Source organism: Coffea arabica, chromosome 11e (genome assembly GCF_036785885.1).
Source record: "Coffea arabica cultivar ET-39 chromosome 11e, Coffea Arabica ET-39 HiFi, whole genome shotgun sequence".
NCBI classification, from domain to species: Eukaryota; Viridiplantae; Streptophyta; class Magnoliopsida; order Gentianales; family Rubiaceae; genus Coffea; species Coffea arabica.
The window spans coordinates 11,895,350-12,039,528 of NC_092331.1; the positions used below are offsets into that span (position 1 = coordinate 11,895,350).

General features: G+C 35.6%; 8 protein-coding genes and 2 long non-coding RNA genes across 36 annotated transcripts; 8 read left to right on the forward strand and 2 right to left on the reverse strand.

Moving 5' to 3' along the window:
* The first annotated feature begins 4,293 nt into the window (after positions 1 to 4,293).
* On the forward strand, positions 4,294 to 12,617 carry LOC113719617 (uncharacterized). Of its 8 annotated transcripts, none has more exons than XM_027244860.2 (13): positions 4,294 to 4,457; positions 4,809 to 4,975; positions 5,120 to 5,333; positions 7,135 to 7,299; positions 7,390 to 7,508; positions 8,847 to 8,921; positions 9,387 to 9,480; positions 9,573 to 9,632; positions 9,817 to 9,882; positions 9,963 to 10,061; positions 10,748 to 10,792; positions 12,031 to 12,133; positions 12,244 to 12,617. In XM_027244860.2, exons 3-13 carry the CDS (start codon positions 5,211 to 5,213, stop codon positions 12,330 to 12,332), a joined length of 1,038 nt encoding a protein of 345 aa, XP_027100661.1. In that variant the 5' UTR covers positions 4,294 to 4,457; positions 4,809 to 4,975; positions 5,120 to 5,210; the 3' UTR covers positions 12,333 to 12,617. The 8 variants fall into 8 exon arrangements, 6 of the variants coding, with proteins under 6 accessions (XP_027100661.1, XP_027100660.1, XP_027100662.1 ...); XM_027244859.2 differs by having other exon boundaries at positions 4,809 to 4,952; XM_027244861.2 differs by lacking the exon at positions 4,809 to 4,975 and having other exon boundaries at positions 12,244 to 12,332; positions 12,408 to 12,617.
* Positions 12,618 to 42,332: 29,715 nt separating this feature from the next.
* On the forward strand, positions 42,333 to 44,587 carry LOC113717743 (NADPH-dependent oxidoreductase 2-alkenal reductase-like). The gene is made up of 5 exons (XM_027242541.2): positions 42,333 to 42,699; positions 42,812 to 43,007; positions 43,142 to 43,308; positions 43,731 to 43,813; positions 43,998 to 44,587. The coding sequence occupies exons 1-5, from the start codon at positions 42,466 to 42,468 to the stop codon at positions 44,293 to 44,295; spliced, it is 978 nt and encodes a 325-aa protein (XP_027098342.1). The 5' UTR covers positions 42,333 to 42,465; the 3' UTR covers positions 44,296 to 44,587.
* Positions 44,588 to 46,386: 1,799 nt separating this feature from the next.
* On the forward strand, positions 46,387 to 47,541 carry LOC113717637 (F-box protein CPR1-like). The gene has a single exon (XM_072072937.1). It carries the CDS (start codon positions 46,387 to 46,389, stop codon positions 47,539 to 47,541), a length of 1,155 nt encoding a protein of 384 aa, XP_071929038.1.
* A 2,381-nt stretch (positions 47,542 to 49,922) lies between these two features.
* Positions 49,923 to 51,087, forward strand: LOC113718124 (F-box protein CPR1-like). The gene is made up of 2 exons (XM_027243043.1): positions 49,923 to 50,252; positions 50,392 to 51,087. Exons 1-2 carry the CDS (start codon positions 49,923 to 49,925, stop codon positions 51,085 to 51,087), a joined length of 1,026 nt encoding a protein of 341 aa, XP_027098844.1.
* Positions 51,088 to 64,826: 13,739 nt separating this feature from the next.
* On the forward strand, positions 64,827 to 67,508 carry LOC140021647 (uncharacterized). Its single transcript, XM_072072938.1, has 4 exons — positions 64,827 to 65,379; positions 65,810 to 65,886; positions 66,607 to 67,346; positions 67,415 to 67,508. The coding sequence occupies exons 1-4, from the start codon at positions 64,827 to 64,829 to the stop codon at positions 67,506 to 67,508; spliced, it is 1,464 nt and encodes a 487-aa protein (XP_071929039.1).
* A 5,152-nt stretch (positions 67,509 to 72,660) lies between these two features.
* Positions 72,661 to 78,562, reverse strand: LOC140020986 (bidirectional sugar transporter SWEET7-like). The gene is made up of 7 exons (XM_072071668.1): positions 78,528 to 78,562; positions 78,018 to 78,087; positions 77,458 to 77,494; positions 75,059 to 75,278; positions 73,495 to 73,656; positions 73,281 to 73,400; positions 72,661 to 73,091 (listed from the first exon to the last, which is right to left on the reverse strand). Exons 2-7 carry the CDS (start codon positions 78,052 to 78,054, stop codon positions 72,939 to 72,941), a joined length of 729 nt encoding a protein of 242 aa, XP_071927769.1. The 5' UTR covers positions 78,055 to 78,087; positions 78,528 to 78,562; the 3' UTR covers positions 72,661 to 72,938.
* Positions 78,563 to 89,328: 10,766 nt separating this feature from the next.
* Positions 89,329 to 109,292, forward strand: LOC113718002 (long chain base biosynthesis protein 1-like). Of its 6 annotated transcripts, none has more exons than XM_027242890.2 (13): positions 89,329 to 89,457; positions 91,796 to 91,945; positions 92,024 to 92,277; positions 93,165 to 93,256; positions 93,641 to 93,734; positions 93,822 to 93,894; positions 94,000 to 94,132; positions 94,682 to 94,856; positions 107,785 to 107,925; positions 108,005 to 108,100; positions 108,262 to 108,403; positions 108,490 to 108,617; positions 108,768 to 109,292. In XM_027242890.2, the coding sequence occupies exons 2-13, from the start codon at positions 91,840 to 91,842 to the stop codon at positions 108,942 to 108,944; spliced, it is 1,611 nt and encodes a 536-aa protein (XP_027098691.1). In that variant the 5' UTR covers positions 89,329 to 89,457; positions 91,796 to 91,839; the 3' UTR covers positions 108,945 to 109,292. The 6 variants fall into 6 exon arrangements, with proteins under 6 accessions (XP_027098691.1, XP_027098692.1, XP_027098695.1 ...); XM_027242891.2 differs by having other exon boundaries at positions 92,024 to 92,118; XM_027242894.2 differs by lacking the exon at positions 89,329 to 89,457 and having other exon boundaries at positions 91,804 to 91,995; positions 92,080 to 92,277.
* Positions 109,293 to 113,441: 4,149 nt separating this feature from the next.
* On the forward strand, positions 113,442 to 129,389 carry LOC113718670 (uncharacterized). 15 transcript variants are annotated; one of them, XR_011825392.1, is made up of 14 exons: positions 113,442 to 113,464; positions 115,137 to 116,347; positions 116,465 to 117,884; positions 120,127 to 120,205; positions 121,896 to 122,187; positions 123,472 to 123,526; positions 123,732 to 123,783; positions 125,674 to 125,793; positions 125,976 to 126,036; positions 126,321 to 126,466; positions 127,420 to 127,596; positions 128,012 to 128,107; positions 128,205 to 128,321; positions 128,976 to 129,389. It is a non-coding gene; the product is annotated as an uncharacterized lncRNA (long non-coding RNA). The 15 variants fall into 15 exon arrangements; XR_011825401.1 differs by lacking the exon at positions 113,442 to 113,464 and adding an exon at positions 122,288 to 122,364 and having other exon boundaries at positions 115,934 to 116,347; positions 123,748 to 123,783; XR_011825396.1 differs by lacking the exon at positions 113,442 to 113,464 and adding an exon at positions 122,288 to 122,364 and having other exon boundaries at positions 115,936 to 116,347.
* A 5,944-nt stretch (positions 129,390 to 135,333) lies between these two features.
* On the forward strand, positions 135,334 to 136,075 carry LOC113718123 (uncharacterized). The gene has a single exon (XM_027243042.2). The coding sequence runs from the start codon at positions 135,381 to 135,383 to the stop codon at positions 135,951 to 135,953; it is 573 nt and encodes a 190-aa protein (XP_027098843.1). The 5' UTR covers positions 135,334 to 135,380; the 3' UTR covers positions 135,954 to 136,075.
* Positions 136,076 to 142,039: 5,964 nt separating this feature from the next.
* LOC113719562 (uncharacterized) lies at positions 142,040 to 143,161 on the reverse strand. Its single transcript, XR_003454919.2, has 2 exons — positions 142,630 to 143,161; positions 142,040 to 142,552 (listed from the first exon to the last, which is right to left on the reverse strand). It is a non-coding gene; the product is annotated as an uncharacterized lncRNA (long non-coding RNA).
* Between the last annotated feature and the right edge of the window lie 1,018 nt (positions 143,162 to 144,179).

The following is a 144,179-nucleotide window of genomic DNA, read 5'->3' on the forward strand; positions in this document are numbered from 1 at the left end:
TAGATTGTTAATTGTTAATAATTTTATTGTTAATTTCCCTCTTTATCCTTGCCAAATATTGTTTTAATTGTTATCATATACTTATATTTGATATTTGAATCTATCTACAGGAAGTGGAACTGAAAAGTGTTAAAAAGGGGGACCTTCTTGAGATAATTGCTCCAAGCGTGGGAGACTTCAAATAATCCACAAGCCTGGCCCGCATGGTGCCTAAACCGGATTGCATTTCCTTTTGCTGATTAGGAGTGTTTTGAGCATTGGAGTCTTTGACTAGAGATAGGAAACGAGAAAAGGGGAAACATTCAGAAGGCCTTGCCTTTTTGTACTTTTGCTTCTCAATTTCGGCAGGGACCACGGACTAGAGGGCATGAGTCATTTTTGCTTTTAAGAGACAAACGTACAGAGGCTAGGAGGATAGCTTTCAGCAATAGTTTAGTTTTCTTTCTTTTTCCTTTCATGCGCGCCGACTGTTTGACAAAATTCTCAACGGGAAAAACATCTTTTATTTCTTGATTAATTAGTGAAAAATGGTTTGACGCTCATGAGTTTAATTAATTTGCGTGGAGATTTATTTATACGACGTGGCTAATCTCTTCACCTAGTCAAGGATCAACTCAACGGCGCAGTCTCGAATATCTGTGAGATCTAATTAGTTTTCATGCATTCATTAATTTGTTAATATTTGCACATTGTCTACTTGAATTTCCTTGGAATTATTTTATTAATTGGATGTCAAGGGTCCGATGTTCAATGCGACTTATTAATCTCCTGCCAAATTAGTCAATTAAATCCGTAATTATTTGATTGATTAATATTAGTGGCAACTGGCGTGTTTACACATTAGGGGAACATGCAATCTAATTTAAATAACCCTCGTAGCGTGTTATTGATTGGGGTTAGGTTTTTGTAGTTCTTAATGCAATTGGGAAATTAATTTCTACAGTCGTACCTAGGGGTATTTTCTGGTTAGAAGTAATCAATGATCGTACCTTGATTATCAATAAATTAAGGAAAAATTGGTCGTTAGAGTTCGTCGGCGACTATAGCTAGCCTATTAATAAATTAAATGAATCTCCCTTGCATCAATGATCGGGTAAGTGGACTGTGTCTGAGTAATTGTATCCTTGGCTAGAATTTATCTATTCTTGATTTAATTCCTGTCTATATTCGTGCTAGTTAATTATTTATTTTGAGTTGAATTGCTTAATTGTTTTTAGTTTTATTCCGATAAAATCCCCCTTTACCAATTGGAATCTCAAAGAGACAAATATCCCCAATCCCTGAGGAGACGACCCTACTTGCCACTGTCTACTTGTTAGTAAAGTTTGTCAATTAATTAATTCTGGTATATCGGATTAAGCAAACTCTTCGGGAACAGGATGAATCAAGTAACCCATTGCACACCTAGAATCCCTGCTCCAGTACCTAGAATTGATTATTGACTGCTTTTAGTGGTAGTTAGGTATTTTTATTATTATTGCACAGGTTTGGCACCTATCACAGTACTTAAAAATGTGCATACTTGCTTGATTTCCTTTGTTTAAACACATGATACACTTGATTTAACTTATTGAAATCAATATAGAAAACAAAATCTATTTTAATTTATTGAAACTTTCTATAAAAGGTGTCAAATGTAAACTTGTTTAGATAATTTTGTAATTTATTAGAAAATAAGAAGTTCAGAATAAAAAAAGAAGTTAAAGATAAGATGAATACATGGAATACTAAGTTAAATTATTTTATTATAACAATCTACCTAACTATGGCCTTGTTTGGCAGACAAGTTTTTTGCCAAGTTTGTCTGCTACAAGTTTTTAAAAGACTTTAACTATAGTAATCTCAAAAAACTTTTCAAAAATTTTAAACTATACACTTCAAAATATTCAAAAAAACACACTTCAAAAATTTTTTAAAAAACTTCTACAGTAAACTACAGTAAAGTTTTAGACAAACACTCAAAAAACTCACTTGTCATATGAATGTTAAACAGTTTCATAACACGAAATGTGCATGCTCGCTCCATAATTTGATAGTATGATCCTATGCAAATCATGTGTAACTTCAATATCATTTGCATAACTTTTTCTTACTTCATAGCTTGAATCCTTGGGAAAATATCATTCTTCATCTTTTTCGACCAAAGCTGAAGCTATCCATCATGATAGCACAAAAAAAATTACAAATTAGCCAAAAGAATAAAGAAACTACAAATTCTAAATTTTTAGTATATGATACTCTTGATTGACTTTCACTCAAATAATTACCCCTCAAAATTCATACTTGAAACACCTATGATTTTTTCTTTATTTCAAGATGTTACGGTTTCTTTGGAATACGTATGGACTGCAAAAAAAAAAAAAAAAGGCTAGAAAAGTTTTATTAAAACTTAAAGTACGAAAGAAAGCAATGTATACATAGGCCTGCCTAAATATAGTGATAAAATCACTCTATCTTATTTTTAGAAGGCTTATGAACCAAATACCCAATTTCCCATAAAAGATGAACATAAAAATATGAAAAAAGAAAATTGATTCATCCTCGGATTAATAATCCAAATCATCTAGTGTTTTGTTGATTCTAGGTTGGATAGAATATATTGGAAAATAATTCTATTTTGTGTTTGGTTGGAGATTGGATGAGATAGATTACTATTTTAATGACCAAAGTACCCCTTAATTTGTCAGATCGTTTTAATAAAATAATTTATAAATTTTATTAAAATAAAATAATTTGAAACTTTAGAATTATAAAGTAAATCAAGGCTTTGGTATATAAAAATTTGCATTCACTTAAATTCGGCTCATTCGGGCACTTAAAAATAGGTTCTAACCTAGTTTCTAAATCTAAATTTGAAATTTAATTAAACAATGGGCTGAATTTTGGCTAAGTTAGGGTTAAGTTGAATAAAATCTAATCCATTTAAGAGTTTTAAATGAGCTAAACTCAAGCCAATAGTATACTTTTCTTTAGACCGAATTTGACCTTATTAGAGCCCTCATTCGTAAATCCCAACTGATAAGATTATGTATTTATATAGAATTTGATTGAGAAAATAAGGTTAGTAAAGGCAATATAGTCCTTTTATTATGATGTAAGTAGGAAAAAATTAGTCAAAAAATTTCAATTAATTAATAGGGGTAAATTTGTCAAAAATTTTAAAATAATGAATAGGCACAAATTAGTCAAATTTTTTTAATATAATTAGTAGGGGCAAATTAGTTCATTTATTATTATATTATTGTGTGAGAGTATGGTTATATAATATTCAGCATGAATATGTATCATTCACAAGGGCAAATTGGTTCAAATATTGTTATGTTAGTAGTAGGGAAAAATTAGTCAAAAAACTTTAAATTAATTAGTAGGAGTTATTCAATAGACTTCAAAAAACTATCCCTAACCTCCCAATCAAATTTTTGCATGTGTAAAAGAAAATAATCAAATCAAGCTCATGAGCTCTTTCTTTTGTTTATCTGATGCTGAAATTTTTTTAGTAATTTTTTGTGATTATTAGGTAAAATGATACTCATCATTTAAGCCACAGTCAATATATACACTCACTCAATTACTTTTAGAAGCAACTGTACTCATTTTCTCATTAAAAGAACTATAGTAATCACTTCATAACTATTCTTCTATACGAGTATACGAGTAGTTTATCTTTAACATTCAATGATTTGTTAGATTATTTTTCAATTTTCTTCATTAAAGAATTAGTCTTTCCTTGCTAAGTATCTAAGTTCTGTTTGGATTGATCATTTTTTCAAAAACAAGTTTTTCAAATACAATGCTATAGTAATACACAATAATTCAAAAAACATTTCATTCATACAATATATCAAATATTTCAAAAAAATTTTATGGTAAAAATTTTTCATATACACTGCTACAATAAAATTTTTTAAAAATACCCCAAAAAGTAACTAATCCAAATGATAGTCTTTCCTTTATTTGTCCCTCTACTTTTCATTTATTACACCAAGTCCATAAAATCCTCTCAAAACCAGGTCAAATAATTAATCTAAGTAATGAAATTTTAAACACTCTAAAGCTTCTCTCGTTTTTTGCGTTAAAAAAGTACATTTATCTCTTCCCCGAAAGGACCAATTTCTCAATCGTAATGCAGGCCTCCGAGGCTAAAGGCAGTTTTCAAAATATGAGGGGTTTAACAGCTATTTGAACGAATTACAGGGGTCCTTTGAACATTACTATTACCGCTTACAAGTCCTGGAATTGCAAATTTGTCTCCCAGTCCCCCCAACTCTTAAAAACCCGACCCACCCGACTTTCCTATTTTGGATATGATTGATTGGAACATCACCGTTCCCAACGGCAGCAAGGGTCCCGAGTGTAGCAAGAAACGCCAATCACGAAAAAACCCAGAAGAGGAAGAAGAAGGGATTCTTTGATCGTCCTCGCTCATTGCCAGCGGCCACTATTTTTCACTTACTCATGTGGGTTTCTGTTTGTTCTTAATCTTTTGTAGTCATATTTGATGGGTTCATGTTTATTTATTTTTGTTTCTTTTGATCCTCTTGGAAGTTTTGTTTGAGAATTTTTGGTTTTTGATTTAGCCACTGAATGTGTTTCATGTCTGAATTTTCTGCTCAACTGCCTTCTGGATAGTGGGAATTCAATTCAATTCAATTATGGGCAATTAACTTAGGCTAGTTAGATTCATTTCTGTGATAATTTTTTCTTGATCAGAATGCTAGTTTCTTTGGTTTTGATGAACTGAATTTAGCTTGCTTTGTATGGAGTCTCAGCATCTATTGCTGAATGTTGTTGTACCCTTTTTCTTGCAGTTATTATCAAGTAACGAAATGCTTTAAACAGTGAGATTCCCTGGCTAGACATGGTGTTCGGATAGTGCAAAGAGTTGAGATTTTAACTTGAGTGAGTGATAAATAATGTACTTTTTTCAAGGGCCATCAGCTGCAGCTCGAAAGGTGACAATGTGTAGAATGTAATGGTAAATTTTTCTGTAGCGAGCTGCCCTTAAGACCTCCTTGGACTTTTTTGAGGCTGGTACTTAATTAGTTTTATAGGTGCAGACATTGATGCCTGTCAAACAAAATAGAGATCTTTATGAGAGTGATAATTGTTTCCTTTGCAGGTTAACTAGCTTAAGTGTACCGCTGGTGATATCGTAAAGGAGCATTTGAAGATAGGACTGAAGTTGAGTGATCAATTGGTACACAGAAAACATGTCGTTCTCATTCTTCAAGCCCTCGCGGCCTAAAACTCCACAAGAACTTGCCAAGGCCATAAGGGACAGTCTTATGGCTCTCGATACCAAAACTGTTGCTGAAGTTAAAGCACTTGAGAAGGTCCTATTTTTTTGCACCTTCTTTTCTCATTGTTGCTTTAAGTTAATTTTTTTTTGAACCGTGGGTTGTTAGTTAAAGTTCAACATGGTCATTCTAGTGATGCACTCTTCTTTAGAAAATTAACTCAGTCATGCTATTTTTGGAGTTTGTGGATAATGCTAAAGAAATGATAATCTCATGCAGCTGTTGTTTGGACTGAGTTTTCAACTGTGAGTTGTCATGATGGAGAATTAAGTGCCATAAATAAAATAGACAAGGCTTCGGTTGTTTTCAACGTCTGGATTTGGTCAGTAGATAAAAGCTTAAACTTTTAAGGGGGCTATAATTTCTGCATTTGGAACACTTACTGTCTTTTTGAGAGTAGAATTCACTTGTTTTGTTGGTTCAAGTTGTTATTTTAAGTGTTTTTGTCTTTTACTTCAGCGTGGCTATAAATTGTGGGTAATTGCATAATATGACATGGTGAGAGATAAGGAATGTAATAAATGTAGTGGTACGAAGCGATGAAGGTTAGATTTAGTATAGATGAATTATTAGAGGCTTCTTTTTTACTGCTTACTCATACTTTTCTTTACATTTCTGTATGAGAAATTTTCTATGTCATCGTTTGGTTTTCGTAACTAAAAAAATGTTATTTGGTTGCTTGAGAAGGATTCCAGACCGAATATTTATTGCATATATGCAGTTAGAATTCACTCAGTCTGGACAATACATGTTGTGCAAAAATACTAGTGTTATTAATTATTTGAGAATTCTAGTAAAAATTCTTAAACTGAAGGGCTCAATCTCTCAAACGTGCTATGCATTCTGCATAGATGGCCAAAATTCCCAATTCTCTTGAGTTTCCTTCCCCTTGTATATCTTATAGGTTGCATCAATTTCTGATCTACTGGTTTAAGGAGTATGCCTCGCTTTTACCTTCACTCAAATTGATATCTGCACTATTAATTGCTTTATCCAGAAGAAAAAGAGAAAAGTTATTCCATGAACTATTTATTCAGCAAGGTTCTGGAAGCAATTTTTAACTCCTTGAGGCAACATTTCTGTGTGTCAAAGGAGAAGGAGCTTTTTTTTTTTCCCCCTATTCATCTGGTAATCCTCCTTGGTGTTTTTTACTAGTTCAGGAGCACATCTTGGTTTACAAGGTTTTCCTGATTCTTAAACGAATTGCTGATGTAGTTGTACTTAATTACTGGGTTATAATTTTTCAACTAATGGACAGATTTTCATGTACTTCAGACACAATGTAGACGGATTGGTTGAATTTTTTTTATAATTAAAGTAAGGATATGAAAAGCTAGTTTCATGGAATATTGTCATTCATGTGTTAATTGTTCCTGTGTCGCACAATAGAGAAAACGTTGAGCCCTTGAGAAGCTGAAAACTTGAGTATGGTCCTTGCTTACTAGTGCTAATATGATTGCAATGAGATGTCACATGATGATAATTTGGAAAAGAAGATGATAACCTATTAAGTGCTTCTAGTGCAAATAAGGGAAATGGAGACACTGAATTTTGTAGCATTTAGTGAATTGTGGTACCCTTGATCTGCCAAATGGTCCTTGCCTTGTCTGATTTCATTTTGTATGATCCAATGTGGCTCTTTGTAACAACTTCTTTTAACTTGCTTTACGGAACTCCCCTAAAAATGTAAGTGAATCAAATAATTCTGGCAAAGTGATCTATCAAAATTCTTGTCTGCCTGCCTCGTGTATGAAGCACGTATAATGACTGCTTTAAAATGCTATATAGGCATTAAACTATACAATGTTGATGTATCTTATAGTGTTGTTTCTAACAGGCTATGGAAGAAGTTGAGAAGAATATTATGACAATGAGAGCTCTGGTTTCAGGAGATGGGGAAGTTGAGCCAAATGCTGATCAAATTTCACAAATGGCAATTGAAATTTGTAACGAGGATGTTATTTCTCTTTTCATCCATAAGTTACCCATACTGGGATGGGAAGTAAGTTGTTCATACTCTATTCTTCAAAGAAACCCGCTTTAATATCTGTTTTAACTTATTTGCTTTACAAACTTTTCTCAACTTTGCTAGGCTAGAAAAAACTTGGTCCACTGTTGGTCGATATTGCTGAAACAAAAGGTTGATGACATATGTTGCTGTGTGCAATATATGGAGAACCACTTGGAGTTGTTAGACTTCCTTGTCGTGTGGTAAGTATTTACCCTTTCATGTTGTGTTCTATCTTCCTCACCCTTTTCCATGCTTTTTGAACAGTGAATTGTTTTATTGCACGATTTCCCTGATAGAAAGCTTATCTTTCCTGCCAACTTAAGGAAGGGACAAAATGGTAGATCTAGGTTATTAATGCCCCAGTTATTTCTTCAAAGAGCAAGAACCAGTTATTTCATGTTATTGAGGACAATGTGGATTTGAGTGTAATATCTGCAATGGTATTAAAACACAGATCAATCTTGTAATGATTAGCTGGTTGAAACTCAGCAGAACAATTGAATGTCCACTCTCAAGTCTGAAAATGCATTTGGTATTTAGTTATTATCATTTAATTGGTTATCTAACAAAATTAGCCAAAAAAAGAAAAAGGAAAAGAAAGGAGTCATTCAGATAATTCTTTATTTACATCCTGCTACCAAGGTTCATAGCAACTAATGTCTCAAATGTGGTTCAGTTCTGTAAGAGTTTCCAAGTGCAATGAGTACATGGATTTTGAACTAATTAATGAATTTTTCTTTTATAAGTCGATAAACTTTAATAACAAGGTGTAGCGGATAAAGCCTTATCATCGACAATAGTCAATGAACACTAGGTCTTAAAGCCAATAAAAGTGATATACTATTGCATTTGTTAGAGTAGGATGGATGATCTAAACTACCAAAAACAAAATAAATATCAGTGCTTGCTATAACTTCAAAGAAAGATTTTCTATCACATCTCTAAATTGTATGTCTTTTTTAGCAGAAGCAGATCGTAGCCAGTCGGTCATAATTTTATAGAGTTCTATTGCTGTTTCCCTACTTTGTCTACGTCAACCAACTAATATGATCTGGACTTTATCCAGATAAACTGACAGGCACTTAAGAAGTTTAAGTACCATGAGCCAATCCTTGTTACCCCTGAATAATGAATCAACAAGCTTTTTATACATGAAATTATATATCTTTCTTTTGTTTTTCTCAACCTTTTAGCAGTGATAAATGTGTCCTTAACTAGCACAGAGAGCTAGCAAGGCTAACTTGGAGTGATTCATTGGAATCTTTCATTCTTTCTCTTCGTTATTATGACGCAGTGATAGGAAAATATCACTGCTAAGATATTGCATTCAACATTTATCTTCACTTTCCTAAGATGAAATGCTGTTTATTAGTTCGCTAAAAGCCTCCAATACCTAGTGTTGTAAGGGTCTTTTAAAGTCAAAAAGCTACATCCATCCTTTTAGCCAGATGTTTCAGCGCTTCATGCATTTAGTCTATTAGTAGTTTAGGTTGAATGTTATTTTCTGACATGTTGCCTCTTGTTATCTTTGTGAGCAGCTACGACAACAAGGAAATTGCCTTGCATTGTGGGAGTATGTTGAGGGAATGCATCAAAAGACCATCTCTTGCAAAGTAAGAAATTAAAGTTCTTGGACTGCCCTGATTTTCCAACAATAAATGACTGTGGTAGAATGTTAATAGATAAACAATTAGGAGACATGGCATAAAAGATAGCTTTCTGTCCCACACACATCTCTCTCTCCCCCTCTCCCGCTGCGTCTCTCTCTCTCTCACTCTCTCTCTCTATCTCTATATATGTGTGTGTGTGTGTTCTGTGTGTAAATAATAGAATTCCTGGAATCTAGAAAGTGGAAATCTAAAGCCTTTTGTCCTTTGTTTTTTATTCCCAACCTATAATGGTCGTATTGTCAGCATCTGCATTCATGGGAGAAAAAAGTCAATGGCTGTCACTGAATGTTGCAACACATATTTCATTGTTCAATTTCCTTCTTTTCTTGGGAAATTTTTTCCCATTGTATTCTGTTTCATGGCATATGTGATGTTCATACTAACAATTCTTCAGTAGAATCCTTTCAGGTACATATTGGGGTCTCCAAGCTTTGAGTTATTCTTCAAATTTGTAGAGTTGCCGAACTTTGATGTCTCTTCTGATGCATTTTCTACTTTTAAGGTTGGATATATGCATATATGATTTCTGGTTTATGCAGTGTTTATTGTTAGTTTTTTGCATTTTTTGCTTATATTTGTAAAAGCTTTGTTCAGGATCTACTAACTAAACATGAATCATCTGTTGCTGAGTTCTTGTCTGCTCACTACAATGAGGTTAGTTCCTCCTTTCCAGTTTACTGATTGACAGAATAGTTCCTTTAATTGGAATAGATCAAATGTGAAACAAAAATCACTCTTCATTCATGCGTAATGGAAGTATTTATCTCAAAAGTAGAACTGCTTCTGTTATGCTTTTCTTCTTCGCCTTTTGATTTACTAAACAATTTTGTTTTTCCAGTTCTTTGAGCACTATGAAACACTTTTGACCTCTAAGAATTATGTGACAAGAAGGCAGTCTTTGAAGGTTGGTGCTCCGTTTATTTGATAATTTAATACTTGTAATACTCCTGGTTGTCACTTAGTCTAATGCAAATTGAATTTCAGCTTCTCTCAGAATTTTTGTTGGAGCCTCCAAATACCCATATTATGAAGCACTACATTACAGAAGTCCGCCACTTGAAAGTCATGATGACATTACTGAAGGTTTTTGTTACTATTTCTCATTACCTCTAGGACGAACAGCTGCTCCATTTGCAAGATCAATATGTCATCTTAATAAGAAACAAGAATTGGATTTGTGGATATTTGAGAATGATATTAGTGTAAGGGAAGAATAATGATTTCCGCACAATGTGCTGCCTTCTAAAAATAGCTAGATGTTCATTGACTCTATTATTACAATAAGTTGCATAGTCTAAATTTCTTATTAAACTGTGTTTCAATGTATAGATATAGATGTATATATTCTCAGGTTTTATCTTAAAGAAAAGGTCTAAAATGCGGTCTAGGAATCTCCCAAAGTTGTCTTGGATGGTCCTTACCAAGCAGTTTCCATGTGACCCAAACTGCAGGCATCTAAAAATGGTTCTTGGTACCATAAAATAACTGTTTATTTTTATGCCATCTCAAGTGATGTGCTAAAAATCCCAAATATGTTACAAGGTTTGATGGAGGCGTGTTTCCTTTCCAGGTAGTTATAACTGCATGAATTTCAGGGCAGTTGCAAGGGACAAAAATTACTTCTCAGCAATAAAGTTGGGAAAAGCAGAATATTTTTTAATTGTTGTTGCATCAGTTACTTACCACTTAATATCCACTTTCCCCAGGCTGGAAAACTGGTTTTGATTTGCATTTATGATCGATAACAATTTTTTTAATATTGTATGCAGGATTCAAGCAAAAACATCCAAATTTTGGCTTTTCACATTTTCAAGGTGCTCAAATTTTCCTTTCTTACTGACTGCTGGTTTTGATCCCCCTTGGAAATGGTAAATTAACAATAATAGCTCCTCCATTGAGAGGTGGAAGATTTGGTAAGAGAGTTTCTCTCTCAAATTTTATGAGGCCTCATTTCCCCAAAAACTTTTTGATAGAAGAGCCATAAGGATCTCAGTCCGAGCAAGACACTAAGGGAAATACTCGAGTGAAAACAAACCACGCTAGTATCCATGTCTTAGGATAAGCAAAGCTTCTGTGCCTAAAGGGGTTCTTTGTGTATAAAATATTGATGTGCCATTGTACGTGTGTTTGATGTAGAACAAATTGTATAATACATGCATAATGAAGATGCTTATATGTACATATAATATTATTCGACTTGCATATTTTTGCTGTTATAACCCAGAAGAAAAAACTAGAAGGATGGTTGATAACAAGCTAGTTGCAACTCTGCAGAACAAAAACCTCTTGTGCTTTGAGTAGCTAAGTTTGTCTTGGCATTAAATCCCAATGCCACCTACTTTGATAATTTTATAAGCTGTGCCTCTTGCAGAAGAAGCTGAATTACATGATACGACATGATTATGGTTCATGCGCTTCATTTGTTTTTGTGTGTGTGTGTGTGTGTGTGTGTATGTGTATGTGTTTTTTTTCTTTTTCCACGGGAGTTGCAAAGTTTTATCCTTTTCAAATCATATGTCCCAAGAAAGGAGCAACGTGCCAGGTGCATCAGGCTTGTCCTTGTATGAGTCTTATTTTACGAGAAGCATTTAGATTTTTGTCGTGTGCTTAGAGTAGCAGCAGAGAGATCATACTGCTACAGGGCAAACTGTAAAATATTTCCTGCTAATATGTGCACAGAAAGGATATGCTTTGCTCAGGGTGCATCCCATGGAAAAAATATGTAGGCTTAGTGCAGGAATCTGAAGTTTTTGGGTTGGGTGGTAAGGTGGGAGGGACTGTAGTAGTGTTAAGATGAGGGAAACACAATTGCCAGATCTTTTGGTATTAAGATTTTGGCTAACCTTGAAAATTTTTAATTCTATTTGCTTATCATTTTATGGAATTCATGGATGCATGCATGATGTGAGATATTTAAGTTGTTGAGGATAACGTTTAGCTACAGTTGTTCTGTTGGTAATTGAATATAAATTCTAGTATACTAAGATTTGATACATATTCATTTGCTCAGACTTCAATTTACATGGCACCTCAATTCTGTCTTTGACTGCAGGTGTTCGTTGCTAACCCTAACAAGCCTAGAGAAATAAAAGTCATCTTGTCCAAAAATCATGAAAAATTGTTGGCATTGCTGCATGATCTCTCCCCTGGAAAAGGCAAATGCATGACTAATTTTTTGCCCCACAACCCCACCCCCCTCCCAAAAAAGAAAAAACTGCCCATTTATCTTTCTGTCTTCTCTTTGTGAACATATATGTTGTTGCAGGTGGTGAAGATGAACAATTTGAAGAAGAAAAAGAGATGATTATCAAGGAAATAGAAAGATTATCTCGACTTCCAGACCTTGTATCTTAGGTATATAACACGTTTATGTGTTTTTCCCATTTCTTTTTTTTTTTCTTTTTTTTTTTTCCTATGGTCTGCCTAAAGCAATGGCCTTTGATTTCTTCGAATGATGATTTGAGCTGCTGCTGGAGCCATGGACGTGTGCAGGAAAGACGATCTCTTCGGCAAAGAACTTAGAGATCTGCTTTTGAGATAAATTAATTGTGTTTAATTGATTGAAAGAACATGTATAAATGTTTATCCCTTTTCTTGTTTCCCCACCAATTAATTATAAATAACATTTTGTTTGTGTTAGTTTTAAAATTGAAGCGATTAGTATATTTGAATACACAATTGGTCAACAAGTATAAGATTAAACTTAACCATTACGGTTGGCCAGTGATTAGGGGAGAGTTTTTAGGGTTTTTTCTGCTGTTGGATTCAGAGTTTGAATTCTACACTTAACAGTTGGGCAGTTGGAGGTAGGAATGGGGTGGGAAAGGGTGGGAAGTTAAAAGAAAAAATGTGAAGATTTGACCTCGTGCTAAATTATTTTGCACAAGTATTTTGCAATTTTGCAAAATTGCAAAATTTACCTCGTGGGAAGTTAAATTATCGTGGACAATTGAAAGAACATCCAAAGGTTCAAACTACTGGGTCATCAAAGTTAGTCTAGTATTCGCGATTTTGCGAGCTGAATCCTAGGTCAATTGGCATTGTTGGGATTTACTCCATATCCGGTCAGTTTAGGTACTCAAGCCAGTCTCGCGGTAGGTAGGTACACAAGTCGAATGGTTCAACTGCTGGGCCTGGTTAGGGTTTAATAATTGTGTCATCATGATTAATTTATATATAACTTATGTGTATATATGACTTATACACTTACGAGATCTATTAGAGCCAGAGAGGGAAGTGGGGTGACGGTTATCTTTCTTTGCTTATTATGATGTTGCTAGTGTAGATCGATAAGTTTAGATCTATCTAATGAGATTGCTTAACTTCGTGATTACTATCTAATGTATTTAAACTTATTATAATATTGATAGTGTCGACCTATGAACTTAGATCTGTCATATGGACATGAAGCTGGTAATTGCCAACCTCCGGTCTAGGCAGTAAGGTCATGGGATTTGGCAGTAAGTCCTGTAGGAATGTTGAGGTTCCTGTGGTCCGAGATTCAGGACGGTGAAGTGTTCAAATGATCAGATCTAGTTTCATAGACCTACATTGTTGATATTTGTTTAATTATTTATTTACTTGTCTTTGCTTATGGCTTTTTTTTACAAAACAAATTTTAGCCTTCTCAAATTCTCCCTAAACACCAAACCAGTAGATGACCTTCAAACCCGAATTGCTCAGATCGAGCAATCAATTCTCATTCAAAAGAAACTAGAAAACAAACCTTTTGAATTCCAGATCGACAAACAAAAACTTAGATCCGAATTATTTGCAAACCACAATCAATTTAAAAGAAAACATTTTTTTGAAAAATATTAGGGAGAAGTCCGGAAAAACATACAAAAAGACTTCTATGATTTTTTGAGAAAAACAAAGCAGCACATCCAATTCTTTGACTGGTATGAATCCCAAAAAATTCAGGTTTCCACACCAAATCTCATAGATCCAGTCCAAACTAAGCCAAAACCCATAGATTTATCCATTGATCTATTTCAATCAAATCATATACTAGAATCCCCTTATAAATCCTCAACTGAATCTTTAGATCCACCAAAATCAACTCATGTATCCATTAACCCATCAGATTCACCAAAACCTTTTAATTACAAAAACATATCAGAACCTTAGATCTACCAAAATCAATTCATATATCCACATCAAGATCTATAAACCTATCAAATCCATAAGAATCCTTGAAAAACAAATTTATAGATACACTAGATTCTCCTGTAGATTTATCAAACCTAGTAGAATTACCAAACCAAGAGTCTATCGAAACTTCAAAATTTCCAATGTCCGGTCAACCAATAAACAACTCTGACAATACCACTAGTCTTGATGCAGGAAAAGACATAGGATATCCCACAGTAAATGTTTTGACCAAGACGCAACCCATTACTAAACTTGTGGCTATTAGATATCCACAAACAAAGATTATCTCTTCTAAAAAGAAACCAAATCAATTAAGACTATAATCCAAAATACTACTAATTCTTCACAATCATTTATCTCAACCTTGTCCCATGAATCTAATCTCCCTTCCAGAAGTGCAAGTAGCAAACTTATTTCTCTGAAAATTTCAAAAGAAATCTCTACAAACAATAATCAAGAAGAAATTCCCAAATTATCTATATATTCTTTCATAACATACAAACAGTTGCAGTTTGACAAATTGAAGGTACTTAGTATCGAGTACCCAAGCCTCAAGGTAGAATCTTATACAGAAGAAACATGGTTCTCCAGCAAATACAAGGGACAAATAGAAGAGACATGGATCTTCAACCAACCAGAGAGACAGTCTCAAATACAAGAAGTATTTTCTCAAACATATCTGACTAGATCTCATATCAATATTCCATGATCTATTATATGGAACCAGGATACATTCTGGATGATCGGGGAAAAACAACACATTCAGTCTTTACACTCCCCGAAGAACAGGATTAATCATCCTTCCTCTCAACCAAAAAATGTGGGATGGCAAACGGCAGGGATATGCAATCTATCCACAAACATCTAGAAAAGATCTCTTTAAAATCTTTACTTAGTTTATCCCTAAAATTTCTCTTACAAATATTTATTTTTCAAACTTACTTTTCAAGTCTTTAGACCAATCAGAAAACCAAAGAGCTAGGATTAAACAATCCTTTCTTATTCCATTACCCAAACAAGAATTTAAAATTACTTAGTTTATCCCTAAAATTTCTCTTACAAATATTTATTTTTCAAACTTACTTTTCAAGTCTTTAGACCAATCAGAAAACCAAAGAGCTAGGATTAAACAATCCTTTCTTATTCCATTACCCAAACAAGAATTTAAAATTCAAAGAACCACCTTGATTAATACCATACAAAACTTCCAAGGGTCATCTACCCTAAATAAACCATATTCAAACCCTTTCTTACAAGATTATACTCCCAACCGAGAAAACACCAAAAATCTATACCATTCTCAAACAATCTATTCTGATATTTTCATGACAAAACCCAATATCCTTCAATATTTATGCAATACAGACAACATCCATGGATGGACCATAAATGAAGTATTCAAATACAATATTCTTACAATATCTCAACAGATGATGACCACAACTATGTCTAATCAAATATTACATGGCTGCAATCAGTTAGCTGCTCATATCCTATTCACGGGACTTATTAGGCAATTCAAAAAATGGTGGGAAGAACATCTCATCATAGAAGACAAAGACAAAGACATTCTTCACAACATCCTCGATGAATTTGAGATCTTAGAGACAGTGGTAACATTGATACTTAATATTACAAAAACATCTATTAGAAACATCCTGGACATGCTGACAATATTCATATCTGATGATGATTCAGGAATAACCAAAGAAGATTTACTAGAGCTATTCCCAAACTCCAGAAGATATCAACACATATTCTTAACCAAAATATATACAAGGCCAGATAGAAACAAGGTTCACAGGAGAGACTTCCTCAAAGACCTCCTCAGATCTCTACAAAAAGAATCCAGATACAAGAAGATTAAGCCTGAGGAAGAGACAACTTGTGAACAGATTACTAGACAAGTCCAAAAGGCAGGTTGGCTTCCCAGACAACATGTAGGAGAACAGGCCCAAGAAAGAAACCTTGGACCCCGTTACAAACAATTTGGGCTATCTAGCTACTATACAAAGTCCAATAAACAGCCCAAACCTACAAAATATCTTGAAAACCCTTTCTCTCCTACAAAACAACCATCTTTATCCATTTTCAAAACCCATAAACCTAAACATATAAACCAACATTACAAATCCAACTAAAAAAAACAATACCTTAGGACTAGTAGACCAGATCAGAGCCCAAATATCAAATCTTCTGATCAAAACAGATACTGATGAATCTGAACAAGAAGAAGATTATGATGATGATATTCCAACATCTTCTTCCCAAAACATCAGTGATGAAGATGAAAAAGAAGGTCCTACAATCAATGTGTTAACCAAGGACCAAAACCTTCTCCTCAACATCATTGAAGATATTCCTGAAACAGAAAAAAGACAACCCTACCAGAACAAACTCAAAGAGTCTCTAAACCAAGTTTCGAATCCTTTAACCAAAAAAAGATAGCTTCAAAATCCCCAAATCAAATCCTTGTAAACCAATACTCCATGATTTCTTAGAAATCTCTGACAAATTCCCTACTCAACCAATGGCCTTCCAAAATTTTCAAAAAGGAATCAACCTTGCAAACCTGAATGACAAATCCCAATCACTTCAGGAGTATTCTGTCCCAATACGATTACTAATTACTAACAATTATGTAATCGAAACTAAAGCCTTATTTGATACAGGGATAGATCAAAATTATATTTCTAAAAACCTCATTCCCATCCAATTTCTAGAAAACCTTAGAGAAACCAACAATCCCAAACTTGATATCAGATTCAAATTTTCAAATATCCAAAATCAATTCTCAGATACCTTCTGCAGACAATGAAATTTTAATTAATTCTTAAAATTATCATTGGTCTATACATTATTTTTGTGACTTATTTTTTGTCCAACCGAATATTGCCATATGTCATGTACACTTGGAAAGATTGGTTATTAAATAGCCAATTATATTTTGCCACGTGTCAAGTTGAGACGTTCCAATCAATTGAAATTGCTGGGATATCTCCACCAACCAAATCATATCATATCACATGTCTATTGGATAGATATTTAAATACTTATTTCTTATTAAAGAGATAATATTTAGAGTCGTTTGATCCATATATATCTCTTATATACTGCAATGGTTTGTCCAATCAAACAGCGCCACGTCACTTGTCCCCACAAGCTTGGCCAATCGAGAAATTACTTATCTCTTTATTAATAAATATAAAATGAAGAGATAATATTTAACTGGCACAGTCCTAATACGACTGTACGTCTTGCAAGGCAAGTAGAGTGGTGTACATGTTTTCAACTTCTACCTCCTGCTACAACTATAAATATGGGTCTCTCTACCAAATCGACATACACAAAAACATCCAGAGGCATCTCATACGCTCAAGCATTGAAGCTCCAAGCTACGAAAGGTTCGGGTCTTCAAGCTCTTCAAGTCTTCCATATATCAAGACTTGAGTCTTCAAAATATCTTTCAAGTTCTTCAAATCTTCCATATCAAGATTTGAAGGAACCGGTGGTGGATCCAAGAACAAGCTACGCAGCCCTTGGATTGGCGTTCGAGGAGGAGAATCGAGGGAAACTCTCTACAAATTCGAGAAAACCCCAGAGATTGTACTCATATATTTTTCTAAATTTATATATTACATATTTGTCGTGTATCTTTCTTGTCGTTTTGTAGATTTGAAATTTTTATCGCTTACAAATTTTTGGCACGCCCAATGGGACCATCTCTGCCTTCCATCTCTTTTCTTCGAATATTCAACTACATACATCATCAATGGCACCAAAGAGCAACAAAATCATGATTGCACGTTCCAAGGCTACTGATGCTAAGCCTGTTTAGGAAGCTGTATATGTTGCCACCAATACCCGCGCTATTGGTCCTGTGACAAGGAGTATGACGAGAATCTCCACCCAAAGTAGCATGGAAGCTCCATCGGCGCCAACTCTTGTCTTCGGTTCAACATCACCAATGAACTATTCTTCCACGATGGGGATCCAAAACGTTCCTACCTCGATTGAGAAGGCTCTTGCCATGCTCCAATTTGGATCCGAATCCAAGTTTTCTAAGCATGACGATGATTCATCAAGCACTGGATCAGCCTCTTCACATGAAACTCTTCATTCAAGATTTTCTATTAAAAATTTTGCTGGTTCCTCTGCTGCAATGCCTGCTATGATGAAAAATACTTTAAGTCTCGAAGAACAAGTTTCGAACATGTCCAAGATGATGGAGACCATAATGAAACACATCAAGGACCAAGATGCTCTTATCGCTCAACTACTCATCCAAAAAGATCGCGCTCCTGAAGGAAGCAATGCAAACCCTAAGGAGTACCAAGAGCATGAAATTCCCTCATCTAAAGCCAAAAACAAGGTGAAGGAAGTATATGTGACCGCCGATGGAACTATTCCCATGGAACAACTGAAGGAACTTGTTGAAGGCGTGATCAAAGATAACAAAGAGGGTGGTTCAAAGTCAAGCTTTACCTACTGCAAGCCTTACACTAGTAGAATTGACAACCTAGCAATGCCTGCTGGATATCAACCGCCTAAATTTCAACAGTTCGATGGGAAAGGTAGTCCAAAACAACATGTGGCCCATTTTGACAAACCTGCAATAACGCTGGAACCTATGGTGACCTGCTAGTCAAACAGTTCGTCCGATCCTTGAAGGGCAACGCGTTTGATTGGTGCACTGATCTTACTCCGGGGTCCATCGACAATTGGGAACAGCTGGAACAAGAGTTCTTGAATCGCTTCTATAGCACTAGAAGAACCGTTAGTATGCTGGAGTTGACTAACACTCGTCAATGGAAGGATGAACCTGTGATCAACTACATTGATAGGTGGAGAAGTCTGAGTCTCAACTGTAAGGACAGACTGTCTGAACCCTCTGCCATAGAAATGTGCATCCGAGAAATGCATTGGAGCCTCAGCTACATTTTACAGGATATACGTCCAAACACATTTGAAGAATTAGCTACTCGTGCTCATGATATGGAGTAAAGCATTACGGCCAATGCAACTGATGGGCTTCCTATTCAAGCCCCGCGAGTGCAGCCGCCTCATCAAAGCAATGAAAAGCAAGAAAATAAAAAGGGGGGCAAGCCTCCTTCAAGATTCAGTAATAAGGAGTTCATGGCAATAAACACAGCTCCCATGAAAATTACTACTAAGGTAAGCCGAAAGGTCACCGAAAAGATAGATTCCCCTCAAAATAGGTCGGTAAGAAGACCCACCCTAAAAGAAATGCAAGAAAAGGAATACTCCTTCTTTGAATCCGATTTACATGGGATGTTCGATGATCTTTTCAAGAAGAAACTCCTTGAACTTCCCGACATGAAGCGCCCAGAGGAAGCCGGTCAAATTAATGATCCAAATTATTGCTGTTATCACCGCTTGATTGGCCACCTTCTCACTAAATGCTTTGTCTTTAAGGACAAAATTATGGAATTAGTCCGTCAAGGAAAAATCCTTCTTGAGGAGGATAAAGTATCGATAAACCAAACAACAATAATGTTTGGGTCGGTGTGTTGTCCGATAGAAGTTTTATCCACATCAAACAGTGCTTTGTCTAAGGAGTTTGAAAAATCCTCAATTGAAGACGTTATTGAAAATGATAACGAAGGATGGACTTTAGTCACTCGAAAGAGAACTTGCAAGCCAAAAATAAAGAAGGACATCTTTTCGAAAAGCATTCGTTCGACAAAGTCTAAAATGACAATGAAACAACGAAATGCAACAAAGGAACAAAAAGGAGTTGCCACAACGCCAATTCCTTCAGATTTTCAGCTCCTTCAAGAGATTCGACAGCCCGTGACACTGAGAGAATTTATACCCAAGGGGTATTTAAGTGCCGATGCTGATAATTTCATTTCTTGTAATGTCGTCAAAGTTGAAAATCCTCAAACCACACAAATTGGCACTAAATTTGAGGAAAAACTCAAAATCGATGATAAACCACTAGTGGATTGTGCAACGACTATCATTTTTTATGATGACGATTTAACTGTTGAGTTCAAAACCCACAATCGACCTTTGTTTGTTAGTGTGTATGTCCGAGAACAGAAGATGAATCGGCTACTCATTGATGGGGGATCTACTGTCAATATTATGTCCGTACGTGTTATGAAAGAACTATGAATCTCAAGTGATGAACTCTCCCAGAGCCGCCTCATGATCCAAGGATTTAACCAAGAAGGGCAAAGAGCAATTGGTCTCATAAGGCTTGAATTGCTCATTGATGAGTTGTCTTCAAATGCATTATTTCATATCATTGAAGCCAAAATCTCTTATAATATGCTCTTGGGACGACCCTGGATTCACGAGAATGAAATTATACGGTCTACTCTGCATCAATGTTTCAAATATTGTCGAGACGGTATAATTAACAAAGTTGTTGCCGATGATAAACCTTTCACTGAGGCCGAGGCTCACTTTGCCGATGCCAAACTTTACCTTCAGAAAGAAGCAAAAAGAAAAGAATCAGTAAAGGAAGAAAGTCAAGATTTTAAAGTACCTATTTTACGGTATATTCCAAGATCAAAGAGAGGAGAATGTCAGTCTTCTTTTATCAGGAATGATACATTAAATGTTTCGCTCACCAAAATAGAGCCTGTTAAAAGTGAGAAAGCGAGCTTGCAAGGATTTGTTCGTTCCAAAGAAGAACCGGCAGTAGAACATTACTCACTACCAACTAATCAGACTCAAGAAGGTTTTGATCCAAACGCATATAGACTTCTTGCTAAGGCCGGTTATAACACAAATGAGAAGCATACATTAGGCAAACTCCTTCCTGAGGTAATTGGCGAGAAGACTCATAAATTAACACCTACGCAGAAAATATTGAAAAAAAAAGATTATAATGTTGAAAGTTCATCGATGGGTCTTGGTTATCAACCGCCTTCTCCAGTGCGTATAATGATCACAAGGGCAAGTTATAACTACGTGAACGAAGAAATGGAGGTCACAAGTCGAAAGAGATCTGTGTTCGATAGGTTGGGAAATAAGTCAAAGCATACTTCTGTGTTCGACAGACTTGGCCCGCAGCCGAAAAATTTGAAACCGCCCGTCTATGAAAGATTAGGCAGTAAAAAGCAAGAGTATCAAGTTGCCAAGGAAGAAAGTCTTACTCCAATAAAGAAAAACGGACCAAGAAAGCGAGTCTCTAATTTCTTCATGCACTATGGAGATTTATTCAATGTAAGAATTGAAACCATTTTTGAAGAGTAGGGTCAAGAAAGTATGGCTTCCTGTCATCATATTACGATCAGTGATCCCGAAGAAGAAGAAGAAGATGCGGATGACGCTCCCACTGAACTTGAACAAGGGGTAAAAAATACAGTCGATGTGTTAAAGGTGATTAACCTTGGCACAAGCGACGATCCTCGCCCAATTTACATAAACTCTTGTATGACTCCTGAAGAAGAGAAAGAGTATGTTGATTTGCTGCTCGAATTCAGGGACGTCTTTGCCTGGAATTACTTAGAAATGCCTGATTTGGATCCAAGGATCGCCGTTCATAATTTGTCTGTCAAGCGAGGAACAAAACCTGTCAAGCAAACTCAAAGGCGCTTTCGGCCCGAATTGATTCCTCTGATAGAAAATGAGATAAATAGATTGATTGAAACTGGGTTCATACGGGAAGTGAAATATCCAACATGAATTTCAAGCATTGTCCCTGTGAGGAAGAAGAATGGGCAAATCCGAATTTGTGTTGATTTTTGAGACTTAAATAAGGCTTGCCCCAAAGATGATTTTTCACTTCCAATCACAGAATTGACGGTAGATGCTACAACCGGGCATGAAGCATTATCTTTTCTCGATGGATCGTCTGGCTACAATCAAATATGCATGGTGCCCGAGGATGAGGAGCTCACTGCCTTCCGCACCCCCAAAAGAATTTATTACTATAAAGTAATGTCGTTTGGCTTGAAAAACGCTGGAGCGACATATCAAAGGGCAATGCAAAGAATTTTTGATGATACGCTCCACAGAAATGTAGAGTGCTACGTTGATGACCTTATGGTGAAATCAAAGAAGCGAAAAGATCATATTCAAGACTTTCAAAGAGTTTTCCAACGCATTCGGAGATACCAACTGAAGATGAATCCTTTGAAGTGCACATTCGGAGTCACTTCTGGCAAGTTTCTCGGTTTCATCGTTCATCAACGGGGGATAGAGGTCGATCGATCTAAAATTGATGCCATTGTGAATATGCCTGAACCGTAAAATATTCATGAATTGAAGAGCTTTCAAGGGAAGTCGGCTTATATCCGGAGGTTTATCTCTAATTTGGCCGGACGATGCCAACCCTTTAGTCGACTGATGAAGAAAGGGGTGCCCTTTGAGTGGGATGAATCGTGTAGGAATACTTTTACAAGCATCAAAATGTATCTCATGAATCCCCCAGTGTTGGCTGCGCCTATTCCAAGAAATCCATTGATTCTCTATATTTTCGCTCAAAAACGGTCAGTTGGGGCCTTACTTGTTCAAGAAAATGATGAAGGTAAGGAGAATGCGCTGTATTACTTGAGTCGGATGATGACATCTAATGAGTTGAATTACTCACCCATCGAGAAGTTGTGTTTGACACTTATATTTGTCATTCAGAAGTTGAAATATTATTTTCAAGCACACACTGTTCGACTCATATCTAAGTCTAATCCCATTAAATATATCATGGCAAAACCTATACTATCTGATCGGCTCGCGAGATGGTACCTCCAGTTTCAACAATTCGAAATTATTTATGTACCTGCAAAAGCTGTCAAAGGACAAATATTGGCAGACTTTTTAGCTGATCATCCTATACCTGTCGAGTAGGAGTTGACTGATGAACTTTCCGATGAAAAAGTGTTTATGTTCGAATCCCCGTGGTTGATGTATTTAGATGGAGATATTCACCGTGATGGAACTGGTGCGGGAGTTGTCTTTTATACCCCTGAATCAGATATATTACCGTACTCTTTCACTTTAACACGCCGGTGTTCAAACAATGTGGCCGAATATTAGGCATTGATTCTCGGTCTGGAAACGGCCGTAGACATGAAGCAGTTGCATCTTAGGGTCTATGGTGATTCCAAATTAGTGGTAAATTAATTTCTTGGTATTTATGATGTCAAAAAGCCTGAATTGATCCCATATTATAAGTATGCAAGACAACTCATGGGATATTTAGATAATGTCACTATAGAACATATCTCTAGAAATTTCAACCAACAGGCCGACTCTTTGGCAAAGGTGGCGTCCAAGATCACTCTACATTCTCATCGAAAATAAATTTCAATATGTCAAAATTGGGTCATACCTCCGATGTTCGATGAAGAAGATGCTGGTGAGGAAGAAAATGCGTATCATATTTTTGTCCATGAGATCGAAAAGGAGGATTGGCATCACCTCATCATTGATTACCTTAATCATGGGAAGTTACCAGAAGATCCCAAGAAAAGGGTTGATATACGTCGTCGAGCGCCACGTTTCATTTACTACAAAGGGACGCTCTACTGAAGATTATTCGATGGGGTGTTTCTACGATGTTTTGGAGAAGATGAGGCCATGCAAGCAATGGAAGAGGCTCACTCTGGGATATGTGGTGCTCACCAATCTGGCCCAAAATTACACTTCCGCATTAAGAGAATGGGATACTACTGGCCGACGATGGTAAAAGACTATCGATTTTGCTAGAAGATATCAAGCTTGTCAATTCCATGGCAATTTCATCCGTCAACCTCCTGAGCCATTGCATCCAACTGTGGTTTCTTGGCCGTTCGATACTTGGGGTTTGGATATAGTTGGACCGCTCCCAAAATCTTCTGGAGGACACATTTTCATTTTGGCGGCAACGGATTATTTCTCAAAGTGGGCTGAAGCGGTTCCTCTAAGAGAGGTAAAAAAGGAGAATGTAGTAGATTTCATTCGCTCGCACATCATTTATCGATATGGAGTCCCGCGTTATATCATTACGATAATGGTAAACTTTTTTGCAATGTAGCTATGAACAAACTTTGTGAAAAGTTTCATTTCAAACAATACAATTCGTCCATGTACTACGCTGCCGCAAATGGACTCGCTGAAGCATTCAACAAGACCTTATGTAATCTGTTGAAGAAAATCGTGGATAAATCGAAAAGGGATTGGCATCTTCGAATTGGAGAAGCACTTTGGGCATACCAAACTACTTTTCGAACTCCCATGGAAGCGACCCCATACGCGCTTGTTTACGGTGTTGAAACTGTTCTTCCACTTGAGTGTCAAATACCTTCGCTAAGAATTGCGATTCAAGAAGAGCTCAGTGAAGAAGATAATGTTCGTCTTCTCCTTGAGGAGTTAGAAGCACTCGACTAAAAGAGATTGGAAACTCAACAACGAATTGAGTGCTATCAAGCCCGCCTTTCAAAAGCATTCAATAAGCATGTCCGGTCACGCTCTTTCCAGATTGGAGAGTTAACACTCGTTGTTCGGAGATCGATCATTCTCACTCATGGCGGACAAAGAAAGTTTACTCCTAAGTGGGATGATTCATATGTTGTTCGAGAAGTGTATACAAATGGCTCCTACAAGTTGGTTGCTGAGGATGGATTAAGGATTGGCCCCATTAATGGCAAGTACCTAAAAAGGTACTATGCGTAATCGGAACCGCGCGATGCTCCTGGCCCGCATGAGCCAAAACTGTGGATGGCGATCACCAATAGTGTAGTATGTGGTTAAACTGCTAAAACACTCCACCAAGTCTAATGTGGTAAACAAATAGATACTCTTGGCCCGCATGAGCTAAAACTGTGGATGGCAATCGGCAATCACCAATAGTGTAGTATGTGGTTAAACTGTTGAAACACTCTACCAAGTCTAAGGTGGTATACAAATAGATACTCCTGACCCGCATGAGATTAAAATGTGAATGACAGGAACTACGTGTGACTTGATTCCCTTGTTGGGATACGTAGGCAGCTTGGAAGGCAACTTCTAAGTTCAGTACACCTGCTAAATCAAACCTTTTTTCCTTGCAAAAAAAAAAAGGTCTCTTCTTTTTCTTTGAAGATAAAATGCTAAATTTAGAAGTTCTTTTGTCTTAAAAAAAATAAAAAAAAAACAAGAGATAAGAAATGAAAAGCATTTTATTATTCAAAAAAAAATCATTACAAGAAAAAAAAAAGGGAAAAAGACATGGTGAAAGATCTCAATGTCAAATTTGTAGTCCACTACAGCTATTTTACATGATTCCAGTGCAGACTTCATATCTTCAAGTTCTTTCACTGCGTCATCAGTCAAGATGCCGATACTTTCAATAGAAGAGAGCTCATCATGTGCTCGGGTTATTTCAGTCTAGATCTCTTCGAAAGTTTCATGCTTTTGATCGATAGTTGAGCTGATTTCCAGACCTTATTTCTCCAAATTGATAAGTTCCTGTTGCAAAACTTTCTTTCTGTCTTCAATAGACTGCAACTTTTCTTCAAGACTTTGCAGATGACGAGTTAGTTCTTCTTTATTCGCCTTAGCTCTCCCGAGTTGGCCGGTCACTTTGGAAATGAGTTCTATATGTGTTTCTTTACTCATCTTTTTCCATGACGAAGATGCCAAAACGTCATATGCCTCCGCCTTGGCAAACAATTCTATCAAGAAGTCCTTTAAAGGGAGACCATTGGTGGGATCCGTTCTTGTGATTTCCGCAATGATTTCCTCTGCGCACTCTTTTAAAGAAGAGATCTGCTCAATAAGAGTGTCAAGAATCTGTCCGCGAAAATCCATCCACAAACACTGCAAGTATTTTCTTCAATGCGTCTGGATCAACTTTTGGCCATGAAACTCTGAAACCAATGCTACCTTAGGTCTTTTTCGGATTTCGTGCGAACTAGTCAACTCCTTCTTATGCGTTGACGAGGTACCTTTATTGGGGACAAGTTATTTTGGAATGCTGATAATGACTTCGTCACTTTTCTTGTTTGAAATTATATCATCAGCTTCGAGTTTGGGTGGTGAATTGTTACCAACACCTTCTTGACGGAATTCAAGAAACGGGGGCTGGAAAAAAAAGTTACAAAAAAAAAAAAAATTGAGAGATGATTACCTTAAGTGGCGACACTCCAACTGACGGTGGTGTAAAGGAAATCTCTTCCAAATCAGAAGATGTCCTCTTCTTTGATCGGTTCCAATGACGGTCTTGACTACTGCTACCGCTTGCCAACAAATGAGTTTCTCCTTTGGTAGATCCGATGCCCTGAACTTGAGTCCCTTCATTTTCTATAACCTCGATAGAATCACGATCGACCACCATTTCAATTTCGATATCTTCTTCTGTGCGAGTCACGGATAAGGATTTTGAAACTTTAGGTGGCGTCTTCTTGGTTGGGATCATTGGTTGCGCCTCTTTGATGGCCTGCCGAGAGTTCTTGGAAGACTTATTTTTTGTGACGATGTTTTTCGAGGGACTGCTAGTAATTTTGTTCTTCCGCAAGGTGGATGAGGTAATACCCGTTACAATCTCTATAACTCAATTATGATCAGAAGTAACCTTACTTTTCTTCGATGATTGTTGAGGGATCTTAACGGTAAATTTAAAGGAAGTAGAAGAGACACTATTTGACCGAGTCAACCACCAGGCGTCATAGTTTTTTGTGAACAATGGATGCTTCCTGTGCGTGGGTATAGTCATCCGAGATCATGTCTGCGTGCGAACTGAGGAATCCCATAGTTGAATAACCTCACCTAAAGTATAAGTATGAGTGATCTCTTTCAAGTTGTTGGGAATGTCTTGACAGAAGCCGAATTGTCTACTAAACCTGCAAGAATTATATTTTTCAATAATGAAAGTATTATCCTTACGTAGAGTTAAATGGCAAGAGCGTTGACTAATAAAGTAGCTCGTAAGTCTTGATGATAAGGATCCATCGTCGATCAACACCTTTTCTTCATTCTCAGTCCAACACAATTTGGGAAGCATCAAAGGATTCACTTCTTTGAAGATTTCCTCAACTTCTGATTGGCCATAAAATATTGTCATTTTCTCACCACTAAATCTTGTCATGTGCGCGTGGTGGCTACTCACTTGATTGTTTTCATAATATACATCGAAGTATTGGCCAATCCAAGTATAGACGTAATGGATTGGAAAAGTTACCCCACATTCTCCAAGGTTAGGGGCGTGGACGATTTCCCTCAACCCATGATATATGCTCGCAAGAACGGGAATTGCAATGCAAAATCTTTTCCCTGTGGTCATTAAGCATGCAACCTTGAAGACACTTAGGCGAATACGATCGACCTTTTTGCTTGGCAAAAGGAACTTACAAATCCAACACGCTATGAATGTCGCACTATAGGTTTCCTTTCTTAAGAACCCTAGGATATCCAGTGTGTCGAAAGGGATATTGAAGTCCTTCGTATCAGCAAGGTCGTATGGCTCTACGCATCCAGAAGGGTTGTAAGTCATTTTCGATTTAGATGTGGTCTTTCTTCTATTTGCCCTATTCGGAGGAGCCCTATATCTAGCCTCTCATTTGAACCAGAAGCGAATCCAGTCTTTCATCCATACCCCTTGGTCATTCGTCCAAAGGTGGTAGTAAGCGAAAAAGAGGTGGCTGCAACTCTCAGGAAGAAGTGACTTCTCTTCTTTGTCACGAGTGAGAAGCTCTTGCGCCGAAAGAACAACTTCATCAAAGAACGAGCCATCGATCGAAAGGCCACCAAGTCGATAAAGGTCCCAAAGTGTGATGGACAACTCCCCGACCGGCGTATGAAGTGTATTTGTCGAGGGACACCAATATTTGAAGAAGGCTCGCAAGATATTTTCACAGTGGTCGTAGGAGTATCGCGACGCGTAGACAGATTTAAATATGCCAGCACGGGTAAGCACTTCTTTATACCTTCCGAGGATGTCCTCGACCCATTTCCAATAATGAGAAATGAAGCACGCCTCGCCAAAGAAGGACGAAGGGATCTTCCATGTAGTTTTGTCAATATTGAATCCCACGAACGGAAGCGTGAATTTGGCTATTTCTGAGTCTCCATTGCGAAGTAACGAGTTTAATACGACCACTTCTTCTTTCCTCGACGTAGTAGAGAAAGTTGATGATGCCACCACTTCCTTGGTCCACTTGCTAGTCCAATCCTCAAGATGAAAGCATCCTTCAAGTGGTATAAAAGATTCAGCGAACGTGCCGATTGCTGGTTTATGAACATGTAGTGACAAGCTCGTTGATTGAGGTCCTCCCCGTTGATCCGTTAATGAAATATGTGGCAATGGAGTGGCGTAATCCTTAATTTGCATGCTTGCTGAAATTTTACAAAATGTTAGGGGATGAAGGGAAATTCTTACAAATTTTGGTAATTAGAATTACCTTGCCTTTTCCCAAGTCCCCAAAATTGCTTAAACCGGTTCTTCAAGCACGGTTTTGGTTCTCTACGAAGAAGCAAGTTAATAAAGTTAAGATCGAAATTATGTATGATAGAAATATTTGGGATGGAAAAAATAATTGGTGTGGAAGTTGAGATAAAATTTCCAACCCTAAGGAATAGCTCAAATAATATTTTGAGCCAATCTTCATTCTCAAATAATATTTAAAGGGCATACATGATTTCGAATAATATTCAAAAGGCACCTCAAGTAATATTTTGAGCCAATCGTCATTTGGTTAATTTCAATCTTCCAGTCGAGACCCAAGCTTCATTTTCAAATAATATTTTGAGAATTTATTTGGTAAGGCCGTGAGGCTCTAAGTTTCTCAATTGACCGAAGCTTCTTGTAACAATTAAATATTGCGAGTAAAAAAAAAGGGGCTTCGAGTACCTGGTAAGCGAAAAGAAAGTGTTGAAGTGCAACCAATGGATGGCGATTGACGCTTGCGGCTCGGCAACGGTGATAACCAGCTTCAAATTGTCTCTATTGGTCAAAGGACAGCAAAGCTAACAATAAAAGGCAAGTAAAAGTGAGATGGGATGTTCACGAATGAGTAATAAAGAGGTTACAATTTCGACAGGTCAATCGAGTATCGAGTTTGGACGTCAAAAAGGATTGGTGGGGTCTTACTTGTAAGGGGCTAATACATTAATCCGTTTCATTGTGCAACTTTAAAAAGCCATTTTGCTTTGTTAGATGATCATGAAGTGTCTAGAGTCCGATACAACTTGGTGGAGATACTTGTAATCAAAACATGCAAGGATTCATATATTAATTCACCTCAAGCTATGAGACCCGACAATCATGTCATTTTATAATAGATTGATGATTCAAATTTCCAGGTCCAAGCCGTGGCAGATTGGTATGTAACACCGCAAGTAGTAGTCATATGCAAAGTGCCGAAACAAATTAAAGTATGCAGGCAAATCAACGGTACAAAAAGCTTCTATATCTTGCATGCACAGTCACTACCATGCCAAAAGTATGAATATTTATAGTGGACAAAGAGTCGAGATGATCACCTCTAAACCGGCGCGATGTTAGTAGTAGGATCCCACACTAGTAGCGACAAAAGGCTGGCACCAGCAGCTATAGCAATTCTTGACAGCAATTTTCGAGTTACGAGCTGCAAGAGAGCATTGGTAGCAGCGACAGAGCTACTCGGCAATAGCAAAAAATTATTGTTGTTTCTAACTTCTCACAAGTGAACCTACGGCTCTAGTCGTGATTATTTATACTAGTAGCATTGTGTTGGGTCCGAGGAGAATCCGGATGAAAGGTGGTTTCAATTTGGATAAGGGTAAACTCCTAATCCTGTATGGATTGTTGTCAGGATGCAATTTCATGTACAATTGAAAAGGGAGCCATGCAAGCTTTATGGTTTGGAGTCAATATGTGGAGAAGTCTGGAGCTTGCTGTGTTTTTTTTCTTTCCATGTGATTATAAAGGACAAAGCTTCAATTCATGTTGGACTTGGAGGGAATTATTTTCACAACCAACTTCTATAGGCTGATTGATTCCTTGAAGAACTTGTGTTGGGTTGCTCTTCAAGCTTCGGCCTTATCACAAAAAGGACCTCAATTGTTTAAGTTCATCAAGGATACAAATCCTAGAAGTTCGACAAGAAGCTAATTGATTTGGACCTTGAATCTTGCGCAGCAGTGGAGTTCATAATTGATCAAAAAACAGGATGCCTGTCTCATAATTGAAGTTGGAAGCCCTCTAGGCCAATTGAAAAGCGATTTACATGCAAGGTGCACACGAGACAAAAGCTTAAGTGATCACCTACGGGATGGAATTCTAATTGAATCACTATATGATTCCTATTCGGATATTAAAACCCTCTTGGGGTCGGCTCCTTACTTAAGTGATTTACTTTACAAGAGTTATCTCCGCAAAGCTTCGGAACTTAGGAAGAATTAAGTTCTTCAATTCAAGGAACCCGTGAGATGAGTTTCAAGTTGATTATAAGTCCAACGTGAATCTGGCTTCGGGCTCTCCAGATTGGTTAATCAGGATTGGACTATGCATATCCCATAGACTCCTAATGAATTTCAAACTCTACTTGGTTACTGGTTCAGCTTGAGCGTGTGGTTGGGGCGGTAGATATGAGGCTAAAGAAAGAGAATTGATTTTTTTTTTTAGAAATTGAAGGTCTTGCTCCTATGACGTTCAAGCCAAGTGAAAAAAAAACTGAAACCAGTTCGGGAATGCTAAAAAAAATTTGAGCAGATCTCAACAAATGTTTAACACAATTTGTATTGGACTTCTTTTCAAGTTTACTGATTTAATTTGGCAACAAGGTTGTGTAGCTCACCAAGGATGCAAATGGTAACTTCGGGAGGTTGTCCGAACCTTGCAAGGGAAGGAATTCTTGTGTGCGTAAATCTCAAATTCCTACAAGTAAAAGGAGATTTATACGAGCCACCAACTTGAGGATATTGCATGGGATGGCTAACCTTGGGAATTGAAGCCACCGAAATTTGCCTAATAGTGCATACGGAGCGGTGGACTTGAAGGTTTGGCATGATATGTCTTGACCATGAGAATTCATAGCACTATGATTTGCATGGATTGGTGGCACACCACATGGCCATCTTATGACCAATTCAAAAGCCACAGCATTGCAAAGCTTTGGACAAAGTTCATGAATTGATATTTGAATTACAAAACTTTGAGTAAAGCCACGGTATTGCAATGGTGGACTTAAAGCTTCCAAATGAAGTGATCTGGCCTCGGGAAATTGGAAGCGCTAGTGCATGCAATTATCATTCCACGTTATCAATTAAGGGACATGACTAGTTTCAAGAAGCTTCATACATTAACGACCTTGAATGGGAGATCAATGTTGTCTTGATCCTAGGACAACCGAATTAAACTAGGAGACAAGGAAAAAAATATATATCGAAACTCGTTCACTCAAATTCTGCTTCAATTTCTTTTAGCGTTCATGAACAAGTTTCGAGGGGGCATTTGTAGACAATGAAATTTTAATTAATTCTTAAAATTATCATTGGTCTATAAATTATTTTTGTGGCTTATTTCTATCCAACCGAATATTGCCATATGTCATGTACACTTGAAAAGATTGGTTATTAAATAGCCAATTATATTTTGTCACGTGTCAAGTTGAGACGTTCCAATCAATTGAAATTGCTGGGATATCTCCACCAACCAAATCATATCATATCACATGTCTATTGGATAGATATTTAAATACTTATTTCTTATTAAAGAGATAATATTTAGAGTCGTTTGATCTATATATATCTCTTATATACTGCAATGGTTTGTCCAATCAAACGGCGCCACGTCACTTGTCCCCACAAGCTTGGCCAATCGAAAAATTACTTATCTCTTTATTAATAAATATAAAATGAAGAGATAATATTTAACTGGCACAGTCCTAATGCGACTGTACGTCTTGCAAGGCAAGTAGAGTGGTGTACATGTTTTCAACCTCTACCTCTTGCTACAACTATAAATAGGGGTCTTTCTACCAAATCGACATACACAGAGACATCCAGAGGCATCTCATACGCTCAAGCATTGAAGCTCCAAGCTACGAAAGGTTCGGGTCTTCAAGCTCTTCAAGTCTTCCATATATCAAGACTTGAGTCTTCAAAATATCTTTCAAGTTCTTCAAATCTTCCATATCAAGATTTGAAGGAACCGGTGGTAGATCCAAGAACAAGCTGCGCAGCTCTTGGATTGGCGTTCGAGGAGGATAATCGAGAGAAACTCTCTACAATTCGAGAAAACCCCAGAGATTGTACTCACATATTTTTCTAAATTTATATATTACATATTTGTCGTGTATCTTTCTTGTCGTTCTGTAAACTTGAAATTTTTATTGCGTACACCTTCTTCTTCACCAAGTATCGAACCAACAATAGCATACTAGAAACATCATTTCCCAATGAATTGGTCCCTTTCCAAATTATTTATAAAAGGATAATATCTCAACTTCTTAATCCTAAATCCTTTAAACTAACTAATTCATTTTGCAGAAACATGGCAGACGAAGGAAGCTCATCGCCATACAATCTAGGAAAGAAACAAACAAGCAACTGTCTCTTTGATCGATACTCTAGTTGGGTACAAACCTCCCTCGGAGAAATATCCAGCAATCAAACTAATGGAGGCCAAACATCATTAAATTGGATTCCTGATGAATCAACTTCAAATTGGATTCCTGACGAATCAACTTGGATACCTGAAGCAACTTCAAACCAATTCTAAACAATTGATGAAAACTCGACAATAAATTAGATTCAGGAAACCGAAGATGATGAAAATCCATTCTTAATTCCTGAAAATCCTAATACTCAATCCTTCCAGATCAAACTCACAGACAATGCTTTTTCACACCTCTGGATGGAATATCACTATATTGAAAACGAACGCAAAGAATCCAGAATCAGAAACTTTGATAACATATACTTTAACCGAGATACTGGATAAAGAATTCCATGCTACAACACATACAGATACAACCATATCGAGGTAACAGACTCAAACTATTCTGTACAAACCCTAAAAGAACAATACTTCATGCAAAGAAGAAATATTCAAAGAATGGCCATCAACAAGTATCTGCTTGAGAAACATGGAATCAAAACACAGCACTACAAGAAATGGATCAAAGAAGCATTAAAAGAGTTATCAACAAATATTTGCTAATACACAAACAGATGCTTCTAAGGACATTCAAGTTGGCTCAACTGGAACAAGAATAAAACAAATCCAGAGAAAATCAGAAAAAAATTATTTTCACTGTAGTAGTTCGGCAAGTTACTATATAAACACGGTAACAAAAAGACAAACTGTGCACTGTAGCGTGCGTTGTACATTGTAGCAAACAGTAAAAATCACTGTAGCGGGTACTGTAGCAACATGAAAAAATTGCTATAAATACTCCTCAATCCTAACACAAACACACACACACACACCATTTCTTCAAAATTACTTCTCTCTTTAACTTGTAAAATTCTCTCCTCCTTCTCTCTAGAATACAAACTAGTTTTTAGTTCAAACAAGGAAGCAAGCCTTGATCAAGAATCAAACAAGTTTCTCAAACTTTGTAAGTGTTCTTACAAACCTATATTCAATCTTATTCTGTTGAATGGTCGGCTAAGCCGCCTCATATTCATTTACTTATTCTTATTTTATTCTGTTTATACTAACAATTCATGGTTGGCTCTACCGCCTAATCTAATCAGTGGCAGTCCAACTGCGACCCATTTTCTAACTCTTATGCTATTTACTTTCTTTATTTTACTTATTTTTTTGGTTTAAGGGCCTAACCCTTCATCCCGTCTGGTATCAAAGTTATATATATATATATATCTATACACATATATAAGAAGCAGTTGGAGTTTACTCTTTGGAGCACTTTTTGGCTCGCATTTTCATCTGCTTTGTTGGTGAGAAAAAATTTAAAATGTAGAGATATGTATGTTATTATGCAGAGGGAAGCACCATTTGTTCCTTTGTTCTAGAAAATTCATCATCTCATATAGATAGACGGTAGTTTCATGTCATAATCCATTAATATCCTAGGGAGATGTATCTTATTATGCAGAGGGAACCATCATTTTTTCCTTTGCTCCAGAAAATTCATACAGATAGGCGGTAGTTTCCTGTCATAAGCCATTAATATTCTTGTTTTACCGGACTACTGCAATACAGCAATAAAAAATATAATGACCTTATTGCTCTTCCACATGCTTGCTTTTTGTGCAACCAAAGGATCATAGTCATGGGTACAATTGTACATTTGATACCTTTAAAATTCTATTTGTGCCGCCACATTGTTTTTCTGCATTCCAGGTGGAGCTTTAGTTTTGTGACGTCTGGTTTTTGTTTGTGCGAAAGAAGATAACCCATTGAAATCCTTATTTGAGCGGCCTACAGCAATACAGCAATCACAGTATATAATGACTGTATTGTCCTTCGAGATGCTTGTTTTCTTTGCAACAAATGCATCACAGTCACGGGTATAATTGTATATCTGATATCTTTAATTCCATTTCTGCCGCCACTTTGTGTTTGTGCGTTGCCGCTCAAGCTATAGTTCTTTGAGATTCTGCTGAAACAATATAAACGTTGTTTGTGGTTTCTTTGTTCTCCATCTTGCATTTTTTTCATCATCTTCCATTTTCTTCTTTGCAGCTCTTAAACAGTATGAATTTTCTTTCTTTTGTCGGCTTCTAGCTTCATTTGCTACTTTTTATCCCTGCAAAGTTTATCGTTCCTGTTTCTAATCTCTGCAACTTCATTAACTGCTTCTTATCCGTGCGAGTCTCCTCACCAATTTCAGGTTCGATTCTGTGCTTTCTTATTAATATCGTCGCTCTTTTATCGTTTGTTAGGAGTGTCGTTATATAGTTTTTGTGCGCATGTTTCTTTTCGTTGTTCTACTGTTTATTGAATGTCTTATTGGTTTTGAATTGCTAAATGTTGCACTTTTGTTTATTGGCTATCTGATTGTTGTTGTCTAATAAAATGAGCTTGTCCAAGTTTGTTGTTGATTCTTCTGATTCAATAACTGAAAGAAAGAACCAACGTAATAAAAAACTAAGAGAACAATACGCTGCACTCTCTCCTCAAGAAAAGGAGATTCGCTTGGCCAAACAAAGACTCAATTGCTTCCTTTTATAGTACAAGAAATTCAACAACAAGAGCAACAGGTGAGCATATACAAACTAAATACATTCTAACTTGCTATTATTACACAAACACCTACATATACCTTACACTAATAAAAACATGTGATTCTCTTTACGTTGTAGAACGCACTCAATTATCAAGCAATAGAAGACAGTGTCAGCAACAACATAATAGTCTGCTTTATCAAGAAGACTGCTTCGAACTATGCTCCAATAACCAACACAAAATACTCAGCCATCATAGTACACAAACTTCCCAACATCACCAACACTTCAGAAAGTAGCTCCAGCGCAATTACTGGAGAAAAAAATACAACAAAAATGCTCATCGACTCTCCACCACAACCAGAGACAACCGAAGTTGCACATACACCTGAATCTTCAGCAAATGTAGACAGCAACCTCCTCACTACACTCAAACTCACAGAGAGCCCCATCAAAAAATAACGCACCGACACCTATACAAAATAAGCTTAAAAACCTTTAATACTTTTGAAACTCTAAAAAGCTCTTAGAAGCTTTTGCTGTAAATATGTATAATATGTGTGAATGATCCTATAAACTAAATATAGACAATAATCCAGATAAACCTGTCCTTTTAAAAACATCTGGAAAATTGTCTATCTAACAAATGCAATCCAGCGGCCTTTTGCAAAATATACTTCTCACTCAGCTCCTCAACACAGTAATATAGAAAAAAAAATTCCCTCGACGCCTGCGTATCACGCGGGGACCACACCTAGTATATATATATATAACCTTTTGAATAGCACAGAACAATGAAAAATAAGTCCAATGACAGCTCACTTTGATGTTTAGATAACTTTTGCAATCAGCACAACTATACAAGAGAGTTAGGCATATAATTTAAATGCATTTAAGAAGGATAAAGGAACTGGTGCGGACTTTAGAGGTGTGGTTCATCTTTTCTTTATAGTGTTTAACTTTAAAAGTAGCTCTATTTAATTCAATTTCGAAAAGTTTAATGTGTTTGAATTAGCCAAAACTATTGATGGATCAGCATATCTAACTTGTATGTAGTAAGGTCTAATTTTTCCTTAATGCGATAAAGTGCACAACTGAGTTTAGAAGTACATGTAAGTAACTTTGAATAAGATCAGTTAGTCAACATCAATATTATAATATGGTACAAAACTCAAAATCTGTAACAATTCAAGTAACTTTCACCTAGTGTAATAAAGTACATGCTGACAATAGTGAAATTCACTAGCATTTATAGATAGAGCAAAAGTATCTATCGGTAAAAGAGCAATTTAAATTACCATAGCACGTAGTGTGGTAAGATTGAAACAAACCCAAAAAAAATGGAGGAAAAAAGAAAGGCAATTTAGTATTGGTATTTCATATTTAACGTATGTAGTCAATAATAATAGAAGGAAAATTTTAATTGGATTTGTCTAACGAGTGTTCATTGGGCACTCATTAAAATGCACATCAAGCATTAAATTCTTGAAAAAAATAAAGTTAAAGAAAAGTGTATAAATACAATAAGAAAAATAATTATTAGTATGTGCATTCACATGGTAGCTTAGTTACAATTTAGGTGCGCACCTGGTCAGAAAACCCTTTAATCATTAGTTCTAGAAAGAATTGGGAAACAAAGTGCAACATACCTTTGATTCCGAGAAGTTTAATATAACTAAATCTAAGTCGTATCAAAAAGTATACACTTAGTAGGTACCACTATAATGAATCATAAGATCGTTATATCGATATACATGTGTATCTTTCACCGTAGATTTGATTCAAACCTTACTAAAATAGAAAATGTCATAAGTACTTGGACCTGCGTATTTTGAGAAAAGAAAGATGTACCATTTAATTTGATGTGGCAAATCCTATTGATTAAATGCAGCTACATAATTGTGAGAGTTGGATTTCAGCTATAACCATAGTTATTAAACCTGACTCGGAAAGGAACCCAACGAAGGAGGTGGATCAACGGGTCATTAGTTTAACCAGTGGGTGAATGGTTGAACCGGTGGATCACTAAATATATTTAAATATTATTTTTATAATTTTTGATATAAGATATATGATATAAACTGTAATAAACAATGCCATAACAAATGTTCATTTAATTTAATTCGCTATAAAATAATTAATTCATATAAGAATCAGCAAAACATAAATTTTAATAGTATTCCACCAAACTTCAAGTGTAATATTTTATCTATTTTTAGTGTAATTATCTAGCATATTTATGAATTTTAAGTGCAAAAAATTATTAAAATCAATATTTATCTTTAAAATGAATTATGTAATATGTTAAAATAAGTTTGGGGCGTCATAAGTTTTTATAGTATTCCACCAAACTTCAAGTGTCATATTTTATCTGTTTTTAGTGTAATTATCTAGCATATTTATGAATTTTAAGTGCAAAAAATTATTAAAATCAATATTTATCTTTAAAATGAATTATGTAATATGTTAAAATGAGTTTGGGGCGTCATAAGTTTTTATTAAAAGATTTCAAATAAATTTGTTTTGGAGAAATAGAAAAAGAATAAAGATAGAATTGACAAAATTTTCATATATTATAAGAAAGCTACTCAACTAACATATGGCAAGTGGTCTGATGGTGAATATATAATAGATACATGTGTGACGCCCCGTATGACGGAGGTTTTATTTTCTATATATCTTTGTTGGACGAGCGGAGGAGCGCAACGTTTGAACTTGGAAAAGAAAAGAAAAGTTTTGAAAAAAGGCAAGGGCCAAATCCGGCCGCAAATCCGGCCAGTTCTTGGCCGGATTGCTGGCCGGATTGTTTGAACATTTTGAAAAAAAATTCGACTTAGCCACTGCCTTGAATCCGGCCAAGAATCCGGCCGGAAATCCGGCCAGATTCCGGCCGGATTCTGACGTGGCAGAGTCGGTCATGAGCTTTGACCGACTGTTTCCTTTCTTTTTAAACTGTTTTGGCCTCCAAAATATCTCATTTCTTCCCTGGTTCTTCCGTGAGCTTTGAGAGAAAGAAACCTCTTCATTTTCCAACTTCAATTTTGTCCCAAAATCTTGTGATTTCACCGATGGTTTTGGAAAATATTTCACACAAGGGTGCACTATGGTGGTTTTTGAAGGGAAGCTCTAAGTTGGTAGCTCTCTTGAATTTGAGGTGAGTTGAATATACAAGTGACTTTTGTTCTAGTATTGGTTAATTAATGGTTGGTGGTGGCCATGTGTGTTATTTTGTGGAGTATTTCATGGGTTGAAGGAATTTATTGGTGAAGTTTTTATTTTATTGAGGAATTTTCTGGTTTAATGTGATCATGATGTTGTGGTTATTTATGATGGTTGGTAATGAGGGGTTATGACTCTAGTGGATGTAAATGATTGGTAATTGCAACCAATTTTGGATTTGGAAGGAAATGTGAAAAGTTAGGGTTTCATAACCCCAATTCTGTCCGGTTTTGTATCATATGGTTAGAGGCCGAATTGGCCTTTGCTTCAAACATGAAAGTTGTAGGTATTGATGTGTTTGAGGTGCCTGTAGTGTAGAGTGAGATATGTCGATTTTACTGTTGCTGTTCTGGGTTGATCAGAATGTGCGAACTGCGCTTGTAATCGTCTGTTTTGACTGGAATTGCTTTGGATTTGGATGTTGGTGTCTTCTGATGAAATGTAGCTTGATGTCCTAGCTATCATATGCCTTTGGAATTTCTGCATTTGGACCTGTATAGACTGAGTTGTACTGATTACAGCATAGTGTGATTTGCAAACCTGCAATTACGGTTCTAGTTTGGTAATTGGCTATATTGGACGAGGATTATGAGCCGTGGAGGTGAGTGACCTTAAACTATTTGCAACGTTACTTTGAAATGTTTCTTGCATCGTTTCTTTGATTGCATATCCTGTGTGCCGGCATATAAGTTCTTGACATGTTTTGGCTCAAATGAGTACTTGGAATTCGTGTGCTGGACTCCGACGTCTCCTCTACCGTTTAATGTTCCTGTAGAGCACCAATGGGCTCTTTCTCAATGTTTAATGTTCAATGTTAATGTTCAATGTTAAATGATCGTTTGGAGCGTTGGACGTCTAAGTACCATGATTTCACTAGTTCACGAGAGCAATGAAAGTGCATTGATTACTGAATCATGACATTATTGAAATGAACGATTGTGAAACTGATTTGATAACTGATTTTATTGGTTACTCGCTGAGCTTCTAGCTCACCCCAAAATGTTTTATTCTCCTCCACAGGGCTCAAGGCGAAGGAAGGGCTTGTAGTGTTTAATCCTGGATTATCTCATGTATGGATTGAATTTGAATTTCCTTTTGTGTAATCGTTCATATTGGGATTGTATTGAACGTTTAGAATTGACTGGATGTGTAATAGTCTAGATTTGGACTTCCTCCTGTATAATAGTTGTGATCAAGGATCAGAGTGGCGCTGCGGAAGCGTGGACGCTTCGCTTTTGATATGTAAAAGTTTGTGGACCATGTGATGTATATTTGAGGTTTATTCTTGTATTTAATTGAGGACTGTAGTGAACGACTGAGTCCCGGCGAGAGCCGGGCAGGCGGCCAGCCGAACCCTCTGGTTCGCCTCAGGGGGGAGGCGGGGCCGTCACAACATGCCTAAAATCCCAAGTTCAAATCTTAGCAAGAGCTTATTAAAAAATTTTTCACAAAACCAATTGGATTTTCGGTTTAATTCGATTGAACTATTGGGATCATTGACCGGTCAACAGAAATCCAACTTGGCCTAATGGCCATTCATTGGGTTGATTGGTTCGACCGCCAAATCGGACCGAGTTTAATAATTATGGCTATGACAAACATACATATACTTCGTGAATTTTCTTTTTCTCTTGAGCGTAACAGAACTTTAGGCTATGTTTGGATAGTAAATTTTTTTTTAAAAATTTTTCGCTTGCATCATAAACACATTTTTTCAATTCACTTTTTTATATGCTCAATCACTTTTTTATCTCATGTATCACATCATAAAAAGTATTACAGTAATTATTTCAAATAATTATTTGAAATAATATTCTATCCAAACAAAGCCTAATTACTTTTGTGGAATGGACACATAACTGCAGAACATTCCCAACCAAAAAAACCAAAAAACAAATGCCTAACACTAACCATCCAAAATCACAAGTCTTCTTAAAACTGGATTGGACCCATTGAAAAATCATCATTAAAGAACAAAGAGTGAGCACCAGCACTGCGTGTTACCGCTTCATATATATGACATGGGCCGGCCCTGCTGTCGCGGTCAAAGACTTGCACTTTGTTCTTTTGCTCAAACCGGCTTTTGTCTCGTATTTAGTGCTTTTCTGTTGTCCTAATACTGCATCCTTGCTTGCAGCCTTGCACAGACATGGTAGATAATATGCAATTATTAGGAGACAAATGGTTACAATTGTTTATGCTAAACCAGCTGAGCTAGTTCAATTGGCCATTAGACGAGGGATTAGAGGGATTAAATCCTTCTGACTATGTTTCTCTCTAGAATTTACCGAAGTATGATAGAAGGTTATTTAACTCCCTTTGTGCCTCTCAATAGATTCAATAGGTCCATCCCTCTCTACTTTCCCCTAGTATAGGACCAACTATAACAGTGCTGTATTAAAAAAAAATTGTTTACACTACAAGTACTATTTGGATGGAGTGTTTTCATATCACATTTTTTCAATCAAATTTTTTTGTGCTTATTTATTCACAAAATTGGTACTGTAATATTTGTCCATGTAAAACACCCCAAAAAGCACTAAATGGCCAATTCATTGGGTTGATTGGTTCGACCGTCACGCCGAACCGAATTTAATAATTATGGCTATAACAAATATACATGTACTTTGTGTATTTTTTTTTCTCTCGGGTGTAACAGAACTTTAATTACTTTTGTGGAATGGATACATAAATGCAGGACATTCCCAACCAAAAAAATCAAAAAACAAATGCCTAACACTAACCATCCAAAAGCACAAGTCTTCTCAAAAGTGGATTGGACCTATTGAAAAATCATCATTAAACAACAAAGAGTGAGCACCAGCACTGCATATTCCCGCTTCATATATATGACATGGGCCGGCCCTGCCGTCCCGGTCAAAGACTTGCACTTTGTTCTTTTGCTCAAGCCGGCTTTTGTCTCGTATTTAGTGCTTTTCTGTATCTGTTGTCCTAATACTGCTTCCTTGCTTGCACAGACATGGTAGATAATAGGCAATTATTAGAAGGCAATGGTAGATAATTGGCAACTATTAGGAGACAAATGATTACAATTGTTCATGCTAAACCAGCTGAGCTAGTTCAATTGGCCATTAGACGAGGGATTAGAGGGATTAAATCCCTCTGACTGTGTTTCCTCTCTAAAATTTATCGAAGTATGATTGAAGATTATTTAATTTTCTTTGTGCTTCTCAATAGATTCAATAGGTCCATCCCTCTCTATTTTCTCCTAGTATATGACTAACTATAACAATGCTGCTAAAAAAATGTTTACACTACAAGTACTATTTGAATGGAGTGTTTTGTATCACATTTTTCAATCAATTTTTATTTTTTGTGCTTATTTATTCACAAAAATTGGTACTGTAATATTTGTCTGTATAAAACATCCCAAAAAAACAACCATTGAGACAGAGCAGCACCTCGATTCCCAAATTAAGAATTGAACAATTGGTTTGATGCTATCGCACTTGTGAGTGTAGTGTATCAAATTATTGCAAAAAAAATAAAATTGAGGAATATACTAGGATAAGATGTTGACAAATCTCTTAAATCCACAAGCATACCAGTTATTATTACTCAAAATTCAAAATTCAAAATTCAAAGTTGTACTAATTACAGATGGCAGAATGATACATTTGTTGAATCATAGAATAAGTATCGTCCAATTTTGCATCATGGCCTCTCTAGTTGAGTTTCGTCCAATTCAATTTGATTGATGTAACTTTTAAAATATATAATACAATCATAAAATTTGTCTAACTCATACAACTAAATAATGTAAAATTCATAATTATGCTAGAGTTATACAAGTTTACATCAAATGTCTTTAGGATTATAACAATCAATGGACAAAATTCATCTGGAGAGGCCCGCTTTACTTCTTTTTATCCTGTCGAATACATGTATATATATTCAGTGCATCATTAACTATTCTTCGATTGAGTAGTTTTCAAACAAACATTTTTTTTTTCCTTCTCCTCATTCTTTCTCTTGGAGTGGGAGGAACAATTTTCTTTTTCATGCACACAGAATTTTGAAGTTTTGAGGATTGCAAGAAACCTCAATGGAAGTAACAAACAGATACGTAGTGATTAAACATATTATTGATGGAGCACCACAGGAGTCAGACTTTGAGCTTAGAACTGAACCTCTTACTTTATCAATTGAGCCCGGAAAAGATGAAGTCATCGTCAAAAATCTCTTCTTATCGATTGATCCATACCAATTGAACCGCATGACGAGCCAAAGTTGCTTTCAGCAAGCAACCAACATTGCAGGTGCCCTCAACCCTGGCGAGGTATGTTGCAAATTACAAACTACTTTTGTTGATTGATGACAATGCAATGAAGATTTATTCAGAGATGTATGCAGAGTAATGCTCACAAGAATCAATTAATTGTTGTTAACAGGAAATTGATGGTTATGGTGTGGGGAGAGTTGTCGCTTCTGGCAATCCTGAATTTAAAGAGGGGGACTTGGTTTCCGGGTTCCTGAGCTGGGCAGAGTACAGCATCATAAAAGAGGGTACCAGCAAATTTAAAGGAGCTAAGTTAAATAAGGTGGAGACCATGGGATTTCCACTTTCTTACCATGCAGGATTTCTAGGTAAGTTCATATCATACTTCCATTGTTATCAACATGTTATAATGCTGCATTTTGGGCCTGATTAAGATTGTCTTTCCAGGGTAGGATCAGGATATTTGAATAGATTAACTACTCTTTCAATTTTTTTTGTGCAGGATTCAGTGGGATAACAGCTTTTGCTGGACTTTTTGAAGTGTGTAAACCCCAGAAAGGGGAAACAGTGTTTGTTTCTGCTGCCTCAGGATCTGTGGGAAGTTTAGTTGGGCAGTATGCCAAGCTCTTTGGGTGCTATGTGGTAGGCTGTGCTGGTAGCCAAAAAAAGGTCAGCCTTCCATTTCCAAATGGACACATTATTTACTTCCAGTGCTGATTTTTGTGTTTCCCTTTTTTGTTGGTGAGGTTTGTTTCAATTTATTATGTCAAGAGGGTTTGGTTTAGTGATAATAGGAAATACTTGGTAAGCATTAGAGCAAAATATTTGAGATCAAACCTGTACTTAGGAATGACCTATGACCTAGATAAAGGGCTGGATGACTTCATGATATCTTTTTTTTTTATTTCCTTTCCTTTTGTCATTAATTTCTCTATTCTGTTAATTCTGCTAACAATAATGTTTTCAACTAGACTTAAGAAGGATACATTTGAGAGTTTAGGTGCAAAGTGAGAATCATATACAAGTTTGGGGCCACAAAGTGAAATTATTTCATAAGAATAATGTTGTATTTTACCTTGAAATATTTATAGGTAGACTTGCTCAAGGAGAAGCTTGGTTTTGATGAAGCATTCAACTACAAAGAGGAAATTGATCTTAAGTCAGCCCTTAAAAGGTAACTCAAATCCACTGCATCTATTGAATTTCAGGAACTCGAGTGATTTATTTAACTCTTTTACTTTGAAATTTCACTTGAACTTCAACTTGATAATCTATCAAATAGGGACTAACATTTTGGCAAGTGAAGATGTCATGTACTTGGGATAGCATTTGCTAATTTTTGAACAATGATACTATAGGTACTTCCCTAGTGGGATTGACATATATTTTGACAATGTGGGAGCAGAAATGTTAGAAGCAGCAATTGAAAACATGAATCCATTTGGTAGAGTGGCTGTTTGTGGCGTTATATCAGAGTATACGAATGAAGGAAAACGTGCAGCTTTAAACATGGTGGATGTTATATACAAGAGGATCACAATTCAAGGATTTCTTGCTGCACTTGAGCACCTCCAGAGTGGGAAGTTCCACGTTCTTGAAGACATTTCGCGTGGTGTGGAAAGCATACCATCAGCTTTTGCAGGACTTTCGAGGTGATAATGTTGGGAAAAAAATGGTTCAAGTAGCTGATGATTAAGTACCAGATCATTTTGCTGGAGTCATAATTGAGCAAAAGTAAGTAAATGAAGATTAGGGAGCTGGGGAAGGAAAAGGGCTTTAAATCTCAAGGATTTCTTGGCTGTAACTGATCTTGTAAACAATAATATCCCACTGGTGGAGTCACGAATCAATGATCTTTTCCATTGATTTGTTCTCAGATTAGTAATTTTACTCTCAAGGAACCTTCTGTTAAAACAATATATTAAATTAATATCGAAGTAGTTATGTACGAGAGTGAAAATTATTAAGAAGTAAATTTGAAACATCTTGAGAGTAGCTGATTATTAGGAACCGGTAAAAAGCTAAGATTTCATGCTTATTTAAGAATGGCTTGCATCTACAGTTGTCAAGCAAACTTGATTATTCAAGTAGTGGTTGTAAAAGATGTGGCCCGAACAAATACTAGTCCTAGACCTGTAGTTTAGTGATACTGCTATTTTATATACTTCTTCCGTCATAAAGATAGATTCACTTCTACTTCATATAAGTTAAGAAGGGTAATTAATGTAATCATTTTTGCTTATTACTTTCCTTATATACCTTTCTATTGATTCTTGTTTTAGTGTCTTATTTATTCCTTCTAGTACAATGGTTGACTAATAGAATAGCATGTTTACTGATTCAAATGCACATTGACTATGGATATAGTAGTAAATCCATATACCAACTATGCTTTAGAAAAGAAATAGACCTATAATTTGGGATAAATACAAAATGAAAGTGTTGATCTATTCTTATGAGACGGAGGAAGTATATATCAGTTTTGTAGCTATTCTTGCAAATGTGATCATAAGAGTTGACCAGACAAAACAGAAGAGGGGGCAGTTTGCAAATAATTAAGTGCTACGAATGGCCCAAAAAGTCTTTTTTTCTATTTTTGTAATCCGAAATATACTCCGACTCGAGCCCTTTCGACTTGAGCCGGCGCACCAAATCGGAGGGAAATGCCACGGTCACACACAACATTTTTCCTGGTGAGTCGCAGGGTACTCCAGGGAGCAATTTCGATCCCAGAACCTTTTGTGTCTCAAAGAATCGCTACTATCACTGGACCAATCCTGTGGGACAAAGAATATAAAGTTTTTGTTTTTTCACTTGTTTTGTTAGCCTAGTTGTCATAAACGGTTGACTTGAGTCTGATAGGCTGTACAAGTTCTGAAAATCCTATTTAGAATTCCCATTTTATCCATCATATTGTTATTACCTTTATGGTAAGTGATAAAGAAACATGGTAAGTACGTAGTTTGGTTACATCAAGATACAAGCAATTTTTAAATTTATAGTTTACGTGATTTCATTATTTTTCATCTACAATCATATGTTTCACAGTTATATACAAATTGACAACGGTACTCAGTTTAGTTGGTAAGACATTTACATGTAATTGAGTGATTAGAATTGAAGTTATAAAAGGATCATTAGGCAGAAACAACTATTGATGCCCCTTCGAAAACAGTAATAAAGAAACACAAGTATATAATATAGGACTTGGGCTACACCCATTAACTACAGCTGTTGGTGTTTTTTTTTTTTTTTAATCAAAATTCAATTTAACAGTTTCAAGCCCCGGGAGTTGAGGTCAATGTTATGGTCTTTCTCTACTTCCTTCCACCTAATTGCTCAGTTGCTTCCACAAGTTGACCTTAACCGAGTCTTTGCTTCAGCCAAGTTTATAAATGCCAACTTAAATGTGTATTATGGGCAAAGCCATAAGTATATTGGTCAAAACGAAGTGGAAAAGGAATCACAAGCCTTCCTTAATATTCATCAAACTTTAGTTTCGACTGAAGCTCTTGTCAACTGTTGAGGCAAGACTCCATCCAATATAGGCTTTAATTACCTCATTTGAGTCTTCTTGTCCTCCAAACTCCAGTTAAAATCCGTCAAATTTGCAATCCAGTCTTATTCTGTTAAATAGAGTTGCTTTGATTACATCCTGTCCTGCACTGAGCTTGGAAGCCCACTGAAGCGAATCAAGCCACCAATTAAGGCACAGCTTACTTAGCAGAACTAATCCCATTTGGTCAAATGTCAGACTACATCCCTGACCAACTGCTTGTGAATGTGCTTTTGAGGTTACCCTTTGATTCTCTGATTCGATCCAGGTGCGTATCAAAATCATGGCGTTCTTTAATTGATGGTCCTCACTTCATCAAAATGTATAACGAAAGCCACCTCGAAACAAACTATGATCATAATGATACTAAGATTGTTGCCTTGATTGAGGAGAAGTCTTCCCCAGTTACTGGCTCTAGAAGCAGAGACTTTTACTCCCTAGATATGAATCTACTTTTTAGCTCCTGTACTGCAAATGCAAAAAAACTCAACTTTCCTGCTGATTCTTTTAGAGATGATATACGTTTGGTAGGCTCTTGCAATGGCCTTCTTTGCTTGGTACATAGGAATTGGAACATTTTTATATGGAATCCATGGACTCAAAAGTATTGGGAGATACCCCCTCCACCGTATGGAAATGCAATTGGCCACAGCCAAGTTCAAATCCGTCTAGGTTTTGGCTATGACCGTGTCAGTGATGATTACAAAGTCCTGGCTTTCAAGAATGGTTGGAACTGTATGCAAATCCTAACACCAACAATTACTCTTTGCAGTAACAAAGTTTATGTTTATAGCTCAAATCTAAATTTATGGAAAGATATTGGGGATTTCCCATTTCAACAGGCAACCATGTTCCCTGACCCTATGGATGGTATTCTGGCTAATGGTGCATTGCACTGGGTTGGCGGTCAGAACTTTATCTTTGCTTTTGACCTTTGCAGTGACAAATTTCGTTCCATGCTCTGTCCTTTCTGGGAAGACCGTTTCCTCCCGCAATTGTGCATCTTGAATGGTGTCCTTTGTTTGCTCTCTGATTATGACTTTGGGAATCAGAGGTTTGCTGATATTTTTTTAATGGAGGATTATGGAGTTCACGAATCTTGTTGGTCTAAATTAGGCTCGATTAGAATCCCTTTTGGCAAATGGACAACACCCATAGCATTATCCAAGAACAAGAAGCAAGTGGTTTTGCAAATTAGCAAGGCTACGCTGGTGCTTTATGATCTGGAGACGAATTCGTTCAATGATGTAGCCATGAGTGGTGCAGCAAGTTCTTTAGATTCACCTATAAGTCTAACTTCATGTGTTTGTGTTGGAAGCCTTGCTAGTCTGTTCTGGCAAGCCTGATTAGGCTGATTTGTCATAAACTATTAAAGATAGAAAGCATGTGATCATTTTTGAAAGCCTTGTTGGTCCGTTCTAGGAAGTCTGGTTTGTCAAAAACTGTGGAAGACAGAAAGCATGTGATATTGTGATCATTTGATAATCTTGAGGTGGAATCAATCCTGTGTTGTAGGCATAAATGGTGCAGGAAAAAGAAAAGAAAGAAAAATGGTGGTGCAAGATATTTTATACTTCTGAATAATCTCAAGCAGGAACTTGTTCAGTGATGTATGCATAAACAGTGGTGCAATAAAAGTGTACAGTGTCTCATGTTTGAGTTACAAACTTTGATCGGCCTTATCATGATGCTTGTTTAATTTGTTAAATTTAATTTAGGCTTTAGTTTAAATCCACAAAGAAATCGTTGCGAAAGAAGTTGGAGTAGATGCTTAGAATGTTAATTTGTTCACAAAACAATTTATCATTCTGATTTTGCTTTCTTGTTTTGAAGTTTATTAGCACATAAAACATCTTCTGGTTCATGAATCAATTAGTTTAGGATGGCTTTTTGTTTCTTCACAAGTTAGAATTAGATGCATCAACTCTGTATATATTTCTCGAGCAAATGTACAAAAACATGCAGTCTTCTTTTTGCTGCGTAATTTCAATGTTATCTTGTGCTTAAACAACTTAAAATTGCTGTCAAGGGTTGACCTGAATTGAATCATGTAAATGCTTTGATTAACATAATCAAGATGAGGCCAATTTTGGGAGCGGGACCGAAAAAGCTAAGGATTCAATACTGGGCAAACATCTGCAATATTCCTTTAACTTCCGAGTCACTAGGAAAACAGGATTGAGGTAATCAAATCCAATTATTTCTTAAGTATGCCAAATCAAGATTCAAGCTCTTATGTTTATAGGATCCTGATTCAAGCTGTACTTGTTTAGACTTGATCAGATTGCTCGAAAGAGCCTTTTGGCCCCTGCAGAAATTCAAGTTCTTTTTGCGATGATCCTATTATTCTTATCTTCTGCAGGAAACAGCTGCAGTCTGTAGCCACCTTCCAATGGACTGAACTAAAAGATAAACACTCGATCGCCATGGATAGAAATAATCATACACAACAACTTTTGCTCCAACAAATATGAGTCATCAAACGCTAATTATTGGTTGATCCACAAAGTGGCAGTGGAAATGACAAAAAATACACAAGATTTTGATTAAAAGAAACTTTCTTCCCCACAGGAGTTGGAGAGAAGACATGATTTATACATGTATAAACAAGAAACTTTATATTTTAGAATAAGCAAAAGTACTCACTCCATTTCACTTTCATAGTTTTGTTTTCTTTTTTCATTTGTCCCAAAATTATAGTCTACATTCTAATTAAAGAACATAGCTACTTTTAACTTCTCTAAAATATCTTTATTTAATAGTATACTCGTTACCAGTAAATATAACTTACCTTATTTAATACATTCAACTTTTTCATCAATAATTGCTTTGATATATGTCTTGAATGGTACAATATTTTTAATATACCATCATTATTGTTGTTGTAATTAATGTAAAAGTATATTGATTAGTGATACTCCTAATATTAATATAAGGGTATTTTAAGAAAATATTAAATTAAATTTATTTTTTCAATAGAGTTAACTAATTTTTGTTAAACAATGTGAGAAAAAAAAACCAAAGCTGTCAAAACACACCAAGTGTAATCCATGAGCTTGGAGCAGCCGGTAAGCGGATTGTTAATGCCAACTAGAGGTGGGAAGTACGACTTTTGCATGTGGCGCCTTGAAAAATTTTGAACCGGACCTTCATTCTCGAGTAAGAATCGGACTCTGTGGATGCTCCTCAAGCCGAAGCCGAATCTAGATTAGTCTCACTAAGGGTAGGGACAATATGTTCAAAGCAAAAAAAAAAAAAACACATGCACACACACACCAAGTGTAAACTTCAAACAACTTTATAAAAGGCAACTCTCCCACTTGTGTATATAGTATACTATATGAGCAAACCCCAGCTGTATAGTGGTGTATAGTGGTCAAAGAAGAGAGAAAGAACAATTCTTCCTCAATCTTCAATTCTTCATCAAACGCCGGCTGGGCTACTTTCAATTGAAGCTCCTGTCAACTGTTAAGGCAAGCCTAGACCCAATATAGTCTTGCTTTTAGTTACATGATTTCAATCTTCTTGCAACCAATACTCCTCAATATTATATACTCCAGTTGGGATCACCAAATTCGCGATATATCCAGTCTTATTCCGTTCAGAGGCTAAACTGATTTGCTTTGATAACATCCTGTCATGCTCTGAGGTAGGAAGCTCACCGACGCGAATTAAGCCACCAATTGACTGACAACTTACTTTGTAGCAATCACTATCATTTGGTAAAATGTCAGACCATATCCCTGACCATGTGCTTGTCAACGTGCTTTTGAGGTTACCATTTGATTCTCTAATTCGCTCCCGGTGCGTATCAAAATCATGGCGTTCTTTAATTGATGACCCTCACTTCATCAAAATGCATTATTTGAATAAAAACCACCTTCAAACAAACTATCATCATGATGATACTAAGATTATTGCCTTGGTTGAACATGGCGCTTCGGTTTTTACTCGCCCTGAAAGTAGAAAATTTTACACTTCAGATTCAGATCTTTCTTGTAGCTCCATTCTGCATGCTAAGCAACTCAACTGCCCTATAGAGCTCTCTGAATATCATGTTCGTTTAGCAGGCTCTTGCAATGGCCTTCTTTGTTTGCTAACTTCAGAGTCGGACATTTTCTTATGGAATCCAATCCATGGACTCAAAAGCACCGTAAATTACCCTCTCCTCCTTATGAAAATTTGATTGGTTGTAGAGTCAATTTTCGTCTGGGATTGGGTTTGACCCTGTTAATGATGCCTACAAAGTGGTTGCTTTCATGAAATGTTGGAGTATTTTCGACCAAGATTGGTCAACTCCGACGAGTCATGAGGTTTATGTTTATAGCTCAAAGCTTAATTCATGGAAAATAATAGGTGATTTTCCATTTGAGAATCCTTTTCGGGAACCAATGGATGGACTTCTTGTTAATGGTGCATTACACTGGTTTTACTGTGTAGGCTACATTCTTGCCTTTGATCTTAGCAGCGAAGAATTTCGCATGATGCCTTGCCCTTACTTGGAAGGTCGTCGGGATTATGATTTGTGGGTCCTGAATGGTTGCATTTGCTTGGTTTCCTACTTCTTTGCCCATGATCATCGGAGATGTGCTTATATTTCACTGATGGAGGATTACAGAATTGATGAATCACGTCGGAATCTATTAACTTTCCTAAAATTCCCTTTTGATGAGCAGATATTATGGCACCACATAAAGCCAGTAACATGTTCAAGGAACAAAAAGCAATTACTTTTGGAGGTTAATAGCAAGAAGCTTGTGCTTTATGACAGTGAAAAAAATTCCTTCGTTGATATTGCAGACAAGAGTGGTTTAGATTTACATGTGAACCATTATGAATTCACAAACCTAACTACATGTGTTTGTCTAGAAAGCCTTGTTAGGCCTTTTTAATGATTTTGATTTCTCATATCAAATTTCATATAGCTGGTCCTCTAATCACTTGTTGATTACCCAACTTCATAACAGAATTTCATGACATTCTGAATTACTCAATTTGTTTGCTTGTTACAAACATTTTGTTCATTTCCTTTTTGAGCAAAAGTTTCCTCGTCACATGTTATTGCAAGAACACTTTGTTTGTTATATATATATATATATATATATATATATATATATATATATATATATAATGAAAGAGTTAGGTTTTGCAGAACTTATAAAATTTCCTTGAGCTACCATATGTTTTTCTTTTTGGGCATGCAGTACATTGTGAAGCTTCAAAAAGTTCATTATAATTGAAATTCAAGATTGTTTTATGATTAGAAGAAACTTTTTCTTTCTCCCAGTACAACTTGTTTGGATTTTCATCACTTTCTTTCCCCTTACTACCAAGTTACACAAGTTTTTACAAATAACTGGTTCAATTCACACAGAGACACAAAATTGCTCTCTTAGATTTTTCTCTACAAGAAAAATGGCAACTACTAGATGAAAAAGAGGATAGCCTGTGACAGGTGTCAAGCCTGTGCAATAATTACCTACTCAACAAAAATATAAATTTTGTATATAGCGGTGAGTATGATCGAATCCACAGGGATTTGGGATAATTTATTTCTTTTAGATTCTAGAGTATGGGGGATTTTTATAGAAATATAAAATAACTAATTAATTAAATACAAGCAACTTAAGAAAATAAACAAAAATTAATCAATAATAGATACGACTCTAGCCAAAGGTGCAACTTTTCAGACACGGTCCATTCAACTGATCATTGATGCAAAGATAATTCAATTACTCATTAATAGATTGATTATAGTTGCCATACACACGATAAATAACCAACTTTTCCGTACTTTTTCGATAGCTAAGATATGACCGTTAACTATTTCCCTAACTAAGAAATAACCCTAGGTACGACCATATGATTCAATTCCTCAATTGCATTAAGAATTAGAAAAGCCCAACCCTAATCAATAAACTGCTACCAGGGTTTGTTTAAATTAGATCATACATTTTCCTAACATGGGACCAAGCTAGAAGCCACTGGTATTAACCAATAAAACAATTACGGATTTAACCGATTAATTTGACAGTAGATTATTAGGCTAATTCAAATATCGGGCTCTTGGCATTCAAATAACAAAACAATCATAAAAATTTAAATCAGAAAATGCACAAATACCAATGAATAAAAGAAATAAATAAAATAATTCAATCTCACAGATGTTTGAAATCGAGTTTTCAAGTTGACCTTCGACTAGAAAAGAAACTTAGTTGCGCATAGCCAATTGAAACAATTCACACCATTTTTCCAAAACCAGCCACATGACTCTTTGATAAGAGAAAAACTAGAGAAAACAAAAGATTGGCCAAAAGGCCAAGCGGCCGTCCTCCCCTCTGTTGCGGTCGAACCCTCCAAAAATAAGAAGGTATCTAATGACTACTAATTAATAACCAATTCGGCTTCTCACTTGGACAACCAAAACTAGAATTCTAATTGAAAAAAGGTAACTTCAAGAATAGTGCCAATTGTTTTCTAAATAAAATATCTAAGAAAAATGGTAATTTCCTAATCTTCCGCCAATAATCCACGTAGACTCCATCTTGAATTGGGAAACTCTTAAAAAATCACTTCTTTCATCATTTTTTTCTCATTTGCCTACAATTAGCACCAAATACCAAATATAAGTAGAATTTATCAATTAATACAATATTTGGTAAAATAAAAGAGAAAAATAATCACAAAATTAATGACAAAAATGCAACCTATCAATTTTTCCCACACCTAAATGATGATTGTCTTCAAGCATGAGAACAACAAATCAAGCAATCAAACTCAAACAATGGCTATTGTTCAAATCTTCTATTGCCAAGATACAATTAAAATACGTGTCAAGTATTATTGGCTAATCTTTAAGAAATATCTCTCCAGTTAGTTTTCAAGATAAAAAACTCTTCCAATTTATGACTAACTAATCTAAGAATATAAAATATTCAACCAGCATCCATCAGCAAACGGTTCAACTATTAAACAAAATCTCAATATTAAAATTTATGGATCAGCGGGTTAACAATTCATTCACACACTTTCACATTTTTCACTATTAGCACATTTTTTTTTGCTTTTCTAAAATATCCCACACTTGAGTTTTTTTTTCTCAAGGGGAATACTTAGTTAGGGATGGCAACGGGGCGGGGTTGGGGCGGGGGACACCTCCCCCATCCCCCGCCCGCTGCCTACAAACTCCCCCCGCCCAACCCCATCCCCCGTCCCCTGCTCCCCCCGCCCCGCCCGGCCCCGCTTCCCCTGCGGGGCTAATAAAAATTTGTTATATAATTTTATTATGATTAAATTTTAGCAAATAATCAAGTACTAAAATATTAACACGTCATCAAATTATTATTCATTATAATTTTACAATTGAAACTTATAAAAACAATCAAACAAAAAATATTTGAATACAATCCAACATGATGAAATAAATATAACTAAAGTAGTCAAGTTTTCACTTTTGGCACAAATACAATCACTAATTCATTTTTGTGCTTGTGCTTTTTTTAAGAAAAAAATATTATTGTATTAAGTGTAATTAGGGATTTAGTATAAATATATTAGTAAATTTAGTATAAAAAATTAATAATTTGTATTAGTACACATATATAATTATTAGTATAATTAATAATATCAATTATATTATATATACTAATAGACATTATATAATACATATAACTAATAATATCATTATCATAAGTTTGTAACTAATTAAATTATATATTATATATAATTATATATATTTATTTTTTTAAAGCGGGTGGCGGGGCGGGGGATAGGGCGGGGGTACACTCCCCTGCCCCCCGCCCCGTTTCTAAGCGGGGGGCCCCTCCCCAACCCCCTCCCCATTAATCCCCCGCGGGACGGGTGCCCGCGGTCACCCGCTCCCATTGCCATCCCTATACTTAGTCTTTAGTCATTTAAGCATTTTGTCGCAAATTTCGACATTTGTCAAATGAAGGAGCCCGGTTACTTAGTTTTTATCGCTAAAGGACCACATACTCATAGTTATCGTCACTTTTTGACGCGAAAATCAACACTTTTGGTGAAGACCTCCGGTTATTAGGCAACGATACTAGTGGAGTATAGCCAAATACTGTTTATAAATAAGCACCAAATTAAAATTTAAAATCATACAAATCCGCTTTATTTCTTAAACATGGAGAACTAAGATTAATAACTGAACCAATTTGCATAAAAAATGCTAGACAAATATTTACAATACTTAGAAAAGTTAACCAAAAAATGCAAAAGTCACAAAATCTCAAATATTCACCAAAGAGATACCCTTAGATTTAACCATGTCATACTTAACACCTTAGAGTATAAAATCTTAGCGGTAGAAAAATTTGAGACATCTAATCATCGTTTATCAGGAACAACCATAAATATGCACAAAGATAAGCTAAAATTGAAAAAAATTTGAAAAAAATCGAATAAAAAATTCCAACAAAAATGCCTACATTGCACTATTCTAATATACTACTCCCCCCATACCTAAATCTTACATTGTCCCCAATGTAAGATAGAGAATAAAAGAAAAGTAATGGGGATAACGAAACTTCCCTGATAACTGAGGGGGCAGTGGACAGTTACGGGCAAGGAGCAAATGATTATGGAGCTCGAGATATGTTGATGGTTGATGGCAGTGGAGAAGGATGGAAGAAAGAAAGAAAGAAGAAAAAGAAAGAAAAAGAAAGGAAGAAAAGGAAAAGGAAAAGGAAGAGAAAAAAAGAATTTTTTTTTTTACCTTTTCCTAGGACACGACGTGGGCACGTCATGAAGGTGGAAATCCTTCTGATAAAGAACTTAGAAATTGCACATTACCACGTGCCCTATTGGCCCGGGCGTGCCATGTCAGTCAATCCGCTCCAGGATCGAAAAAAGAGCTCTCCAGGTGTCTTGACGAGAGCGAGCCATGAATGTGGAATCTCTTCTGATGAAGAACTTGGGAATTGCACATTACCATGCGCCCTATTGACGCAGGCGCGTCATGTCAGGAGGACATCTACTAATCATCAAAAATAGAAAATTAAATCAAAAATTTGTGAAAGCTCTAAGAGAAACATATTAAAACTATCAAATAAAATTAAACAAACAACGAAAATAATTTGGGTTGCCTTCCAATAAGCGTCTTTCTTTAATGTTTTTGGCTAGACATTGTCATGTTTGTTCAAGAAGGATAAAATCTTGTGCCTCGTTTCAATGCTTCATCCTCTATATAATCCTGATAGCCCTCGTAAATAGAGTAATCCCTAAGCACACGAGCTACGGTCTTCCATGGACTAGTAGATGGTGTCAAACAAATCAACAATAATCTTAATTCTTCACTCACTCCTCCATCACGCGCACTTAGTAGTTTAAGATATTTTGCCATCACAACTCTTGACTTATTTCTATCATGAAACTCAAAATCTTCTGGTATAATAAAATCAATCTTGCTAACAGGAATTAAAGAATAAGAGTCAGGAAAATGTTGATTAAGAAATGGAGGAGATGTCACCGCATTTGAAAATTGTTCACCGGATTCATTCACTTGAGTGATTTGATGTTGGGGTTTCATTTCTTGCATTTCAATTTCCTTTTCAACTGCATCTTTAAATCTTTCTTCTTGAGACTTTTGTAATTCCATGTCACTTGTTAGAATAATTGCATCCTCATCTTTCTTAAGGTCGATGATGGCCTGTGAGGGCAATTCTTCGTAAATTGGAGAAATCAATTTGCTCAGTATAGATTCATGTCCTCCATCTTCCATCTCTTTTTGAATTTGATCCTGACTCTTATCCTTCAGAATTGTAGGCCCTTTAATTTTTTTTCCACTTCTGAGGGTCATGGTACTCATGTTCTTTGGATTAACTTCAGGCTGAGATGGAAGTCTTCCTTTCTCTTGAGACTCCAAACGATGTAGTGTAGAGGCCATCTAACTCAACTGATTTTCTATGTTTCTTATGCTCGTGTCCGTCCTTTGTTGGTATTGAATGGCATTTTGCTAGAGTTGCGTGGTGTTGGCAACCAATGTCTTGACCATATCCTCCAAAGATATGTCAGCATTTGATGAATGAGATTGAGATTTGGAGGGGTACTGCGGCTGAAAACCTTGCTGCCTATTAAGAAAAGAATTTTGCTGCTTGTTGCCTCCATAGCTGAAATTCGAATAGTCTCTCCAATTCAGATTATACGTGTTGGAGTAAGGGTCATACTGCCTACAAGGCGCGGGCACGTTGCCAGCCATGCTCACTTGTTCAACTCCTCCATCTTGTAACACTGGGCACCAATCTTTGGGATGACTCGTGTCCTTACAAATACTACATGCTTTAGCCTGCTACAAATTTTCTATAGCCAACTATCGAATAACCGAAATTAATTCAGATATTTGTTGTTGAATTGATGAGATATTTGCCTCATTTACTCGACGAGTATGTGTATCCTCCCTTATGTCAAATTGTTGAGAATTTTCTGCCATCCTTTCTATCAATTTCCAAGTATCTTGGGGGGTTCACCAAAGCACCTCCACTGGCAGCATCTATAAGACTTCTATCTGTATATAGCAAACTTTCATAGAAATATTGAATCAGGAGCTGTGTTGGAGACATCTAGTACACAACTTTTTGAATCTCTCCCAGTAGTCATAGAGAGACTCTCCTGGATGCTGAGTAATGCCACAAATTTCCTTCCTCAGACTGGCGGCTCTGGATGCAGGGAAATATTTTTTCAAAAATATCTTCTTTAACTGGTCCCAGGTTGTTATACTACTTGGTGGTAGATAATACAACCAATCTTTTGCTGCGTCTTTGAGGGAAAAGGGAAATGCTCACATTTTTATCTGCTCCTCAGTAATCTCGGGGGGCTTCATACTTGTGCATACTACATCAAATTTCTGCAAGTGCTTGTAGGGCTCCTCATCTGAAAAACCATGAAAAGAAGGTAAAAGGTGAATTAGACCAAACTTTAATTCAAATGGGGTATTAGCATCTAAATTTGGAAAAGTAATGCATAATGACGGTTGATTTAAGTTTGGAACAGCCAACTCCCTTAAAGTTCGAGCATTAGCCATAACAACGTTTTCTTGATCAAAATCACTCGAGGTGGCACTATGCGCAGTCTTCTCCATCTCAGGGTCGAAAATTAATTCACCTGTATAAGAGAAATGGGGCATAAAATCGAGAAAGAGAAGAAAAAAAAGCCAAGAATTCAAAAATAAAATGAATTCAAAAAGAAAACAAATTAACTAATACCAATCCCCGGCGAGGGCGCCAAAAATTGACAGGTGTCGAACTTGTGCAATAATAATTACCTACTCAACAAAAATATAAACTTTGGATATAGCAGTGAATGGGGTCGAATCCATTGAGATTGGAAATAATTTATTTCTTTTAGAGTCCAGAGTATGGGGGATTTTTATAGAAATATTAAAATAACTAATTAACTAAATACAAGCAACTTAAGAAAATAAACAGAAATTAATCAACAATAGTTAAGACTCTAGCCAAAGGTGTAACTTTTCAGACACAGTCCATTCAACTGATCATTAATGCAAAGATAATTCAATTACTCATTAATAGATTGGTTATAGTTGCCATACATGCGATAAACAACCAACATTTCCTTACTTTTTCGATAGCCAAGGTACGACCATTAACTATTTTCCTAACTAAGAAATAACCCTAGGTACGACCATAATATTCAATTTCTCAATTGCATTAAGAATTAGAAAAGCCCAACCCTAATCAACAAACACGCTACCAGGGTTTGTTTAAATTAGATCATATGTTTCCCTAACATGGGACCAATCACGCTAGTCGTCACTGGTATTAACCAATCAAACAATTACGGATTTAACCGATTAATTTGGCAGTAGATTATTAGGTTAATTCAAATATCGGGCCATTGACATTCAAATAACAAAACAATCATAAGAAATTAAATCAAAAAATGCACGAATACCAATGAATAAAAGAAATAAGTAAAATAATTCGATCTCACAGATGTTTGAAACCGAGTCTTTAAGTTGACCTTCGACTAGAAAAGGAACTTAGTTGCGCATAGCCAATTGAAGCAATTCACACCATTTTTTCAAAGCCAGCCGCATGAGTCTTTGATAAGAGAAAAACTAGAGAAAACAAAAGATTGGCCAAAAGGCCAAGCGGCCGTCGTCCCCTCTATTGCGGCCGAACCCTCCAAAAATAAGAAGGTATCTAATGACTACTAATTAATAACCAATTCGGCTTCTCACTTGGACAATTGAAACTAGAATTCTAATTGAAAAAGGTAACTTCAAGAATAATGCCAATTGTTTTCTAAATAAAATATCTAAGAAAAATGGTAATTTCCTAATTTTTCGCCAATAATTCACGTAGATTCCATCTTGAATTGGGAAACTCTTGAAAAATCACTTCTTTTATCACTTTTTGCTCATTTTCCTACAATTAGCACCAAATACCAAATATAAGTAGAATCTACCAATTAATACAATATTTGGTAAAATAAAAGAGGAAAATAATCACAAAATTAATGATAAAAATGCAACCTATCAGCCTGTAGGAACTATGGACGAAGGAGAAAATGAATAAAATATCCTAAGTTTTGCTAGACTTGATTCTTCAAATAATTGGCAAACATCAAATTGTGGTTAATCGGAGTATTATATATCTCCTCTGGATATTTTTATTGCTGCAACTGCCTATTCCACGTCCATTTAGAATCTATTAAAGTTACATTCTTCATAGCATTTCAAACATGTGAAACAAATCATAAATGATCACTGTTCATACTTAACTAAGGGAAAGCATAGCAGGAAAAAAAGCCAACTCAAGCAACAATAATGGCGACGAGAATCAAACTACAATGTGAAGTGCTGAAACTAACGACGATGGAATTGATAGTCCGAAGAGTCTACAAATTGTAAAAGCTAAACTCTTAAGCATGGTTCGCCATATCAATCAAGTCCATGGTAATTCGGCCGAGTCATAACTAGAATGGAGCTTAACGATATGATACCGTTACTCGCATCGCCTCTAGAATTGAATCGGATACATATCACCGAGAACTCACCTATATGCAACGATATGACACAGGATTGTCGAATAATGGCGAGAACTCGGCGATATCTACTATTATGAATCAGAAACAAGAGAGTTTGCACTATTGAGGATCAGTTACTACCATAAAGGTGAGGAATTTAGATCAAATCCAACACCGTTGCCATATTTTGATCACGGCTCATCTAGTGCATCATCAAATTTAAAAGATAAACAATATGATTCGTACATTTCTCCTTATTCACATAAAGGAAACCAAGTACAAATGCCTTATTCTTACTATAGTAGAACGGGAGATGATCATAATTTTGAACCTGCTCATCATTCTAGGTCTATAATGAAAGTAGAAATATGTTCTTACTATATTTGATAGAATTCAAGAGATACATAATTTATGAATATTAATATTTTAATACCCATGATGGCGAACCATGCTCTTAAGGTTCTACTGGCCATATACATGCTGCAATTGTGTCATCATCTCAGAACGGAATATAATACTAAAAGTTCGAAGCTAAACCACCCTAAAAATTTGTTTATGGGTGCCTTTTCTAGTAATCAAACAGAATCTCGCTTCAATCAGACTGGAGGCTGCCGCTCAGATGGTTTCTCAGGCTTGTTGTCGCTGCTTCCCTTTGGTGTACTTTTGTAACATATGATGTGCAGATAGCGTTGGAAGACTCCAAAAAGAGCTCCAAGTCCATTACTAGTCTACATGACCAAAAAAAAAGCACAGATGTCCGCAGCTGATGACATATTTACAATGAAGTTTAACAAGCTATTGTATAAAGCTTTCAGAGAAAAAGTGAATTCGTTGGGTTCAGCTAAATTTGATGGATAAGAATTTTCGTTTGTATAGTTATATGGATTTTTTCCATTTAGTGCACATTAGGAAAAGGAAAGTGGATCAACTATCAGCGCTTTAAAATCGTCACTCACCTCCTAAATTGCAGTACTTTTGCACATCAAAAAATGAAATTTATCGTTTTGCCAAAAATATAGCTTTGAGCCTACTTCTTATTTGGTGTAAGAGATGAAATTCTTGTAGTCAGAAATAGCCAAAAACAATGTTAACTAAACTAATAAAATGTAGCTTGAGTCGTGCTTAATAACATTGTCTTAAGAAACTATTTCGTGAGATTGAAATGTTTCTCCAGAATTAAACAAGTGTTCTTTCAAAACAAACATTCATCTCTTACAAGACTTCTTTCAGTACAAACAAGTCTTGTCCCTGCAGGGATAACATTACAAAACAAACATTCATCAGGAAAATTTCAGAGGAATATTGTAAAAATATGCTTTGTTCGAAAGTAATTAATGATTAGCACTTACCACAATGGACAATGGAGAGGTGTATAGAATGAGACCGAAGATAACAAAGATGAACCCGAGGAAAAAATATCTTGTTTCAGTGGTTTGAAAGGCTAGCAAAGTTTGAGAACTATAGCGGCTGCAAAAACAGCCTCTCCAGTCAAGCCAAAAAATACAATCAGCGGAAAAAATGCATCACATCAATGGTAATACTGTTGCCATAATCAGTTAAAGTGTAAAAGTCATAGTATATTTGTATACACAAAATAAATCCATAATATGAATTAAGACTACCAAAAAATAGATCCTCAATTGAAACGTTATTGTTTGGATGAGTTAATACTAAAGCAGGCCATTCACTTTGATCAAGTTCAGGACGGGTAAAAATTAAACAGATAACAAAGAAGTCAACAATTAAGAGTCTTGTTACAAGCATTAAGGCTTAATGGAGGTAAAAGGAATCATTTACAAAGAATATTACCGATAGAGGATGAATATTGGGGAAAGAAGTGCATATCCTTTGCTTCTTACTGTGTGAGAACTGAGAAGTAAAAGAATATGGCCAGATAGGTCAATTCCAACACGATGCCAATGCCGTTGATGATGAGAATGAGTAAGCTGTTTGGGTGAACCATCGGTAATGCATAGAACACACAAAAGAACCAGTTCAACACTGCAGCAAGGTACGGATAAGGGTGGAATTCCTCCACCGATTTCATCTTGATGATCCTTGCAAAAGTAAACCTGCAATCAATAGAGTTTTATTTATCTCCAATAGAAATTTTGGAGATAAATAAAACTGCATATATAGAATGCTGGTGAGATGTCTGATAATGCTCATGTTCCTGCGATGATGTGCGAATTTCATGGGGTTTACAGATAGTCTAGACCTCATTACTGCTCCTATTTCATCGGTTCACAGAGGAAACATGGTAGCAGTCTTTAAGGTGGTTAGCAATTTGATAATACAGCAGGCTATTGATAAATTTTAAGCATCAATTGTATCAGTACTATGTTTGGAAATCCACAATGTGGATAAATGAATGTGTTGAGTTTGGAAAAAATTCCAGTTTTTGTCTTCTGTGGGGGAATCCGGCCCTCCCAATGAGCAAAAGTTGCTGCTCAGAGTTGCTTGGGTAAAAGATTGCTTGTAAATATACAATTCCCCTCAGACTGATGATTCTATTAGCAGAAAGAGAAGAAAACAGAGTGAAGTTAATCAATGAGTCGATTTGGAGGATTCTTCAATATCCCTGACTAGCGGGGCTAGTTCTGCAAGTTTGCAAGCTGAACCAGGAGTGAAGAAAACATCCCACCACTCTCGTTTGTGACACTTTCTTCTTGTTGGGATATTAATCCATGTTTCCCAGTAATTAGCCTTTTGTGATTCATAATCTTGGTTGGATTATGCACATATATTTGATTGTACTTGCATATCTCGATGATAATGTTATTGATGCGTTAGGGTTGAAATTTGTGAAAGAGATGAGATCGTGTATAATATATGACTTTATTAAGCAACTTTATCTTTAAGCTAATATGTTGCGTAATTTTTTACCCCAATAAAATCATGTGTCTATTAATAGGTACAAACTAGCTGAGTTTAATCAAGCTTTAACTTAGTCAAGTCGAGTCTAACTCAAGCTCAAGTTCGAGCCTGATCGAATTGGAGTTCGAGGCTAATCAAGATTAAAAAAAGTACAAAATAATTATTATATTTTTTAAATAAAATTGGGGGACATAAATATAAATTCACTTCACCATAAATGTGGATCATGTTAAGAATCCATTTAGGCATGTCAACTTTACATTTAATTCAAAATTAGAAGTTAAGGTTTTATGTTGCCCTCCATTGTGTACTCTTTTGCGAATGTCTAAAATAAGTAGGTAGGTCCATGCCTAATCCCCACTATTTTTAGGTGAATCTGAAAAAAAAGTTCATGTTTAGTAATAAAAATACTAACATGTTGTAAATTTGAGCTTACTTAACAAGTTAATGAGCCAAGGATACTATGAACTTACTCAACTTGAACTCATCCAAAATCGAGTTTCAGTCGAACTTTGACCAAGTACTCACAAGTTGGCTTAATTATTTTGCAGCCTTAGTCTAACACAATGCACATCGCTTACAAGCTAATTTGATTCATTTGCAACTCTAGTTTGAACATATTGCTTCTAATGTGATCTATTAGGATAGAGAATGATTAGATCAAGGAATCAAGCTGATTGAACTGTAATCATGGATTGAGTAGACAAAACGATGTAGTTTTGGAATAGGCTTAATTGCAGTGGTTAAGTTGGTTAAGACTAACTACCTGGTTGTTAGAAATAATGAGGGGGGCTCACAATGGGTTCATAAGAGAATTGTAACATACTCAATACAATTTTCTTCTTCTCAATTCTTTCTCATCTGCTCTCTCTCTTTTCTTCTCTTCTCTTCCTCCTTTCTTACAATCTGGAAGTTTAGCTACATAGCTTAATCTCAGAAACTCACTTGAGTTCCTAACAATTGGTAATCAGAGCAGTAGATCCTTGGAGCTTCGACTGTAAATCCATGGCAGAAAGCACTAGTTTCAGAACATTAGAAGAACAAATAAAAAAGCAAGAAATCAAACTTCAAGAACTGATGGAATCTCTGCAATCATCTCAATCTGAACAACAATAGATTAGGAATGAGCTAAAGATGGAACTGGAAGAGAACAATAAACGGATGGAGAATCTCTTAATGGGAATGGAGCAGAATTTCAGTAAGTTCCTGGAGCAGAAGTTTAGCACCCTTTTATCAAAAATGACTCCTGGAAAGGACAAGGCAACAGAATGAGAAGGTAGAATAATGGTGGATTAGACTCCAATTATGCCGACTCCTCCAACTCATCAAAGATTGCAGACTGAAGGTGAGCCTCAAAAATTTTTCAAGAAAGATTATAGTAACTTTCAAATTCCAAATCCTTCCAAGATTGATTTACCATTGTTTACTGGGGACAATCCCAGGGATTGGTTGCGCAAGTGTAATAAATATTTTTTGAACTATCAAATTCCGATAGAACAGAAGGTTGAACTAATTGAAATGTACTTAGAAGGGAGGGTTGATAAATGGTTCTAGGGAATAAAAATTGAGAATCCTAAACTGAGTTGGGAAGAATTTGGGGAACTATTGTGTAGGAGGTTTTCTAGTAGGAATTGTAGAGATGTGGTGGAGGAATTTAATAAACTGCAACAAGAAGGAAATGTAGAAGACCATCAAGAAAGATTTAAGGAGCTAAATCCCTTGATGCTGATCAAGAATCGGAATCTTGATGAAAACTATTTCATTTCTAGTTTCATAGGTAGGTTAAAGGAGCAAATTAAACCTATGGTTAGGATGCTGAAGCCTGCAACATTAACTAAAGCCTTCGAACTGTCTCAATGGCAAGAGTACTCATTAAAGTTGCAGAATAAAAGCTCTAAAAACAATTCCAAATAGTGGGGGCAGAACAGATGTGCCATGACAAAAAGTAATGCAACAGATGCAGGAAGTGGCATGTACAGAGTTCCTGTCAACAGTACCTTTAAACATCATAAGTTCAGGAATTCACAGGAGGATGCCAGAGATAAAAAAAAAAAAAAAAAAAAAACTCTTAGTACAAGAGATGCAATATAGGAGGAATAATAGACTGTGTTTCAAATGTGAGGAGAAATATGGGTCAGGTCACCAGTGTAGAGTGGGACAATTAAACTGTATGTTACTGGAGGACAGGGAAGATTTTGCATTTGAAGATGCATTGGGGGAACAGGATGAACAGACAGGTAACCCTGGTCAGCCTATGGAAATGTCCTTGCATGCCTTATTTGAGGCCTTAAAAAGGAAAACAATCACATTAATAGGTGTTTGAATGGCAAAGAAATACTAATACTGGTAGACACTGGAAGCTCAGACAGCTATATCAGCAGTGAATTGGTCATTGGAATGGACATTAATTACCAACGGGTTGATCAACCATTCTCTATCATCATGGGAAATGGAACTTGTGTTTCCAGTAATGCTATCTGTCCTAATATACATTGGAGGATTAATCAAAACCACTTCAGATTTAACCTCAAGGTAATGGAGCTAGGGGTTGGGATATAATAATTGGAGTGGATTGGATGGCATACTTCAGTCCCATCATATTTGATTTCCAGCACCTCAGGATTTCACTACATAACATAGGAAATGAAATTAAATTGCAAGGGCAAGCAGAAGACTGTGATTTAGACCTGATCAGAGAAAGGATTTGAGGACATTCATTGAATACAAGAGACAGATGTGCATGGCAATGACCTCAAAAAATGATGAAGAAGAAGGAATAGAGCTTGTGCCACAGGAAGTAGTAGAACTGCTTCTGGAATATGAAGATGTGTTCCAACTTCCAAATTCCTTGCCTCCAAGTAGAAGTGTAGACCATGCGATACCTCTCAAACCAGGAGCACAACCATTTAAACTGAAGCCTTACAGGTACCCTCATTGTCACAACGAGGAAATAGAGAAGCAAGTTGCTGAGATGCTCCATAAGGGTATAACTAAGCACAACAACAGTCCCTTTGCTTCTCCTGTGTTGTTAGTCAAGGAAAACGAAGGAACTTGGAGATTCTGTGTTGACTACAGGAAGCTAAATGAAATAACCATCAAGGATAGGTTCCCAATACCTAATGAGTTATTAGATGAATTAGCTGGTTTTATATTCAAAACCAAGTTGGATCTCACAGCAGGGTACCATCAGATCAGGGTTAAACCCCAAGATACCTTTAAAACATGTTTCCAGACTCATTATGCCTTTTGGGCTTACAAATGCTCCAGCTACATTCCAGTCATTAATGAACCAAGTATTTCAGCCTTATTTGAGAAAATTTGTTCTAGTTTTCTTTGATGATATATTGGTATATAGCCCTACGTTGGAAGCTCATGTGCAACATTTAAGGATTGTATTGGGTGTTTTGTGAGAAAATCAACTGTATGTAAAGAAATCTAAATGTGCTTTTGCCCAAAGAAAGGTTGACTACCTGGGGCATACTATTACTGATAAAGGGGTCAGCATGGATTACTCTAAGATCAATAGCATACTACAATGGCCTATACCGCAATCAATAAAAGAGTTAAGGGGATTTCTTGGACACACTTGCTATTATAGAAGATTTATAAAGCATTATTGTTTGGTGTGTAAATCACTTACTGAGCTACTAAGGATGGACAACTTTAAATGGAACAAGAAAGCACAAAATTCTTTTGATCATCTTAAGAAACTAATGTGCTTAGCTCCAGTTCTTCAGTTACCAAACTTCAAGAAGGCCTTCATAATTGAAACAGATGCTAGTGAAAGGGGCATTGGTGCAGTATTGATGCAAGAAGGACACTCTATTGCCTTTTTAAGTAAGGCATTATCAATCCAAAACTTAGGATTATTAGTTTATGAGAAAGAATTACTTACTCTAGTAATGGCAATAACCGAATGGAGGCATTATTTAGTGGGGAATCACTTCATCATACGAATTGATCATCAATCCTTGAAATATCTCTTGGATTAGAAACTGAACACTACCCTTCAGCATAAATGGATGACTAAACTGTTGGGATTAGATTATGAGATACAATACAAAAAGAGAGCTGAGAATCAGGTGGCAGATGCATTATCAAGGAAGTGTGAAGCTGCATCCCAAACTTCACTAAACTCATGTCTGGCCATTACAACTGTCAAACTTGGGTGGATTGAGGAATTATAGAAAAGTTATGAAGCTGATATACACTGCCAAGACATTATGGCTCAATGACTACTGGACCCAAACTCTTGCACTGACTATACTTTGACATATGAGATACTGAAGTACCAAGGAAAAATTTATGTTGGGAGTGCTAACAACATCAGGAATCAGCTTATTTAGGCATTACATGCTTCAACAATAGGTGGTCATTCTGGTCAAAGGAACTGTTGGCAGAAACTTAAGGTTCTATTTTACTGGCCAGGGATGAAACAAGAAATGATATCCTTTTTATAGAATTGTGATATTTGTCAAAGAAACAAGTCTGAAAATGTTCCTTACCCTGGATTGTTGCAGCCAATTCCAGTGCCTAAACAAACATGGTCTCATATCTCTATGGATTTCATTGAGAAATTACCAAGATCACAAGGTTATGACACTATATTGGTAGTGATTGACAAGCTAACCAAATTTGGTCATTTCATCATGCTTACTCATCCATTCACAGCAAAGAATGTTGCTCAAGTCTTTCTGGACAATATTTACAAAATACATGGTTTACCAGAGTCCATCATAATCGATAGAGACAGGGTTTTTACCAGTGGATTCTGGAAGGAACTTTTCAGAATGGTGGGCACTAAGCTCCATTATTCATCCTTTTATCACTCGCAGTCTGATGGCCAGAGTGAGAGACTTAATCAGTGTCTGGAGAACTACTTAAGGTGCATGACAGGAGAATTTCCTTCACAGTGGAGCAAATGGTTATCCTTGGTTGAGCGGTCGTACAACTCTACCTATCAATCCAGTCTAACCTTGACTCCCTTTGAAGCATTATTTGGGTACAAACCAGTGCCTTTACCACTGGGACCCTACTTTGACTCAATGGTACTTGCAGCTACCAATATGGTTCAGGAAATAAGCAGAATCTCAAGCAGCATTAAAGAACATTTAGCAAAAGCCCAACAAAGGATGAAACACTATGCAGATCAACATAGAATTGAGAGAAGCTTTGCTGTGGGTGACTGGGTATTTCTGAAGCTTCAACCCTATAGACAGCAAACTGTGGCTGTTAGGAAGTGTCTCAAGTTGTCAGCCAGGTATTATGGTCCCTTCCAGATAGACAAGAAGATTGGAGCAGTAGCTTACAAACTGAAACTACTACCAGGCACAAGATTGCAACCTGTGTCCCATGTATCTTTGTTAAAGAAGAAATTGGGACCATTGCAGAACAGTTCACCCAAGCTACTAGAGTTGGATAAACATGATCAGTGTCCATTGAAACCAGAAATCATTTTGAAAAGGAGAGCTGTAGACACCAAATTTTTGTCAATTTTTAATATTTTCTCAAGATTTTTCTATTTAATAATTTATTTATTTTCTTACATTTTAATGTACATTTTTTTTATTTTTGCAGGTTTGTTTAGAAAAGAAAAAAAAAAGAAGAAAAGAAAAGTAACATACAAAACACACTCCCTCAATTCACTCTCTCGAGGGTGGGATTGACAAGAAAAAAACGGCACTTTGGGGCTCAAAAAATATGTACTCTTTCGGTTCTGACACAGGGAGACCATCCCTTGGACAAAAAAATACCAACTCCCCACCTTTTCCCCTCAATTCACTCCTCACTCGGCTCTCTCCCACAGGACACAGAAGAGAAGCCACAAAAGAAAAAAAAAGAAAATCTCCATCCCTCTCGGCTCTCTCCTTTAGAAGACCAAAAAAAAAAAGAAACAAGAAGCACTCTCCACTCCCTCACTCTGCTCACGGCTCCCTCCACCCATTTTTCTTCCACAAACTCAAACACAAAAAAAAAGGCAGCAACGGGACAATTGGAGCTGGGAATTGCATCAAAACTTCAGCCAAGAGAATACAAATTCCATTGAGGTATTTCCTTTTCCTTTTTTTTTCCATGCTTTTCTATTTTTTTAATTAATTAGATTGAATGTATGTGTGGTTGCTTTGTTTGTTGTTTCATTTTGCTGGTTTTATGGGTTGTTGGGTTGCTGAATTTTGGATAAGTCATGAACAAAACTAGGAAAAGAAGAATGATTTTGTATATGCATGTCAAGTGCTTGTGAAAATGCCAAAATGAAAAAAAAGAATTTTAGGGGCCTTTATGTTGTTTTCTTGTCAAATTAAAATCATAGTTGTAATGTAGAAGCTACAAGGAGGGTTTTGGCATAATTTTTATGATTTTTGGTGGAGGTTTAAAGGTTTAAAAAAAAATAAAAGCTGGGCTGTTTTTTAGCATTTTGGCCACTTTCGGGTCGTTTTTTGTAAAAAGTAACTTCAAAAATGGGATCTACGCGAAAAATTGAGTGAGGGGATGTATTTTGAGAAATTTTTGCGACTGGAAAAGTCGCCGGTGACCGGCGGTCCGGTGGCGGCGGCGCCAGCTGAAGCTCCTTCAGCTGGCCGAAGAAGAAGAGAAAAAGAAACGGCTGGAAGTGGAGAAAGGAAGAAAAGAAAAGAAGGAAAGAAAGAAAGAAAAAAAGGGGTTTGGGCTAAGGTTAGTTTTTAGGTGGGTTTGTGATTTTTTTTGTTAGGTTTTGGGGATGGGTTTTGGTTTATTTTTTCTTTTGGGTTTCGGTTGGGCTAGGATGTTGGAGCCCATGTATTTTTGGCTGGGCTTGAGGGATAAAAAGACGGGCTGGCCTGCTCGTTTCTTTAGGTTTTCGGCTGGGCTTACGTAGTATCCTGGCCCGAAGAAATGACATGATGGCCCAGTGGCCTGATTTGTTAAGGAATAAGAAAACGTTTTCGCATATCAGTCCCTGTGCTTTCAAGTATTTTCACTGTGTCTCAGAACATTTTAAATTTGTTTCACTATAGTCCTTAAATTAATTGCACTTTGGTCCTTGAATTTTGTCTTTCATTTAATTTTGACCCCTAAACTTTGAAAAATATAAATTTTGTCCCCAAAAGTTTGTCGATTTTTGCAATTCAGTCCCTAGTGAATTTTGACTCCCTTTATTATGATTGCTTCTTTTCTTTAATAGCTAATTATGTTACTTTTGAGTATGTTTAACTTGTAATTTTTAGATATTCTTAAATTTATTTACGTTTGACATATTAAGGTGAATTTTCATTATTATTATTATTATTTTTAATTAAATTGGTGTCATGATTCTTTTATTCATTGTAAGTATAAATAGGACAATTTGACTCCGTTTAGTCACCACTTCAAAGGGAGGTACCCCATTATTATTATTTCAATGTCAATTACGTGCTCTTATGTGCTCCTATGTGTTCCTATGTGTTTATATATGCTTTATTTATTGAATTTAAATGTTCATTTAAATTTTCTTATATTATATTTGTTTAGTTAATTTTTATAATTATTCGAGAGGCATTTAAATACCTCAAAAAATGTAATAGATAGGATAACTAATTTTATTTTATCATATCTTTCCTATTTTAGATTGTAGTTAGATTCCCCAATGTAATAGATAGGTTGCGTGTTTATGTGGCTTATATGTTATGTGTTTTATCCGCTTTTCTTAGGATTTTGGCATCTAGATATTATGTTTACGTGTTATGTGCTACGTGCTCTTATGTGTTTATTTGTTTCACTATGAATTGTTAATGCATGTCGTCACCATACTAGTCCAATGCTAGTTATGGCTTCTCCCTCCGTTTACTTGCTAGTCCAACGCTAGTAAGGATTTTTAGAAATGGGCTAGTCCAACGCTAGACCCTTTAGGCCGTCTTGCGTTAGATTCATCTTTGTGTAACATTCATTACATTTTCATGCATATTTTCATTTTTAGGATCTTTTCTCGTTTGCATGATATTCCCTATTATATTATCCCTTACTCTCTATAGGTACTAATCATGTCATTTAGAATTGCATCTCATTTAAGCTAGTTCATTTGCTTGTTCATGTTAGGATAATTATTTTTCAAACATGGGAAATGGGTGATTATAACTTTTTAGTTTAAATACCCTATTAATCCATGTATAAGAAAATTATGTCACGAGTTTTTGCCTCCCGTACCCTTTATGTTGCATTCCCTTTTTCTTTGATCACTTATATATGTATATAATTTAATTTCTTTTCTTTTATTTTAATTTCATCATCCGCATACTCGTGACACTTTCAAGGAATCATTGTGGCCTTCGCAATTAATGCGATTGGTTCGATTAAACCCTTGAATGGATATTTTGACCCTTTCGATATTTTATAAATTTAGATTTGCATCCATGTAGGAAACATCCAAATATGATAAATTAAGGGTTAGATTAGGAAAATTTTGATTAAACCTCGCAACTAGCTTAGACTAGGTTGAAAGGGTGCCTTAGGTTTGAGTTAATCGAACCTTTGCCTTCCCTTTCTTCAACCGTGACTCCCGAATCCACTTTCTCTTATTTTTCAAAGACCTGGAGTTGTCGAAAAGGGTTTTATTTTATTTTATTTAAATACACTTTTTGGGTGATTTGGTACACCTAAACTCGATACCAAGTGGCGACTCCTAATTTTTCTTCAAAACCCTTTTAGACTAAATTTTGGACCCAAATTGTCGCATTTTTTAAAGTCCCATTCTAGGTCCCCCTGTCATTTATTTTTAAATCAGATCACATCTTTTATAAACCACCTTTATTTTTATTTTTCTCGCGAAAAATGGGGCGCGACAAGAGCTATTTTGCAAGATGGAAAACGTGTCGTTCAATTCTTGATCAAGTGGAATCATTTGAACTATGAAGAGACCTCATGGGAGGACAAATCCTTTATTGAGAATCAGTTTCCTGACTTCTAGACTTGAGGACAAGACTCTTCTTATTGGGGAGGGAATTGTTAGGATAGAGAATGATTAGATCAAGAAATCAAGCTGATTGAATTGTAATCACGGATTGAGTAGACAAAACGATGTAGTTTTCGAGTAGGCTTAATTGTAGTAGTTAAGTCGGTTAAGACTAACTACCTGGTTGTTAGAAATAATGAAGGGAGCCCAAAATAGGGTCATAATAGAATTGTAACAAACTCAATACAATTTTCCTCTTCTCAATTCTCTGTCGTCTACTCTCTCTTTTTTCTTCTCTTCTCTTCTCTTCTTCCTTTCTTCTTACAATCTGGTAGTTCAGCTGCATAGCTTAATCTCAGAAACTCAATTGAGTTCCTAACATGATCAAAGATTAGCGCTCAAGCCATGAGGGCTCTATGCAGGTAGGCTTTTGGTTTCTTTGGTCATTTACTCTTATACTTGCTGGCTGTTTACATTAATTTGCTCTATAAGGTACAAGTAGAAAAGCATAGGAAAAAATAGGAAGAAGAAAGAAATGTATATGAAAGGAAGTAGGAGTATTTTGAATTTCTGAACATGTTGCTTTGATAAAGGAAAACACTGTTTTTTGTACACTTGGGATCCTCGGTTACATCTTTCCTGTGCCAACCCAATGTCATCTCTAGCATTGCGCCAAGTGTCCTGTTATTATTTGCACTTTAATTTTCTAATAATTCAAATTGGTTTGATTTAACACAAGTTTTCTCTACCCTCTAAAACTTTGAACCAAAATTAACCGACCGATCTAATTCATACTTTGAATTATTAGAAAACTTGGTGCAATGGAAAGGCGGAAATTACTTGTAAATACTAGGACCAGTCTACAATTGATTACAGGGATCCCAAGTGTCCACCAAATGGTAAATACTAGGACCAGTCTACAAGTAGAAGGGCAAAGCCAAAATTACATTAGAAAGGCGGAAATTAAGCCCTGCTGCTATCGTAATCAATGACCTCAGAATCAGTAACGGACCTAGAATGCTGCACAATTGAGCGTTTGATGGAGTTGATCCAATCTTTTTTCTCCTTCTCTGAATCAGCCACGAAGTACATGGTATCCCTGCTAGTGGAGAGCTCGAAAGAGAAGGGCTTGTTGAGGACGTCCTCGGCGCCTTTGACGGTGAGGCAATCGGCAATGGAGATGACGCCACGTGGAATGGCGGAGCTGGTGGAGGAATCAAAAGGATGACGTCGTTGAAGTGTGGACCTCATCGGAGTGGAGATGACACTACTACTTTCAAGGACTTTTCTCTTTTTGGCTTTTTCAAAGCAATCAACGATGAAAGAGTTTGAAGGCAATCAATGATGAAAGTATTGGTATATGAATTAGACCGGTCAGTTAATTTTGGTTCAAAGTTTTAGAGGGTAGAGAAAACTTGTGTTAAACCAAACCAATTTGAATTATTAGAAAATTAAAGTGCAAATAATAACAGGACACTTGGCGCAATGCTAGAGGTGGCATTGGGTTGGCACAGGAAAGATGTAACCGAGGATGCCAAGTGTTTTTTGCAATGCTTGCAAAAAAAAAAATTTTTTTTTCTTGGATGCTGCGAGCATGATTTTGTTAGATTCCATCACATGTCACAAAATCTTTATTTTCTTTCTTATAAATTTTGTTGAACAACAAGGAAACAAAAGGCCAACCCAAACAACAATAATAGTTGTGAGGATCAAAATACGATATTTTTAATTATAAAATGCTGAAATTAATTAACGACCCAAGCACAAAATTGCAAAAGCTAAACTCTTAAAGTCCTCCCAGCCGTATATATGGCTACAAAACGCTTTATCAACTCGCAACACTATGAAATGAATTACAACACTAAAATGATATATAGAAGCCAAACCGCCAAAAAAAATTTTGTTTCTTGGTGCATTTTAGGGCAGGTTTGTGAATGGAAGGTGTAATCAAACAGAAACTTGGTTCTGTGAGACTGGGAGCTGCAACTCAGATGGCTTGCCAGGCATGTCGTTGCTGCCTCCCTTTGGAGTAGTTTTGCGATATTTGGTGTGCAGACAGAGCTGGACGAATCCCAAAAGAGCTCCAACTCCGTTGCCGGTCTACACGACGACAAAGCACAGACATCGGCAGTTGATAACCAATTTACAGTGAAGTTTAGCCAACTAGTGCATACAGCTAGCTTTCAAGAAAAAATGAGTTCACAGGTTTCAGCTAAATTTAATGGATGAGAATTTTGTTATATACATATATAGGGTGCAATAGATGAAACTCCGGAAGCATGAATTTACCAAGATGAAGGGATCTAAGGGGAGCAAAGCATAGACAGCCCAAACAGTGCCGTTACAGAAGCCTGCCAGACAAATCCAAAACGGCATGAATTCGACGCTTTTTGTCTTGATGACTTGTTTCTGCGGGGACAACATTACAAATCAAACATTCATCACGAAAATTCCAGGAAAACTTAAAAAGATGTTCTGATCGAAAGCAATAAATACTACTTACCATAATAGACAACGGAGAGGCGGACAGAATGATGCTGAAGGCAACACAGATGGCTCCAACGAACAAAGATCTTCCGTCAGTATTGTGAAAGACTAGCAAAGTTATGAGAGCTATGCCAGCTGCGAAAACAGCCTCTCCAATCAAGCCAAACACTACTATTAACTGGAAATTCAGCACATCAAATTAAGGTTATAATATTGCCCAGTCAATTAAAGAGTATAATTAGGTAGCTATCAGTACTAGCTATATGTTGAGTACAACATATATATTTTCAATAGTACGGTGGTATGGACAAAATGACAGACAACACGAATTAAGATTACCGAAAAACAGATCCTGGATCGAAACGTTAATCTTTTGGATGAGTTAATACCAAAGCAGGTCGGTCATCCATATTTGTTCAAGTCCAGGATGGATAAAAGTTGAAAGGATAAAAAACAAGAAAACTGTGGGAAAGTGAAGAAAAATTAGTTACTCTTTCTCTTACGAGTATATGTTTAGTTAGCAGCAAATTTGTAAAATTTTTCTTGCACTTTCCTTCACTTTCTTGCATTTTGTATCCTACAGAATTTGTAATTAAGATTTTGAAAAAAAATGGTTGGACAGATATAAAAATTTTAATAATTGCCCGTAACTATCACTAGCTTCCCATTTTCCCTCAAAATTTTCTTGATAATCGAACGTAAAATAGAAAACGATTTGTATTTTCTTTTACTTCACTTTCCTGCTCTTGACTTTCCCTATATTCAAACAAAGCCTCAGGAGTTTTAATTAGGGAGAGTTCTTGATGAGTTTATAATATATATATTCTTATGCTAGAAAGTGCAACCAGACCAAAACAGAACAGAATAGCTTGAGCCTGGAGTTGAATACTATATATTCTGCTGGGTTGAGGGGTTACAGTTGGCCTGTTACAAGCATCACTGGTGGATGTACATATAAGCCAGTGGGGGCACGTGCCTCCACGGGCCAAACAAAATTGCCTGTGATAGGCTTGAAATTGTTTGGAAATTATTTCTTCTGCCCCACAAATTTATGTAACAAGCCAATATGAACCATGACTACAGTTTGCAACGCCTTTTTTTTTTAACCCTCACAACCCTCCCTACATCTTTTCTAGATATTTAACCGGCACTTTTAGGTCTTTAACTTCCAACTTATAGACTTTCATTTAACCCACAATTATACTTTTGCGTTAAAAAGTTGTGTCGTGCGTTTACACATTTTTTCCGTCTTCCTTTTTCTCCGTAGGATTGACTCTTGGATGACTGATTGTTTTCCGTATTTAAAATAAAATATTTTTGAGGGATTGAATACGAGAAAATTGTGAGACATATGTAAGAAAAAATTTGTGTGTATGAATTTGATCGTATTAGTTATATTATTTATGTTTATTAAATAAACATATTGTCATTACTTGTTCTGCGAATACCATTATTTCAAATTATTCTTTGGAAGAATTGAAATTATTTGCCACTTATGAATTAAAATATTTCTTGCTCTGCCACTGATAAGCAAGAAGGGCTATTGATGCAGGATGAATTTGGGGGAAAGAAGTGCATACCCTCTGTTTCTTACTGTGTGAGAAGTGAAAGAATATGGCCAGATAGGCCAATTCCAACACGAAGCCAATGCTGTTGGTGATGATAACAAGTATGCTGTTTGGGTGAACCATTGGTGATCCATAGAAGACCCAGAAGAAGCAGTTCAACGCTCCAGCAAGGTACGGGTAAGGGTGGAATTCCTCCACCGATTTCATCTTGACGATCCTTGCAAAAGTAAACCTGCAATCAATAGAGGTTTATTTATCCCCCAAAAGAGATTTTGGTTAGTACAAAATACAGACCTAGATTGCATTTGATAAATAAATTACCAATCATGATTTTTTTTTTTTTGCTTAAAAAATCCCGCTTGCAAAATTATGCATGATACATGTCAAATACTTGCTCTACGACTGCATGTAAAAGTGTATGCCTATTGGGCAAAAATGTTAACTTTGTAAAGTACACAAATTCAATCCCCATCCAATATTGTGATTTCACTCAGATGATTTTTTAGTTGTAAAAGCTTTTATTTTTGTAAGTGGAACTCATTATAAATGCTAAATATATTAATTCCATTCTCTTAATTAATTAAGAGAAACTTCTTTTGATTCTAATTATACATTAATTAATTCCACTTTTCTAGCTCGATTAAGTAAACAGGAAAAAGGGAAATTATTATATATTTTTTTGGGTTTCATATAAAAATATACTTAGACTACTTTACATGCCCTTTGATTCGAGTGAATTAAAATTCAGTTGTATTTTGTGTTTTTACTTTTATATATATTTGATGTAAAGCAGCCTTAATTACTTCTGAGGTGGAAAATGGGTTATTTTTTTCTTGACCCAATTCTCAATCAATGGAATTAATTATTGTTTGATAGAAAATTCTATGAATTTATCTTTTTCCATGCTACGTGAATGTCACTTCCAATGATCTGTAGTTTATATGGCTGAACCCTTTTAAGGGGTGTCCTATGTATCCAAGTTGGTGTTGTGCCGTGTCCAATTGGAATCCTTTCTTACTATTTTGACCATCCAATTGGAGTCAAGTCATACATATTTTTTTTTTTTGAGGGATTGACAATCAAAGCCAACATGGTTGTGGTTAGCCAGAAAGCAACCTCTATTGATTGCTTTTAGGTTTCTTTTTTTTTTTTTTAAGTAACGATCTAATAACTCTGCTCTAGTACAAAATTGGATTAGTTCGCTCCAACAAGAACAGGAGACTGGCCCTACTATTGACTAAATCCAATTAATCTAATTAATCTATTAGATATACATTAATCAAGTCAAAGTATACAAGATACAGTAATACTATTACTAGTATGATAATTTTTGTTATATAATATTTCCACATATATTGACCTCTACTACTCCTTACTTTACTACTATATTGCTAGTATAATAATTTTTGGGCAAATTACACTTTACCCTCCTGTTGTTTAGTATTTATTTACATAATCCCCTATGATTTCAAAAAACTATACGTAATCCCCTCATGATTTGAATTTAAGTGTCAAAGTGATGAAATTTGCAATCCATAACAAACTCAACTAAAATATCAAAAATACCCATATATAAAGTTGAAAATTATTTATTAACCATAGGGGGTTATGTATATATATTGAAAACCATAAGGGGGTTATATGGTAAAGTACTAAACCATAAGAGGGTTATATGGTAAAATATAAAATTATACGGGATTAGAGTGTCATGCATATTATGTTTATATATTTTGGTCACTTCAGCCATTTTAGTTTTTAAACAATGGTAATTTTGACATTTTTATAGGTTCCGTTACTGATGATCATTTCTGTCATTTTGACACTTTAATCCAAACTATAAAGATGTTATATATAGTTTTTAAAACTATAGGGGGTTATGTGAAAATTAGCTATATCATAGGGGGTAAAGTGTAATTTGCCCATAATTTTTTGTTATAGAATACTTCCACATAAATTGACCGGAATAAGACTACTACTCCTTCTTTTTTGGCTCTTCTAGATCTGTCAACTTGTGAAGGAAAACTTTAGGAGGTGTAAGCTAAATAGGTAAAAAAAAAAAACACTAGACTATGAAAGGGAACTGGTTCTATGGTTGACTAAACCCAATATAATTAGACTGCCATGTCAATTTGGATGGAATCCTTCACATAGATAAGTTGACTATTATAAGTCTGCCATGCCAATTTTGAAAATGTATAATTTTTTTTATAAATTGATTTTGAAAGTATACTTGCTACTTTCTTCAATCTTGAGGCAAAAATTAAAATTCTCAACTTTGTTAATACTTAACAAAGCACAACAAACACGTCTACAACAGCAAAACAACTTTGTCTACTCTACGATGGAACGACACTTATTATACGTGTGAGTGTACGTATGTGATTGTGTAGAGAGAGAGAGAGAGAGATTACACTGGAGAGGCAAACAGACAAAAGGAGGTGAAGTTTCCTGCAAAAAAAAATGTTCAAAAAATGACCGATAATCCTATATAAGCTGTAATAAACCACCACAAATAGAAATATTAATGTAGACAAACAAATAAAATAAAATAAAATAAATACATATGAAAAACTAACATAGAGTGTATATGGTAGAAGCCTTTTGGATATATTTTGTCTTTAGTTGCATAGTTGAATTTCCAGAAATAAAAGCCTTGAAACATGTTCTACTTGTTTTTTCATCCGAGAGAACTCACCATATACACACATATTTTGAGGGTTTATACGTATAGTATGAAAAGAGGCAATCAACTTTCTGAAACAGATACAAACAAATTCATGTATGTTCAAAATAACATCCTCTGCCAAACAAAATTGAGTATTTTAAAAGGCATTTTTGGGACGAGTTTTGAAACATGATGGAGTACGTACATATATGATAGTATTTATCAGACTAATGAGCTGGAAGATAAGAAAAAAAGAAAGGGGAGCAAAAGAGCATGATCAATAGAGAATTGAGAATAACAAGTTACCGAGGATCCCCATGATGGTTCGAACGACTTGATACATCTTTTCGTTTTTCGCTTCTACCTGCAGCTTCAACTGAAGATTACAAAATGACCAATATTTTTGAGAAACTTTTCAAGCCAATGGTTACGTATGTGAGGGAATGATTTACGTATAAAATAGCCTATGCTCATGGTACATGTGTTCTGAGTGATGGCTGAAAACCAGTTATAGAGAATAGATGCTGCTATATTATAGAGAATTTTGAGTTCGTTCCATTGCTTTCCGTAGTCATGATGTAGGAAATTATGCATAAGGTGAGAAAGGGAGGTATGATCAAGGGATTCATAAGTTGAAATCTATCTAATTTATACCGGTTGGCATTATTTATCGAATGCAACGACAAGAGAAAAATTTTTGCCAAAAACAAACACATCATATGTAGAAACAACGAATGCATAATTGAACATGGAAATGGTACGTAAAAAATAGCAGAAAGGCTTCATAGTCATGCATAGAAATGATAGATTTCTTACACGAGATGGGAAGAAACGGAAGAACGAAGATGACCTTGTCAGGGAGGTGAAGAAAAATTTGACGAAAGGATGAGAAGAAAATATTTGTGAAGGTGGTACTTATATACTGAAAAAACTTGCTAGAGTTTGCAACCTTCCCTGACCGCCAAAGAAAAAGGGTAAATTACTTATTATCCCCTTGTAGTTTTACATAATGTCAGATAACCACCTTATGATTTTAAAATTGCTACATAACCCTTCTATAATTTTATATAAAGTAGAAAATTGATAGAATGCACAATCAGTTACAGCGTTCATATTAAACACGCTTTAAAAGCACGTGTAATAAAATCTTAATATCAATATAACCCCTTTATGGTTTGTATAAATATCTATTTTATCCCCTGTAATTTTTGCATTTATCCGCATAATCTTCCTATGCTTTTATACAAAGTAATTAAACTATCGATTGATTTAGCATTTAAGTAAGGGAACTATTGATATTTCAACTAACTACGTTACATAGATTATTTTACATCAAATTTTCACTTTACATGAAATCATAAGGGAATGAAGTGAATATTTTGAAACGTTAGAGAGATAATGTGATAATAGATGAAAGTACAGAAAATTATATATAATTTTCCCCAAAAAAAATCCCTAGATACAGAGAACTAATGAAGAAGTAAATAAATCCTTGCTTTTGACTGCTGAGCTTTGATTTAAACTCATGACAACCGCCTTAGGCAAGTCATCTGACGAGTATAAACTCTGACTACTAAAAAAAATCCCTAGATACAGAGAACTAATCAAGAAGTAAATAAATCCTTGCTTTTGACTGCTGAGCTTTGATTTAAACTCATGACAACCGCCTTAGGCAAGTCATCTGACGAGTATAAACTCTGACTACTAAATCCCACTGGCAAGATCAAGATGTTGGCAGGCATATTATTTGCCCACAAAGGCCTTGTTAGGAATATAGTTTTCTAAAGAAAAATTTTTATGTTTTTCGTAAGCACATTTTTTACTCATTTTTTTATTTTATATACGTTATATTTTTTTTGTTACCAAAACTTTAAAAAATAGCAATCCAACTGGGATTGTATTGAAATTTTGAACTAAAAAAAATGCATAAACACACATAAAATGATTTTTTCAATTTTTTAATCTCATCCTCCCATGACCATGTACCAAAAGTACTGCCATAAAATTTGAAAGGACAAGACCAAGAAATAGATCCACGTTTGACCACGTAAACAACATTTTGATGCTTGAGTCACGACAAAAAGAATACATTTTTTGATAATATAAAAAAAAAGAATACATTTAAAAATGAGAAGTAGAGGAAATTTATTGCAATTGACCAGCAGTCAACCCAGTTGAGTCAACTCAACGCAATTAAGCACTCAACCCAATTGAGCACTCAACCCAGTTGACTACTGGAGAGATGCAACGGCAACATACTTCATTTGATATTCCAAAATTTTGCGCACGCCTTAGCTGTGACGAGGAAAGATTTGAACGGTTACGAGAGACAAAAATTGTAACAATTGTCCTTAGTGGCCATCTTGCCTTTTTTGGCAATAAAAAATATTGGACCTTTGATTTTGTCTTGCCGGTCATATCCCCGGAAGTTTAAAATAAACAAATAGATTGGTGCTTACACTTGTCTAATCTATTTTATTTAATAGACAAAATCGCCTTTAATTGTTAATCCTCAAAAAGCAAAAAAGAAGTTTGTCTAGAATTATATGTGGCTTGATTGATTCCAATTCAAATATGCATGACACCTCTTAAAGAGGGTTCAGCTAGAAGAAACTACCAATCCTCCCAAAGGATATTGTTAATGCAGCTCAATAAAGGATTATTTCATGGAAATTTTTTAGTACTTTAATGGCTTTATTTTTTTTCATGGAAATTGTTAGCACCTTAATGGCTTTGAGGGGTGACTAGGCATTGTGCCCCGCGAGTTTCGCGGGGTGTCCATTATTGACTGTTTAAGAGTAATGTAAGATTTATTTAATAATTAATGTTTAGAGTGTTTTATATGATAGTAGGGTTGGAATAATAAATAGAGGAACAATATATTGGATTAATATATTTATAAATAGATATAGTAATATTGTTGTGATTTGTATTTAATTTTTTTAAGAGTAACAGGATGTAAATATTATTTAAATTAATGGAATGTAAATAATTTTTTAAGAGTTGAGATAAATTAATAATTTGAAATAATTTCGATATGTTTATTTTTATATTGTTAAATATAAGTGGAAGTAGAATAAAGAAAATTTAGGGAACAGATAATTGCTATGTGCAAGAAGCTGTAGTGGACACATTTAATTATGACTGTTGGATAAAGTCTCTGCTGATGAGCTGCAGATGATAATTGTTTTCATTGAGCAGGGTGAACAGGATGACACTTCCTTCATGTAAGAAGTGTTTTTGTGTGAGTATTGGCCAACCTTTTGTTATTTCTATTCCTTCTAGCTGAAAGATCCATCGAGTTTTAGCATGATAGCAATTGATGACTCCTATGTTGTCTGTTTGTATATGCGAGGGTATATCACCAATGAGTACCTGAGATAGAAAATAGGAAAAAAATGTAGTTGTATTATGAAATGAGAGTAGCAATGTAGTGTATGAATTATATTGATTGGAATATAATTTGTATGAAACTCACCAAAGATTCAAAATCGTGTGTTAGATAATGGAAGAGTTTAGTATTAGAAAAACTAAAAGAAAAATATAGTGAAGAATATAAATTCATAAATATATATATACAAATTAAGGATTTTTAACAATTTGAAATTATAAATTTAGAATCACATATTTGTATTTATTGATCGAATAATTGTTTTTTGAATCAATAAATATTGGATTGATTTATTTTTAAGTTTATATATGTTAGATACATGTCAAGTACATATGATTTTCATTCATTTGTATTAATACGAAATAGCATAATCAATTTATATATTTGACTGGATACACATAGAATTTGTATTCATTTGCATATATTAGATGCACGTAGGATTTTTAGCGATTTGCATTTTTTTTCATATTTAATATTTTTGCTAATATATACATTTTGGAGAAAATTAATTAAATTTATACACATTAGATACATGTTAAGTATATATGATTTTCATTGATTTGTATTAATACGAAACAACATAATTGATTTATATATACTGATTGGATACACATAGAATTTTTATTCATTTGCATATATTAGATGTACCTAGGATTTTTAGGAATTTGCATTTTTTTCATATTTAATATTTTTGCTAATATATATTTTGGAGAAAATTAATAAATAAGCGAAAAAACATAAAAAGAAGGCTATTTTATGTATTAGATGTGCATAGCATTTTTAACGATTTGTGTATTTTTTTAATAGTTAATATTTTTTGTCAATATACACACTTTCGACAAAATTAATAAATAAGTGAGTTAATAAATAAACGGATAAATATAAAGAAGGAGAGAAAATTATAAATATAGAAATAGTCTCGAAATTATAATTATTTGATATAAATAACACTTATTATATATTAATACAAGGCAGTATTATTAATTTATATATATTAGATATAGGTTAAACACATATAATTTTCATTGATCTGCATTAATACAAAACAACATAATCGATTTATATATATTGATTAGATACATATAGAATTTTTATTCGTTAGTATGTATTAGATATACAAAGGATTTTTAGTGACCTGAGTAATTTTTTGATATTTAATATTTTTTTCAATACACACACTTTTGACAAAGTTAATAAATAAGTGAGTTAATAAATAAGTAGATAAATATAAAGAAGGACAGAAAATCATAAATATAGAAATAGTGTCAAAATTATAATTATTTCACATAAATAACACTTATTATATGTTAATACAAAGTAGTATTATTAATTTATATATATTAGATGCATGCTAATCATATATGATTTTCATTGATCTGCATTAATACAAAACACCATAATCGATTTGTATATATTGATTAGATACATATAGAATTTTTATTCGTTTGTATGTATTAGATGTACATAGGATTTTTAGCGACTTGCATATTTTTTTGATATTTAATACGAAACAGCATAATTGATTTATATATACTGATTGGATACACATAGAATTTTTATTCATTTGCATATATTAGATGTACGTAGGATTTTTAAGAATTTACATTTTTTCATATTTAATATTTTTGCTAATATATATTTTGGAGAAAATTAATAAATAAGCGAATAAACATAAAAAGAATGCTATTTTATGTATTAGATGTGCATAGCATTTTTAGTGATTTGCGTATTTTTTAATAGTTAATATTTTTGTCAATATACACACTTTCGACAAAATTAATTAATAAGCGAGTTAATAAATAAGTGGATAAATATAAAGAAGGAGAGAAAATTATAAATATAGAAATAGTCTCAAAATTATAATTATTTGATATAAATAACACTTCCTTATATTATATAAGATTGAGTTTTGGTTAAAGAGGAGGTTGAATTTCAACCGCATAGGTAGGGACTTTTTGGGAATTCCTTATATTATGAAGTGTTTTGCAAGCTGAAGGTACAAGTCAGGAAAGCCTGTGATTGGGTATATTAACCGAAATGGCCTCCTTTATAGACATTTAAAACTTTAAATGTGGTTGCGTGTTTGGGTATTTATGGTATGTGCAATTAATCTAGAACCATTTGTTGCTTTTGGTACAACTCATATAAGTATGTGGGTTTGTGTAATTACTGAAATGGCCTTTACACAGCACACGTTCAGCTCTTGAGCCGCAGACAGCCGTTTGGGACTCGCGCTTTGGCTGAAATTGCCTAAAATGAGTCTTGGCCGCTCTCACAGACAATCGTTTGTGTCTGTAACTTGAACAGCCTTTTTCCTCGCTGTTCTTGGCCATTGTTGCCTAATGTTTCATGAGCTTTCCGGATAGCTTCATGTTTGCATCTGGGTATTAGTTTTTGTATTCTTTGGATGTTGTCTCATGATATTGTTAGCTTTACCGTCCTGATTCCCAGCTTGTCTTTTCATCCTCTCTCAGGTGTGAACTCCACTATTTTGCTGTCATTTATGCCTGAATTTAACAGCCATAAACATGGGTTTATTAATGACTCCATGTTTGGCCTTTGGGATTGGATCTGTTTCCCCCCTTTCAGCTTCGGGGATTGGGATTTTCCATGCCTCTTCCTTTCCCCTCTCATCCGAGCTGATGTCCGAAAGACCCCATTTCTTCGACATTATAGCCTCAATTAACTAGCCAAGCGTTTGTATGTTAATGCCCAAACGGCTGCGCATTGATTATGCTTATTTCAATGCCTCCTCTTTCGTCTTCTTCGGTTTCACCCTTTTAATATTCTGGGATTTGGGCTATTTTTTATGCCTTTCTACCGAGCATCTCAGAATGTTCTTTAGCCGCAGCTATTCCTGGTGATTCAGCTTGATGTAAGATTTTTCCCGCAATTTTGTCGTTCATGTGGGTGATTTGGGCTGTGTGTGGCATCGATGTGTGCTTAATTTCTAAAATTTGACACTTAGCCCTTGTAATTTAGCTGCAACATACAAATTTTTTCACAAATTTAGAAGGCCTCTGTAATTTGACTGGTTTGCTTATAATGTTATAGGTTCGGGATAACAGCAAGAAAAAGCTCTCGGTGGGGTTTTTGGAATAAAGTTAGCTTTCTGGGTATCAAGTCATTTGTGTGGTTTTCTAATATTTGTCATTTAGGAACAACATCTGCATCCTAGAATACCGGAAGTGCAATAAGCGCAACTGAAGTAGCCGACAACCCAGACCTCAACTCTAAAAGAACACAAATGGATGTTGCAATACAAGCAGTGGAGACAAAGAAAAGAGACAGCTCAACCACTTTGGCACCTTCACCGTCTACAAAGTCCAGTGAAGGAACCAGTGGTACAACCCCTGCAAAACAAAATGAAGAAACCACCAAGAAGCAACGTATCTGAATGCTGCCTATTACAGCATCTAAAAGATTTTACTACTATTACTATCACTAAATAACTGGACATACATAATGTCCTTTTGAACTACTCTATTATCTATCTGGATCATGGGAAACCTATTTGTCCGTACATATTTGGGAATTTGTTGCATCTACTTATTTGTCTTTGGGAACTTGCTGATTCTAATATTGGGTGGCTCTTATGTTGTTTGTCTCGTAATTGTACCTGCCTCTAATTATGCCGCACAGTGTACTATTTTTAGTTCAACGAAAACGCTTCTTTAACCACAGGCACCAAACACCCGCGCGATGCGCGGGCACTCCCCCCTAGTATTATATGTTAATACAAGGCAGTATTATTAATTTATATACATTAGATATAGGTTAAACACATATAATTTTCATTGATCTGCATTAATACAAAACAGCATAATCAATTTATATATATTGATTAGATACATATAGAATTTTTATTCGTTAGTATGTATTAGATATACATAGGATTTTTAGTGACCTGCGTAATTTTTTGATATTTAATATTTTTTTAGTCTCAAAAAATAGTCTCAAAAATGCAAAAGCTTTAAATTAATAATTTAGTAGTTAACAAATATTATGGAAGTTACATTTTTGAAATAGAGGGAAATTATCCTATATTTTTAAAAACAATTGGTCGTATTAATGGAAGCTAATACAAAGTGGCACAATTGATTTGTATTTATTAGATACACACAAAATTTATGTCGATATATATTTTCTAAAAAATCATTATTTTTGTCGACATATATATTTTGGAGAAAATGAACATATATATATATATAAAGGCACACAAATAGGATGCAAGAACATATATAGATTTGGATAGCCCAAAAAATTCACGTCTACATTAAGGAATGGAAGGTAGCGGCTGCACAGCTGCAACAAACAAAAGTAGAGAAACAATAATTAAGAGAGAATATCATCGAAGCAACATCTTTATTATTCAATGCGTGTACCTTGTTTCTTGTATATAAATTAACAATGTGATATCGAAGCAACATATATAAATTAAAGATTTTTAGCAATGTGATATTAGAAATTAAGAAATCATATATTTGTATTTATTCATTTAATCATGAAGCAATTTATTTATTGATGAATTACTATCTCATTCAAAATCAACGAATAGATAATGTAACACATAGAATTTATATTGTTCTGCATATATTAGATGCACACAGAATTTTTATTGATTTGTATATTTTTTAGAAAATCAATATCTTTGCTAATATATATATTTTGGAGAAAGTTAATAAATATAAAAGAGTAGAGGAAATTATATTTTGAAGAAGGAGAAAGTTAAAGAAGGAAGTTATATGTTGAAGGAAGTTAATAAATCAAATCGATAAATTAATATATTTTTGTCAATAAAGTTAGATAACAATTGCAGCAGCGGAAGATTGCACAAGAAACAAAAGGACAAAACTGTTAGATAACAATTGCAGCAGCCGAAGGATGGACAGCAAACAAAAGGACAAAATTGAGCATAAAATTACAAAGAAACCAGGACAAGGGCACAATTGGAAGAAGGGAACAAAAGCAGAAATGAGCAAAAAGGCACCGGCAGCCAAAGGGGCTGCACGGAAGCTTGGAAAGGACCAAAAAGGACGAAATCAGCTATGAAACCACAGCGAAACCGGCACAATTAACTGTAGGTAAGCCTTCGCGGCTTTATGTAGTTTAGATATTGTTTTTCTGAAGGTATTTCATCCCCCAGGATATAACAAAGCCTTAATACATGTTAATTAAGTATTGGTTGAGATTTTATAATTTCTATTCAAACACTAATGAAGAGAAATGTTTGTTAACGAAGGAAACTGACATATTTGTTATCATAAGAGTCATAGATCTGATAAACTTCTCTTTAGAGAACCAATGATTGAAGCAACTTATAAATTTTAAGTAACTAGCTTATTAAGTTAAATAAAATCCAAAGGATCAACTAAATTATTCCCGGATTTCACATAGATTATTTAGATCACCCCATTTGAGATCAAATCTCTTACATACTCATGTCTATGCTGGCATGTCTAGATTTCCTATTGTACAGTCTATAAGCGTTAGACAGTCACCTCATAGGTATAATACAAGGAAATAGATTGTATTGGTTGCGGCCACAACTCTATATCCAACACTAAATTTTTGAACCATTCCCCTTCCTTGCTAGCAACAGCCAGTGCTATAAATTCGACTTCCATAGTTGAATGTGTAATGCAAGTTTGTTTTTTTGAATCCCAACTAGCCGCACCACCTCCAAGAGTGAAGATCAAATCTGATGCTGATTTATTGTCATCCGTGCTAGTTATCCAACTTGCATCACTATGGCCTCAAAGCACACATGGATAATCAGGAAAAAAAACTATGCACAAATCCTACATTCTTTTTAAATATCCGAGTACTCTAGCAATTGCTTTCTAATGATAGTAACTAGGCTTACTTATATATCTTGACAATTTGCATAAAGCAAAAGCTATATCAAGCCGAATACAGTATGCAATATACATAATATTCCTTATAGCACTAGCATACTCTAATTGGGTAACAATTTTATCACTATTTTCAATCAACTTCATACTATGGTCATGAGGAGTACTAGCTTCCTTGATATCAAGATGGTTATACTTATTAAGAAATTTGTCTCTATAGTGAGATTGATTCAAGGAATATCCTCTTGCATGTTTAGTAACTTTTATTAATTCCCAATATAGTATTTACTTCATCAATGCCTTTCATTTTAAACATCGAAGAAAGATACATTTTGAGCTCGTTTATTGCCAATATATATATATATATATATATATATCAAATATAAACATGTCATTGATGTAAAGACAAACAATTACTCAATATTCTTTTGTGAATTTTGAATACACGCATTACCTAAGATTGCATTATCGAATTTTTCGTGCCATTGCTTAAGAGTTTGTTTTGAACTATATAGTGACTTTGCGTTCATTTTCAGGAAGTATAAATCCCTCAAGTTACTCCATATATACTTCGTCTTTCAAGTTAGCATTTAAAAATACAGTTTTAGCATCCATTTGATGCATATGCAATTCATATATGGAAGCCAAAGCAAATGCCTAATTGAAGTTATTTGTGCCACAAGAGCGTAAGTATCTAAATAATCAACTCTTTTTGAGTAAATCCTTTTATAACTAATCTTGTCTTGAAAGATTGGATAGAACCATTTATGTTGTACTTCTTTCTAAATACCCACTTGCCTTTTATTGGGTGTGAGCCAGGTGGTAACTGGTAAGTCCATGAAGACCTATGTATTATTTGACATTATAGAATCCATTTCATCATTTATAACTTCTTTAAAGCTACATCTATACATCTATACATATCATAGCTTTACTAAATGTTTCTGTGTCTTCTTCTATATTTAGTACAATAGGTATTTTATTCAACACTTTAGTTCTGTCTCCTTCAACAAGGGAAACATTGGATACAGTTAAAACAAAATCAGGACCAAAGGATTTCTCTTTCCTTCTTTCACAAATTGCTAATTTAATTTTGTTGGACTGTTGTTACTTTGATCATCAATGATGGAATTAGAGATGAATTTATTCTCGAAAAACTCAATATGTATGGATTCCACAATATGTATGAATATTATAATCTAGGTCTAGTAATCTATATGCTTTTGAGGTTTTAGCATACCCAATAAAAACACTTTTTAATTCCTCTAGGTCCTAGTTTGCTTTTGCAAGGATAAGGAATTTTGTAAAAAGCAATATACCACCACACTTTCAAGTAATTCAGATTACGTTTACTCCATAAGGTGAAACCATAAATATTCTTAATGGGACTTTATTTTGAATGTGGCAAGTGGTGTATAAAGCTTCATCCCAAAAGAGTCAGATGACAATTTATTAGAATTCAAAAGCATAGAATTCACCATGTCTGCTCAGTTCTATTATTCCTTTAACCCAAGTCAATTTGCTAAGAAGAATAAGAAGCAGACCGTTAATGAATTATTCCATTTTCTTCGTAATACAAAGAAAAGGAATCTGGAAAATATTCATCTTCGATAGAGAAGGACCATAATGCTTTTTCCCTTTTGATTTTCAACAATAGCTTTGTATTTTTTAAATTTATCAAAAGCTTCATTTTTTGTTTTCATCAGATATACATATGTATAATTTGAATAATCATCTATAAAAATAATGAAATATCTTTGGGTAAATTACATACAAATTTCCTATGGTTTTGCATAATGCCAGACAACTCTAAATTTCAAAATAACTATATAATCCTCCTATACTTTTATCTAAAGTGAAAAATAGAAAAAAAAAGCATAATCAGTTATGGTGAATTAGACTACACACGTTTTAAAAGTGCGTGTGATGAAATCATAATATCTACTTAATCCCCTTGTGATTTGCACAAATATCCACTTTATTGTCTTGTGATTGTTGTATTTATCCATGTAATACCCTAATAGTTTTGTATAAGGTAGCTTAAGTTATCGTTTGATTTAACATTTAAGTAAGGGCAATACTGGTGTTTCAACTAATGATGTTACATAAACTATTTTCTATCAAAATTTCCTTTAATGTAGTATGAGTTAGTATTAAATTAATTAACTAATATAGTAAATGAAAGGCACCGATGGAATCACATTATTTTCTCTCTTTTAATATTACTTTATAATTATTGATTGGATCTAAATGTTACAATATAATTAATGTCAAGAGATATTAGTGTAATGTTTGAAACTTGGAGGGAGGCCAGTAAAATAACCAGAAACCTCAAGGAAAGTCTCTGAAATTATCCCTTTAAATAACTATTACTTACATTTTCTTTATCATTTGCATAGTAGCCCCCTTGCTTTTGTTTTTCACTTACTTGTACCCCAGAAGCAAAATGATCAGAGTCTGAGGTCTCCTCTTGCACAGACTAGTATCGTCAATGTCCCAGGTAATCTTCTTCCTCCGCATCATCTGATCCCTTCTGCTAATTATCGGATTCTGGGATATCAAAGTTTTCTTCTTTTTTATTTGAATTTTCTTTCTTTTTTTTTTTCTGGTTTGATTGGTTTTCACAATGTGCTCTAAGTTGTGGTTGGTTAGTTTATTAATTGTTTCGAAAGTTGTAAGTTGATTAATTAAGACTGCAATTTGCATTTCGATATGAGTTCATTGCCTTGGGGTTAGGTTGTTGGTTTTTTGACAAAAATTTTGGGTGTGTTCTGGTTATTTTTATTGATTGGAATATAAAGTGGTATTGATCAGGCATTCTTTTCTGTTTAATGGTTGATTATTCAGTAGAGGTTTTTAGACGAAAATACATTAAGAAAGCTGCTTTCTTTTCAGGTTTTTGATAGAAAATGTTTGGTTTGTTCTGATTGTTTTACATGGATTTGGATAGAAACTGCGAGTAAATTGGCATTATTTTTGGGTTTACTGTTCATATACCTGTAGAGGATTTTAGGCAATAGCTTCTCCTTTATTTTCAGGTTGACTGATAAAAAATTTTGGGCACATTCTGATTTTTTCACATAAACTTGAACAAAAGTGATACAGCAGTATTTTCTGGTTTATTGTATTTCGATTCGTTGATGCTTTTAGACGAAAAATAGAAAAGGTAGCTGCTTTCTTTCTTACAGAAATTAGGATTGCAAAATGTGAATGCTGCTGTCCCGTTGCTAAACGATGAGTTTCTGATTCTATTGATGCACTGTCATAAATCTCTCTCATTGAGTTTTAATTTCCACAATTTGTGGGCCAGTTTGAGTTGTGATTGGCTTTTATTATTGCCATTGTTGTTGGTTCTTATAATCTTATACCAAAAAAAATAAAAGAAATACTAAAATGAGATTAGGAGAATGATTTACCTGATAGCATAGACTTTCAAAAGTTCAGAAGTATTGAATAAATAATTTTATACAAGCAACATAACACAGCCTGCAGTCACTACATCTAATGGGTTGTCTTTTAAATCCAAAACATTTAAAGAGGTACAAAAATGTTTATCAAAAATAATGTGTTCGGCTTCACCTATTGGGTCATTTTGTTTGTTCCATCAAATTAAAAACCCAACTCGGTTAAGTGGCTGGTTCACTGGGTTTACTGGTCGAACAGCCAAACTTTGTCAGAAGTAATAACTACAAAATTAATTGATAAAGATTTTTAACTATAAAAGGCATTACACTTAATTTTCCTTTGTGCAGCAAAGAAAAAAATGAAACAGACTAATAAAATTAACTCTTTCTCTTTTGTATTATTCTCCTGCACTAAAATTCCTCTGTTTAACTAGATTTAATTTTCCTAAGCTGTTGATTAGTGTTAGTTTTTGGTGAAAATGTTAGAATGTGATTGTTACTTGAGTGATTGATATGATCTGATTAAATCACTGTTATCACCAGTTTCAATGTGTTACAATTTGCCCAAATATGTTCCTGGTTTTTCTCTTTTTCACATTCATGAATCATTGTAGGAGCTACTGTTTGATTGGATGTGATCTTGATCATATAGGTCGGATGGTTTAATTGCAAGAATATATTGGAGTTATTGCCCTGGCTAGAAACATCTCATCTTTATGCTTGTAATTCTGTTTCTAATTGCTATTAGCACTAAATTTACAATAATGTAAGATGAAGCTAAGTTCGAATGCAGAATTAGTTAAAAACAGGAGCATTACTATAAGCTAGATTTATGGGATTTAAAGTTCAAACATATCTATATTGCACATGATTGGAAAGCCTTGTAGGCCTCATTTAGTAAGTTTTTGATATCTTATGACAATGAAACTCATCGTATATAACTTTTTCTGGATTAGAGTAATAATCAAGACTATTGTATGGTGGATTTTTACAGACATTTAGACCATAAAGAATCTCAGAATTTTATGGTGTCTTTGTCGAAATGTGTTACGGCTATCGGACCTTGAGGTGCAATTTCTAGTGTAACGCTGACATTGCATCTTCAAGGGCAGTTAAAATATCTTTCAGTGTTAAATCTCCTTTCTTTTAGTTGAATGTGCGGAAAAGTAAAGGAGATGAAGAATCTATCTAGATATCAGTCACTAGGAGAAGTAGGATGCTTATTGCCAATCCCAAACCCCAAAGAGTTGGATATTGGATATATTCATTACTAAGTTGAGAATATTAGATGATTTTCATGTCTAACAAGATATATCTGTTATTTTTTATGCTTGAGATGGTGACATTATCATTTTAGGCCATTAGTCAACCTTTAATTTGTAGATACCAATATGATAATTTTTTTGGTTTGTCTTTCTTTTTACTTCTTTGTAGGTTGAATGCTGTTTCCTTGTATTTATGCAATTTAGCTAAGGACAATGGCATCAATTGCTATGGATATGTTAAAAGCTGCATCGGATTGGCTCACTTTTGTTTTTGATGCTCCTTTTGCAAGAGCTGTTGTCTTTGGAGTGAATATTGGAGGTTTTTCATGAAACCAGATAAAGCTCAAATGCTTACTCCTCTTTTCGGAGGTTTATAACATTTCCTATTTCCTTGTAGGGCATCTATTTGTGGAGGGTCTTCTCATTGTGGTCATTGTTTTTCTTCTTTCGCAGAAGAGTTATAAACCACCTAAAAGACCATTGACAAAGAAGGTTTGTCAGGGATGCCTAGCTGCCAAAGGACTTTCTTTTTGCATTTTTTTAACTTTTTCAGTTGGCCTAGGTTGTGTTGTTCCCTTTGAGACAAAGAAAAAGAATTTGATCTGGGCGTTTCTCTTTCTCCTTCACTTCCATGTGTTGATTCTTTATCTGGTAAGAGAGTTGCTATTAGGCTGCAGTAATACTCAGAGTTGGATGTAAAGTTGTTGATACTGGAATTGCATGTGTCTATAGGAAAATTGCTTGTTTATTGCTCAAAAGGAATGTTGTAAGATTCTGTTGATGTATGTTACTCTGTTCTCATAAGGCTGGTGTATATGTTCTTTCTGGACCAGTCTTTATCCATATCATGTCTTAGAGTGGGAATTTTGGTGTCAAACATTCTTGACTAAGATGCTTGGTAGATTCATCTATGCCAAATTTTCTTTCCGAGAGTCTTAGGATTTAAAGGAGTAGAATCATAGCATTTTTTAGACATAAACCTTTCTGGAGAGATATAGAAGAAAGATATCACATTGTATGAAAGCAAGGAATTTTTTTTTAAAGAGAGAGAGAGAGAAGCATGAAAGATTTCTTCAGCCAAATGCAATCAAGTTGGTGCACTTCAGAAAAGAAAGACTGCAAAGTGCATATATTTGAACTTGTAGTGCATCTAAAGATGGTAAGTTTGTTTTGCCCTAATATGTATCTATTTATATGATGTTAAAGTTGCAATCTCTCTCTCTCTCGCATGCGCGTCTGAAAATAATTCAATTTGTGTCTCTTTTTTCACTAATTGATATTAGTTTACATTTTTTTTTGTCTTTAAAGAAAACTGACCATGAGAAGGTGGGCTACACTGCATGTGGTCTTACCTGTCTTATCACAATAAAAGTATACAAAGGTGAAGTTTGCACAAAATTGTGGAGCCTAAATTGCATGAAAGAATTATTCTATGTCTTGTGACTGGATCCAACCTCTTAACATTTTGGTGTCTCCGTCTTCTAAATTGTGTTCACCAGGCTGATCTGACAAGTGCACTTTACTTTGATAATTTTCAGGAGATTGATGAGCTATGTGATGAATGGGTTCCTGAACCTCTAATTCCTAAAATGACAGATGAGATGAGATATGAACCTCCGATATTGGAGAGGTAAAGCCAGGCTATTCTGCCTCTACATAGTAATTTCATGTTCAAGTTTGGCTTTTGTGAGGACCATGGTTAGTAAAGTTGGACTTTTTTTAAGGGGTAAATAGAAGTATAGAATTTTGTCTGGAAATTGTCAAGGAAAAGGATAGTATAAGTAAAGTAAGTGTGACAGGAAATATGCAATTTTAACTGATTTTTATTGAATGAAATGGGTCCATCTGTTTCAATGGCCTCATTCCAATAGTTGGTTCTGTGATGGTATGACTCCAGGTGATGAATAAAGCAGTGATGCTTCACTTGTTTAAGTAAACAATTCCTTTGAGTATCTCAATTTCTGATTTTACTGCAGTTAAGACTACATTGTGATTAACAGGTGTATCTTTGCAGTGCTGCAGGGTCACATACGTTAATTAATGGCACAGAAGTTATTAACTTTGCTTCAGCAAATTACCTAGGATTAGTCGGACATGGCAAGTTACTTGTAAGGAGAAGCTACTTTTCCTGTCAATGGTATCTTGTGCTGTTGAATTTTCTTAAACAGATCCCTTATTCCTAACTTGTGCAACAGGAAGCATGTACAGAATCATTGGAGAAATATGGTGCCGGTTCTTGTGGTCCTCGTGGATTTTATGGAACAATAGGTATAAATTAATTTAATCATTTACAGAACTGCAATGAGCATGGTTGAAATTTTCTCCCTTAACTTGGCATTGTGACACTCAATTATCTTTTAATCTTTGGTACAGATGTCCACCTTGATTGTGAGGCCAGAATAGCAAAGTTTTTGGGCACTCCAGATTCCATACTTTACTCTTATGGACTTTCCACCATGTTTAGTGCCATTCCAGCATTTTGCAAGAAGGGAGATGTCATTGTTGCGTGAGTGTTTCTGATTTTTCTGTTTTTAGCTCATTAATGAATAGCAGGAATTAATCATCTACTGATGTTTCTTTGCTTGGGGATCTGAGTCCAAGTACATATCATTAATGGCACTATGTAAAGGGGATTAAAATGTCTTAGTAGAATTGCTGATAAATTTTAGGTACTGAAACATCTCTTCCTTTCAAAGTTTTGGTTATCTTCTGTTTCTTTGCCACTTCTTTTGACTTTTTCCTCCTGCTTTCCTAATTAATTTTTTCTGTCTCTTATCATCATCATCTTATTCTTCTTTTCGTTCATGCTACTTTGTTGCATATATTAGCCACCCTGTTGAGCAATGATGTTGGATATTATTTATGTGATAGTTATATCTTGTCTACCCGTTCCCTCATGGTACAAGGCATCAATCATCATTACATGATGTTAGTCGGTCATGATTCATCCAAATTTTGTATATCTGTTTCTTTCAGCTGTTGACTTGCAAATTTATCACAATAATTTGTCTGAAAGGTTTTGTATGAGTTGTCAAAGGGATTGTTGCTCTTGCAGGGATGAGGGTGTGCACTGGGCAATTCAAAATGGCCTTCAGCTTTCCAGAAGTACAGTAGTATATTTCAAACACAATGACATGGAGTCTTTAAGAGATATGCTAGAGAAGGTCACCAAAGGGAACAAGCGTGCAGAGAAGCTGAGGCGCTATATTGTGGTTGAAGCAGTGTATCAGGTATTATTCAGTTTGTTGTGACATCATCCATTAACCATCCTTAAACATGTCATGTCTTAGAAGCAATCGATATTCCCTTAGAAACATGTCATCTAGCATGATATTCCCTTTGCCCTCTCACTCACCTTGATGAAAATTTCTGTCCTCACTCTGCATTGTCCATCATGTCTTAGAAGCAATCGATATCTAGTATGATATTCCCTTTGCCCTCTCACTCATCTTGATGAAAATTTCTCTCCTCACTCTGCATTGTCCCAAGTTGCTGAGTTGTTAAAAGTATGTCTTATCTTTTTAGTTGTAAACCGTTAAAGAGGCATTGCGTAAATTTGGCTCTGATCAAGGCAGTAGACAGAAATAGACAAAGTAACACAAGGGCGAGAGAGAGAGAGAGAGAGAGTGTGTGACGACCCCACCTCCCCCTAAGGCGTACCAGAGGGTTCGGCGGACTGCCTGCCCAACTCTCGCCAGGACTCACTCACTCGAATCACGTGTACACAACCAAGAACCATAGATAATATTCACAATTCAAGCTTATAATTTACATTGATAGAAAACTAGGTACAAAGTCTCGATAAACTTAAACTAGTTCAAAACGTATACAGTCCAAGTACAAAATGTTCCATTCGAGGAATAGCGCGAGTACAAAACCAAAATTCAAAACAAAGTCTAAAGTAACTAGACTACGCTAGCCTTTACACTTCTCACGTTTCGCTCGTACCCCTGTAAGGAAAACAAAACTAATAGGGTGAGTCGAAACTCAATGAAGTTCCAAATATCAAATTGGCCAATAAAGCAAATAATAACATAGTAATAGTGAATTAGCGAGCAAACAAGTCAAATCAGGGAAAATAGTACTTCAATTAGCCAAGAAATATCAGATTTGCATTCATATATAAGGATACGGTAATCATATCTCGGCTCCATTCCAGCTTGATCAATTAGTAGTTGACTCTCCGTCAACTTTCACGTAATAACAAGTCCAAAATAAACTTCACTACACGCCAATTTCCGTCCACCGATCAACCCCCTTTTTCGGGCCCGCACGTCACACAAAACACGGGTGGTAATACTCGAGTATACCGTTTAGTCGAGGAGATAGCACTCCACTCGACATTACAAGTGACCCAGGGTTTGTTATCTAATCGACCAGGCCCTTGCCGGCTCGACTCGATTAACTAGCCACAGGGTTTCTGGAATTCCAGGCAAAACATATTTCAAGTACATATACAACAAGTCAAGTACGATCAATAGCAAGAACAAGTCATACTAGGGCAAGTGCGGTAAAGTACACCCTTGCCTTATCATTTATTTTCATGTAATCAAACAAGTCAAGTAAGGAACATATGTATCAAGTACAATCGGATATTTGGAAGCACTCACCACAATAGTGCTTCTAGTTCTCGCGTCGAGGTGGTACTCCGGATTTGGAGTCCAAATTTGCGATAAAATTTCAGTTTGAGAACTTTGAAACACGAGTAGGATTCGAAACTTAAACGTTCCGTTCATTAAGAATCGACCAATTGAAATTCATTTGAAAGACACTCGTGAAACACTTGCTCGCTTTTCAAATCGTAAGGTTTTGTAACATAGATGCTTGGAAATAACACTTGAGTTGAAAGTACAAGGAAATTCAAGTTTACATTGGCCATTATGTCTTTTCCTCAAGGGTACAAGTTCGGCCATGTCCTAACGTATAACCCTCGCTAAACAAAGTAGCAAAGGTCATTGCCAGTTCAAGTGATAATCACTTAGCCTTTACTCAAGTCGCTAATATAGTTTTCTAATTCTCGAGTAAAAATTCGGGCAGCATGCCCTTTGTGTTTACCTAATTTTTCAGCCATTTAGGCTTCATTATTTTTCCTCAACCAGAACCCAACATCACATATATCAGCAATTCATGTCAAGAGCCGTTCCATAGGCTCACAATATCATAATAACAAGAATCACAACAGTAACAAGTGCAGAAATTCAATTTAGCACAAGACAGATTCGACGTATGAATGCGGAAATAACATATCCGAGGCTACGTTTATCGGATTGAGGCGCAACCTATGCCGTTTCGAAGCTAAGACACAGGGTTACAATGTTCATGAAGGTCACTTAGTCCAGTTTCTAGTGCAACTTAGTCAAATTCTCAAATTACAAAACCAAAATCTAACTTGTCGGCTTTTCAACCGCGTTACACTGTAATGGACATATCTCAGAGTACAAAAGTCTAATTCAGGTGTTCTTAGAGGCATTTGAAAGCTAAGACAGAATGCTACAACTTTCATGTTTTGGCAAAATGCTAAATCAGTACGTATCCTAGTGAAAAAAATACGATAAACTGGACAAACTGATCACACGGACTGATGGGGAAATACTTAAAACAGTAAGGGTATTTTGGACTTTTCACGACCTACGTTGCTCCGTTTGAGCTGAAATTTTGTAGGCACCTATAAAATACCATTCTATACAACTTTCATTCTTTGACCTAAGGCCAATTCGGCCTCTAACATAGGGTTACAAATTCGGACAGAATGTTGGGGAAAATTTTCCAGATTCTGAAATTTTTTGTAATCAATGGAACTTTCTCAATTTTCTTGTTCTAATCACTACCGAAGCCCCTTATAAAACCTCAATTGTAATATATATACTTCATACATCAAATAGGGCAGAAATTCCCCAAGCCCTAGTTCATCATATAAAAAGGGGAAAACTTCCAAATTCATCACACCCACTTGCATAATCATGAAATCAAGCCAAAACTTAAGCTAAATAAACATCTTAAAGAAAAATTTAAAGCAACAAAGATCATGATCAAATGTTTGTACCTCAAAAGCAAGGCTTGATAGAGTGATCCTTCACCCCCTTTTGATATTTCTTGGTTCCTCAAGCTTCTCAACTCACACTTAGTACTTTAATCGGTTTAGAATTAGATTTGTTACTTGGGTTGAAGCAAATCAAGAAGGAAATGGAGTGTTTTCCCTTAGTGTTTTTCTTCTCCTTCATCTCGGCCAGCAGCAGCAAATGAAGAGGAAAATTGCTGAATTTTGGTGTTTAAATGGAAAGACTAAGTCTTGGTCAAGAACCACCTTTCTTTTTTTCTCTTTCTTTCCTTGCATTTTAAGCCTCATAATTCGGTCAAAGCTGCTGCAATTTAAGAAGATATTTGGCTCACAAGTCAATAAGCTTATTTGGTAAGAAAAATGGTGGTCAAGTGGTGCGTTCAATCGGTAGTGCGCGGGACCCGCCGGTTCGCGCCGTTTTTCTTAAAAACTCACGTACTAGTGTTTTTACTTCCCATTCACTAACCTTATATCATTGCCACTAATCACATATTATTTCTCACTTAAAAGTCACTTTTAATCCCCAAAATTAATCCTTACTCTGTACCGAAAATTCATTCGGCGAAAAATCGCGAAAATCCTAATTTTGCTCCAAACTTGAAACCGAAGCGTAAAACTCTATTTTCTAGGTTTATTTACACTTAGTATGAAATATTTGGGTAGTGGACTTTGATAAATAATAATTTTCAAATAAAAGGGTATTTTTGAGAAAAATACAAGAAATTTGCGAGTCCTCACATTCTCTCCCCCTGAAAAGAATTTCGACCTCGAAATTCATACCTTTGGTCGTGAACAGGTCGGGATATTTCTCTTGCATGTCCTTTTCTAACTTCCAAGTTGCTTCTTCCACTTCATGATGCTTCCATTGAACCTTTACTAAAGGAATCTGCTTGTTTCTCAGGTCCTTCACCTTTCGATCCAGTATTTGAATAGGTCGTTCTTCATACGTTAGGGACTCGTCAAGTTCAACATCTTCAGGTGGCAAAATGTGAGTTGGATCCGGATGATATTTCTTAAGCAAAGAAACATGGAAAACGTCATGGATCCTAGACAAACTAGCTGGTAGCTCAAGTCGATAAGCCACTTTTCCTATTCGCTGAAGTACATTGAAAGGTCCTATATATCGTGGTTGCAACTTTTTCCCTTTTCCTGCTCTGATCTTTCCTTTTAATGGTGTAATCCGAAGAAACACCTTATCCCCAATTTCAAACTCCAAGTCTTTCCTTCTATGATCGGCATAGCTTTTCTGACGGCTTTGGGCTGTTTGAAGCCTCTGGCGAATCATTTTTACTTTCTCGTACGCTTCCTCAACCCATGGTATTGTGGTCGGATCTATAATTTTTCTCTCTCCTACTTCCTCCCAATGGATTGGAGATCGACATCTTCGTCCATACAATGCTTCATATGGGGCCATTTGAATAGAGGAATGATAACTATTGTTATACGCGAACTCAACCAAAGTTAAGTATTGGCTCCAACTTCCTCTAAAATCCACAGTACAGGCTCTCAGCATATCCTCAAGAGTTTGAATGGTTCTCTCAGATTGTCCATCAGTTTGCGGATGATACGCTGTACTATAGCTTAATTTAGTTCATATAGCCTCTTGCAATTTCTGCCAAAATCGGGATACAAACCTAGGGTCTCTATCCGATACAATACTCACTGGTACCCCATGTAGTCTCACTACCTCATCCATATAAAGTTTAGCAAGTTTCTCCAAAGGATATTTCATATTCACTGGCAGAAAATGTGCAGTCTTAGTTAATCTATCCACTATCACTCAAATTGCATCATGCCCCTTTTGTGTTCGTGGCAATCCTGACACAAAATCCATCGTTATATTTTCCTATTTCCATTCAGGGATCTCTAAAGGCTGTAACAATCCTGACGGCTTTTGATGCTCAGCTTTTACTTGTTGGCACGTAAGACATTTTTGCACAAACTGGGCAATTTCCGCCTTCATATTTTCCCACCAATACAGACTTCTAAGATCTCGGTACATCTTATTATTCCCTGGGTGCACCGTATACCTAGAGCAATGTGATTCCTCCAAAATCTCCCTTTTCAATTCCTCATCCCTAGGTACCACGATACGATTTCGAAACTTTAAGATTCCATCAGGGCTTAGATTGAAATTAGGTAACTCCCCTTTCTCCACCTTTTCTATCCACTTTTGTACCATTGGGTCCTTTACTTGACCCTCTTTGATTCGTTCCATCAATGCCGACTTCACCTCAATATTTCAAAAAATCACCCTCTTCGATTCCAAACGAGGTTTCCACTCACAAATATCCTCCAACAGGCTCCACTCTCTTACTAAGGAACTTGCTAGTTGAGCTTTCCGGTTTAAAGCATCTGCTACAACGTTGGCTTTTCCAGGATGGTAGTTAATTGTACAGTCATAATCCTCTAAGAACTCTACCCATCGACGTTGTCTTAGATTTAACTCCTTCTGAGAAAATAGATACTTAAGGCTCTTATGATCCGTATAAACCTCAAAAGTTACACCATAAAGATAATGTCGCCATTTCTTCAAAGCGAATACTACAGCTGCAAGCTCCAAATCATGGGTCGGATAATTCTGCTCATGAGGTTTTAATTTCCGAGATGCATAGACAATCACATTCCTATTCTGCATCAATACACATCCTAGCCCTTCTTTCGAAGCATCGGTATAAACCGTATAACTATCACTCCCACTGGCCAAAGCTAAAACTGGAGCCACAGTCAATTGTTTCTTAAGCTCTTGGAAACTACTTTCACACTTAACATCCCAAATATACTTTCCCTGTTTCTTAGTCAAGTTAGTCAAGGGTCCTGCAATTCTCGAGAAATTCTTTATAAATCTGCGGTAGTACCCTGCCAAGCCTAGAAAACTTTGCACCTCTGTAGGATTTTTTGGCCGCTTCTATTTAGCCACAGCTTCCACTTTCGCCGGGTCTACAGCAAGGCCATCTTTCGAAATTATGTGACCTAGAAACGCCACACTTTCCAACCAAAATTCACACTTACTGAATTTAGCGAACAGTTGGTGCTCTCTTAGGGTTTGTAGCACTATCCGCAAATGTTGTTCATGCTCCTCCCTTGACCTCGAATACACTAAGATATCATCAATGAACACCACTACAAACCTATCCAAGTAAGGTTTGAACACTCGATGCATCAGATCCATGAATGCCGCTGGGGCATTGGTTAAACCAAAAGGCATCACTGCGAACTCAAAATGCCCATATCGAGTGTTGAATGCCGTTTTTGGCACATCCTCCTTTCTAATTCTCAACTGATAGTACCCTTGTCGCAGATCCAATTTAGAAAACACTACAGCCCCTTGTAACTGATCAAACAACTCATCGATGTGGGGCAAAGGATATTTATTCTTAATAGTTACTGCATTCAGCCCTCGATAGTCAATGCACAACCTTAAACTCCCGTCTTTCTTCTTAACAAATAACAATAGAGCTCCCCACGGGGACTCGCTCTCATGAATAAACCCTCGTTCTAGCAAGTCCTGCAATTGCACCTTCAACTCCTTAAGCTTAGCAGGTGCCATACGATAAGGAGTTTTAGAGATGGGAGTGGTTCCGGGTACTAAATCAACTTTAAATTCAATCTCCCTTTCGGGCGGCAGAGACTCCAACTCTTTCGGAAATACGTCCGGGAATTCACTGATTACTGGCATGTCTTCCAACTTAATCTTTTCTCCTGGAGTATTAATTAGAAAAGCTAGGTAACCACGTGCCCCACGACTAAGCAATTTCCTAGCCCTTATACCTGAAATAAGTGCAGAAGAGGCTATCATACCCCTCACATCAAGCTTTAGAGTTGCCTCTCCCGGTATACAAAATTCGACCACTTTCATCTTACAATCTACTCGAGCATGATAATGGGCTAGCCAATCCATACCTAGGATAACATCGTACCCTTTAATGGCTAGATTAATGAGGTCCATTACCAATTTTCGTTCACCAACCCAAATATCACAATTCTTATACACCTTATTTGCCAGCAAGATTTGATTACCCGTAGGTGTTCTTACCTCTAAGTCATAAGGTAACCTTTCAACTTTTAAATCAATTCCAAGCATAAATGCAGGATTAACAAAAGAGTGAGTAGCACCGGGGTCTATCAAAATTCTGGCTAACCGGTGAAAAACAGGAATCGTACCTTCTACTACCTCCGTGGGTTCAGGCACGGATTGTTGGTCCAGTGAATATACTCTGGCCGGAACCCTCGACCTAGCCCTTCCAGCATTGGTCGGCTTTGGGTTTGACCTGGCAGTCGACTGAGTATCACTAATCAACGGGCAGTTGACTATCTGGTGCTCTGTACTTCCACACCTTAGGCACTTCCGAGCCTTTCGCCAACATTCATCCTCAGTATGATTCGATTTTCCACAGTATCCACATGTTACTCGGGGAGTAGAGGTCTGACCTCCCTGTGGAATTCCTCTACCTTGTCATCTACCACCTTGGCCTCCCCTCTGGGCACCTCCTCTCTGAGTACCTCCTCTCGGAGCACCTCCCCTAAACGCACTCGAAAACCGTCCACCTCCAGCCCCACGACCAGACTTGGCAGGTGGTGCGTTTTGATCACTCCGCACAGACCCTTGGGCTCCACTAGATCCCCCTTTTCGTTTGGCGTGGAAATTCTTCACGTGGGTCCTAGCAGTTTCTATCCTTTGGGCCTTTTCCAAGACCTCCGTAAACGTATTGATCTGAGTTGCCGCTAGGGCTTCTTGTAATTCCACATTTAGTCCTTGTATAAACCTCCGTACTTTCCTTGGTTCCGTAGCAATCAGCTCGGGGGCAAATTTAGACAATTTGGTAAACTGAGTCTCATACTCAGTTACACTCATCATTCCTTGGCGAAATTTAATGAAATCGTCCTCTCGCTTTTCCTGGACAATAGGGGAAGATATTTCTCGTTAAAATTCAGCACAAAGTTGAGCCAAGTCCATGCAGTTCCTTCTCTCTCCCACTTGGCCCTTACTACATTCCACCAGGCCCTAGCTGGCCCCTCGAACTGAAATACAGCAAATTGAACCTGCCTCTCCTCTGTATAGTTCAGGGCAGCAAAAATATTTATCATGGCCTCCAGCCATTTCTCAGCCCCATCCGGGTCTGGTCCTCCTAAGAATTTGGGTGGGGAGAACTTCTGAAATCTCTCCAAGGCTCTATCCTGCCCCAAATCGGGGTCCCTAGGTTGATTTACAGGGCCTTGACCCTGTTGTTCCATCAACCGGGCTAAAATATTAGTCATCTGTTGGATGGCAGTGGCCACCTGATCTCCCCCGGCAGTCTGGGGTTCAGGTTGCTGCTCAACCGCTGCCTCCCTTTCCTCTCTCGGTTCAGGCACCGGTTCCTGTACTTGTTCACCCTCACGGCCTCGCCTAGAACCGCGTTCTCGGTTAGCTTTCTTGGTCCGACTTCTCTTATCTTCCATGTTGAGAGTTAACCAACTAGAAACATATAAACAGGGTAAGGTACGACTCATATATCGCGTTACAACAATATAACTAGAGGCAAATAAACACGTAAGAAACAAGCACTTTATTTACATAACAAACAAGTCATATATACAGGCCAACAAGTCACATAGTCAGAGGCTATCACAGCCAAGGAACATAGAACAAAAGGTATTTACATCCATCAAGACACGTCTAAGTCAAAAACAAAAGGAGACGTGTCGTCCCACTATGTTCCTAACTATCCCACAAAAACTCCTCAAATCCTGATCCTAACAAGTGGTCTGGCTAGACGCCGACCCAACTGACTCTGAGGACGCACTCAGCTCCTCCTCCGGGTCCTCCTCAGGATCCTCCTCTGAATCCTCCTCAGGAGCACCGGGAACGGCAGGAGCTACAGGCGCTTGGCCATCTCCGGCCAAGTCCTGGAGCACATCGTCCACTAACGCCTCGCACTCAGTCAGAATGTGGCCAGTCCGATCTCGTATCTCCAACTACTCGCATCAGACGTCCAGTCGCTGCCTGAGCCTGCTCGCGGAAAGTATCGGTCCGCTGCTGCTTCTCCAGAACCGAGGCCTCCAACTCTCGGATCCGGACTCCCTGGTCTCGTAGTGTAGTTCGAAGATGCTCTATCTCAGTATAGCACCTACGATTGGTGCTACCCAATCGTCTCCGCTCGTCATCCACTGCGAGCACCACTCGGTCAGGATAGGAGTAGGTCTTCCAGCAATCGCAGCGTCGGATCTTACGCGCTGGGGACCACCGCTGTACCGGCCCACCGGGAACGTCCTGGTATGTAATCACGCGAGAGACGGGCCTCTCTAGATAGGGCTCGCCAGCAGGAGCGTCCGAAGGTATGTCAGTAGGTACGGGCTGGGATGGCCCCGCACCCCCGGAAGCGTCAGCATCTGCCATCACCTAAGTTTGCAAATAACATTGCAAAAGTAAGTAAGCAACACGAAGAAAACAAGGCTAAAGGCTAAGCTCAAGGATAAAACCCTAGCCTATCGTATCAAGCACTCAATCTACCTAGATCAATTCATAACCTAGACTCTGATACCACCTGTGACGACCTCACCTCAAATGTGAGGACTCGCAAATTTCTTGTATTTTTCTCAAAAATACCCTTTTATTTGAAAATTATTATTTATCAAAGTCCACTACCCAAATATTTCATACTAAGTGTAAATAAACCTAGAAAATAGAGTTTTACGCTTCGGTTTCAAGTTTGGAGCAAAATTAGGGTTTTCGCGATTTTTCGCCGGATGAATTTTCGGTACAGAGTAAGGATTAATTTTGGGGATTAAAAGTGACTTTTAAGTGAGAAATAATATGTGATTAGTGGCAATGATATAAGGTTAGTGAATGGGAAGTAAAAACACTAGTACGTGAGTTTTTAAGAAAAACGGCGCGAACCGGCGGGTCCCGCGCACTACCGATTGAACGCACCACTTGACCACCATTTTTCTTACCAAATAAGCTTATTGACTTGTGAGCCAAATATCTTCTTAAATTGCAGCAGCCTTGACCGAATTATGAGGCTTAAAATGCAAGGAAAGAAAGAGAAAAAAAGAAAGGTGGTTCTTGACCAAGACTTAGTCTTTCCATTTAAACACCAAAATTCAGCAATTTTCCTCTTCATTTGCTGCTGCTGGCCGAGAGGAAGGAGAAGAAAAACACTAAGGGAAAACACTCTATTTCCTTCTTGATTTGCTTCAACCCAAGTAACAAATCCAATTCTAAACCGATTAAAGTACTAAGTGTGAGTTGAGAAGCTTGAGGAACCAAGAAATATCAAAAGGAGGTGAAGGATCACTCTATCAAGCCTTGCTTTTGAGGTACAAACATTTGATCATGATCTTTGTTGCTTTAAATTTTGCTTTAAGATGTTTATTTAGCTTAAGTTTTGGCTTGATTTCATGATTATGCAAGAGGGTGTGATGAATTTGGAAGTTTTCCCCTTTTTATATGATGAACTAGGGCTTGGGGAATTTCTGCCCAATTTGATGTATGAAGTATATATATTACAATTGAGGTTTTATAAGGGGCTTCGGTAGTGATTAGAACAAGAAAATTGAGAAAGTTCCATTGATTACAAAAAATTCCAGAATCTGGAAAATTTTCCCCAACATTCTGTCCGAATTTGTAACCCTATGTTAGAGGCCGAATTGGCCTTAGGTCAAAGAATGAAAGTTGTAGAGAATGGTATTTTATAGGTGTCTACAAAATTTCAGCTCAATCGGAGCAACGTAGGTCGTGAAAAGTCCAAAATACCCTTACTGTTTTAAGTATTTCCCCATCAGTCCGTGTGATCAGTTTGTCCAGTTTATCATATTTTTTTCACTAGGATACGTACTGATTTAGCATTTTGCCAAAACATGAAAGTTGTAGCATTCTGTCTTAGCTTTCAAATGCCTCTAAGAACACCTGAATTGGACTTTTGTACTCTGAGATATGTCCATTACAGTGTAACGTGGTTGAAAAGCCGACAAGTTAGATTTTGGTTTTGTAATTTGAGAATTTGACTAAGTTGCACTAGAAACTGGACTAAGTGACCTTCATGAACATTGTAGCCCTGTGTCTTAGCTTCGAAATGGCATAGGTTGCGCCTCAATCCGATAAGCGTAGTCTCGGATATGTTATTTCCGCATTCATACGTCGAATCTGTCTTGTGCTAAATTGAATTTCTGCACTTGTTACTGTTGTGATTCTTGTTATTATGATATTGTGAGCCTATAAAACGACTCTTGACATGAATTGCTGCTATATGTGATGTTGGGTTTTGGTTGAGGAAAAATAATGATGCCTAAATGGCTGGAAAATTAGGTAAACACAAAGGGCATGCTGCCCGAATTTTTACTCGAGGACTAGAAAACTATATTAGCGACTTGAGTAAAGGCTAAGTGATTATCACTTGAACTGGCAAGGACCTTTGCTACTTTGTTTAGCGAGAGTTATACGTTAGGACATGGCCGAACTTGTACCCTTGAGGAAAAGACATAATGGCCAATGTAAACTTGAATTTCCTTGTACTTTCAACTCAAGTGTTATTTCCAAGCATCTATGTTACAAAACCTTACGATTTGAAAAGCGAGCAAGTGTTTCACGAGTGTCTTTCAAATGAATTTCAATTGGTCGATTCTTAATGAACGGAACGTTTAAATTTCGAATCCTACTCGTGTTTCAAAGTTCTCAAACTGAAATTTTATCGCAGATTTGGACTCCAAATCCGGAGTACCACCTCGACGCGAGAACTAGAAGCACTATTGTGGTGAGTGCTTCCAAATATCCGATTGTACTTGATACATGTGTTCCTTACTTGACTTGTTTGATTACATGAAAATAAATGATAAGGCAAGGGTGTACTTTACCGCACTTGCCCTAGTATGACTTGTTCTTGCTATTGATCGTACTTGACTTGTTGTATATGTACTTGAAATATGTTTTGCCTGGAATTCTAGAAATCCTGTGGCTAGTTAATCGAGTCGAGCCGACAAGGGCCTGGTCGATTAGATAACAAACCCTGGGTCACTTGTAATGTCGAGTGGAGTGCTATCTCCTCGACTAAACGGTATACTCGAGTATTACCACCCGTGTTTTGTGTGACGTGCGGGCCCGAAAAAGGGGGTTGATCGGTGGACGGAAATTGGCGTGTAGTGAAGTTTATTTTGGACTTGTTATTACGTGAAAGTTGACGGAGAGTCAACTACTAATTGATCAAGGTGGAATGGAGCCGAGATATGATTACCGTATCCTTATATATGAATGCAAATCTGATATTTCTTGGCTAATTGAAGTACTATTGTCCCTGATTTGACTTGTTTGCTCGCTAATTCACTATTACTATGTTATTATTTGCTTTATTGGCCAATTTGATATTTGAAACTTCATTGAGTTTCGACTCACCCTATTAGTTTTGTTTTCCTTACAGGGGTACGAGCGAAGCGTGAGAAGTGTAAAGGCTAGCGTAGTCTAGTTACTTTAGACTTTGTTTTGAATTTTGATTTTGTACTCGCGCTATTCCTCGAATGGAACATTTTGTACTTGGACTGTATACGTTTTGAACTAGTTTAAGTTTATCGAGACTTTGTACCTAGTTTTCTATCAATGTAAATTATAAGCTTGAATTGTGAATGTTATCTATGGTTCTTGGTTGTGTGCATGTGATTCGAGTGAGTGAGTCCTGACGAGAGTTGGGCAGGCGGTCCGCCGAATCCTCTGGTACGCCTTAGGGGGAGGTGGGGTCGTCACAGAGTGTGTGCGTGTGTGTTATTCACAGGAGAGGACAACGTGATGGGGTCATGTTGACATGTCTGGTAAAAGCATTAATGCACAGGTGTACGTTAGATACATGGCAGGAAAATTTTAGCGAGCAAGTAATACTTACTACACATGATATGGCATGACAGTCCATCATGAAATCTAGTGGGTAGCATGGCGCATATCAGTAGCACTAATGGATGTCCTGTGTGATGTTAGGAAAATGGTCTGGGTAGAAGCCCACTGGCTGATATTGCTCTTTTCTTTTCTTTTCTTTGTGTTTTTCATGTCTTACATGCTAACTGCTGATTTTTTTCCTGACTGGCTTCTATTTGACGAATGATGTGTTATTCTGAATGGCTTAGCTTAATTACAGAATTCTGGCCAAATTGCTCCCTTAGATGAAATCATTAGACTCAAGGAAAATTATCGCTTCCGCGTTTTACTGGATGAGAGCAATTCAATGGGTGTGCTTGGCAGTTCTGGTAGAGGTTTAACTGAGTACTGCAAAGTTCCGGTAATGACTTTGTATTTATTCCAAGTTAAATTAGTTAAAAGGTCCCTGTTTGTGGTTTTATATTTGTGTCCGCTTGTAGGTTGGCAAGATTGATATCATAACGGCGGCTATGGGGCACGCATTGGCAACAGAGGGAGGAGTATGCACTGGGAGTGCAAGAGTCATTGACCACCAAGTATGTATACTTTATCTGTTTAATGTTGTAAATTACAATTCTTGCATTGAAGAGGGTATAGTGCAACACATAAAATTACTAATACTCTACATTCAGTAACAGTTTCCCTTGAGATGTTAAGGTCTTTGCACTAATGCTTACCCAATGCATATTTTGGGCAGCGGCTTAGCAGTTCTGGTTATGTCTTTTCTGCTTCTTTGCCCCCTTACCTAACAAGTGCTGCAATTACTGCAATTGATATCCTGGAAGAAAATCTTGATCTTATCATGAAACTGAAGAAAAATATTGGCACACTATGTAGAGGTTCGTTCAGTTTTTCAATTCTTGTTATTTACCTTGCATCCCACAACTATGAAAAATATGCTCTTCATTTCATACATTGCTTGCAGGGCTATCCGATATTCAAGGGCTTGAGATAGCAAGTGATCTGGCATCTCCGATTGTTTTTCTCCGATTAAAGAAGTCAACGGGTTCCTTGAAAGGTGACCTTCAGGTGCTTGAAGATATAGCTCAACATGTAAGTTTTTGTTCTTTGCCTCATCCAGTAAATATTATGACTTTCCTAATTGGTCTACCTGATTTAGTTTAATCCTGTAACTTGGAAACCACTCCCCTGATCTGTCCTTTATCTTGAAAATCAAAGTTGTAATAAATCTAGTGCGTGCAGGTACTTAAGGAAGACTCTGTTTTGGTCGCTACTTCAAGAAGATCAACTCTTGACAAATGCAAATTGCCTGTGGGCATAAGATTGTTTGTCTCTGCTGCTCATACGGAAGATGACTTAATGAAAGCAGGTGAATCACTGAAGAGAGTTGCAGCTCTGGCTTTAAATGGTCATGATTAGATGTTCCAAACTTGAAGCCTGGCATGGTCTTTTCAATTGGAGCAAGGATTTCAGATCCGGTGCTGGACCTTCAATTCAGTGATCTTCTCATGCAAGCAGAAATGGCAGGAAGAGTGTAAGTTTATTTGAAGAGAGGATGCATGGGTAGTTTGAATCTGTTGTTGATTTTGGTTCTTATTTCCGAGTTCAATAGCACTGCTGAGATGGTACAATTTTGACAGATACAAGCTATTTAGATCTTTGTGGTGTAAAACTTTTTTGCCCCTGAGCACCAGAAAGAGGATAACAGAAGAACGTGGTTTTGAAGTGATATTCAATGTACATATCGATGTTCAAGTTAAACGTCATTATTTTCTATTTCTTGGCTTTCTTGGGTGTATCCATCTTAAAACTACATAGCAAGCATTAGATCAAAAAGCTGCTTTATCAAACCATTTCAAAATGGTAGAGAGCACCAAACTCTAAATGTGATATCTGAACAATTCTTGCTTTCTAGCTCGAGATTCTTTGTAGTTGATTACATACAGAATCCTATTGCAAAATATGAAACCAATAATATTTACTTGGACATCTATTAGTGATTACTCTTGCAGTACACAAATAGTGTTTGCAAGGAAGAAGTCAGTACCAAGTCTGCCATAGCAGTGATGTGACAAAACTAGAATAAATATGTAAGGCCAAAAAGTAGAGATCAGAGTATGATATCTATGGATGAGGAAATGTATCGGCAGTCTCTTAAAATCTTTTTCGTATGTATCCATCCAAGTAGGTTTGTCAATTGAGCTATGTGAGCTGACATGCTCAAATTTAGCTCATATAAAATATCATTCTTTTGAGTCAAATTCAATTCAGTGAAGCTCAGATTTTTTGCTGCTCATGCTTGGCTTACACAAAAAAAAATGGTATTGGACCTAATTCGAATAGGTTCAAACTCATGTCATGTATTTTTCACGTTCACAAAATCTAGTGAAGCTAAACAACCAGCCAATGAGCTAATCCATAAAGATTCTATAAATCCAAAAGAAGTTTGAATTTCACGACAAAAAAAAAATTATCATAGCATCCTTAATTCTATCAACTAGAGATTGAAAAAATAATAATTTATTATAAAATTAGCCATCTAGTTTTCAATTATTTGATTGGATTTAGATGGACAAATCTTCTTAATTCCCACATATGAGCCCTAATTTGTATATTGTTTGGATCAAGTGTTAAGTGGTCTGTGCTCAGTGCAACCCAAAGTCAACTTACATTTAAATCGGACAAAATGTTTTGACCTATGTTCAACTCAACTCACTATTGCATTTGGTTCAACCAACCATATTTAGGGCTGATCTGGTTGAGTTTGGGCCAACCCAAACCAATTGACAGGTCTACATCCAAGTAGTGTTTTATGGAAAAGCCTTGGTAACAAATAGCATACAAATACAGTTTACCTCAGGCTGAACACTTAGGGAACCCAGGACCTGCTGGAGCTGGAGGTATTATTTGAAACCATTTGGGCGAATAGATAGGAAGCTTCATCAGAAAGTTGGGATGGGCAACATATATAGTGGCATAACTTTGGGCTCTACGCCATGGCTTGAACCTTACTAAATCCTTAAAAACATCAACCATCCTCTCATTGAGTTGGATGCTCGAGTGATTATCATGGTTCAAAGACTCCGCTGAGTCCGAGATGACTCGATCGGAACGAAACTTTCCAATATGATATCGAAACGAGATGACTCCAAGATAATAGATTGCCGAGAACTCGGCCGAGACATCTCCGAAATAAATAGATTCGGTTGAATCGCCTCGAGTGAACTCGAAATTTTATTATTTTTACTAATTTGTTATTATTTTTATTTATCATATTTTTTTATATTATTTACAATTTTTAGAATATTAAATGTTTCAAAATTTGCATCTCTCTGAGACCGCGACCGACATGTCAAGACCGATGTAAAACGGTCCGGACCACGATCGCGACCGCGACCGCGACTTTGAACCATGGTGATTATAGATATGCTTTTACATAACAATCTTCAATCTCATGTTTACTCTCCCATTCTTAATGATTGCAGGATCATCTTGCGGAGCTTCCAATCAGCTACCCTTAGACATGTCTTTCAAGAAGCTAATACATGTGCAGACCTTTTGGCAAGGATGGGAGTCTCAGCTGAAGAACATTTTTTTGTCCTTCCTTGTAGGCCTGTGGCCATTTCAAAACTTCTTGAGGATGATTGTAGAAGCTTTTGCTTACCTCGTTTTGTAAACTCCCACTAAACCTGATACAAATTGAGCTTATCTTACAAATTTCACATTGCAACACTGCTTAGATAGTGCTTATACCTCAGATTACATCCTCTAGTAAAAGCTTCTAATACTTGTCACTGATTGATGTTGTTTTGTGCTTAGATTTACAGTTTCAATTTTCAAATACTTGTTATAAAATATTGTACGTGCATGATATGAATATAGAATATGGATTGAAACTGTCCAAAACATTGTTGATATTGATCGCCTCATCTTTCATTCAAGATGCAAAATCAACCTTCTCTAGTTGGTGTTAACCTAGTTTGAACAATTTTAGTTACAATGGCCATTTCCATCGCCAAATCCCATTTGCTCAGCCATTCCCATTCACGGCATTTCCACTAGCCAGTGTAAACTTCTATAATTGTGTGCCCGTTTGCTTTTTTTGTTCTGGGTGGCATTCCCAGAACAAGTAGAACCAAAATTGACAACGCCACCATCAAGCTCAACCAGCCTAAGGTCTTATCTGCCTCGACATGGCCATAATGTATTCTAAGGCCTAAATAGTGAGAGAAAAAAAAAACACACATACACACACACATTTGGGGTGAATAACAGGTTGCTCAAAAACAGTACTTGTAGCCCATTTTGACGTATGCAATTTATTTATAAAATAAGTTATGGCACATGGAATTCTTGGAAAGTTTTAAGAACATATTTGGAAAAGATAAGTAGCCCTTATATATGGACTATCTCAAGATCATGAGTTTTTTTTTAGTTTTGGGTTCATGATCAAGCATGTAAATTGGCAAATTTTCCCGTTAAAACTGTTTATTTGACTAGGTTGCTCAGCCATGAAGGGACTAAATTGACACAAATATATAAGTTTGTGGATTAAATTATCACAAATTAAAATTGGACGACAAAAAACATATTCTAGTAAATCAGTTGGTGGACCATTAACATAATTTGTTAGTAAATATACTGGAAAGCTTGGTGATGAGGATCAGTGGCAGTGTCACGTTAAGTAGAACTATTGAGTTATGCTTTTGGCTTAATGGAGGACAATTTCTATATATATCTACCTTGTATATAAGAAAGGAGGAAGGTTTAGTGCTTTCCTTTACTTTTGCCAAGTGACTTCTTAATTATTTGACAAGTGGCAAGGTCAAATATTTCTTGCAAATTGTTGAAGCCTTCTCTTAATATTTTTTTCAAATTGACCGAAGCCTTCTCTTTCTTTTGGCATTGAACTGTTTCTTTCTCAGTAGTGCTTTCCTTTTCTTTAGCCATGTGAAAAAGTCAAATATTCCTTCCAAATTGTATGAAACCTATTCTTTCCTTTGGCATTGAACTCTTTCTTTCTCAAATTGCCGGTGAAGCCTTTTCTTCCTTTCTCTCTACCAGACAGCTATTCTAACCACAAATTCGGCGCACCTATTCTGAGCAAATTCAATTCCAAACGGCTATTCTACCAAACCCAATCTGAAACGTCTATTCTAGTCAAAAAGTTGGGATTTTTACGTGATTTGGGAGATGGGTTTTGTGAGTTCCTTCTTTCAGAAATTGCCATTGAAGCCAGTAGGTCAACTGCCACTCCAAACACTTGATTTCATGTTGCAGAAATTGCTGCTCACTCACATGGTGTTTGTACTTCAAAGGAGGAAAATTAGGAGTAGGTGAACTGCCTTGCCTACACTTGCCGTGGTTTCCTCTTTCTCTAATATCAAATTAACCCATTTCATGTTGCAAGAATTGATTTCATGTTAACCCATTTCTCTTTCTATTGATTTCATGTTGCAAGAATTGTGGGGCAGTCACATGATAATTGTACTTCAAATGAGGGAAATTGGGAACTTTTTGTTAGATTAGGTATGGCATTCTATTCTCATTAGTTTTCCCATTCAGCCATACGATTATGATGAGAAATATCTTTTCAGATTTGATTTTTCCCTTGTTCCAGTTATGATAAGAAATAGGTTTCGTATTCATTTAGCCTGTAAATTTTCCAGTGAATTACGAAATCAAAAAATGGAATAGAGGTATTTATCAGTGCATGGTTCTGGCTCCTCTGTCTTATGAACTGCAAGAAGAAGCATCTTGATATTTACACCTTCTTTGGAGTCTCTTTGGTGAGAAAAAGTCTTTCCCTTTTTTTTGTCAAATTTTTCCCGTATGAGTAATAGACGGATTAATAAATTCTAATATATACATATTGTTCAATTGATAGGTTCTTTCTGCTGTGGTTCATATCATTAGTTAAGGAATCCTTTAACTTGAAGGTCAGCTTGTTGTCTTTCTTGAATCTATGAGCAGCTTTTCTTCATTTATGTGACTATATTTTCAAAAGCGAAATTTCAGCGTTCCCTTTTTTTTTTAGTAGTTTTTCTTTAGTTTCTGCTTCATTTATTTTAAGTTTGCTGGTGCTATTTGTTTTGTGTGATCCTTTATGAAACAAATGCTTTTATTTGAGTAGGTAATTTTGTTAATATTTTCTCAATCCAATTGTGCTGTTGCAACCCATTCACCTGAAAAAACAAGCCAAAAATGAAGATATGAACCCAGCTCCCAGTTCAATAATCCTTATTTTGAAATTTGGTGAATTCTTGAATATATATATTATTAGTGGCATACCTACAAAAAAGAGAGATCCATTTGCTAATGTGATTATGGCCAACTGAACTGTCCTATTGGTTTGCATATGATCAATGTTCTATCAAGCAAGCAGCCAAATTGCTATATATACTAGAAAAAAGATTATAACAATGGACAACAATAACATATTTTGTGAGCCAAAATCATTAGCACAATATATTTTGTGAGACAAACTTTTGCTTGTGCTGATTTTGGGGTTGTGGCTGCTATGCTAAAGTTATTATTACATGACAAGTTCATATTTAACTAATTTCAACCTCCTGCTACTGGTGCTTTTGTCTTTAATTACAATATACATATCTAAAATATGTGACCTGTTGTTGTTCTAAATGAGGAATAAGAGTGATTATCTATTTTTTAGAAAACTTTAAGGTCAATGCAGAGAGGTTGTTATTGGCAAAGCTTGTTTAGTCATCTAAGTGACTATTGGTTAAACAACTTTAAGACTTTGTACTTCTTGTTTCTAATTGATTATTTAGTGTGTGTGCCTTGTTTGCTATTTGGTTTAGTCTAGACTTGTCTAGGGCAATGAAAAGCTTGATGGTTACCTCTTAAGGATATTGTATATAGAGCATCCTTCGACTGTTATTCATTGTGGCCTTTTTAGGCAAAACTCGTTCACTCCTTTATATGACTATCAGTTAAGCAACTTAGGCTATTGTACCTGTTTTACCCCAAGTTGCATGTAATATGCTTGCTGTTTTATCTAATCTAGACACAACCTTAGGAGAATGAAAAACCTAATGATTACTTCTTAAGAACAGATATTTGAATGGTGGTACTTGTTGTAGTCTAGCCAAAAGCTGGGCTCCAAAGGCATCAAATGTAATAAACATTTCTAAAGGAAATGAAGGTTATTAACTTGGCATTCGGCTCAGTTGTGGTTTTAGGTGTCTGCTGATATCCTATTAAAATTACTTTGTTTTGTTTATAGTGCATCATTGCTCTTGCTGTGTTTGCCTCTAAACTTCGAATTATGTATGCACCTATTTAGCATCTTTGACATTCTTTAGACAGCCAAATAGTTTGCTGTCAAGAATCAATGACTAGGACTTCTATATGTTCACCGATTACAACTTTATAGTGCAACAGTTCGTATAGCAAACTAATGCAGGAATTAACATTTGCTGTTTTTCTTTGCCCTTTTTTGTTCATGTTCTTCCCCAGATATTTCTTTTTCCTTGTGTTTTGTTACTTAGAGGGCCTTGGTTTTTGGAACTATACCTTCTGAAATTGGTTTGAATTCTACTGAAGTTAATACACCTGTCTCACTGCCTACTAATGCACTCTCAACTTTAGCTCCAACTAATTTTGCACCTGGAAGTCCCTTGAAGAAGCAGCGTGATGATGAACTCTAAACTTGCTTGAAGCCTTTTGAATTGCTAATCTAGCTAATGTTGAAGCACTTTACAGCCGAATTGCTAATCTTGCATCTTTTGACACAATATTGACATCTATTAAGCAATTATTCTTTTGTGCAACTTAATGGATCTCAATATGTGATATTTTGTAATTGCAGCCTATCACTGCACTTTATATTAGGTATTCAGGATGTCATCTCCTGTCTTTGTAAGACTAACTTGAACTTGAAGATATCAAGCTGTTTGTAAAACTACTTACCAATCTGTTGTCATCTTCTCTTATCTTTTGCAATACTGGTGGTTCTTTGGTTTTGTTTAGTCTTATATTGTTAGCCGCATGCTTGATTGGTAATTTATGATTTTAAGAATGCTATTTCACAAACATTACTGTTAATCTTATCTTATATGAAAATATATGACAACAGATTATAGGGGGCCTAGGCTGTGCTTAGCACAGCCGAAAGCCTCCTAGTATCTAATCTACCTTGTATATAAGAAAAGAGCAAGGTTTACTGTTTTCATTTCCTCTTGCCAAGTGACTTCTTTATTATTTGACAAGTGGCAAGCCAAATATTTCTTGCAAGTTGTTAAAGCCTTCTCTTTGCAACTTGTCCGGAGCATTCTCTTTCTTTTGACACTGGACCATTTCTTTTCTTTCTATTTGTGCTTTCCTTTTCTTTTGCCATGTGGCAAAATCACATGTATTTCTCATTGGACCGTTGATTTTCTCATTAGACCATGTCTGGGACAAAAACAGCACTTGACCCCATTTATGAAGCGGAAAAGCCAAAAAACCGACTCCACTGAACAAAAACCCCATTTATCAAGTTCCTTCTCTTTTAAACCGTTTCCTTCTCATTGGACAGTCAAATATTTCTCATTGAACCCCTGTTCTTTCTTTTGCCGTTGAAGGCCTTTCTTTATTTCTCTGTACCAACGGCTGTTCTGAGCACAAATTCGGCACGCCTATTCTGGGCAAATCCAACCAAAAAAATTGGGATTTTTACATGATTTGGGAGATGGGTTTTGTCAGTCCCTTCTTCAAGCCAGCAGTTCAACTGCTACTTCTGCAGACACTTGATTTCATGGTGCAGAGATTACGGGTCACTCACATGAGTTTGTACTTCAAAGGAGGAAAATTAAGAGCAGGTGAACTGCTCTTGCTTACCCTTGCCGTGTTTTCCTCTTTCTCTGATATCAAATTAACCCATTTCTATATTGATTTCATGTTGCAAAAATTGCTCACGTGATAATTGTACTTCAAAGGCGGGAAACTACTTGGAAAGGTTCCGTTTGGTGACGACGTTTTCGGTGGAAGTCGGCGAACTGCTCCTCCAACTCTGCCGGCTGCAGACCACTCCAAACTGCTTCCTTGAAGCGATGGACTTGAGATGACCACTCAGTCCCATTCATTCTTTAGCCTCTCTCTCATACATTGTGCATTCCCGAAGATTTGGTCAATGATATATCTGAAGAGATCCCTGTGAGGACCCGAAAATTTTGCTTATTTTATTTATTTTACTGGCTAAAATAAGTATTTACTCACCCGATTTCTCCGAGTATTATTTTCTAAGTTTTTTAGGTCTAATTAAACGTATCCATAGTTTAATTATTTTTTTAAAGCGATTCGTTTCGAAATTTAATTTCTGTAAGCTCGTTAAGTGAAAATAGTAAATACGTGATTGGAATAAATAATCGATTCGAGAAATTACATATAACGAATAAGTGGTTAAATTAACAGCCTAATTGAATTTTCATAAAAATTGAGAATTTAGAAATATCCTGATTTAACTAAGAATAACGGTAAGAATTTTGAGTGAGAGCTTGACAATTTTATTCCTTATTTAAAATTTAATACATGTTCCATTTTCTTTTATTTATTAAAATACAAGTTTAATTAATTCTTTTCGTTAACAAGTAAACCGGTAATACCTAGGATGGTGTGAGAAAAACTCTTATAGGGGTATGTAAATTAGAATAAACTAAAGTTTGAGACAATACTTGAAGATGATAAGATTCCAACCCCTTAGCAAATAAATACTTTAATGTTAAAAGACCATTAAAGTCTCAATACTTGAATAAATAACCATGCAACCAACTCTATTCCATTTGTCTTGAAACCGAGAGAACTTAGGAAAAGAAACAACTACAATACATTCACTGCCTCTGTTTATTACAAACCGAAAGACAACAAGAAGGAAAAACTAGAAACCTCTCTTACCTTCTTAAAAAGTGAGTACCAGCCGAGAATTAAGAAAATTCCAGCACTACCATTTTATTCTCCACTCCAAACACTCCAGCTCTTCCACGGTTAGCTTATCCCCACTACCTCAGCCTTAATCACAACCACAATTGTCCCACACCATTATCCCTTACCTCGTGATCATAGCCAAGAGAGAAAGCCGAGCTTTTCCTTTTCCTTCTGATCAGAAGCTTGAACAAGAAAGGAAGCTGCGCAAGCTGCCTTCTCAAACTGTCCGCGAGTGAGTGTGAGGGAACCGCGAGAGCTGCATCACCTTCCTCCTCCCAACCGCGAGCTGACCGTTTCAATCTGCACCTTCACCCCAACCAGCTGCCACCATCTTCCAACCGCAACACCACAGCTGCAACCATCGCGTGCGTGAGCTTAGCCGAGAGGAGAGAAACTTCAGCTTTTCTTGTTGCATGAACTGACCGTCTAGCTGAGGTAAATTCGAGACTTAGATTAACTAATTACTGGTAGAAGAAGCTGTTTAAAAGCTTGCATGTTGAGTTTGTGCGTTTGGTCGATGAAATCAAAGCATGAGGAAAATCTGGTTTGATGGAAATGGATATTGCCGTGAGCTTGAATCAGAAATGCAGACTTGATCTTGCTTAATTGAAGTAATCTGAGCTTGCAATTGCGATTAACTAACTAAGAATTAAGTGTTTAAGCTTTGCATGCCGTTCTTTAGCGCGGTTAAGTAAGAAAAAGAAAAGGAAACAAGGAATCTGTTGCATGCAATCTAGCCGAGAATAGGTGAACAAATTCTGGAATTTTTGGGATGATTATAACTGTTGTTTGAATCTAATTTTGAACTGGAAATGTTAATTGGCTAGTTAAGAAATTGCATGCCGAAATTGAGTACTTAATATCATGTTTTAGCCGAGTAAAAAGTTGGATTTATGACCAACTAGCTGCTGGAAATTCTGTTTAGCCGAGGACAGATTTATTGTGGTGGAATTATTTGCCAAAATCACATGCTATTTGTTTTATTTCATGTCGGAAAATTTTGATGGTGGGCTCTATGAACTCCCACCCTTGGATTGATGATGGATATAATGCTAGTTAGTGTTTAAATAGGTAGATTAATGATACCTAGCTAGTCTAGACTCCAAGAGATGCATAGTTCAAAAATGTTCAGATTTGCCCTGTTTTAATCGCACCCCTTTTTGCAAACTTTTGAGGGTTTCATGACTTGTATATCACGTTGATATGTTGAATATATGGTGTACAAAGTTTCATTAAAAAATATTGAGGTTTGGCTGGTCAAATAAATTGATTTCACAAAGCTAGTAAATCTGGAACTATTTCCGAAATGCTTTGACCAGCTTTCGTATTTCGGCCATAATTTTGAGCTCCGATGTCAAAATCGAGTGCTGTCAGTGGCATTTGAAACTAGACATTCCCAGCTTTCCATTGGTACCAAATGCACGTTCTGGTTCCACTTGAGTGAGCCACACCATTCGATTGAAAATCACTGTCCTGTTTCATTTCTCTCTAGGAGACAAGACAGGACTTGTATCTTGATGCTCAAAAACGAGTTGTTTGTGAATGGAATTTGAAAATGATTTCTTCTGTGAAATTATACCCCTACAAATGTATTTTCCAACGCCACCAACCATTCTCAATTCCGAGTTGAATTGAGTGATTTGTGATCAAAATACGGAACCTGCCCTGCTCTTGGAAATCCTAACTTTTGGACAGATTTGATGCAAGGCTTGGTATAGACTTGCTAATTAAATTTCTTGGTGTTAAACACCCACCAAAGGTACCATGAATGTTCTTTAGATTTTGCCTATACAAATGAACCATGTTTAGAGGATTTGCTCTTGGTCAAAAGCTTAGAAAAGAAAATTTTCATACACAAGGCAGCCTTGCCTTAAAATTTTGGAAACTTGAGTGATTTTGTTAAGTGACTTCCCGTGCATATTTTTCTATGAAATTTGATAGAGGAATAGCTCTTATATGGTAGTATTATACTGCTAATTATGGTATTATTCCGAGACCGTTTCATGACTCAAATAAATTACCAAAGTTTATGACTTGAGTTTGAAAACCCATGTTTCACAAGGAAATTTTGGTAACTTTGAGTTGCCATATCTTAATACTCAAAACTCCATTCCTCGTTCCGGTCATTTTGTTGTAAACTTGGATTGCGACTCTAAAAGAGTTCCAAATTTCAAAGGCTAGTTCCAATCAAGTGAATTTTGCCGAGTTTTCAAAGTTGGCCAAAAACCAACTTAAATCTGCCTTATGAACCAAAACAGAGACTTTGAGCTTATTTTTGAATGCTTTCCATGTGGAATCTTAGAAAAGTGTATTCTAGGAACTTTTAGTACTTTGGAAGAGGTTTCCATTGGTACCAATCTTTCTAATTTTTGACATGTAGAATGTGATATACGATTTTTCAAAGTATCATATCAAAACTGAAAATTTTCCGGATTCCACGGAAGGGAGTTTTCAAGCACTCCTTATTCTTTCGGTATTACTTGAACATTTTATACTTGATTGCCAAAAGCAAAACATGATTGCTCTTGTACTTTAAGAAACTCTAATTGAACCTCGATTTACGAGTAATTGAGGTTCATTTTCATAAGATTTCCTTAGATTGCACTAGCGTACAATCTTCCTCGATAATTAGAGATTTGTAGTGATATTGAGTGGTAGTTGATCATTGTTTGTTCAGGCATTCGAGGGGATCTCCAAGAGGAATTCGGAGCGGACGCTTAAACGCTTGTTTGGGAACTACTCGCTTGTTTGACTAGGTGAGTGTTCCATATAGGAATACGTAATTGAATAAGTCTAGGACATGCTCATTTCATGATTATTAAGTGTTAAGTTTTTACCATACTCATGTCTATATAAATAATGAATACTTGCATTGCATACCGACATGAATTGGTTAAATGATTAACCATATCAAATGACTATATGAACTCGATACATGTTTAGTTTGCTAGAATACTTGCTTAGCCTACTTGGTTTTGTAAAGTGAGTGTCCCTGCTTGTTCTATGCCTACTTGATTAAAGTGCTTTCTTGACTTGATATGTGATAATTGGATAATGATTTTCTGATCCATCTTTGATAGGCGAGTGTGTACTTTACCTCACTCGACCTACTCAAATGATGAATTTTACCTTTTGTCGAATTACTTGGTTACCTGTGCATGTTGTAAGCTCTAAGCTGAACTTGGGCCCTGCCTCGGTTACTGACCTACTCGAGCCAGGACTGGGCTCGGTCGGGTAGGTTGGAACCCTGGACAACCGTTTCGGTATACTCGAGTACTACCACTGGAGGGATAAGGTGAAGGCCAGTCAAACCGAGGGGATCCGGAAGTCATAAGGTGCAGATGACCGATGAAGTTCCACTGGAACACCGTATCCTACAGTATATGTTTACCTTGTATCATGATAATTGTTTCATGCTAAAATGGCAACATGAAATCATGAACTATACATGCTAAATGTCTCAAATTACCGTATAATGATTATCACCTCATGATAACATGCCATTATGTAACGTTGAACCATTGCATATGATATGCCCGACTTTCTTGATTTGTTTGAACTGTTAGAGTGTCTTGGAACCTCACTGGGCTGTGTAGCTCACCCCACGTCATTTATTTTTCCTGACAGGTCCTGGCAAATGGGGCGATCTGAAACCTAGTTGTATTTTCTTATGAATGTAATTGAATCTTATAACTTCACTTTGCGGTTTGTAATGTATAATTATATTTACGTCATAGATCGGATTGGGATTATGTTAAGTTTAGGCGGCTTTTTGTCTTGGATTGCCACTTGAACCTGGAAAAGTGTAAAACCTAGACTTGATATGTGGCTTATATGAATTTGTTATTTGGGATTGTCGGATTTTATTCAGTGGTTTGTAATGCGTAAGGTTTAAGAATCGACGACTACCTATCCTATAATACTGTTATCTCTGAAGTTAATGTGGTTTTAGTAATTGGTTTATTTGGAGAGAAACGATGTTGTAATAGTCTAGGTTATACTTCGGAAGGATTTTTTGCTAGCTTGCTTGCGTGAGTCCTGGCGAGAGCTAGGCAGACGGCCCGCCAACCCTCTGGTTCGCCTTAGGGGGAAGTGGGGTCGTCACAATCCCCATCAAATTCAACTTTCCTGTTCTCTTCTCTTCTTCCATCTCCCTTTTGTTACGGGAGAATAGATGGTGAAAAAATCAGTTGAGTCATAGTGTTCTTATGCTATAAACATTCTTTGATCTGATCTAATTTAATCAATTTTTCTTGCTTAGGTTTTTGTCCGAGAATAGAACTCCTCTTATTCTCCCTAATTTTTTTCCCTCATGTGTTGGAATCATGTACTCACGGGGTTTGTTTTCCCCCTCAGTTTTATTATCCATTTTTTCCCTTGTGCATATTTCTTCCTTATTTTAACCCTTCTTGCCATAACCGTTTTGTTCCCTTTTTTTTTTTGCAGGAAATCTTCGTCGCCCTTTAAGGACAGGAATGGCTTTTACTTTTTCTCTCAGTTTTATTTCCTCTTTTTCTCCCCTTATGCATAATTGTTTCCTTACTTTCTTGCCATAACTGTTCTGTTTTTTCCTTTTTTTCAACAATAAAACTTCGTTGCACTTTAAGAAAGGAAATAAAAAATTTATTAATGTTTTGTCTCCTTGTCTTATTGCCTAGCTTGATCTGATTCATGCATCTTGAAGAGCAAACGTTCAGGAGGAGAAAAGGAAAGAATAGTTTGATGCTGTTGGCTTCCGGTATTTCTTCATTTTTTTCTGGTGTTTTTGGTATTTTTTCTTTGGCCGAGATTGCCACAAGAAGAATAAGAAATGTTGCTTGAATGCTCAAAATAAATAGATACTATAAGGAAAGCAAGAGAGGCAGAAAGAGGAGAGAAAATAGAAGACCTGAGCACGAGCGAAAATGAAAGCGAGGTAATTATTGAAATCAGGAAACTGAGAATAGTGCTGGAGTTGCTGCCAAATCTTAGACTTATATGAAGTCAGAGAAATTTGCTGCTCCAGCCCAACTGATTTGCCCAATTAGAGATGCCTCAAATTTCTTACTCAGAACCCAAGTTGTAAATCTTGAATTTTTCTTGTACCTTCGATTTGAATAGCCTCAGTCCCAAAAAAGATTGGGGCCTTTACTCTAAATTACCTGTAAATTTGCTATCTTGGGCATTTATGACTTATTTAATGTCACCTTAGCTTAATACCACCTATCTTTGCTAATTGGTATCCTCTGCTTTGCTGTCATAAACTTCCCAGCGAGCCCTGCAATGGAGTAAAAATTGTAGCATTCCAACTAAGCATTTTCTTCTGGGAGATAGATCTTGAAGATTAGCTTCAAGATATAAAATGGGTTATTTAGTAGTGTACCACGTGGGATTGTGTATATTGTTGTGTTTGTTTAGTTATAGACGGTTCCTTTTTTTATTACAAATTGTTGATGTCATCAAATTGGGTGTGGAAAACTGGAAAGTTTTGCTTCGGTTGGATAGTTTGATGCAGTAGTTACGGGAAATAGGACAATTGAAATTTTAAAGTGTGAATTTTCACTTTATTGATTGGAGCAAGTTGAATTAGATATTTCTAAAATTCAGTTGATAATGCGAAAGTTTATGTTAAGCCGGCGGTGGAACCAAATCTAATGAGTTAGGATGTTGGAGTACTTGGTTTAAACTATTTAATCTTTTATTTGCCTAATTATTGCTATGCTGTGCAATGATTTTTTATTATTCAGATAAATTTCTGAATCTTTTATCTACCTAAATATTTTAACCATGTATGATTTTTTGTTATTTGATAAATTTCTCCAATGGGGAAGGTTAAGAACCTAGATACTTTCGATTTGGAAATTGGGCAGTTAATAGTTTCCATGTAGTGCTTTGCAGACATCGTGATTGTTATCTTCGATTGGTAATCCAAAAGTCGCTGCTTAGGCATTCTGAATTTTATTTTTGTGTATTTAATTTTCTCTTCGCTTTTTTCTCCCCTTTTTACTAATCTAAATTTTACATGTTTTTTGGGTGATTGCAGGTGGAGAAAGTTGGGCTTTTTCCTATTCCATAGTGCTGCAACACTCTAAGATATGGTATATTTTATGTCATTCACTATTAAAAAGGTTTACTCTCTTTTTTTTTAAAATTTTTAATCAAGTTTCGGTTGTGATTTTCCTGGTCATTCATTATTTGAATGCTCTTTCACAAGCTTCGTTTTCCATTCATTAAGGATAAAGTCTGTTTTCTTTATTTGCTTTGCATCTCTATTCCATTAAATGATGGATCTATTTTTGATAGTTCTGTGCGTACTTAGGTCCCAGGCTTTCAGCCACAAATGACGAAAAGCATTGTAAGTCATCAAGGATTTCCATTATTTTAGATTTTTTTTTAAGTGCCTTTTCCTCGTGTCTTTGCATAAATCTTGCCTTTCATTTTCTTTTGCTAGAGTATGAGTTTTTCATTCAAATTTTGCCAATTTGTTCTGAGGGATTGGCCTGTGTATTTAATAGGATGATATTTTGAGACTATACTGTAAATTATAGCAGAATTAGTGCTCCCTATATTTGTTATTACTTTAGTTGAGCGTCACCTTATTATTGCAGGAAAATCTTGCAATTTATACTTTACCTTTAACCAAAATGGCTTTTCTTCCCTTCTTTCTTGCCATTCAAGAGGCTTTTTATTGTTAATGGAGCCTTTTTGTTCCCTTCTTCACACCTTTTGGCTGGTTTTCATGGTACAGTTTAGTTGTACCGGACAAAGTAAATCTCATAGTAAAACGTCTTATTTATATATTCTATGAATTTGAACTGTACAAGCTAACCAATTGCTTTCAACCCTATGGCAATTTTCACTAAATTACAAGGTACTAGAATAAATTGTTTTTATGTTTATAGGCAGTAAACGTTTAGACCAAGCTTAACAAGTCTCAAATATTAGAATTTAACCACATGCTAGAATTAGTAATTAAATTGTCATATTGCTTAGCAACTTTAAATTAGGTATTTGTTAACTTCAAAATGGATCAAATTGCTACAAAGCTGTGGTTTCTTCCTTTTGTTTCATTTTGTGATTATTGACTAAAAATCTCTTATGGTTCTGCATCTATTTTGTTCTTTGTTTTTGCAATTTTTTTCCCTCTTAACTTTTCAACTCATACTTGCTTAGCTTAATTGAGGTGAACTGTCATTACTTACTTACAATTTAGATGCTCTGAATTATATTTTCTACACAATTGGTTGGGTATTAGTTGTGTTATTGGACTTAGATGAATGATTATTCAGTCTGATGAGAATTTTGAACCTTTTCAATTGGGTAATTTATTTCTAATATAGAATAAGGATTTAGATACAACTGTGCCCAAGTTTAAAAATAAGAGTGGCAAGGAATTTTTCAATATTTGTTACATAGTAGATTGGGCATTGGCTGGCTGTGCCTTGGTTTTTGGAACTGTACCTTCCAAAATTGGTTTGAATTTTGCTGAAGCTAATACATCTACCTTGCTGCCCACCAATGCACCTAGAAGTCCCTTGAAGAAGCAGCGTGAACTCTGAACTTCCTTGAAGCCTTTTGAATTGCTAATTTTGCTAATGTTGAAGCACTTTACAGCTGAATTACTAATCTTGCATCTTTTGACATAATATTGACATCCATTAGAAATTGTTCTTTTGTGCACCTTAATGGATCTCAATATGTGATCTTTTGTAATTGCTGCCTATCATTGCACTTTATATTAAGCATTCAGCAAGTCATCTCCTATCTCTGTAAGACTAACTTGCACTTGAAGATATCAAGTTGTTTGTAACACTACTTGCTAATCTTTTGTCATCTTCTCTTATCTTGTGCAATGCTAATGATTTTTTGGTTTTGTTTAGTCTTATATTGTTAGTTGCATGCTTGATTGGTAATTTATAATTTTAAGAATCCTATTTCACAAACATTACTGTTAATCTTACCTTATACGAAAATATATGACAATAGATTATAGGGGGCCTAGGCTGTGCTTAGCACAGCCGGTAACCTCCTAGTCTAACTACAATATAAGTTCCAGTTGGTCTTACTGTAGCTTCTTCCCACGTTGCCACGTGGCAGCCCCAGAGCTGAAGTTTAGCTTATTTCTCCTCGGTTGACATTGCTTGTTTCATTGGCGGAAGTTTAGTCAGCTGCTGAAGTTTAGTTTATTTCTCCTCGGTCGACATTGGTGAAACGTTTTACTAAGTTACTTTTGGTCAAATGCAAGGTACCTCAGGGTGGCTGAAAGTATATCATTCTTTTACTTCATCCTTTCCTTTGTACGTCAGACGATCAAGAATAGCAGTTGAACTGCTCCTGCACATGGTCAGAAAAAGCTAAGAAGCAGGTAAGCTTCTTCCTTTCTCCGTATCCCTTTTACACCAAATCCTTCTCATTCTCCACTATAGAAAACACATGGCTAACGTATCAGTGGTAATTATTGCCATGGAAACCACCAATTGTTTCATAGATTGAGTCTACTTTATGGCACTTTTTCTCCTTCGTTACATTTTGTGATATCGTGTACAGTAGAGGAGAAGAAAAAAGAACTCCAGCAAGAAAGAGTTCTGGAGAAAGGGCCACAGGAAAAGTAAGAATTTATTTCTTTTTCCTTTTGGTTCTGAATTTTTTTTTCGCCTTTTAGGTTTTTATTAGATGATATTCTAACTTTAGTACAGAATTTTCCTTTTTCTTCTTTTCTGCTGAATGTGAATATATGTGTCAATGAATTTTTTCTTCATTTTGTTTTTTTTCCTTTTTTTAAATTTTTATCAGATTTTCTTCATTTTGTTCTTTCTTTTTCTCTTATTTTTTTAATTAGATGATGTTCTGATATTCGAGCTGTTTTTTTTTCCTTTGTGTTGTTTCTTTTAGTTGCAATGATTTATCTAGCAAATACAGCTATTCAAGCAAGTCAAAGTTTTGTGAAATCTCAGAGACCAATGGCCATCAAGTGTTTGATAAAATGTCTATGTGAAACTTGGGATAGCAGAGAAAACACGGAAAGAATGATCGCACAGGTAAATTCTACTTCGGTATATATCATTTTTTTCTCTATGGCCAATTCCTTCTATGGCACTTTTTCTAATGGTAGTTTCTGACACTTGTAAAGATGAAGAAGGTAGGAAGACAGGAGAAATGTAAAAGATGATTCCATGTATTTTCTGAATGAAATATATAATTCTGAATTTCTGCTGTTTACGAATTGACCATGCCCATGATCTGAGAATAATTAAATTCCTGTCCTATTATACACCAGAAGTTTCCAGTATTTTTCTAGGGTAGCAAAAAAATGTTCGTGCCTGTTGCCCTCTGTTTTCAAGAGAGAAAGGAATAGAATACAGTACCAGATCTAGGCGAATGCAATTTGCAAGATCAACGTGAGACATAATTGTACACTTCTAGTTGCATGAATACGTTTTTTTTAGGGCACAAATTATCCTGTCAAGAAGTTAATTATTAGTAGATTAGTAGTTGGAAATATGGTTTATAGTTTTTTGTGCTGTAGAAGTTGCCGATTCAAGTATGTCTTGCACTTCATCTTCATATAATAACTTAAAAAACTTATGGTTACCTTTTGTCTAGGTAAAGAGCTACCACATAAATTCTGATGGTGCCGATGTAATATACCTTATGATTGAGAATTTCCAACAGTAGAAGTTGAAATTTTGTATTGTTAGTTTGTTATCGCTACACATATCTTAGATATATCATATGTATTGTATTCCAAAATTTAATATAAAATTTCTAAGATACGTCATATGTATCTTAGATATATCATATGCACATATCTTAGAAATTTTGTATTGTTAGTTTGTTATCTCTGCACATATTGGTGTACTTAAGAGTTTAATTTCATGGACCAAAGAGGACATTGCTGACACCATTAAAAGTGATTCTGGCAAGTGAATTTATTCTGGGAATGGTGGATCTGAGATGAACTTGGCTAATGCAGTGGCTTATTCTCCCCTAGGAGTGCTAATAGGCTTGTCAAGAGTATTGGAACTGGTGGAGTTGCGAGCAGAAGTCAACAAACTGTTGTGGGTTCTGGGGTTGGAAAAGAAATTGTCCCCCAGTCATCTAAGCCAGCTCAAGAGAAGAAGCCCTAGGTTTCTACTGCTAATGATCATGCTACAACCCCTGCTACTAAGTAAATTTTTCTTCTTTCCTCTACTATTTAACATCATAGGAAATAAATAAACTCTTAAATTTTTATTGTGTTTTATTGGAGTAACAAAACAAAAACGTTTATGTAGTGTTGATAACAAGAGCCTAAGAGGCAAAATTGCTAAAATCATAACTAGAACCACTGTTGTTAATTAATTTGTTTAATAATCTTATTTCATTATTAAAGGATAGTCTTTATGAACTCATTATGATTCAAATTGAAATTCATATTCTTATGGTGAAGGCTTGAACTTAATAGTACCCTATAATAACACCTATTGCTTTAAAGACAAAGAACTTGCATGTTTAACCATGGCTTTGGTACATGTTGACTTAAGACTTCTGAGTTTCAATTTAATTTTGCTAAAAATGTCAATTTTTGGCTGATTTTTTCTCAGAAACTGTTGGCTTAAGACCAAAAAATCTATCCATATTGAGATAGAATGTACCATTAGATGCCTATCATGCAAGGAAGAAACTGGAGTTGAAGCGAGGTAAATGTTATTATTTACTTTTCTAATGCTAGAATTAGTAAATCATTTACAACAATATAACTTCTAATTTGCTTCATGTGATGGCAAAATACGATAGGTGTTGCTTGGGATTTGTGGTAAATGATGTAACAAGATCTTTACATGCTGCAATTTTCAGTCCATATGTTGAGAAATTGTTAGCATATACCGCTCTTCGCCTAGCCATGATGACCAAGTAAGTTCAACTCCATGAGCTATAACTCGATGAGTTATTGCATAATGATGAGTGCAACTTGATAAATGCGCTTAAATGCTCTTAGAAGAACAATTGTAGGAAAGGATTGAAACATTATACTAAAAAGTCATATTTTTCCTTAAAAAATTAATGAGGCTTTGTTCAACTTATTTGATCCGTTTTATAGCTTTAAGTTTTGCTTATTGGATTCTTTTATATGACATTTTATCACAAGTTTACCCGTACAAATTCACGTAAAGCTTTTGATCTTGACTCTTGAGATATCCTAAAGCCTTATAAGAGCATTCTTTTGGTTAGTTGGAAATAATTGAAAAAGATAAGTTGTCTCAGTTATGGATTAGGCATAAGTGACTTATAAATTTCTACTATTTGATTTTTGAATGAGGCTGCCACAAAAAAAAGACTCTGTATGGTTTAATAAGTTATTTGTATTTAATGTATCTGCTTATCTGTTAAAATTTTAGACTATTGCCTTAGTTTTAGATTGCAAAAAGCTATATTGCTTCGCAGTTGGAAATTGCATAGTCAACATGTAATTGTTGATTAAATATTTCAAACAAATATTTCAGACAAAGTTCACTAATGAAATTAAGGATGCTACACATTTTACTAAACTAGCATCTCATGTTGAAGGGGTTACAATGGTTTGTTCCATCTATGCTTTTAATCTGGAAAATCCAAGGACAAAAGGACAACGAAGAACCACACTATCAAAGCATACACTACTGAGGTTGGCGGTCAAATTTCGATAGCAATCCCAAATGAAGATCACAAAAGATGTTCCCAAATTTCATATCATTGCTCAGGATCCTTTATGATGGTGTTCTCCTAAAGAACTTGATCGAATAAATGCAAGTTAGCAATCTAATTAGTGGGCAGTCAGTATTTCAATTTATAGTTGTCTAGAATATAGCACTACTAGAAAGTTTTTGACTGCCTGCTGAATTACTTGGCAGTGGGAAAGTAGAAAAGATGTTACTATTGAACCAATGCTCAGTTTTTAAACTATGTTGTTATTTTACTCAAATGATGAATTTGTATGCTTAATTCTTCTTTCTCCCCTTTATTAATCTTCTAACTTCCTTTAAACAAATTTCTTCTTACAGATTCGGATGATTGCAGCTCTCAGCTCTATTAGTTTTTAGCATATATAATGGAACCAATCATTATAGTTTTTAGCATATATAATGGAACCAATCATTATAGTTTTTTTTCCCCTTTTTGGCTTTGGATTCTTGGAAAAATTGCTGTTGAAATTTTAAGTAGGATCTAAATTATGTCAATATCTTTGAAACTACAAAATTGAAATCCAATTCTAGACTTTTACCTAAATGAAAAAATGTATTTATGAACCATATTATGATCCATTGATTTTTAATCCAAAATTCAAGAGATCATGATACACAGTAATGGATCAAGCCATAATAGCTGATTATTTATTGCCTCTTTAGTCAATAAATAATCAATTGAGAAATATTTGATATTAATATGTTTAATTCAAAAAATAAATTTATCAATTATTACTTTGAATAAATGTATAAGCATAAAAAAATTTAAGTGTAAACGCAAAGTTAATATTCAGAATGCAACCTAATTTTTCTATAGATTTTTAAAATTATTTGGACTTTGAGGGAAAATAAAATACCAAAATTGATATTTTTTTCTAATGAGAGTAGACACACCATGACAAGGGGGTTTAAATGCTAGATTAATTATTTACAAAGCATATATAAGTGCATCAACTGCTTCAATTTATAATTTTCTTTCATTTTATAAACACTCTCCTTATTCTTTGGGATTAGTGGCAAGAAAAGATACAAAAATTGATAAATGTTTCATATTACAAAGAAATTGGGTAAGAGATGATTTAATTGATGGCATAAAAATAAAAACAAATATGCCAGTTATGAACTTTATTCATTTAGAAAGTAATTTTTGAGGTTTTTATTTGTCTGGGATTTATTGGAAAAAAAATATGATAAAACATATATTTTTACGGTGTGGGAAAAATATTAAGATGTATAAATCATGTCTCTAATAAATATTTAAAAAGGAATATGAAAAAAATGATATTGTTTGCAATAAGACTATAAAGCATTTTGTTAGGGAAGATGTATATAATTTATTTTACATAATTAAAATGAAACAGTCCGTCTAAGAATTATTTTACCCAAGCCGTGTTTAATTACAAAGCAAATTTTAAGGTTTTTATTTATTTGAGATTTTTTGCTTTTTTAAAAATAATTTTGATATCTTGCTTAGCTTTAGACCATTAGATTTGCAGTGGTTGATTGCTTTCTTTTTGTAATTGTTTGATGGTTCAATGGTCAAACAACTTACTCATCCCTTTTAGTAAAACTCAAAATAGTTGACCGCTCTTTTATACATATCATTCCTGGTTTCCATTTTTTTCTTGTAAAATGAATCTTTACAAATCATTGGCCATTGTTTTACTTCTTTCAACGATTTGTTTCAATTAGATGTTTACCATTTACCTAAGAGTTGGATTGTTTTTTGTATAAATTTCAACCACTTGATTAATTGTTCTTTGTAATTTCGTCATGCATTCACTATTAGATTGGACAATGAATCAATGGAGTGGTTTACTTATCATTGACTACATTTTTAGATGAAAATTTTGACAACAATAAATCAAGTGGTTACATTTGACAAAGTAGATTAAAGCTCAGAAGCTTTTATTCATTTTATTTGTTCTCATAACTTCCTTCCTGGTAATTTTCGTAAAACAGAGATCACAAGGTGTGTAACTTCTTTGAATAATTTATCACCAAGACAATATAATTAAAACCAAAAACATTCTATAGTTTATAGAAATCAGTATATTTTTTCCAACAATACACATTTGTATTTACAAGTTAAACAGAAAGAAACAAATGTGAATTTACTACTATACAATGCAATTACTAATAAAATGCAACAAAAACAACTTATTGTTTCCTGTGAAAAATATAACTATAACTACTATAAAAGCTACTGTTTCATCAATAACTACCAGTGAATTCATTCCAATGGGCACTGGCAGTGCATAGCACAGCCCACCCCTACTAGTGTGTGTATATATATATATATATATATATATATATATCAAATTAAACTAATTGATAGGTTGATAGAGGTGTTCAAAAGTAGTAGTAGCAAAGCTGCAATAGGACAATTTTACCAGAATACAACTACTAAAGAATTAATGCCCTGACCATAATAAATAATTCTCACCTAACATGCCTATTACCAAATTTCAATGACACCATGGATACTAAATTTGTATTCATAATTCTAGCACCTGAGTGGGGGGTTTTTTAAATTCCCTATTTGAGGTTATTGAAGTAACTAGAAAGTACTACTGAATAGTTAATTTGCTGACCATAATAAAAGATTCCAAAGAATTATTATGTCCCATAACAAGTCGTATGTGTCCCATAAGAAATTCCTAATCCTATAACTGATACTATACGCATGCCTTAACTAACTAATTGATAGATATTAGGGTGCATTTGATAAAATTGAAATTTGAAATTTGAAGTTTGAAATTTGAAATCTAAAGTTTGAATCTATTAAGTTATTGAATGATTAAATATTAAATCTAATATATTTGAGTGCATATCACATTCAGTGATAATTGAATAGCTTATTACTTAATTTTGAGAGTAAGTTTTGCCTAGAAAATTCGGTATCACTTAATTAATTTAGATGTTCAATTATTGGTTATCAAATGATTTGAATATGTTAAGATTTGAATTCATTAAATTTAAGTGATGAATTGAGTTATGAAACAGGGGCTAAGACATATTAAACACTATCAACACAAAAACCAAATTTACCAAATGTAGTAAAATTACACAAACCAGTTCGAACTATGTAGAATTCAACTTATGATGCCCTTGATCCAGAACTATTGGTATAAATATGATAGCTAGGCTCAGTTAATATCAACCTACAACTTCAAGTATTTACAAGCTACAAAACTTGAAGCTAGCTAACTGCCTTAGAAATCAAAGACAAATGGCTTTGAATGGTAGTAGTGGGAATTATAATGTGGTCCAGCAAAAGCAGACTTGATCGGTGACGTTTGTTCATTATCAAAGGATGTACAGTATTGCTGCAGCACTTTCCGGGTCCCTGGTTCCAACACCGCAGATCTTGCCGGTCTGGGCCAAAGTTGTGCTAGGTTTAGCAACATCAAAAGTATCCGTCACCCAATCTTTGATACAGGAGCTCGCCGGACATGCAACCGATGAAAATACAAAGGACACACTGAACTCCTGCCTTGGCAGCTACGACGATAGCCTGAGTGCTCGTAATGAATGCATGCCATGATCTCTCGTGTAAAATGGATTATTTAGATCTTGGGGACAGACTCGGTGAAGCCGAAGACGGTCCACATGGCTGTGATCGGTCTTTCAGTGATCTCCAGCCCGCCTTACCCGAACCTGACCAACTTAAGCAGGCCAGCGCACACCTCCATGTCCTGATCGGAGCTGTTGGCATTATTGCAACCAAATTGGGAGACGGCGACAAGCATTAATATCTTTCCATATATATAAAGCATGAGGCTTGTTTTTGGTGTTAAATTCCTGCAGGTTCTGGTAATGCAGCAGGAAGCATTAATACTTGATTTCATCAATGTGGTTATCTTGAAATCTATGTACTTATAGAATTCTAATTTCCTTTAGATTTTGGAGCTATAATGATAATAAAATTAGTCACTCCATCTTGAGCATGAAGGTCAATCATTTTGTACGCAGTCCACCAGTTTTCTTTGATTATACAGATCAGCTTCCAACTCTTTTGGCCAAATGTGGATGACAACTTCAATGGTTTATATATATAATCAATCCATTGGAATGTAAAGGGCCCAAACAAACCAGGTTTTGGAGTCTATATATATGTACACATCTCCAATTCACAATTCTGCCAGCAATTTACTGTTTTAAATCATGTTGGATTAAAGGCATTACCCCCCCCCCCCCAAAAAAAAGGAAGAAAAAGATAAAAGATAACATGTATAAGAAGACACATGTTAAAAAAAAATATCCAGGTTATTAAGTTGCTTACCAAGTCGTATGTTTGTTGGGAATATTACAACGAACTGGCAAATATTGTGACAAGAATTGGTTTCAAATCATGATAAAATATCACTTTTCTTTAGCCTAATTTGTCCGGTATAACATGCAATAACCTTGGACAAATATCTTTTACCATAAGATGAAATTTGTTTGTCTTAGACTCTTGCACAAAATAAAACAAACCCTCTTGAACTAAGGAGTGCTTTTTGAGAGAATTCAAAGTAGTAGGAAAGCGATTTTTTGCAGCAAATCACTCTCTACTTGACCTCTTTATATAGGAGAGATTGTTTAAGAAACAAAAGAACTTATTAAATACTTGTATGGATAGATTCAAGGTATTGTGTACAAATTCATGCATCTCATGATTCTATGATCAAAGACATGAATCTATCCCTTACATTCAAGGATCTCCACATACATGAATATATATACATTCAAATTCATGAATGAATATACATTTATTATAATATATGTACATTTTAGAATAATTCATAATACAATACATTTATGTACCTCAAAGACATGAATGAAAATACATTTATTATAATATATGTACATTTTAGAATAATTCATAATACAATACATGTATGTACATCATACAAATTTTGAAAAATTTTCAACAATCCCCCGGCATTTTCAAAATTTAGAAAATGGACTTCCAAAATGTCACCGAATAATCTGACACTTATGTGCATAAATAATGATGTCTTTCGATTGAATCATTATCTTAGTAACTAGCTGTCCCGAGTATAGTCCGTCCCGCATTAGATGTAGTGAGTTGATTCTTATTAAATCTGAATTGAGCTAATTTTGAGCTCAAAATTAGATCCGATTCTAATGCTAGTTAAGGCATGGATTGCACTAAGATCAATCCACTTAATCTCAGCCCAAAAGTACAAACGAATCCCATTAGGTAAGAACATTTTAAGCAAATTGTCTTACCTTATTATGCCTTAACCTTATTAAACACTAGTAAGTGATCACATAGAGAACAAGGGTACGTGAGAAGCTTTATGTATGGTCATGCCTAACCGTTGGTTTTGACCAACATATAAATTTCTAGTGTAGCATTTTTCCCTTTTTTTTTAATGAAAGTACAATTACATATGTTATTGAAGTAATTAGGAATGTAATAATACAGAATCAAGAGTCTAACAGGTGGCAATGCACAATCATTATATTTCAATTGTTAGATTTTTAGAAAGGCAAGATTAATTAGGAAAAGTGTATAAATGTAAGAAAAGGTAATAATTGTTAATATGTGTATATCCATGATAAGTTAGATAAAATTTAGGTGCATTAGTGAGTGTCCAATAGAGAAATCAAAGAATTAATATTCTGACTATAATAAGAAACTTGGAATTATTAAGTTCATACCAAGTTAAATGCATGTATGTCTTATAAGTAAACATAATTGATAGATATTATACCTTAATTGATTAGTTAATTGACACATATTATGTCTTTTAAAAACTATCCAAATTGGGCTCAATTACAAAAACAATTTCCGAATTACTTAGTCCATTACCAAATTAATTATACGTACGAAAAGGAAATATCTTACCCCATGCATGCATGTATGTGTGTGTGTCTATACATGCATACATACATTTTATATATATATATATATATATATATATATATATATATATTAAGTCCCATAAGAAAATTCCTAATCCTATAATAGATACCATACGCATGCCATAATTAACTAACTAATTGATAGATATTATGCCTTATTAAACACAATTAGCACAGAAACTAAATTACCGAACGTAGTAAAAAAATTATACGAATCGATTCAAATTGTCCAAAATTCAACTTGTGAGTCCCTTGATCCAGAGCTATTGGTATAAATATGAGGACTAGGCTCAATCAATATCAACCTACAACTTTAAGTATTTACAAGTTACAAAACTTGAAGCTAGCTAACTGCCTTAGGGATCAAAGACAAATGGCTTCGAGTGTTAGTAGTGGGAATTATTATGTGGTAGTGGCGTTGCTGCTCCTGAGTATCTGTATTTCTTCAGGCCTTGTATGCAGTCCTGCAAAAGCAGACTTGATCGACGACGTTTGTTCTCTATCAAACGATGTTCAGTATTGCAGCGAAACTATCCGGACAGCCGCTGGTTCAAACACCACAGATCTTGCCGACCTGGGCAGTATTGTGCTAGGTTTAGCAACGTCCAAAGTACCCGCAACCCAAGCTTTGATACGGTTGCTTTACAATGACGCAAACGATCCAAATCTGAGGGACACATTGAACTCCTGCCTTGGCAGCTATGACGATTGCGGGAAGGTTCTTAAAGACTGCCATGATCTCTTGGGTAAAAAGGATTATGTAGGGCTTGGGCACAGACTCGGCGATGCCCAGGATGGTCCAGACGGCTGTGATCAGTCGTTCAGTGATTTCCAGCCGGCCTTACCCGAACCTGGAGAACTTAAGCAGGCCAGTTCAAACCTCCAAGTTCTGATCGCAACTGTTGGCGTTATTGCAACCAAATTGGACGGCGGCGGCATTCATTAATGTCTCTCTCTCTCTCTCTCTCTCTCTCTAAATATATATATATATACACACACATATATAAAGCATGAGCCTTGTTTTTGGTGTTAAATAACTGTAGGTTATGGTAATGTAGCAGGAAGCAATGAAGCATTAATACTTGATTTCGATTTCATCAATGTGGTTATCTTGAAATCTACGTACTTCTAAAATTCCAATTTCCTTTCGATTTTGGAGCTTTAATAATAATAAAATTAGTTAGTCTACCTTGAGAATGAAGGTTAATCATTTTGTACTTTGTTCACGAGTTCTCTTTAATTTTACAAATCAGCCACTATCTCTTGTCGCTAAATGTGGTTGAATGGATCATACAATCAATCCACTGGAATGCAAAGGACCTAAAGAAACGAGGTTTGGAGTCTATGTCTGTAGACATCAGTAATTCACAATTCTGCCAGCAATTCAATGTTTTAAATCATGTTAGATTAAAGGATTTACAAAAATAAAATCATGTATAGTAGATAACATGAAAAAGAGGGATACATTTTTTTTTTTTTAAATCCAGAATATTAAGTCCCTTACCAAGTCGTGTGTCCCAACCATAAAAAGAAAAGTACCTAATTCACTTTTGATATGCAATAATCATTAATTTTCACTGCACTTTATCTCGTTAATTTTGCGAATGTAATCATTGATTGGACTTAAATGTGACGAATTTAAAATTTTGGAGTACAAGGTGTTCAAAATTAAAAATTCATGGTGCAAGGTATCTAAAATTAAAATTTAGGATGTAAAGTGAAAAAGTAATACAAATTCAAGGGTGCCAAGTGAAGTTAATCTTATCAAAGCTTACTTAAAAGTAAAATTAATAATGTGGGTGCCCATGTTTTTGTTAAAGAGTTAACCATGCTTGGCCTTTTTTACTTTGTTCTCCTGGTTTTCACTTGATTAAATTTTCGTAGCAAGGATGAATTGATGGCCTTTACAAAGAAATCCTAGATCCAAACCACATTCAATGAAGGAAGAACCTTATTTTTCATGGCTAAGATAATAAGAGATTTAGTCGAGAAAAGAATAATGAGAAAATGCATTTTTAGTCCTAAAAGTTTAGGGGTTGGACCAAAGTGGTCCTTGAAGTTTTAACCAGAATAAATGTTGTCACGATTTGGGTTCAAGGACTCACCCGAGTAACTTTTAGGCCCAAATCTGCGGGGCCAAAATGGTTACCCAAGTTACAAAGTAGCCAAGGGATCCAAATTTTTAAACATTTCCTTTCCTCTTCCCACTTTTGATGTACCATACCTCATTCTCTCCACCTTTAAAACTTTGGATCCTCACAAAAGACGTCAGAATCCAAACTGTCTATTTGGTTGTACTCGAACTCAAAAGGTGACTAGTACGGGCTTTAGAGGTACTCGGACTCCAAAGATGGTTCGTACTTGGTTTAACCATAATAAATGTTGTCACGACTTGAGTTCAAGGGTTAACTCAAATAACTCTTAGACCCAAATCCACTTCAAAGATGGCTTGTACTTAGTTGTGGTCAGACTCTAGAGGTGGCTCATATGTTCAGACTCTAAAAGTAGCTCGTACTTGGTTGTAGTCAAACTCTAGGGTGACTCGTATGCTCAGATTCTAAAAGTGACTCGTATGGGTTCTAGAGGTGCTCAGACTCCAGAGGTGAGGTGTGGCCCATACTAGGTTGCGGTTAGACTCAGGTGTCTGGATTCTAGAAGAGATTACCAACTGTCATGACTAAGGTCCAAGGGTTGAATCAAGCAATTTTTGGGACAAAATCCACTAGTCCAAAATAATTAACCAGGGACCCAAGTTTTTAAACCTTTCCTTTCCTCTTGGTACTTCCGATGTGGGATGCCCCAAATGTATTCCCTAAAGTATTCAATTTTGACCAAATTGGTATCTGAGGTTCTAGTTTGAACAAACGTTGGCCTTAAAGTACATTAATTAACCAAATTGGCACTTCATGTTTTTTAAATGTAAGAAATTTTATTAATATGATATATAAATGCACGACACTCTATAAGAAAGTATCGAAAATCTAGATAAAAATCGTAAAAAAAATTTAAGAACTTCAAAAAATGTAAAGTAAATTTAAGTTTAGGGCAATCACTTTTGACAAAAAAATGTTTAAGGTAATCACTTTTGATCAAATTAAGATAACTTATACATTTTCCAATTATTCAATTTATACATAGAAGCATAGGTGCACGTACAAATTATAATTCTTAATCTAGTTTTATTGAGAAAGAGAAACAAATTAACAAATAGAGAACATGCACCAACACGTGATTTATTTCGGTATTAAATTGTAGTATTTTTTAGAACACATTGCACTTAAATTTTTAATTTTTAAAAATTTTTTGACTTTTTCATTATTTGTATGTAATCTCTATGGCATACCTTGTTGATCTTGATCCCTATCTTTTGATGTTAACAAAACAAATGGATGATACTAATATCTCTTCAAGATATATTTTCAGTTATGAAGTTATTTGATTCCATGAACAAGTGCAATTGAAAGAAGACAAAGGTTGCTGAAAGCTGTCGGACGCTTGTGATGACAGTACCGGACGTCCGATAATCATTGCACAACTTCGGACGCATGCTTCGGACGTCCGATATGATCCTTCGAAGTCGACGAAACCATCGGACGCTGAATATGTCTCCACCGGACGTCCGATAGAAACAAGATAATTTCTCAAATCTCTTTGTTTGCTGTCGGACGCACAAAGAGCTTGCACCGGACGTCCGAAAGAATTGAAGAAAATCTCTTAAACTCACTGCCTGCTGTCGGACGCAAAAAACAGGAATATCGGACATCCGACACTCCAACGGCTAGTTGACTTTTCAGCTACTTTCTATCCGTTAGAAGCATTAATGAGGCACTTTCTTGATCCTATATAAATAGTGGTTGGTCAGATATTTCAAATAACTTTTGCACACTGAAGATACAAAAGATCTAGAGTGATTTTAGTGAGAAAATACTCTTCAAAGAAGATTTGTAGTCTTAGTGGTGTGAGGTTCATTGGAAGCTTTTCATTTGTGAGTGAATACTTCATGAGTGTAGCTCTGTGAGGGTTGTTCTGAGGGATAATAAAACTTCCTGGCTTGACCGAGTGGTGTTCGGGGCAAGGAGGAAGTGAACCTTCCTTTGTATACAAGAGTGATTGTAATTCATCAACTTGAAGAAGCTTGTTTGAATTAATCTACAAGCTCAAGAGGAGTTGAGTAGTTAATTGGTTTGCAATTCTTTCCTTTTTATTTACTTATTGTTACATTTGTGATCTTTACATTGCTTATCTCTTCCACTTGGTTGTCTTCGATCCTTACATACCTTATACTCTTAAAAAATAAGGTACTCTATAAACACCCAATTTAATACCAGGATAAAGAATCTATTTTGTGCATTGAACCTAAATTTGTACATGCATTTTCATATACTTTGATCTACAAATTATATAATTGGTAAATCTACCAATTATTTTGATTTGGCTAAAAATGATTATCTTACAATTATTTTATATCTTTTTGTAATTTTTCAATATTTTATTTTTCTTTTAATTTATTATTATTATTATTATTATATTTTGGTGGCATTTTGTGTTCTTTTTAATCATTAAGCCTTTAAGTGGATAGCCCTGAAAGTCAAACTCAATAACTTGTTATGAGCAATGTTTTCAGAACCGGACCGGACCGGCCGGTTGGACCGCGAACCGGCCATGTCACCGGTCCGGTCTAATGTTAAAGCCGGAAGTTAATGGAGAACCGTTGAAACCCGGACGAACCGTGCGAACCGTTAAGAACCGTGAACCGGCGGTTTTTTAAATTCTTCAACAAAATATCAAGAATGGTGTAGCTAAGATTCGAACCTGGGTCTCCAAGTTTAAATATGACAATCTTACCGCTAGACTGTACTTAAGTTTGTTGAGAATTATACTTGACTAAAAAATATAATAAAACATCAAGTTCTTCTCTTATTTTTTTTTTCAATTTTTTCTTCTTAACCATTTTTAACCCAAATATCCACAACAAGATTTTCTCAAGTCTTCACCATTATTATCAGGTTATTATCTTTAGCAGATTGTAAACAAGTTGAAAATTTCAACTTTTCTTGTTTTCCAACATTTTAGTAAGTTTAATTTTTTTCTTTTCAAGGTTTTTTTCTATATTATTATCTTTAGTTGATTTTTTGCATTTTCTTCTTTTTCCCCTCAATTTTCATATGTTTCTCTCATTTTTGTTTTATTTTTATTCGATTAATTAAGGATGAAATTTTTGCAAAAGTAGTGCACATCCGTGTAGGAATTGGGTAGGAATTACAAATAATAACATTGGGTTGGTCAAAAATATGGTAGTTGACACATAATCGAAGCTATTGATAATTGAATTTAAAATAATTAATGGTATAGGATCATTGAATTTAATATAACATGTTAATTAGTAATGTTTAGTAGCAATTAATTTTTTATGTGTTTAATTGTATATTTGTTTTTCAAAAATTTTTAGTTTTTTTTAGTTTGAGCAATTAGATTTATATTTTTATAATAAAATTTTAACTTTTTCAGCTTAAGTTGATGAAATTGTGAAGGTGGTGTGGTTGCTTATCATGCCACTGATAAAAGTTTGCTATTCAAATAGTTTGTCTTAACTTGAACTCTTTTATGGATTTTTTTAAGGGTTGTAAAAGAATTTCAATATTTAATTTATTTATTTTTTGTGTTTTTATTTGTGATAATTGGTGCACATTTGGATTGTATCAATTTATGTTTATAATGAATTTATGAAAACTTGTGGTGAATTATGATATTTTAATTATATTTATCATTCCATGTTTTGTGTATAACTTTTAGAAAATTTATTATTATCATAACTTAAATGAACTTATGTTGGTAAAGTTCAAGTGTAGAATGAAACCTGCTTAAAAAAAAAAAAAAAAAAAAACAGTGAACCTTTGAACCGGCCGATTGGACCGGTCGAACCGCGAACCGGCCACATCTCCGGTTCACTGACCGGTCCGAGTTTAAAAACATTGGTTATGAGTAGGTTTTGCCTCGCCAAATTTTATCTTATTAGTGAAGTGCTAACACCTTTATTCTATAGATCGAGGATCGAGGCATTTTCAATAATTCTCGCGCGGGCTCACCTCTTTTTTTGGCTCTCTTCCCTCTACCATTCTTGATTGGCAAAAGGAAGTACCAAGGTACCTGTGCTGTTATCATATACTAAGATCACATTTGCATTTAGGAGTGATCTTTTCTTCTTTAGACAAGCTGGTGATGAGCTCATTTTCTTAAGATTTTATAAAAACACGAGGGATTTATTTGATCAATTAATACACTTTAAAGACTATATTTGTCTGGATTGAAACATTAGGAACCAATTTGTTCGAAATTAAATACTTTGAGAACCACATATATTTTGGCTAAAATATTAAGGACCAATTTGGTCCAACCACCAAATTTTGAGGATTAGAAGTGCATATTTCCTAAAGAAGAATATATAAAGTAATGTGAAGTGATTTCCAATTTCCAGTGTCCATTGTTCCTTATTCTCGAGCCAAAATCTTGTCAATCAAAACATAACCATGATATAAAGTGTCCATTGTTCCTTATTCTCGAGCCAAAATCTTGTCAATCAGAAACATAACCATGATATAAAGTGACCATGATATAAAGTGACGTGACACAATCTAGACCATTGAGTCTATGAAGACCGAGTCTAACCAAGTTTTGGCACACAAAAAGAAAGGCTTCTTAAGGTTTCACCAAATGTAAGTGAAACACGAAGGCAACTCATAGATTAACACAATTAGATGTTCAAACATGTTATAAGACCCTTTCAAGGGAAAACAAGTTACGAGATAGCTTTACTAAAGTTCAAAAAGATAGGAATGTTATGCTCTTAAATGCAAACATAATACCCCATGTCTTAGCTTTATATTTCTATTCTCTATCCTCCTCCAAAAAGTAGTAATTTGCATGCCATCTATATTCCTACAAAGGTGGTGAGCAAGCACAGTTCATGAAACACATTAAAAAAAAAAGAGCAAAAGTTTTTCCCATATTTAAATCAAAATAAAATTTCCCATATTTAAATCAAAATAAATATGACTAATACAACACTGAACCTGCAATTGCTTAAACACTAAATAGTACACTTCTTTCTGCCTAACATTAGCACCCTTGATTCTACAACAGACCTAAGTGGAATACCTAAATTTAGGCTAGTGTACAACTCAAGCAGCAATGCCTGAAGAGAAACACTATTTACCCCTTCCCCGGCCTCTCCGGTTGTATTTACCTGGTTTCTTAGCTTCTTTTTTGACCGCCTTGCCATCAGCCTTCTGGGCTACCTTATCTATGTAAGGTTGAGTTGGCTCTTGCGACAACTCATAATGCACAACGGGACTTGTTTGTGATACATTCCCAAAACCATTCGTTTCATCCACAATTGGGACTTCAACGGAGGCTTCACTTATAAGTTCACACGCATCTTCAAGGGGAATGCTACTAGTAGTACCCAAATCATTTCCATCTGCATTTTCGTTTCCATCAGGAGCTTGCCCATCAATTTCTCTGGTTCCCACTTCTAAAGACAAACCCCTTCAAAAGAGGAAAATCGATTAGGTGGAACTTTTAATGATCAACATATGGCAAGCAAATGGAAAACAATATTTTACCTTTCTTGCGAAGTATGAAGACCATTGTCATTTCCTATTTCATCAAATTCTCTCACTCCTGCTGGAGAAACTTTTGTCTGACTTGATCTTGGCTCTGTGCATGATGTAATGTAAACGCGGAATTTCAGATGAAGATTCATCCAAAGCTCCAGTATTCAGCCAAAAGCAAAATCAAGAAAAAGAATACAAGCAAGTTTTCTTCAAATATTGAAAGACAATTGCTGCTGTAACTTTTACAACTGACATAAACTACTCTCTTACCTTGATTTACAAAATAGACTTTTATCTCTTACCTTGATTTACAAAATTGTGCCTCTTACCTTGATTTACAAAATAGTCTTTTAGTTGCTACATTGATCATTAAAATGTTTGTTCACTAAGAACTACTTCAAATTTATTGATCAAGAATAGGCAAAAATAAATTTGCACACCTTCTATTGTGGCCATACTACAACCCCTTGAGGTTCAAAAGAATTACAGTTAGACCCCTTGATGTGGCTATTACCTCCCCTTGAGGTTCAAAATTCTACAGTTAGACGCCCTCAAAAGTAACATCCAATGAACATTGTGAAATAAAAATGTGAAGGTGAGATTCTCACCCTCTTATATGAGATGCTGTCCATAGGAATTTTGGTTTGTACAAGGAATTAATTTTGGAACTGCCTCATCAATTTTTTGATTAAATTCTGTAAATGCACCACAAAATTTTCAATCTACTTGTGGTGCCCACAAGATAGTAAATTATATGATATCCACTCATTTTTTAAATTGAGAATAAACTCATTTATATTATCATGCTACAATAACTCCCAACAGATTCACCTGTACTAGCTTTTGGACCCTAAAGCACTTACCTGCACCTCAGCACCTTGCAACAGACCAGTACACATAGACCCTCTCCTTATAACCTAGATAGTGTCAAAGTTAAATATTTCATGAATACAGGAAAATTAAGACTAGACACAAAATCTCAACTTACGCTTTTAACCCACCAGGGCTGCCACCTCCTTTCCTTTAGAACACATAACCTTTTCCCCCCACCCCAATAACCCAACTGTCACACACACAGCTTCCCAACGGCCTCCAACCCATGTTAGCCCTAGTCAATGATGATCTCAAGTCTTGACCCTCTTTCAATTACCCTTCAACCTCCCTGAACCTCCCTCCACAGTCCAGCTGTCACCTAGGAGGCCTCTGAAGTCCCATCACCACTCTTCTTTCACCCAGTGTTTCCCAGCAGGTAAAGATGTGGTATAAATCAATAGAATTGGGATAAGGGAGCAAGCAATTAGTAGAGGGAAGGGGAAGGGGGTGGAAGAGAAACAGTACATGGCTCTGGAAACATTACCTTAATATTCATTAGAATGCTTAAAAATATGAGATCTGCTATTAAAATTCATTCAACTGCTGGCACTATAACTAACAGGGTGGCCAATACAAGTTCTACCCTAATATTTCTTTACTAGGATTCAGTATGGGAAAAAAAAGAAAAAGAAGGTTCAAGCCATTGTATTTGGCCCTGGGCGAGTTGGCTGGCAGAGAGATCTAGG

Bases quoted from the DNA above. Each gene is read 5' to 3' on its own strand.
- LOC113719617 (XM_027244860.2), top strand. From the start codon at position 5,211: ATGTCGTTCTCATTCTTCAAGCCCTCGCGGCCTAAAACTCCACAAGAA. The intron at 7,509-8,846 runs GTAAGTATTTAC...CTTTGTGAGCAG, and splicing joins TTAGACTTCCTTGTCGTGTG to CTACGACAACAAGGAAATTG. The intron at 10,793-12,030 runs GTGCTCAAATTT...CTTTGACTGCAG, and splicing joins TGGCTTTTCACATTTTCAAG to GTGTTCGTTGCTAACCCTAA.
- LOC113717743 (XM_027242541.2), top strand. From the start codon at position 42,466: ATGGAAGTAACAAACAGATACGTAGTGATTAAACATATTATTGATGGA. The intron at 43,008-43,141 runs GTAAGTTCATAT...TTTTTTGTGCAG, and splicing joins TTACCATGCAGGATTTCTAG to GATTCAGTGGGATAACAGCT. The intron at 43,309-43,730 runs GTCAGCCTTCCA...AAATATTTATAG, and splicing joins GTGCTGGTAGCCAAAAAAAG to GTAGACTTGCTCAAGGAGAA.
- LOC113717637 (XM_072072937.1), top strand. From the start codon at position 46,387: ATGTCAGACTACATCCCTGACCAACTGCTTGTGAATGTGCTTTTGAGG.
- LOC113718124 (XM_027243043.1), top strand. From the start codon at position 49,923: ATGTCAGACCATATCCCTGACCATGTGCTTGTCAACGTGCTTTTGAGG. The intron at 50,253-50,391 runs GTTCGTTTAGCA...GATTGGTTGTAG, and splicing joins TAGAGCTCTCTGAATATCAT to AGTCAATTTTCGTCTGGGAT.
- LOC140021647 (XM_072072938.1), top strand. From the start codon at position 64,827: ATGGCAATGACCTCAAAAAATGATGAAGAAGAAGGAATAGAGCTTGTG. The intron at 65,887-66,606 runs GTATTGATGCAA...GGATTGTTGCAG, and splicing joins GTGAAAGGGGCATTGGTGCA to CCAATTCCAGTGCCTAAACA. The intron at 67,347-67,414 runs GTATTATGGTCC...AACTACTACCAG, and splicing joins TGTCTCAAGTTGTCAGCCAG to GCACAAGATTGCAACCTGTG.
- LOC140020986 (XM_072071668.1), bottom strand. From the start codon at position 78,054: ATGTATCAAGTCGTTCGAACCATCATGGGGATCCTCG. The intron at 75,279-77,457 runs GTAATCTCTCTC...TATTGATTGCAG, and splicing joins TGTCTGTTTGCCTCTCCAGT to GTTTACTTTTGCAAGGATCG. The intron at 73,401-73,494 runs GTAAGTAGTATT...TTGTCCCCGCAG, and splicing joins CCTCTCCGTTGTCTATTATG to AAACAAGTCATCAAGACAAA.
- LOC113718002 (XM_027242890.2), top strand. From the start codon at position 91,840: ATGGCATCAATTGCTATGGATATGTTAAAAGCTGCATCGGATTGGCTC. The intron at 91,946-92,023 runs GTTTTTCATGAA...ATTTCCTTGTAG, and splicing joins CTTTGGAGTGAATATTGGAG to GGCATCTATTTGTGGAGGGT. The intron at 108,618-108,767 runs GTAAGTTTTTGT...TAGTGCGTGCAG, and splicing joins TTGAAGATATAGCTCAACAT to GTACTTAAGGAAGACTCTGT.
- LOC113718123 (XM_027243042.2), top strand. From the start codon at position 135,381: ATGGCTTCGAGTGTTAGTAGTGGGAATTATTATGTGGTAGTGGCGTTG.